The 144,179-nt window shown below is 34.3% G+C and overlaps 4 protein-coding genes across 5 annotated transcripts in view; 2 read left to right on the forward strand and 2 right to left on the reverse strand.

Moving 5' to 3' along the window:
- The window catches only part of LOC141289678 (biotinidase-like), a 10,654-nt gene extending 221 nt beyond the window's left edge, over positions 1 to 10,433 (forward strand). The window contains exons 1-3 of the mRNA XM_073821836.1: positions 1 to 31; positions 6,270 to 6,419; positions 9,083 to 10,433. The exon at positions 1 to 31 is cut by the window's left edge and continues 221 nt beyond it. Coding sequence (XP_073677937.1) covers positions 1 to 31; positions 6,270 to 6,419; positions 9,083 to 10,264 — 1,363 coding nt within the window. The 3' untranslated portion in view covers positions 10,265 to 10,433. The remainder of the gene's footprint in view (positions 32 to 6,269; positions 6,420 to 9,082) is intronic.
- Positions 10,434 to 14,861: 4,428 nt separating this feature from the next.
- LOC141289155 (biotinidase-like) lies at positions 14,862 to 23,953 on the forward strand. The gene is made up of 3 exons (XM_073821261.1): positions 14,862 to 15,096; positions 20,555 to 20,704; positions 22,603 to 23,953. Exons 1-3 carry the CDS (start codon positions 14,884 to 14,886, stop codon positions 23,782 to 23,784), a joined length of 1,545 nt encoding a protein of 514 aa, XP_073677362.1. The 5' UTR covers positions 14,862 to 14,883; the 3' UTR covers positions 23,785 to 23,953.
- A 1,554-nt stretch (positions 23,954 to 25,507) lies between these two features.
- ankrd28a (ankyrin repeat domain 28a) lies at positions 25,508 to 80,774 on the reverse strand. Of its 2 annotated transcripts, none has more exons than XM_073821260.1 (28): positions 80,631 to 80,774; positions 63,829 to 63,912; positions 61,328 to 61,406; positions 59,033 to 59,103; positions 58,746 to 58,946; positions 55,447 to 55,534; positions 55,197 to 55,339; positions 50,857 to 51,069; positions 50,431 to 50,509; positions 47,352 to 47,466; positions 47,187 to 47,269; positions 46,097 to 46,160; positions 45,924 to 45,992; positions 44,254 to 44,394; positions 42,105 to 42,216; positions 41,968 to 41,994; positions 40,139 to 40,213; positions 38,237 to 38,438; positions 36,023 to 36,110; positions 35,822 to 35,939; positions 32,754 to 32,964; positions 31,833 to 31,920; positions 31,546 to 31,629; positions 31,320 to 31,465; positions 29,428 to 29,510; positions 28,828 to 28,910; positions 28,648 to 28,739; positions 25,508 to 26,485 (listed from the first exon to the last, which is right to left on the reverse strand). In XM_073821260.1, the coding sequence occupies exons 1-28, from the start codon at positions 80,652 to 80,654 to the stop codon at positions 26,196 to 26,198; spliced, it is 3,153 nt and encodes a 1,050-aa protein (XP_073677361.1). In that variant the 5' UTR covers positions 80,655 to 80,774; the 3' UTR covers positions 25,508 to 26,195. The 2 variants fall into 2 exon arrangements, with proteins under 2 accessions (XP_073677361.1, XP_073677360.1); XM_073821259.1 differs by lacking the exon at positions 80,631 to 80,774 and adding an exon at positions 69,433 to 69,922.
- Positions 80,775 to 119,874: 39,100 nt separating this feature from the next.
- snx13 (sorting nexin 13) lies at positions 119,875 to 143,881 on the reverse strand. Its single transcript, XM_073821702.1, has 20 exons — positions 143,794 to 143,881; positions 140,679 to 140,767; positions 138,785 to 138,868; positions 138,558 to 138,696; positions 138,290 to 138,378; positions 136,322 to 136,421; positions 136,033 to 136,229; positions 135,849 to 135,953; positions 132,579 to 132,711; positions 132,438 to 132,475; positions 132,275 to 132,344; positions 130,226 to 130,368; positions 128,694 to 128,801; positions 128,505 to 128,615; positions 126,108 to 126,269; positions 125,804 to 125,875; positions 123,479 to 123,624; positions 123,320 to 123,388; positions 123,126 to 123,238; positions 119,875 to 120,227 (listed from the first exon to the last, which is right to left on the reverse strand). Exons 1-20 carry the CDS (start codon positions 143,846 to 143,848, stop codon positions 119,995 to 119,997), a joined length of 2,256 nt encoding a protein of 751 aa, XP_073677803.1. The 5' UTR covers positions 143,849 to 143,881; the 3' UTR covers positions 119,875 to 119,994.
- Between the last annotated feature and the right edge of the window lie 298 nt (positions 143,882 to 144,179).

The raw sequence follows: 144,179 nt of genomic DNA on the forward strand, positions 1-144,179 counted from the left end.
TGAGGAGCAGACAGCACTGGCAGCACAGCAGGTACACAGATTGAAAAACAAAATCAATGCAAGAATTAGTATAGGATTACTATCAATCACGAAGAATATTAATATAATTTATTATGCCAGCATAACACACAAACGCAAAACTTTTAGAACACTTAATAGCACTCATTTAAACATTTACAATTTATTTGAATATACCTTATTAATTTATGTGAATTATGCATAGGCCTAATTACATTAAAATGCACTAATTTGCATTTATAGCCTACTAGTGAGGTAGATATCAGGTAAATTGCGCCACTTTTTGGTTAAAGGAGTAGTTCACCTTCAGAACAAAAATTTACAGATAATGTACTCACCCCCTTGTCATCTTTCTTTCTTCAGTCGTAAAGAAATGGTGTTTTTTGAGGAAAATATTTTAAGATTTCTCTCCAAATAATGGACTTCTATGGTAGCTACCCCCGAGTTTAAATTTTCAAAATGCGGTTTAAATGCAGCTTCAAAGGGCTCTAAACGATCACAGCCGAGGAAGTGATCGTTTAGAGCCATTTGAAGCTGCATTTAAACCACATTTTGAAAATTTAAACTTGGGTCTTATCTAGTGAAACGATGGATTATTTTCTAAAAACATTTACAACTTATATACTTTTTAATGTCAAATGCTCATCTTGCAGAGCTAGACATGACGAGCATTTGAGGTTAAAAAGTACAGTCGTGGCCAAAAGTTTTGAGAATTACATAAATATTGGAAATTGGAAAAGTTGCTGCTATAATAGTTTTTATAATAGCAATTTGCATATACTCCAGAATGTTATGAAGATTGATCAGATGAATTGCATAGTCCTTCTTTGCCATGAAAATTAACTTAATCCCGAAAAAAACTTTCCACTGCATTTCATTGCTGTCATTAAAGGACCTGCTGAGATCATTTCAGTAATCGTCTTGTTAACTCAGGTGAGAATGTTGACGAGCACAAGGCTGGAGATCATTATGTCAGGCTGATTGGGTTAGAATGACAGACTTGACATGTTAAAAGGAGGGTGATGCTTGAAATCATTGTTCTTCCATTGTTAACCATGGTGACCTGCAAAGAAACGCGTGCAGCCATCATTGCGTTGCATAAAAATGGCTTCACAGGCAAGGATATTGTGGCTACTAAGATTGCACCTAAATCAACAATTTATAGGATCATCAAGAACTTCAAAGAAAGAGGTTCAATTCTTGTTAAGAAGGTTTCAGGGCGTCCAAGAAAGTCCAGCAAGCGTCAGGATTGTCTCCTAAAGAGGATTGAGCTGCGGGATCGGAGTGCCACCAGTGCAGAGCTTGCTCAGGAATGGCAGCAGGCAGGTGTGAGCGCATCTGACGCACAGTGAGGCCAAGACTTTTGGAAGATGGCCTGGTGTCAAGAAGGGCAGCAAAGAAGACACTTCTCTCCAAAAAAAACATCAGGGACAGATTGATCTTCTGCAAAAAGGACTGGGGCAAAGTCATATTCTCCGATGAAGCCTTTTTCCGATTGTTTGGGGCATCTGGAAAAAGGCTTGTCCGGAGAAGAAAAGGTGAGCGCTACCATCAGTCCTGTGTCATGCCAACAGTAAAGCATCCTGAGACCATTCATGTGTGGGGTTGCTTCTCATCACAAGTTTGCCCAAAAACACAGCCATGAATAAAGAATGGTACCAAAACACCCTCCAACAGCAACTTCTTCCAACAATCCAACAACAGTTTGGTGAAGAACAATGCATTTTCCAGCACGATGGAGCACCGTGCCATAAGGCAAAAGTGATAACTAAGTGGCTCGGGGACCAAAACGTTGAAATTTTGGGTCCATGGCCTGGAAACTCCCCAGATCTTAATCCCATTGAGAACTTGTGGTCAATCCTCAAGAGGCAAGTGGACAAACAAAAACCCACTAATTCTGACAAACTCCAAGAAGTGATTATGAAAGAATGGGTTGCTATCAGTCAGGATTTGGCCCAGAAGTTGATTGAGAGCATGCCCAGTCGAATTGCAGAGGTCCTGAAAAAGAAGGGCCAACACTGCAAATACTGACTCTTTGCATAAATGTCATGTAATTGTCGATAAAAGCCTTTGAAACGTATGAAGTGCTTGTAATTATATTTCAGTACATCACAGAAACAACTGAAACAAAGTTCTAAAAGCAGTTTAGCAGCAAACTTTGTGAAAACTAATATTTGTGTCATTCTCAACTTTTGGCCACGATTGTATATAAATTGGATTTTTTTTTTTTTTTTTTTTTAGAAAATACCCCATCGTTTTGCTAGATTCTTTCCTCGGCTGTTATCGTTTAGAGCCCTTTGAAGCTGCATTTTGGAAAATTGAAATTCGGGGCACCATAGAAATCCATTACATGGAGAGAAATCCTGAAATGTTTTACTCCAAAAACATAATTTCCTTACAATTGAAGACAGACAGACAGAAACATCTTGGATGACAAGGGGGTGAGTACATATGTAAATTTTTGTTCTGAAAGTGAACTACTCCTTTAATCACTTGGGAAACTAACAAAAAAACCCATGTATGACATTTAACTGTGTTTTTATGATTAGTAAGAACTGTTTTTTGTAATGAATTGATGTAAAAAAATATAATTGTTCAGGCCCTATAGGTTTTGAAACATTAGCTACCCCTCATTTTTGAGGTAAAATGGGCCGGCTGATCAGCAAAAATGGGCCAGTCGAACTGCAAAGTAGAATAGAGACATTTCTGATAAAACACATTTAATTATATAATGTAAAAGCGTGTAACATTGCATTTAAAATACATTAGAACATCAATTTGTTGTTAACAGCCAATTTGAAAAAGAATTTCAAAAAGAAGAGGTAAGACACTCAAACCTTTAAATTAATTTTATCAATAGAACAAATTTCTTGAAAAATATAACAATAACATGAACAACTAATGTGTAATTAACTGTAATTAATGGCTAATTTTATCTTAAGACATTCAAGTAGCTAAAATGCTTTTTTAATATAAAAATCTGGAAATATTTAGCAAAATCAGCATTTTATCTCACAGAGGCAACAAGACAAGGGTTATGAATCATTTGTAAATGTGCATTTGGTTTTTGTTGTTTATCAGCAATATTATCGAGAAGTAAGATTAGACATGTCAGGCCACTCACCATTGCCCTCCCCCTTAGCAACCTTTAGACTAATAAAATGATTTGTTAAATGTCAAGTACTGTTATGTTAACAGTTTGACATTCTGTGGAGTCATTGCTGATAACTTTTAAAGAGATAAGACACTCAAACCTTAAAGTAGCTTGAAGTACTTGAATTAGATTTTTTGAAATGTAAGGCCTGGAAAACCCTTGAAATTAACAATATTCCTGAAGAGGCACATGTAAAGTGTTTGAATTATTAAAAGAAAATATATCTATGAAATAAGTGTTTGATTTTGTCATATATTTTCACACACAACATCTTTTTCAGTTACTTTGTTCAGAAAACATTCGAGCTAAGCTCGCATAGCCTACTGACAGTGTTGTGTAAATATGGTTGAAGATGCGAAAAGAGGAACAGAAACCAAATCAATTAAATCATTTACACTGGAGCCACTCCGAACTTGAACTTGACAAAAACGCAACTCACCAACAGCAGGTTTACAACATTAATATACTACCATCTTCTTCGTCGTCGTCTTTTTTAATGGCATTTAAGGTGCATATCCGCCACCTACTGTGCTGGAGTGTGGGCCAGAAATGTAAATGTAAGCATCTTATCACGATGCAAATCACATAAAAAAAAAAAAAAAAAAAAACTTTACTTAACCGTTCAATTAAATCCTTTTCATTAAGCCAGTTTCTTTCAAAAAGGTAAACAAAGCTCCCATTATCTGCTCTCCAATTTTAAATTGGTTTTTAAGGTTCAACATGTTTTCCCCAAACTTCTTTAATTAAGCAATAAGGTACGAGAGGCCGTGCTGTATCATGAATAAATCACGGCTGAAGGGCGTTGTTAGGCACAGCTTTAATTCCTATTATAAAACGGTTAGTTCCATTCCTCAATTCTGATTGGTCAGCAGCTGTGTTTTATTCATGATACAGCACGGCTACGACCGCTTCACTCAACGTTCTGTGTATCATTGAACCTCCTTAGCAACCACCCTTAGCAACGTAAACAAAGCTTTAGCAGTTAGGGACTACTTTTTACAGCGGAATGCAGTTAATGATTTTACTTTATGAAAACGTACAACCTAATATATATATAAATTAATATAAATTTTTGATATTAATATTTTTATTGTGTGGTAACCATTTTATAAAAGCAATAAGGTACTTGAGGCCGTATCAAAAATACATTTTTGATATTAATATTTTTATTGTGTGGTAACCATTTTATAAAAGCAATAAGGTACTTGAGGCCTACCTTATTGCTTAAATAAATGTTGCCCTTTCTTCCCTTCAACCCATTGTCTCTGCCATGTCTTCATAATATTATTCTTTATTTTTACTTTAATTTCAGCTTTACTTACTGCCATTTCCGTAATTCTGTCGAGTTTCTAAGTGCCTGAGGACTTAGCTCATTCTTTACCTCTTCCCAGGACAGATCATTCAGGCTAAGATGGTTCACTGCTGCCTTTACTATTATTTGTATCCGTTCCGTTTTTGATTTTGCCTCAGTTTTAGCATTGATGACCCCTGCTATAAAAATAATTAATTTCCTTAAATCAATCAGAACTTTACCCCCTCGTAGCTGTTCATGTTGACTATTATTCAGATTTTCACTTGCCTCATTTACCACTCTTTCCTCCCTGTGATTCACAATGCATATGATATTTTATTTTGCACTCTGACCTGCTGAATCTCAACCTGCCGTTTCATTACTTCACATCCCCCATATGCCACACTGCGATCCCCTCCACAGTTACAGCATTTCGGTTGCACGTCCCTTCTACATTTCTCATAGTCATGATCCTCACCACATCTAGCACACCTTCTTTTCCCTTTGCAATTCATGGCTGTGTGACCAAACCTCTGACATTTAAAACACCTCAAAGGTTTAGGAACGTATTCTCTCACATTATACCTCCCATCTTGTAGTGATACGTTGTTAGGAAGCATTTCATCCACAAATTCCAACAACACACTTTCACTCACTTGTCTCACCCCATTCCTAAAGCTAATCAATCTTCGGGCATCTTTCACTTTCCCTCCTTTTAAGTTTGCTTTTATTTCATCCATATTAATATCTACAGGAATCCCCCAAATCACCCCCCATTCCACATGTTTCTCTTCTCCATGCGACTAACACTACAGTACTTACTTTATGCCTTCCTATCTCTTTCATTCTACAGGCCCTTTCTCTTTGATCTTCATTTCTGCATAATATTAGAAGGTTTCCATCCCTCAAAACTTTGGCCATTTTGACATCTCCCACTTGTTTTTTTAAAATCGTAGTCAACTTCACTGGATTCATATCAAGCACTCCATTTTCTTCACCAAATCTAAGTATTACTTTAAACTCATCAACATCTACCTTCGGCTTATCATCCTTTCCATCAGCTTTACTCATCATCCTTTTAAATTTCTTTGACCCTGCTTTTCCACTCTCACCACCCTGTTTCTCTCTTATTCTGTCTATCTCCTGACTAAACTCCATATGATCTTCATTCGTCAAAAATACACGACCATAGAAACACAAGGGCTATTTATACTAGACAAAGAGGGACACATGACAAGAACCAACCAATGGAAAACAAGGAACTAGACCCTAGCAACCAATAAGAACATGACACATGGAACAGAGGAGCCAATGGCAGGGATACAACAGGGAAAGGTACAAAATAAAAGACATGAAAACATAAACAAAACCCCAAAACAAAACTCAAAACAACCGTTACAGCGCTTCAGTTAGGATCGCGAATCATGCGTTTCAAATTGGGACTTCAGATCTTGTATCGCAAATCTTTTGCTTTAGATTGGAACTTCGGAGCATGGATTACGTTTATTTTCGTAAACGAAAACGATTGAGACATTAGTGAGATTACATTTATATTAAACTATACAAATTTCATTTATTAATTCTTTTAGATATTATTTATAATGTTTTCTGAAAGTTTAATACCTATAGCTTAATATTGAATAAAGTCAAAACCTTTCTGACTTTTGATTTATTTTTAGTATAACAGAAGTGATGTTCTGTGTAAGATTACACAATGTACAGTCAGATATAAGAATAAATTCTTCTAAAGTATTTGTCTGAGAGTAACAGAAAAACTTTGAAGTGTGCATTTTATTTTTTGTACAGGGTGCCCAGATCATAGTATTTCCAGAAGATGGCATCCATGGGTTCAACTTCACCAGAGCTTCGATCGCTAGTTATTTAGAGACAATTCCTGACCCTGAGAAAATCACATGGAGTCCATGTTCCGATCCACACAGATTCCCAGACACTGAGGTACAAAACATTTTTACGGCCCATTTTTAGTGCTCATTCGACATGACTAGCAATTTTAGAAACACTTCACAGTCAGTTTGTTCTGCTTTTTAATTTTGTAATTTAAAAAAGGTTTTTATTATGTATTTTTAATCATGTTATATTTTGTTGTTTAACTTACAGTTTATAGTGTAATATAAACTATATATTTTTTTGTTATAATTATTTTATGGTTTACAGTTACCAGATAACAAATGTAAGTAAAATAATTAGTACTAATGAGTCATTTTTATTTATTTTAGTAAATGAATTCTCAAAAAAAGTATTATATATTAGTATAATACTGTATTTTATATATATACTGCCGCTCAAAAGTTCAGTAAGACTTTTTATGTTAAAAAAAATAAGTCTCATGTTCATCAAAGTTCCATTTATTTAATCAAAAATACAGAAAAAAAGTAATTTTATGAAATATTATTCCAATTCAAAATAAGTTTATTTTAATATACTTAAAAATAATATAATTTATTTCTGTGATGCAAAGCTGAATTTTCATCAGCCATTACTCCAGTCTTCAGTGTCACATGATCCCTCAGAAATCATTCTAATATGCTGATTTATTACTTTTATTATCAATGTTAGAGACAGTTGTGCTGCTTAATATTTTTTGGAACCTGTGGTACATTTTTTTTTTTTTTAGGATTCTTTGATGAATAAAAAGTTAAAAAGAACAGCATTTATTCAAAATAGAAATTTTTTCTAACAACATAAGTCTTTACCATAACTTTTTATTAATTTAACACATCCTTGCTGAATAAAAGTATTAATTTCTTTCAAATAGAGAAAACATAAATACTGACCGTATTGTTTCAAAAGTTTGCCATTTTAAATAAATGTTCTTTTTAACATTTTATTTATTAAAGAATCCTAAAAAAAGTATCACGGGTTCTAAAACACATGGTAATTAGAATGATTTCTGAAGGATCATGTGACACTGAAGACTGGAGTAATGATGCTGAAAATTCAGCTTTGCATCACAGAAGTAAATTATATTTTAAAGTATATTAAAATAGAAAACCACTATTTTAAATTGCATTAACATTTCACAATATTACAGTTTTTATCTGTATTTTTAATCAAATAAACGCAGCCTTGATGAGCAGAAAAGTCTCCTTTAAAAAGCATTTAAAATCTTACTGATCCCACTTTTGAGCAGCAGTGTATATATACGGTGAGGTCAATAAGTATTTGATCGCCCTGTGATTTTGCAAGTTCTCTTACTTAGAAATCATGGAGGGGTCTACAATTTTCAGCATAGGTGCATTTCCACTGTGAGAGACAGAATCTAAAAATAAAAATCCGCAAATCACATTGTATGATTTTTTTTTTTTTAACAATTTATTTGTGAATTACTGTGTCAAATAAGTATTTAATCACTTGAGTCAAAAAAATTGTAATATTTGGTACAGAAGCCTTTAACAATTACAGAGGTCAAATGGTTCCTGTAGTTCTTCACCAGGTTTGCACACACTGCAGGAGGGATTTTGGCCCACTCCTCCATACAGATCTTCTCTAGATCTGTCAGGTTTCGGGGCAGTCGCTGAGCAACACGGAGTTTCAGCTCCCTCCAAAGTTTTATTATTGGATTTAGGTCTGGAGACTGGTAGGCCACTCCAGAACCTTGATATGCTTCTTACGGAGCCACTCCTTGGTTTTCCTGGCTGTGTGCTTTGGGTCATTGTCATGTTGGAAGATCCAGCCACGACCCATCATTAATGCTCTGACTGAGGGAAGGAGGTTTTTGCCCAATATGTCACAATACATGGCCCCGTTCATCCTCTCCTTAATACAGTGCAGTCGTCCTGTCCCCTGTGCAGAGAAACACCCCCAGAGTATGATGCTTCCAGCCCCATGCTTCACTGTAGGTATGGTATTATTGGGATGATACTCATCATTCTTCTTCCTCCAAACACGGCGAATGGAGTTAAGACCAAAAAGTTCTACTTTGGTCTCATCTGACCGCAGGACTTTCTCCCATGACTCCTCTGGATCATCCAGATGGTCCCTGGCAAACTTCAGATGCACCTGGACATGGGCTGACTCAAGCAGGGGAACCTTCTGTGCGATGCAAGATTTTAAACCATGACGTCTTAGTGTATTACTGATAGTAGCCTTGGAAACGATGGTCCCAGCTCTCTTCACGGCATTGACCAGCTCCTCCAGTGTAGTTCTGGGCTGCACAGGTGTCTTTATGACAGCTAACAACCTCAAACAGGTGCTACTAATTTAGAATCATGAGCAGAGTGTAGCTGGACTATTTAAAAGCAAAAAACAGGTCTTTGAGGGTCAGAAATCTGGCTGATAAGCAAGTGATCAAATACTTATTTGACACAGTAATTCACAAATAAATTTGTTAAAAAAAAAAAAATCATACAATGTGATTTCTGGATTTTTACTTTTAGATTCTGTCTCTCACAGTGGAAATGCACCTATGCTGAAAATTGTAGACCCCTCAATGATTTCTAAGTAAGAGAACTTGAAAAATCACAGGGTGATCAAATACTTATTGACCTTACTGTATATATAAATGTGTATTTTATTTATATATATATATATATATATATATATATATATATATATATAATATAATATTTTCTATATAAATATTATTATTTCTTTCTCAGGTCCTCCACAGTCTCAGCTGTATGGCTCAAAAGAACCGTCTCTTCCTGGTGGCCAACATGCCGTCCCGTCAGAGCTGTGATCAAACCGTGGACCCTCACTGTCCCGCAGACGGCCAGTACCAGTTCAACACCAACGTAGTGTTCAGCGATCAGGGTGTTATCGTGGCCCGATATCACAAGCAGAACTTGTACTTTGAGGCGGCGTTTGACACTCCACCGAAATGCGAGTTTGTTACGTTCACCACACCGTTCGCAGGTCGATTTGGGACGTTTATATGCTTCGACATCCTGTTCCGTGACCCAGCGGTGACTCTGGTAAAGGAAATGGGCGTCCGGCAAATTGTGTTCCCAACTGCGTGGATGAACCAGCTCCCCCTGCTGGCCAGCATACAGTTTCAGCGCTCGTTCTCGTACGGGGCGGGCATTACGCTGCTGGGCGCTAACATCCGATCCGCCGAGTACGGGATGACTGGCAGCGGCATCTTCACGCCGTGGGATTCTCTCGCTCATCATGACGCAGTGGGGGATTCTGGGAAATTGCTAGTGCATAGAGTGCCAGTTATTGTTGACGACAAGCATAAACTGGTGCCATTTTCAGGGTATCCAAGTTCAAAAGATCCAGAAAAGCTGCACCCTTGGCCCATGAGTAGTCTTAATGCAAATCATGATGGAAAACACTGCCAAAGAGACTCTGAATGTGCAGAAGAAGCTTCATCTAGTGTGTTTAACTCCATCATGATGTATGATAATTTCACTCTGGTGGCTTTGCAAGGCACTGAAGGGAACATCAGTGTTTGTAGTGGTTCAGTTTGCTGCCACCTGCTGTTCCGGAGGTCAGAAACGAACGAGTTTTACGCTTTAGGTGTCTTTGATGGTCTCCATGTGGTGCATGGGACGTATTACCTGGAGATTTGCGCTCTGGTGAGATGCACAGGTGAGGATCAGAGCAGCTGTGGAGGAGAAACCGAACACGCTCAGACTCTGGTGGACTTCAGGCTGACGGGGACCTTCACGACTCCGTATATATATCCTGGGATTCTGGGAAACGGCATGACGGTGGATATTCCGGACCATTCTGGTTGGGAGGGCGGGAATAGTTTTTACATGAGCCGAACAGGAATGAGCGCTGGGCTTGTGACTGCGATGCTGTATGGGAGAAACTATGAGAAAGACAATGCCTGAAAAATACATGGTTCTTGCTCTGGTTTTTATAGGATGATTATTGTAGTGTACTAGAAATTAGATCATTTCACTTTGAAAATGCATCATTTAAATCTAGAAATACATTTGTTCACCCAAAAATGAAAGTGGAAAATTCTGTAATTTTAATAAAACCTGTTCCAATCCTAAATGATTTTCAGTGTTTTTAAGAATATTTCCAATGACTTCATAATAATGAGAAACTTTCTTGTAGTAATGACTTCATTTCTCATAAAAATTAGGAACTTTCTCGTAATGACTTTCTATCAATTTCTATTACTTTCTATTACATAATTCTTACAAAGAAATCTTTTAATTGAAAGATAAGACAGATTTGAGTTTAGCAATATTTGACAGTTGAAAGAATCTACTCTTTACAATTAATTTGTCTCTCAAATTTTAAGTCTGTGTCAAAAATAAAGCCTAAATTTTTAATGCAAGTATGCAAATTTGATGACAATGGACCTAAACTTGTTGCTATCTTTTTTGCATAGTTATTCGGGCCAAATAAAATTATTTCTGTCTTTTCTCATTTAACTGAAGAAAGTTTGTATTCGTCCAGCATTTAATATCATTTAAACATTCAATGAGTGATTTAACACATGTATCATCTCCTGACTTGATGGGCAAATACGTCGGTGTCGTCTGCATAAAAGTGATATGAAATATTGTATTTCTTAAATATAGAGCCATGAAGGAGCATATATAATGAGAACAGTACTGGTTCTAAAATGGAACCTTGAGGGACCCCACATACAATAGACGCTCTTTGTGATGAAAAGTTTCCAGTTTACAGAGAAGGTTCTATTTTGAAGATAATAGTCAAACCAACTTAGGGCAGTTCCTTGGATGCCACATAATATTTTAAACATTCAATCAGAATAGTGTGATCGACGGTATCAAATGCTGAGCTAAGATCCAACAGAACCAAAGCAGAATTGCTACCAGCAACAACACTTTATAAAATATCATTTGATACCCAAGAAGAGCTGATTCAGTGCTACAGCATGTTTTGAAACCAGATTGAAATGTATCAAAGACTTTAGTTTTTTTGTTAAAAGGGAATTGAGCTGGCCAAGAACAGTCTTCTCTAAAATTTTAGATAAGATAAAAAAAAAAAAAAAATTATAGACTGGCATGTGCCTAGTAACTTGTGAATGATTCAGAGTTTTTAATGAAAATTCATCAAGGCTGCATTAGTAAAACAGTAATTTTGTGAAATATTATTAAAACCAAAATTACCTTTCTATGATACTTACGAATATATTTGAAATATATTTTAATATATTTTAAATCGTATTCATGTGATGCAAAGATTTGCTGTCTATTTTAATCAGTTTAATGCATCCTTGGTAAACATAAGTATTTTTAATATTATTTTTAATTATTGAATAATTAAATAAATGTTAAGGAAAACAAAATCTGACAAATGGTTTTAATTGCTTTTGAAAAAAGATTCTTGTGTTTGTCAAGGCTGCATTTATTTTAATCAAAAATACATGGAAGCAGTCATTTTGTGAAATATTACGATTTAAAATAACTTTTCTTCAGTGCTTCAATATATTTTAAAATTTATTCCTGTGATGGCAAAGCTTAACTCTGTCTTTTAAACAATTTATTGCAAAAGTATTTTTTATTAATAATAAAAATAATAATAATAAAATGAGCCATCTACACTAACACTATGTACACTAACATCTTATAAAAGTCAATCATTTACAGTATTATATTAAACAGATTTGGTACTTTTAATAGTAAAATATACAGTATAATGTTAAATGTGGTAAATGAATATATAACAATGAATATATTATACAAAAGTGTTAAATTAAAACATTAAGTGCATTTAACAAACTAAAGGCTGGAGTGTAACCTGGGAAACAAGTATTAGAAATAAAACTATTTTAATTATTAAATAATTAAATAAATGTTTAGGGAGACGAAAATTGACAAACTTTAATTGATTTTGAAAAGAAAGTTCCTTCTGTTCATGGAGGCTGCATTTATTTGATCAAAAATCGAGTAAAACCGTAATTTTGTGAAATATTATTACAATTCAAAATAACTTTTCTACAGTACTTAAATATATTTAAAATATATTCCTATGATGGCAAAGCTTTCAGTCAAAGGTTCTTTAAAGAACCATCTCTTTTGACATTTTTATAATCTGAAGAACCTTCTTGTGAAACAGAAAGGTTCTTCAAGTGTTAAAAGTTCTTTATGGAACCATTTAGACAAAAAGGTTCTTCTATTGCATCATGAAGCACCTTTTTTTTTTAAGAGTGTGGTGGGTAGATTGTTGGTTCCCAGGTAATTTTTATAAACATGCCTTAGAAAAACCACTGCCGGTGTGCATCTTAAGACAAAACAAAGGCACTGATATACCAAGTTTCTTTCAGCTGAAACAGCTCAGACTTATATGTTAGTCAGGGATGAGGTTTAAGCCTCGTCTGTGAAACTGGAGGTTAATTATTTAATGAACATGGATGTCTTTTTAATTTTTGAATATGCCTAACAACAGCATTTACCTCAGGAAATTTTCATATATCACTTCTTGTTTGAATTTTAGTTTAAATTATATTAATTATGTTATGTGCTTTTGTCATTTTATTACTTTAATACTTCCACATAACTTTAGTGTTTATTTTTAGTTTCATTATTCAATACAACATTAAACAATGAAAAACTGTGTAGTGAGTGTTTGAACCTTCTGTAATAGTTGCATATGAGTCCCTCGGTTGTCCTCAGTGTGAAAAGATGGATCTCAAAATCATACAGTCATTGCTGGAAAGGGTTCAAATACACAAAAATGCTGGAAAACCAAATCAATTGTGAGACCTGAGGGATTTTTCTGAAAAACAGCAGGCAGTTTAACTGTTCAGGACAAACAAGGGATTCATGAACAACTATCACTAAACAAAAAATACACAGCTGTGGATCATTCAGGTAACAACACAGTATAAAGAATTAATATTGGATGGGATGTACACTTTTGAACCGGTTCATGCTTATAAATTCAACTATTATGTTTTCTTGTGGACTATATGTCAATATTTTTTATGTGAAATATATTATTCAGATCAGTACTAAATAAACAACAACATGCATTTTGTATGATCCTCTCATTTTGGCCTATTCTGAGTGCAAGCAGAAGCAGAAACACACTGTTTTTGTGCATGGCTCTTTAAATGCAAATGAACCCCCTTTTCCAGAATAGAGCTGTGCCTTTAAAGGTCCCATATTGTCAAAACTTCCTGAAAAATTTCCTGGCTTCTTTTCCTGGCTATGTAACTAACTACCATATATAAAAACATATAAACATACTCAAAACAGTCAATTCCCAGTAAAATGCGCACAGCCATGCATAAAGTAGCTGTTCCTTTTCATGAGCCGCTGTGACTTCTGTAAAAATGTGACGTCTGATCTACTCAGTCACCGCCTTCAGTCACCGCCCCGAGCACCAACCATTGTCCCACCCTTCTTTTAAAAAAAAAAAAACAGACATTGCGTCCATGCCATTGCTGTACAACAACACAGAAACAAATCTAGAAAACGCTGTTCAGTCTATGGATGTCAGGAAACTACATCATTGCACAGGCTTCTGAACATTAATATAAGAGACCAGTGGCCTGTCTTTAGACTTTAGCCTCTTTCACACAGCGATTTCATGAAAATACATGGATAATGTGTCCCATGATTTGCTCCGGAATTGTTTGATTTAGTTCATTCACACAGTGATTTTCCCGGATTTAGTTCATTCACACAGTGATTTTTCAGTTATTCACGAAATTTTCCGGGATCAGCGCGCAGCGTGAAAGGTTACGTAGCTACTGCATTCAGTATTTGAAGAAAAAAAAAAAAACATTAATTACCATTCCTGTTGAGTATCACCAAGCCACAGCAGGCTACACTGCACTGAGAACCCAATTATAGCACTTAAACGCAAGAAAAGACAGATTTTCTTGATTTTTTCTCGACTCTAAACAAAAGGTGTTTGTAAACACACTTATGCATGCCAAAATCAATAAATGAGAATGGGGCATTAGCAGCTAACATACAGCATGTGTTTTCTATATAAAACACATATGGTTTGTGTGGAGACTAATGGGCGGAGCTATATGCACAATATGGGCGTGGCTTACTTACATCAACGCCCAGATTGAGCAGGTATTTGAGGACGTTGATCATTCCACTGGAGGCAGCGGCATGAAGAGGACTGTATGACTTCTTATCCTTACAGCAATCCTCAGCGCTGTAGTTTTTAAATAATGACAATAATTGCCAATATTTTTAAGTATTTGTATTTAATATAGGCCTACATCAATTTAATTCCATTAAACAAAAGGTAACATTTTCTATTTTACGTTTAAACAGTTAAATAAAATTAAATATAGGAATTGTGCTCCACTAATTTTTATTATACTGTAGGCTATAAACATCACCTTTGGATCACATCACCATACTGCCCTCCCAACTTTTGAATTGGCTGCTACGCCCGTGACACAGGCCAATGAAATTAATCCATGACAGATTTTGTAATGATTGCAAAATCACTGACATACCTTCAGACTCACTTTTACGCAGACTGACCCTCATAAATCATGGCGCTCGTGCTGGCTGTGTTCGTGCTGTGTTTGAGCGGCCTGCAGCTCATCTTTGCCGCCGATCATCCGTCCTATGTGGCGGCGGTGTACGAGCACCGAGTGCTGCTGAACCCCAACCCCGAAATCCCGCTGAACCGGAGCTCCGCTCTCGAGCACATGAACCAGAACCTGCGTGTATTTGAGGAGCAAACAGCACTGGCAGCACAGCAGGTACACAGATTGGAAAACAAACAATATCAATGCAAGAATTAGTATAGGATTACTATCAATCACGAAGAATATTAATATGATTTATTATGACATAACACACAAACCCTTAATAGCATTAAAACGGTGACTTGACCCATTTAAACATTTACAATTTATTTGAATATACCGGATTCATTTATATGAATTATGCATAGGCCTAATTTCATTAAAATGCACCAATCTGCACATGCACTGGTGATATAGATATAGGGGGAATCAGGTCAAATGGGACACGTTTTAGTTAATCGCTCTGGACACTAACAAAAAAAAAAAAAAAAAATGCATGACATTCAGCTGTGTATGGAAGCCCGTTTCCGCCACTGAATACAAAAAAAATCTTGCGACTTTTTTTCTCAGATTGCGAGATATAAAGTCAGAATTCTGACTTTTTTTCTCGAAATTCTGACTTTTGTTTCTGTTCATTTATAACTCGCAATTGCGACTTTATATCTCGCAATTGCGACTTTATATCTCGCAATTCTGACTTTATATCTCGCAATTCTGACTTTATATCTCGCAATTCTGACTTTATATCTCGCAATTGCGACTTTATATCTCGCAATTCTGACTTTATATCTCACAATTCTGACTTTATATCTCGCAATTGCGACTTTATATCTCGCAATTCTGACTTTATATCTCGCAATTCTGACTTTATATCTCGCAATTGCGACTTTATATCTCGCAATTCTGACTTTATATCTCGCAATTCTGACTTTATATCTCGCAATTCTGACTTTATATCTCGCAATTCTGACTTTATATCTCGCAATTCTGACTTTATATCTCGCAATTGCGACTTTATATCTCGCAATTCTGACTTTATATCTCGCAATTCTGACTTTATATCTCGCAATTCTGACTTTATATCTCGCAATTGCGACTTTATATCTCGCAATTCTGACTTTATATCTCGCAATTCTGACTTTATATCTCGCAATTGCGACTTTATATCTCGCAATTCTGACTTTATATCTCGCAATTCTGACTTTATATCTCGCAATTCTGACTTTATATCTCGCAATTCTGACTTTATATCTCGCAATTCTGACTTTATATCTCGCAATTCTGACTTTATATCGCGCAATTGCGACTTTATATCGCGCAATTGCGACTTTATATCTCGCAATTCTGACTTTATATCGCGCAATTGCGACTTTATATCTCGCAATTCTGACTTTATATCTCGCAATTCTGACTTTATATCTCGCAATTGCGACTTTATATCTCGCAATTCTGACTTTATATCTCGCAATTCTGACTTTATATCTCGCAATTCTGACTTTATATCTCGCAATTGCGACTTTATATCTCGCAATTCTGACTTTATATCTCGCAATTGCGACTTTATATCTCGCAATTGCGACTTTATATCTCGCAATTCTGACTTTATATCTCGCAATTCTGACTTTATATCTCGCAATTCTGACTTTATATCTCGCAATTCTGACTTTATATCTCGCAATTGCGACTTTATATCTCGCAATTCTGACTTTATATCTCGCAATTCTGACTTTATATCTCGCAATTGCGACTTTATATCTCGCAATTCTGACTTTATATCTCGCAATTCTGACTTTATATCTCGCAATTCTGACTTTATATCTCGCAATTCTGACTTTATATCTCGCAATTCTGACTTTATATCTCGCAATTGCGACTTTATATCTCGCAATTCTGACTTTATATCTCGCAATTCTGACTTTATATCTCGCAATTCTGACTTTATATCTCGCAATTGCGACTTTATATCTCGCAATTCTGACTTTATATCTCGCAATTCTGACTTTATATCTCGCAATTGCGACTTTATATCTCGCAATTCTGACTTTATATCTCGCAATTCTGACTTTATATCTCGCAATTCTGACTTTATATCTCGCAATTCTGACTTTATATCTCACAATTCTGACTTTATATCGCGCAATTGCGACTTTATATCGCGCAATTGCGACTTTATATCTCGCAATTCTGACTTTATATCTCGCAATTGCGACTTTATATCTCGCAATTCTGACTTTATATCTCGCAATTCTGACTTTATATCTCGCAATTCTGACTTTATATCTCGCAATTCTGACTTTATATCTCGCAATTGCGACTTTATATCTCGCAATTCTGACTTTATATCTCGCAATTCTGACTTTATATCTCGCAATTGCGACTTTATATCTCGCAATTCTGACTTTATATCTCGCAATTCTGACTTTATATCTCGCAATTGCGACTATATCTCATAATTCTGACTTTATATCTCGCAATTCTGACTTTATATCTCACAATTCTGACTATATATCTCGCAATTCTGACTTTTTATCTCGCAATTCTGACTTTATATCTCGCAATTGCGACTTTATATCTCACAATTCTGACTATATATCTCGCAATTCTGACTTTTTATCTCGCAATTCTGACTTTATCTCGCAATTCTGACTTTATATCTCGCAATTCTGACTTTATATCTCGCAATTCTGACTTTATATCTCGCAATTCTGACTTTATATCTCGCAATTGCGACTATATCTCATAATTCTGACTTTATATCTCGCAATTCTGACTTTATATCTCGCAATTCTGACTTTATATCTCGCAATTCTGACTTTATATCTCGCAATTGCGACTATATCTCATAATTCTGACTTTATATCTCGCAATTCTGACTTTATATCTCGCAATTCTGACTATATATCTCGCAATTCTGACTTTTTATCTCGCAATTCTGACTTTATATCTCGCAATTGCGACTATATCTCGCAATTCTGACTTTATATCTCGCAATTCTGACTTTATATCTCGCAATTCTGACTTTATATCTCGCAATTCTGACTTTATATCTCGCAATTCTGACTTTATATCTCGCAATTCTGACTTTATATCTCGCAATTCTGACTTTATATCTCGCAATTCTGACTTTATATCTCGCAATTCTGACTTTTTATCTCGCAATTCTGACTTTATATCTCGCAATTGCGACTATATCTCATAATTCTGACTTTATATCTCGCAATTCTGACTTTATATCTCGCAATTCTGACTTTATATCTCGCAATTCTGACTTTATATCTCGCAATTCTGACTTTATATCTCGCAATTCTGACTTTATATCTCGCAATTGCGACTATATCTCATAATTCTGACTTTATATCTCGCAATTCTGACTTTATATCTCGCAATTCTGACTTTATATCTCGCAATTCTGACTTTATATCTCGCAATTCTGACTTTATATCTCGCAATTCTGACTTTATATCTCGCAATTCTGACTTTATATCTCGCAATTGCGACTATATCTCATAATTCTGACTTTATATCTCGCAATTCTGACTTTATATCTCGCAATTCTGACTTTATATCTCGCAATTCTGACTTTATATCTCGCAATTGCGACTTTATATCTCACAATTCTGACTTTATATCTCGCAATTCTGACTTTATATCTCGCAATTCTGACTTTATATCTCGCAATTCTGACTTTATATCTCGCAATTCTGACTTTATATCTCGCAATTGCGACTATATCTCATAATTCTGACTTTATATCTCGCAATTCTGACTTTATATCTCGCAATTCTGACTTTATATCTCGCAATTCTGACTTTATATCTCGCAATTGCGACTTTATATCTCACAATTCTGACTTTATATCTCACAATTCTGACTTTATATCTCGCAATTCTGACTTTATATCTCGCAATTCTGAGAAAAAAAAGAATTGCGAGAAAGTCGCAATTTTTTTTTTCTTTTTAATTCAGTGGCGGAAATGGGCTTCCATAGCTGTGTTCTTATGATTAGTAAGAACTGCTTTGTGTGTGTGTGATGAATTGATGTAATAAAATATAATTGTTCAGGCCCTACAGGTTTTGAAACTGCCCCACATTTTTGAGATTTAGGTAAAATGGGCCGGCTGATTAGCAAAAATGGGCCAGTCAAACGGAGATCTCAGAAAAGTCAGAATTGTGAGATTAAAAAGTCGCAATTACTTTTTTTAAAATTTTATATTCAGTGGCGTAAACAGGCTTCCATAATAAGTAAACACCTTGTAACCGCTCTCTCTCTCTCTTTTTTCTTTTACTTTGCTGTAAGCTACATAACTGTCACTTTAGTAAAGCCCCTTTCACAATGCGCGCTGATTCTGGAAAATTACGGGAACGAGCGCTGTGTGAACAAAAGCCAGAACTATAAAGGCAGTGTTGTAGTGATGATGCACATTATCATGCGACTCTTCATGACGAAAAAATACGTGCAAAGTGGAATGAAGCGGCGATCAGGCAGAGCCAACTCCTCACTATCAGCACTGAAGCACAGTTTGTTCAGGTTATTTTCAGTTTAGTGAAACGTACGCATCGCATTACATCTCACATCCAAACGTCACATGTCTTTATGGGTTGTGTGTAAAGCACGCACAAATTACGGAAAACAACTGTGAATGAACCAAATTAAACAATTCCAAATTAAACAAATCATGGGACACATTATCCGTGTATTTACTGGAATCGCTGTGTGAAAGAGGCTGAAGTTGACGTGCCTCTGGTCTCTTATATTCACGTTGTTCTGAAGCCTGTGCAATGATGTAGTTTCGACATCTATCGACTGAACGATTTTGACAATATGGGACCTTTAAACCATTGCATCACAAAATGATTGACTATTTCATAGCGCTTGTAATAATTATCCACTAAGGTGGCAAAATGTGATGAGAACCCAAGTGCAGTTTTATTTACAGTGACAAGAAATCCATAATCCAAACAACAACTTGACATAAACTTGACTTGGCGTGAACTTGACAGAAATGCAACTCACCAACAGCAGGTTTACAACATTAATACACGACCATAGAAACACAAGGGCCATTTATACTAGACAAAGAGGGACACATGACAAGAACCAACCAATGGAAAACAAGGAACAAGACCCTAGCAACCAATAAGAACATGACACATGGAACAGAGGAGCCAATGGCAGGGATACAACAGGGAAAGGGAAGCAAGACACAACAGCATGAATTAAATACAAAATTACAGACATGAAAACTTGAACCAAAACAACCGTTACAGCGCTTCAGTTAGGATCGCAAATCATTTTTTTCAAATCAGGACTTAAAATCTTGTATCGCGAATCTTTGCTTTAGATTGTAACTTCGGAGCGTGGATTACGTTTATTTTCGTAAACGAAAACGATTGAGACATTAGTGAGATTACATTTATATTAAACTATACATATTACATTTATTAATTCTTTTAGATATTATTTATAATGTTTTCTAAAAGTTTAGTACCTAAATATTGAGCAAAGTCAAAACCTTTCTGACTTCTGATTTATTTTTAGTATAACAAAAGTGATGTTCTGTTTAAGATTACACAAAGTATTTGTCTGAGAGTAACAGAAAAACTTTGAAGTGTGCATTTTATTTCTTGTACAGGGTGCCCAGATCATAGTATTTCCAGAAGATGGCATCCATGGGTTCAACTTCACCAGAGCTTCGATCGCTAGTTATTTAGAGACAATTCCTGACCCTGAGAAAGTCACATGGAGTCCATGTGCCGATCCACACAGATTCCCAGACACTGAGGTACAAAACTTTTTTTACAGCCCATTTTTAGTGCTCATTCGACATGACTAGCAATTTTAGAAACACTTCACAGTCAGTTTGTTCTGCTTTTTAATTTTGTAATTTCAAATGGTTTTTATTATGCATTTTTAATCATGTTATATTTTGTTAACTTACATATATATATACATATATGTGTATATATATATATATATATATATATACACACACAGTGAGGTCAATAAGTATTTAATGTGATTTCCGGATTTTTATTTTTAGATTCTGTCTCTCACAGTGGAAATGCACCTATGCTGAAAATTGTAGACCCCTCCATGATTTCTAAGTAAGAGAACTTGCAAAATCACAGGGTGATCAAATATTTATTGACCTCGCTGTGTGTGTGTATATATATATATGTGTGACCCTGGACCACAAAACCTTAAGTCGCTGGGGTATATTTGTAGCAATAGCCAAAAATACATTGCATGGGTCAAAATTTTTGATTTTTCTGTTATGCCAAAAATCATTAGGAAATTAAGTAAAGATCATGTTCCATGAAGATTTTTTGTAAAATTCCTAATGTAAATATATCAAAATGTAATTTTTGATTTGTAAAATGCATTGTTAAGAACCTAATTTGGACAACTTTAAAGGTGATTTTCTCAGTATTTTGATTTTTTTGCACCCTCAGATTCCTGATTTTCAAATAGATGTATCTCAGTCAAATATTGTTGTATCCTAACAAACTATGCATCAATAGAAAGCTTATTTATTGAGCTTTCATATGATGTATACATCTCAGTTTTGTAAAATTTTACCTTATGGCTGGTTTTGTGGTCCAGGGTCACATATACATATATATATATATATATATATATATATATATATATATATATATATATATAATTTTAAGTTATTTTAGGCAATAAATTCTCAAAAAATTATGATTTTTAGTATAATATTTTATATATTATAAGATTTATATTGTATTATATACACTGCCACTCAAAAGTTTGGGATCAGTAAGATGTTTTATGTTTTTTTTTTTTTAAGTCTCTTATGCTCATCAAAGTTCCATTAATTTGATCAAAAATATAGAAAAAGGTTTTATGAAATATTATTGCAATTCAAAATTACAGTTTTTTGTTTTAATATACCTCAAAATATAATTTATTTCTGTGATGCAAGGATGAATTTTCATCAGCCATTTTCCTTCAGAAATCATTCTAATATACTGATTTATTACTTTTATCATCAATGTTGGACAGAGTTGCTGTTTAATATTTTTTTTGGAACCTGTGATATTTTTTCAGGATTCTTTGATGAATAAAAAATTAAAAAGAACAGCATTTATTAATCTTTTCTAACAACATAAGTCTTTACTATCACTTTTTATTAATTTAACACATCCATGCTAGATAAAAGTATTAATTTATTTCAAAGAGAGAGAGAGAGAAAGATAAGAAAAAAAAATTGACCCCAAACTTTGAACAAGGTGTTTATTGTTACAAAAGTTCTCTATTTTAAATAAATGCTGTTCTTTTTAACATTTTATTTATTAAAGAATCCTGAAAAAAGTATCACGGCTTTCAAAACACATGTTAATTAGAATGATTTCTGAAGGATCGTGTGACACTGAAGACTGGAGTAATGATGCTGAAAATTCAACCTTGCATCACAGGAATAAATTACATTTTAAAATACATTAAAATAGAAAACCACTATTTTGAATTGCATTAACATTTTTACAGTATTACAGTTTTTTATCAGTATTTTAAATCAAATAAACACAGCCTTGATGAGCAGAAAAGTCTCCTTTAAAAAGCATAAAAAAAATTTTCTGATCCCAAACTTTTGAGCAGCAGTGTATATATATTATTGTAATATTTTCTATATAAATAATATTATTTCTTTCTCAGGTCCTCCACAGTCTCAGCTGTATGGCTCAAAAGAACCGTCTCTTCCTGGTGGCCAACATGCCGTCCCGTCAGAGCTGTAACCGAACCGTGGACCCTCACTGTCCCGCAGACGGCCAGTACCAGTTCAACACCAACGTAGTGTTCAGCGATCAGGGTGTTATCGTGGCCCGATATCACAAGCAGAACTTGTTCTTTGAGGCGTCGTTTGACACTCCACCGAAATGCGAGTTTGTAACGTTCACCACACCGTTCGCAGGCCGATTTGGGACGTTTACGTGCTTCGACATCCTGTTCCGTGACCCAGCAGTGACTCTGGTAAAGGAAATGGGTGTCCGGCAGATTGTGTTCCCAACCGCGTGGATGGACCAGCTCCCCCTGCTGGGCTCCGTACAGTTTCAGCACGCGTTCTCGTACGGGGCGGGCATTACGCTGCTGGCCGCCAACCTCAAAGCCACCAAGTACAGGATGACTGGCAGCGGCATCTTCACGCCGTGGGATTCTCTTGCTCATCACGACACAATGGGGGATTCTGGGAAATTGCTAGTGCGTAGAGTGCCAGTCATAGTTGAAGACAAGCATAAACTAGTGCCATTTTCTGGGTATCCAAGTTCAAAAGAACCAGAAAAGCTGCACGCTTGGCCCGTGAGTAGTCGTAACGCAACTTACGATGGAAAACACTGCCAAAGAGACTCTGAATGTGCAGAAGAAGCTTCATCTAGTGTGTTTAACTCCATCATGATGTATGATAATTTCACTCTGGTGGCTTTGCAAGGCACTGAAGGGAACATCAGTGTTTGTAGTGGTTCAGTTTGCTGCCATCTGCTGTTCCGGAGGTCAGAAACGAACGAGTTTTACGCTTTAGGTGTCTTTGATGGTCTCCATGTGGTGGAAGGGACGTATTACCTGGAGATTTGCGCTCTGGTGAGATGCACAGGTGAGGAGCAGAGCAGCTGTGGAGGAGAAACCGAACACGCTCAGACTCTGGTGGACTTCAGGCTGACGGGGACCTTCACGACTCCGTACATATATCCTGGGATTCTGGGAAACGGCATGACGGTGGATATTCCGGACCATTCTGGTTGGGAGGGCGGGAATAGATTTTACATGAGCCGAACAGGAATGAGCGCTGGGCTTGTGACTGCGATGCTGTATGGGAGAAACTATGAGAAAGACAATGCCTGAAAAATACATGGTTCTTGCTCTGGTTTTTATAGGATGATTATTGTAGTGTACTAGAAATTAGATCATTTCACTTTGAAAATGCATCATTTCAATCTAGAAATACATTTGTTCACCCAAAAATGAAAGTGGAAAATTCTGTCATTTTAATAAAACCTGTTCCAATCCTAAATGATTTTCAGTGTTTTTAAGAATATTTCCAATGACTCCATAATAATGAGAAACTTTCTTGTAATAATGACTTAGTTTCTCGTAATTATGACTTAGATTCTCATAAAAATAAAATTTCTCGTAATGACTTAGTTTCTCGTATTAATAAGAAACTTTCTATTAAAAATGACTTAGTTTCTCATAATTATGACTTAGTTTCTCGTAAAAATTAGAAACTTTTCATAATTATGACTTAGTTTCTCGTAAAAATTCGAAACTTTGTTGTAGTAATGACTTATTTTCAAATAATTATACCTTAGTTTCTCATAATAATGAGAAACTTTCTCATTATGACTTAGTTTCTCGTAATTATGACTTAGTTTCTTGTAAAAATGAGAAACTTTTTCATAATTACGACTTAGTTTCTCGTAAAAATTAGAAACTTTGTTGTAATAATGACTTATTTTCTAATAATTATACCTTAGTTTCTCATAATAATGAGAAACTTTCTCATAATGACTTAGTTTCTTGTAACTATGACTTAGTTTCTCGTGAAAATTAGATACTTTTTCATAATAATGACTTAGTTTCTTGTAATAATGAGAAACTTTCTCATAATATTGTGTTTTTTCTCGTAATTATGACTTGGTTTCTTGAAATAATGAGAAGCTTTCTTGTAAAAATTAGAAACTTTCTCGTAATCATGACTTAGTTTTTTGTAATAATGAGAAACTTTTTTTCATAAGTATGACTTAGTTTCTCATAAAAATTTGAAACTTTGTTGTAATAATGACTTATTTTCTAATAATTATACCTTAGTTTCTCATAATAATGAGAAACTTTCTCATAATGACTTAGTTTCTTGTAACTATGACTTAGTTTATTTTAATAATGAGAAACTTTTTCGGAAAAATTAGAAACTTTCTTGTAATGACTTATTTCTCATAATAATGACTTAGTTTCTTGCAATTATGACTTGGTTTCTTGAAATAATGACAAACTTTCTTGTAAAAATTTGAAACTTTCTTGTAATCATTTTTTTTTTTTAAATAATTATGACTTAGTTTCTCGTAATAAGAAACTTTTTCATAATAACCACTTAGTTTTTTGTAATAATGAGAAACTTTCTCATAAAAATGACTTAGTTTCTCAAAAATTAGAAAGTTTTTTATAATTATGACTTTTTTTGGCAATAATAAGAAACCTTCTCATAATAACGGCTTAGTTTCTTGTAATAATGAAAAACTTTCTCGTAAAAATGAAAAAAAAACTTTCTCGTAAAAATTGCTTGGCTTCTCATAATAATGAGAAACTTTCTCATAATAACGACTTAATTGTAATTTTTACGAGAAAGTTTTAGAAACTAAGACTTAGTTCATAATAATGACTTTGTTCCTCGTAGTAATGAGAAATTGTTTCATAAAAATGACTTAATTTCTCATAATAATGAGAACTTCTTGTAATAATGACATATAATGAATTATTGTTTTCAGTGTTCACTTTTTTAATCCATCCTGGACTCCATATTTTCACGTCTGTGCCAATTTTTTGTAATTAATAAGGACAATATGGAATATTAAGCCAAAAATGATTTATTATCTAGAATTATTAATAATTATTAACAATGTACCAAAAGGTCAAGTCACACACCTGATCTTTTCATTGTCTTTGAACTCTTATAAAATAATCACACACACCATTCGAATTCAACAATCTTTCTCACACACAAACACACACACACACACACACACACATCAGGAAGAATGTTATAATTCCTCACAACAGCAGAGGAATAAATACTCTGTTTGAACCCTGAAAGGCTTTTTTTGCTCTTCATTTTTTTCATAATAAATAATCCATGATGATGCAAACCTAAATTCAATCTTCATGCACAAACGGGGATAAAAGTAACGTCTGCAGCTCTTGGTCCCTGATGTCTTTAGTTTCGCCTCCTCACGTTTCACATACTGGGAATGCTGGGAATTACAGTCCCGCAGCAACATGAGCCATTTGCTTCTCATAAAAGGAAACAAATTGGCTTTAAATAATGAATAGTAGTGATACTCAAGGGTTCAAACAGCTTGATACTGTGGAGAATGAACAAACTAGACTGTAGCGTGGGCCATTTCTGTGGCACTTATTTTCCAGTTTCCCGCTTTCTCCTGAGACTTCGGCCACAAAAGTCATAAAGGGATGACCTTAATTAGCATATAGTCACCTTTCAGCCAATAAGGTGTTAGTTTAAGACACTGAGGGGCGTGTTGTCAGTACGTTTCTGAATCGGAATCGTTGAGTTCGTCATCGGGGACGATGAGGCCGTCCTCGCGGCCCAGGCTGTTGAATTTGCGGTAGGAGACGTGTTCGGAGCGCAGCATGGGTAAAGGGTCAAAGGTCACGGTCTTGGATGAGCTGGAGTAGTGGTTGATGGTGGTAAAGGTGAGGCTGGACAGGGTGCCGGTGCTGCTGGGAGAGATGGGCATCATGGAGGCGAGAATCAGCGCCAAACAGTCTGCCACGTCTTTGTTCGGGGCGCAAGCCAAAGCTGGAGTGTAACCTGGTAAACAATTTATTCAAATAAACGTTCTGAAGTTTGGAAAGGTGTGGAAAAAACTAAATAATCTTGTTCACGTTCTTTGTGTTATTTGTCAATGATTCAGTATAAGGCATTTACAGAATTTATAAAATATGCATTCATTTAAAAAGCCAAAGCTTGAGGGTTTTCTGGGAAACACATATTATTAAATTGCATATTTTAAAATTATTTTAATAATGATAAATATTAAATCAGTTAACTTTTAGACATTAGAAACAAAAATCAACAATCAACAAAACTCAACTTTCTTTTTTATTGTTTTTGAAAGAAATTCACTATGGCTGCATCTGTTTAAAAATACAGTAAAAACCTTAAAGGAACACTCCACTGTTTTTGGAAATAGGCTCATTCTCCAACTCCCCCCGAGTTAATAAGTTGATTTTTACCGTTTTGAAATCCATTCAGCCGTTCTCCTGTTCTGGCGATATCACTTTTAGCATAGCTTAGCATAGATCATTGAATCCTATTAGACCAGTAGCATCCATAGACTGTAAAAAATATGGACGTAGTGTCCATGACGTCACCCGTAGGATTCTGAAGCGCTATTTTGAAGCCTATAGCGGGCGGGAGTCGGCCGTCGCCATCTTGGAATCGCGTCACCGCGCGTCACTCCCGGATAATCAAAAATGGGCAAAAAGGCAGGACGTGGGTGGAGCTTGTTGTTAAAACCACGCCCGCCTAGCGCGACAGTGGTGACAGCAGCGGCAATCCCCCTGTCACTCAAGTGGCCACGCCCTTAATTATGCAGAACTTTAAGGCTTAATATAACTTAAACGGATGAGTTATACAAAAATTCACCCCCCTCACAGTTGACATGAAGGGCGAAACTAGCTATATAGACCAAAACCATTTTTTGAACCAGGCTGTAAACATACTTTTTTCTGCTGTAAAGTTGGGCATTTTAACATGGGGAGTCAATGGGACTGACTCCCTTCTGCAGCCAGTCTCTAGCGGCCAGTCCATGAATTGCAGTTTAAGTCACTTCCGTGTTGGTTTCAATAGAGAGAGCGGGAGGTTGCCCCTTGGTAGCATCGCGTTCAAAAATGACCAACGAGTTTCCATATTTGTTGTATTTAAAACTTGACTCTTCTGTAGTTATATCGTGTACTAAGACCGGTGGAAATGCAAAGCTTCAGTTTTCTAGGCTGATAAGATTAGGAACTACACTTCCATTCCGGCGTAATAGTCAAGGAAGTTTGCTGCTGTAATATGGCTGAAGCAGGCGGAGTATTATCAGAAATGAGTTCCCAGCTAGTTTAGCATTAGCACATGTGCTGCGTGGTATTACTGCTCCTGCTTCAGCCTTATTACGGCAGCAAACTTCCTTGACTATTACGCCGGAATGGAAGTGTAGTTCCTAATCTTATCAGCCTACAAAATTTACGTTTTGCATTTCCACCGGTCTTAGTGCACGATATAACTACAGAAGAGTCAAGTTTTAAATACAACAAATATGGAAACTCGTTAGTCATTTTTGAATGCGATGCTATTGGTCTAATAGGATTCAATGATCTATGCTAAGCTATGCTAAAAGTGATATCGCCAGAACAGGAGAACGGCTGAATGGATTTCAAAACGGTAAAAATCAACTTATTAACTCGGGGGGAGTTGGAGAATGAGCCTATTTCCAAAAAAAGTGGAGCGTTCCTTTTATGTTGTGAAATATTTTTACAATTCAAAATAAATGTTTTCTATTTGAACATATTAAAATATAGTTTATTCCTTTGATGGCAAAGCTTTTACATCACATTTGATAGATTTAATGGATCCTTGCTAAACAGAAGTATTTTCTTAAAAATTTCCCAGCTTTATTTGAGTATCATTGAGATTCTATGATTCTTTTTATTGTTTATATTTTCCTTTTTATTTTACGGTTTTAGTAATTTTGTGTTTTTATCGTTTTTTTTTTTTTTTTTTAAATATGCCTATACATTTATACATGTTTTTATTTTTCAGATTTAGTAAATCAAATTTAGAGTTTTTTATTTCTTTATATATTTGTTTTATATTTAACCATTTCATTAAATGTAACAATTTTTTATGGTTTTAAATTCAAATACAATAATTTTGCTTTAACACAAAACTCACTCTAGTCTGTGATTTGAAATGCTTCAAGCACTCACCGTTCTCATCAACGGCGAGGACACTGGCTCCCTTACCCAGCAGCTCCTGTACGACCACCGTCAGTCCGTTACGAGCAGCGACATGCAGCGGCCTGAGACACGACACAGAGAGAAACAGCTCTCCATAATCCTGAGATGAAGAGGACAACGAATGCAAAGAGATACAGACACAGGACTTACGTCTGCAGCACTGCATTTGTGCAGTTGATGAGGTTTCTATCCGTCACCTTCTCAAGAATTAACAAGGCACTGGTTTCATGCCCCTAAAACACACAAACAATAAAAATAAATTAGATTTGCATTACCTAATGGAAATACTAGCACACAAGAACTGTAAAAGAGATACTGGGATGTTAGATACTGCATGAATAGACCATAAACATTCGGGATGCACGAGCATCATGGTTACAAAAAACCTGGGAGAGACAGCCTTTGTGGCTAGAGAATTACACAGATACAATATAAAATAGTTAGATTTAAAAGGAATTATTTAATACACAAGTTTCAATTGAGCTGAATTGCTGAAATTAATGAACTTTTCCACAACATTCTAATTTATTGAGATGCACCTGTATGTGGGGGAAAATATATCAATTAAACTGAGGATTTTTTATTCACTGAGCAACAGGAGTAATTCATTTTATGCTTAAGCAGCTCTGTTTACATGCTTGTTTGGTCTGTGTTTTTGTAGTTTGATTGGCTGCAGGGCTGCACTGCTTTACAGTTGATGTCAGACTGTCATGTTCAATGTAAATCAGTGTGTGAGTGTGTGTTTCGTACCTTACTGCAGGCCAGATGCAGGGCTGTGTTTCTGTGAGCGTCCTGTAATGTCAAATCAGCTTTAGCACTGCTCACCAGCACCTCTGACAAACACAATCACCACCTTACATTAATATCAGCTGCTGTCAGACACATCAGACATGATTACAGGAGCTTTCTGAATAACAACACATCTGGTTTAATGGCATAGACATTTGAAGGAAACTGTAGAGCCACCTTGAGCCACAGCAACACAGTAGTATAAAAGAAGTCTCTACATTAATTGTTGTTATTTGCTAGCTATTAAAACGATTAAAAATCATATTTTGTCACTGAAATAAAGCTGAAATAAAACTAAATATTAAACTAAATGTGACCCTGAACAACAAAAGCAGTTGTAAGTAGCACGAGTAGCAATAGCCTATACTTTGTATAGGTCAAAATTATCCATTTTTCTTTTATGCCAAAAACCATTAGAATATTAAGCAAAGATTATGTTCCATGAAGATATTTTGTAAATATCCTACCATGAACATATTGAAACTTATTTTTGATTAGTAATATGCATTGCTGAGAACTTCATTTAAACAACTTTAAAGGCGATTTTCTCAATATTTAGATTTGTTTGCACCCTCAGATTCCAGATTTTCAATAAGTTATATCTCGGCCAAATATTGTCCTATAGCAAACTATACATAAATGGAGAAAATTTACTTCCTTATAACTGGTTTTGTGGTCTAGGGTCACATATAATATACTAAAACTGAAACAAAAATGAAATAAAAATACAATTAAAGTTAAATAAAAACAAAAGTAATCAAATTGACAAGCACAGAAAAGTACTAAAACTGAATCTTATAAATAAAGCTGAATAGAAATATATATATATATATATATATATATATATATATATAAAAAACTATAAAAATGACAAAAACAAAATTACTCAAATTAAAATTTAAATACAAATAAATTAAAGCTATATATAAATATTAAAAGAAAGAAAGAAAGTAAAAATTGCAAAAGCACAAAATTACTAAAACTTATAAATAAAGATGAATAGAAATATAAAAACAATAAAAATGGCAAAAACACAAAATTGATCAAATTAAAACTGAAATTAACAAATAAAAGCTAGCTAAAATAAAAAAATATTAAAGAAAAAATATTTAAAAATGCAAAAACACATAATAAAACTGAAATAAAAATAAAACCAATCAGAAATATAAAAAACTAAACTAATGAAAATGTCAAAAGCTCAAAATTACTAAAACTGAAAAAAAAAAATAGAAATATGAAAAACCAAAACTAATAAAATCGACAAAAGCACAAAATTATCAAAAGAAAACTGCACTTAAAATAACGATAAATGGAAATAGAAAAAAACTAATAAAAATGGCAAAAGCACAAAATTAATAAAACTAAAATAATTCAATTAAAGCTAAATAGACCAAAACTAAAAAAAAAAATGGCAAAAACACAATTACTGAAAATAAAATGTATTAAATTAAAGCTAAATACACACAATTACTAAAAGTAAAACTGAAATAAAAATAAAGCTAATTAGAAAAAATAAAAAAACTAAATTACTGAAACTTAAACTGAAATTATGCTAAATGGAAATGTATAAAAAAATAATGCAAATAAAAAAAAAAACTAAAACTATAATTAATATGGAAAGCCTTAGCATACTGTTTGGCAGCGTTAGGGAATGTTATTTACAAAGGTAACATGTTATATTGCAATGATAATAAAAGTAACTAATTCTGTTACATTGTAACAATTCAACAGCATTTGACAGTTAATAGAACTTTCTTTGCTACTTTGTTACTAATGTTGTTCTCCAGTCTGATCATCTGATAACTGCAGAAATCCACTTCTGCTGTATATGAATAGAGCAGCGTGTGTCTCACCGACGGCGTTAGTTTGTCCGTTTTCTGCAGCCATCATGAGCGGTGTTTTTCCCAGCATGTCAATGGAGTTGACCTGAGCGTTGTGACCCAGCAGCAGCTGCAGACACTCCACATGATCGGTGTATGCGGCGGCATGAAGCGGCGTCCTGCGGGACACACAAAACACATCCACTCAACAATGTACTGTAGTGCTGTTTTGAAACATCGGAGGAAAACCTGTTCTTACCTGGACTGCGAGTCTGTGGCGTTTACAATCGCTGGACCTAAAGTTTCTATCAGCATCTCAGCAGCAGACTCATTATCATTAATACTGAAACACAGAGACGAGACACATGTAGAAAAAGATTATTGGAGTATGTTTTACAAGATACTATTTCAATCTTTCTACTTCAGAATTTCAATGTTACTTGCCATTTCTATGAAATTTACTAGCATTTTCTGTGTGAGTACAGCATATTTTATTCACTGTGTGATGGTTTAATATGAAGCACGATATGAGCAGGTGTTTCTTACACAGCGCAGTGCAATGGACTGAAGGAGTTTCCCTCTGACTTGTGAAACACGTCGTACTCTAACAGCAGCTCAACACACGCGTCGTGACCTGAGATGGACAGATCAACACAGAAAATAAAAGAAAAAAAAATCTGAGATCAAACAGAGACTGTGCTAATGCTGAATTTATTACAGCCCTGCATTTTGAAAAATAAATCGGCTGATTTGCAAGAAAGACCAAATATTAATTTGATGATGCCGAGGTAAAACTATCAATAAAAAGTTATCAATAAATTCAAATATAATGGAAAAATGTTTTCAGATCCCCTGATGATTTTGAATGTTTTAATGACACAGAGAATAAAGAAGCATTACAAATATATCAACAGTATTATTATCATTGAAAAATATTTAAAATATTAGTTTAAATTCAAATTTTAATTTAATTGAAAAGTTTTAGTAATTTTGCAATTTTTTTAAAAGTTATTTTTAGTTTAAAGTTAAAGTTATTTTATTTTTAATTTAATTTCAGTCAGCTATAATAACCCTGTGTATCATTTAATGTTTTTAGCTTTATCCTCTACAAAATCTCTAATTTTCTGTGGCTGTTCAGGTAAAGTAGAACATAGAAGAAAATGCAAACAGATGTTTTCTGTCACTGGCCATAATTCTGGTTTTAACATGAATAATGTCATACATGTACATAAAAATGGCTAAGAATTCAACAAATAGTTGTAATCTGGCTCAGATGAAACATGTATGTGTCAGTTTCCTCTGCTGATTAAGAAAGAATGTAATACTTCTTCACCTAACAAACTGTAGTGAACTAAACAGGCACAAACCTACTAAGAAACAAGTGCTGGATTTTATTCAGCAAACATGACACTGGCCTGCATTTTACAGTATCAAATCAGTTTGCTCAGTGTAACATCACAGATGTACCGTTATAACAGGCCCAGTGCAGCGGCGTATAACCACAGTTGTCCTTGAGGACGAGGATGGTCTTCTGGGTCTTCAAAAGGGCCCTCAGAACCCCCACATGACCGCAGGCAGCTGCCAGGTGCATAGGAGAGCGCCCTCTACTGTCCTGAACCAGCAAACTGGAGCCGTGCTGCAACAGTGCCTCCACACACCCCTGGTGACCCATCACTGCCTGTGACACACACACAAACAAAGTGATACACACACACACTGACACAAAGCAGCACTTAGTTTAGAATGAACAACTTTAAAGGAATGGTTGTTTGGTAAAAGTCTGTCGAGAGTATGTGTGGCATAAAATGGATTATCACATTACATGTGATAATATATCGCATAATAAGGACCTATTGGTGGCACTTGTTGGGGTCTATTATACTTTTTAACTTTTTGAATTTTAGTCAGTGTGTACATCTACAAAGTTTCAAATTTCAAAGTCCACTACAAAGGGAGTTTTCTAAAAATCCCTTTTCAAGAACTACAATGAACGGCTCCTTTGGACAACAGCGTTTGTTTTCCGGATGCTATTATGTCACGCAGTACATTAGAATAACATTCAAATAAATCCTACGGAAATTCAAATAAATCCCACGGAAATTCAAATCTTTGGCGGGTGGGGAGGGAAAAGGAGAGGGTTATCCTGATTTTAGTGATGTAGCATGGACAGCCACTTCTGGGATGCTTTAGCGAGCCGCAGGGCGGCTTGTATAAACGCAAGTACTGACTAATGGTGCGTTCACACCAGACGCGAATGACGCGTTAAGCGCGAGTGATTTACATGTTAAAGGTTGTATCAGCTATTCTAGGCTGAAACATACAGTGTCACTTTCAGCTGACCTTCTTCACGATCCGCTCGCTGCCTGCCCCATAAATTGTCTGTAAAAAAAAACGCGTCTCTGTGGTCAGCCTAGGGTCCGAGAAATGCCAAAAAAAAAAAAAACGGTGCTACCAACAATTCCACAGCGAAACAAACAGTGTTCCAACCAATCACCGTCAGGGGGTTGGTGTTGTGGACTTTCTTCTGGTGCAGGGATGTGAGGGAGGCAGAGCGAAAGTCCACAAAACCAACCCCCTGACGGTGATTGGTTGGAACACTGTTTGTTTCGCTGTGGAATCGTTGGTAGCACCGATTGCTTTTTTGGCATATCTTGGACCCTAGCCTGACCACAGAGACGTTTTTTTTTTTTTTTACAGACAATTTATGGGGCAGGCAGCGAGCGGATCGTGATGAAAGGTCAGCTGAAAGTGACACTTTCAAAGACACAATAGACCTTCCTGTGGCACATTTCGTGAGAATGACGTGATTCGCACAAATTGAGCATTTCGGTCGTTTTAATACACGTAACGCGTGATTCGCGCAGGCTGAAAAAACTGATCTTTTGTGAATGTTTGTGCCGCATTAACCAACCAGGATCTTGCTCTAGTAGTGACGTGATTAAGATGCATGGAGGGGAGGCAGAAATCCGAAACAACAATGGAGAACAAAATCATTGTCACTGGCTGTATCCGAAATCGCCCCCTATACCCTCAAATAGTGCACTATTTGAGGGTACATCCATTTTAAGTGGTGTTCGAAACCAGTGGACGTTCTCGAGTGCACTCATTCAATCCCACAATGCACCGCAAAAACGAGTCTACAATCGATGACTCCACGGCGTAATACAGCTAACACAAGTACAAATTCGTTGTAAATTGATTATTAAATTGTTTAACTAGGGTTTAAACGTAATTTCAAGATGTGAACATAGTTCAAGATAAATGCTTTAATCTTATTACTGGAACTGTCCGTTTTAAATGATTGTTAAACAGCAAGCATACTATGGAAAAGCGGCAGTCCTTCCGGTGCACTTAGTGTCCGAATTCACTCACTCGTTTTCATTCACTGCTTCAAGTGAACTGTATGAGTGGACTAAATGTAGGGAATAGTGAATAGGGTATAGGGGGCGATTTCGGATACAGCCACTATATGTGGATACTCAGAGCTGTATGATACATCTTCATACTTTTATTTGTCCTATTGCATTTCACACGCAAATGAAGCGAATTTCACGGCCGAATGAAGCGAGTAAATTCAAAATGTTCAAGCGATTTACTCGCGAAAGTTGCGTCTGGTGTGTCCACAAACTGCTCCGGAAGCCGTGTTGGAGCTACACTGTTGGCGTGTGCAGTATAGAGGGTCGAAACACAAGCATTGACTAGAGTGACGATCATCTGTTGCCGCTCCGTAGACGTGTGCAGTGTGTGGTAATTGATCATACAGTGTAGATAGCTTCACTAGCCTTATGTTGTAGCTGGTTTCAGGCATGTAAATAATTAAATAAATGAGCACAATAATGATAATGTCATGTATCTGTGATCTCGCAGGCTGACGATAGGACCAACAATACAGTAGCTTTTATTTACTCACCCTCCATGCATCCTAGGTGTATATGACTTGCTTCTTTCAGACGCATGCAATCGGAGTTATATTAAAAATAATCCTGGCACTCCCAAGCTTTAGAATGGCATAGACTGGTGTTTCTCTCCATCAGTACAAAACAAGACAATCCATAATAAAAAGTGCCTCACGTGATTCCAGGGGGGTCAGTAAAAGCCTCCTTTAGCGATGCAATGTGTTTTTGTAAGAAAAATATCCATATTTAAAACGTAAGAATCAGTTTAATCTAGCTTGCTGCTATGGGAAGGGGCGTGGCAGGACTGAAACAACGTCTAAGCTGTTCGCCAATCACAACGCAGTGGGACTGCTAACCAATCACGACACACTTTGTCTGACCTTCATTAAAACCCGGAACTAATCGAGCAATTTGTGCAAGCCTGGGGACAAAACTATTGTAATAATGTAAATTATGTGAAGAATGTTCTAGTGCACCCCCAAAACAAAATAAACACTTTGTAAAAGAGCATAATAGAATAACTTCTCTTGAAGCCATTCCTTTAAAACTGAAGTACAAAAGAGATTTAAAAAAGATAAATGGAGAATAAACTGAAACTGAGGATGAAGGCAGATAAAGGCATGTCTGTGTGTGACTGACCCCACGGTGGAGGGCCGTCCTGCCCCATTTATCTCTGGCCTCTGCACTGGCTCCTTTACTCAACAGAAGATAAACGCAATCTGTGTGTCCACCCAGAACCGCCAGCATCAGAGGAGTCCTGATGACATACACGCATGATCAGATCAACAATGCCACAATCATTTAACCATATATCTGAGATACTGCAGTCCTGTAACTCACTGTCCCTTCCCATCGCGTATGTTGACAGCCGTCTGATGGTCGGCATTGTGGATGAGCAAACGCAGACACTCAGAGTGACCGTTCATAGCTGCAGACGGACAGACAGACACAAAATTACACAATAAAATAATCTAATTTGACCTCACATACACTGCAGCTCAAACTCTGGGATCGGTAGCATTTTTAATGGTTTTTAAAGATGTTTCTTATGCTCTTCAAGGCTGCATTTATTTGGTCAAAATTACAGAAAAAAACTGTAATATTGTGAAATATTATTTTAATTTAAAATAACTGTGAATGTGAATAGATACAATACAATTTATTCCTGTGATGCAAAGCTAAATTTTCAGCATCATTACTCCAGTTTTCAGTGTCACATGATCCTTCAGAAATCATTCTAATATGTTGGTTTTTCATCAATGTTAAAAACAGTTGTGCTGCTTAATATTTATTTGAAACGTGATACTTTTTCAGGATTCTTTGATTAATAAAAGTTTTAGAAGAACAGCATTTATTTAAAATAGAAAGGTTTTCTTACAATATACAATACTGTTCAAAAGTTTGGGGTCAGTAAATTTTTATTCTTTCTTTTATGAAAGAAATTAATAGTTTTATTCACCAAGGATGTGTTAAATTAATAAAAAAGTTGATAGCATATATTTATATTGTTGGAAAATATTTATATTTTATATAAATGCTGTTCCTTTTACCTTGTTATTGATCAAAGAATCCTGAAAAAAAAAAAACATCACAGGAATCAATTATTTTTTTAAGTATATTAAAATAAAAAACATTATTTTATATTGTAATAAAATTTTGCAATATTACTGTTTTTTCTGTATTTTTGATCAAATAAATGTAGCCTTGATGAGCATATAAGACTTTAAAAACTTAAAAAAAGGTAAATCTTACTGATCCCAAACTTTTGAGCGGCAGTGTATCTCTCATAACCATGTACCATCCAAGTATTATAAAAACAGTGTATTTTGACAGAAACAGAAGGACATTTAGACAGAAGGACACTATATGACTGATATGTAAAGTAGGCTTGCATGACATTTTTTAAGTCAATGTTAAATTGGAATTTTTTTTTCTTTTTTTTAAAGAAATAAACACTTTTATTCAGTAAGGACATGTTAAATTGACCAAAAGTGACAGTAAAGACATTTACAGTATAATGTTACAAAAGATTTCTATTTCAAATAAATGCTGTTCTTTTGAACTTTCTATTAATCAAAGAACCCTAAAATAAAATGTACCAGTTTCCACAAAAATACTGGGCAGCACAAGTGTTTTCAACATTGATCATAATCATTAATATTTGTTGAGCAGCAAATCAGCACATTAGAATGACACTGAAAACTAGAGTAATGATGCTGAAAATTCAGCTTTGCATCACAAGAATAAATTCTATTTTTTCTATATGTGACCCTGGACCACAAAACCAGTCATAAGGTTAAATTTTACAAAACTGAGATGTATGCATCATATGAACGTTCAATAAATAAGCTTTCTATTGATATATGGTTAATGGTTTGTTAGGATAGGACAATATTTGGCCGAGATACATCTATTTGAAAATCTGGAATCTGAGGGTGCAAAAACATCAAAATACTGAGAAAATCACCTTTAAAGTTGTCCAAATTAAGTTCTTAACAATGCATATTACTAATCAAAAATTACATTTTGATATATTTATAGTAGGAATTTTGCAAAAAATCTTCATGGAACATGATCTTTACTCAATTTCCTAATGATTTTTGGCATAAAAGAAAAATCAATAATTTTGACCCATTCAATGTATTTTTGGCTATTGCTACAAATATACCCCAGCGACTTAAGACTGGTTTTGTGCTCCAGGGTCACATATATTCACATAGAAACCAGTTACTTTAAATTGTAATAATATTTCACAATTTTACTGGTTGTACTGTATTTTTAACAAATAAATGCAGCCTTGGTAAGCAGAAGAGATTTCTTTTACAGACATTAAAAAAACCTTACTGACCACAAACTTGATAGTAATACTGAATATAAAGGTGTGCTAAAGGAAATTTCATTTATTAGCTACTAAGCACCTCAAATAGACCTAAACTTCTATAAAAAATAAATAAAATGTATTAATTTAGGTAGCAATGTAGCAATTTCAAAAACTTCAAAGCCAGTCGATTTTCCATAGCATACATCAGTGATGTCTATGTGTGTGATGCAGACCTGCGGAGTGTATGGCGCTCCTCTTGTGTGTGTAGTCCTTCAGCATCATGGACGCGCCCTGATTGATCAGAATATCCACACACTCCACGTGACCCCTAAACGCCGCCAGACTCAGAGCCGTGTGACCCTGAGGTGTCCTCACATCCAGATCCAGCAGAGACTGGACCAGAACCTCCAGAGCGTGATGGTGACCGTGATACGCCTGGAAAAACATACACACAAAGTTCAGTTTACATAAAAATAATAATAAAAAACAGATTCCAAATCTAAAAATCTGACTGGATAAGCCACATTTTAAAGAACTAAAGCTGACTTTGACTTCTGTGTTAAACCTAAACTGGACTAATGACTTGCTTATTGTGATTATTATTAATTTTACATTTAGGCCTTGTTTCACAGACAGGGTTTAGACTAAACCAGGATTAGGCCATAGTTCAATCTGGACATTTAAGTAATTTTTAGAAACCTGCCTTATAGAAAAAAACATTACTGCGGTGCATCTTAAGACGAAACAAAGGCACTGATATATTAAGTTTCTTTCAGCTGAAACAGCTCAGACTTACATTCTAGTCAGGGACTGGGCTTAAGCCTTGTCTGTGAAACCAAGGGTTAATTATTTAATGAAAATAGGTTTCTTTTTTTAATTTTTGAAAATGTTATGCTTTAACTGAGCCAATTCTCAGATATCACTTCTTGTTTGAATTTTAGTTAAATTGTATTATTTTGTTATGTGCTTTTGTCATTTTTAAAATTTTTAATACTTCTACATAACTTTAGTTTTATTTTTTATTTTTAGTATCATCATTCAATACAGCATTAAATAAGAAAAACGGTGTACTGCATCAGTGTTATTATCGTTAAGTATTAAAAATCAGCATTTGAAATAAAGCTGCAATAAAACTAAATATAAATATGGATAAAGTAAACTTAAGGGAAGAAACTGGCAAAAACACACAATTTTTTCATGCACCTGTCAAGTTGGAGATTTTGGGCTTTTCGGTTTTTTATAAAGTGTTTTTTCAGACTAGTGGAAAGAAAACACCCGAAAGACATGGTTAAATGTCTTTTTTTATAGCACTTTATCTATTTGTGTCAATAGATTTCAATTACAATACAAATTTTTAAAGGCTGTTTTCTCAAAATGAGTTTTTTCTCCTACAAAGAGCCATAAATCTCCACTTCAGTAGCACTTACACACACCAAACTTTACATTTATATTCTTGTCTATATCCCAAAGGAATTTACAGAGGGATTTGTTCATATATAATTTGCTTGATTTTATACATTTATTTCTCCAAAACCTGTAAAAATATATGTTTTCTGTCTGCTCTAAGTGTTTTCTGAATTATGGTGTGACAAAATGAGATACACAAAATTCCTTCAGTAAAAACTTTTGACTCTTATATGTGGAAAAATAATAAACAAGAATTTTGAAACTGACTTCATCCAGTGTTTAGATTTTTGTACTAGAAATGTATGCAAATTAGCGCATAGTTCATTAAACAATGGCTCATTTGCATATTAAAACCTAACATTTTAGAAAACTTGTAATACAAAAAATCCTTGCAATTATCAATGTAATCAATCAACTGAGTAAGGTGATAACTATTAGTTAATTTTTTTACCCTATTCACCTGCAGTGTCTCGCATTAAATTAAAATGAGAAATAATAATGTATAAATATATTATAAAAATATAATATTTTCTTATTTGATTTTAGCTTTATTTTTAGTATTGCCAAAAATAATTATTAATAGTTCAGCTAACAAAAGTAACACTGACGCAATGCACAGTTTTCCCACTGTCTGATGCTCACTATCTAATATGATATAATATATAATAAAATATATGAACTATTTCATTATTATTGTTCGGAGACACAGATCTGAAGCTTTAACTCACCGCTAAGTGTAAAGGGCTGATGGGAGGCTGGACATCTGTGTCTCTTAAGATGCTCGATGCAGACGTGTCCATCAGCTGAAAATACACACACATTCATGACTTTATGAATTCAGAAGAATAAGGTGAAAAAAACAAACATTTTGTTTATACTTAAAAACATGAAATGGCACTGCATGTTAGGTTCAGAGAAACTGAATATTGGACTTGATTTTATTGATCAAGTTTTGATTGGCAAACAAAAGCATGCACATCAATCTCAAATGGGTGCTCGACTAAAAAGCAACAAGTAGAAGAATAAAGTATAACGTCGGCAACACCAAAGCTCCAAAAATGTATAAAAATATGTGTTAAAAAACTTTCGCATTGCATATGTTACGTTTCGAACACGCAGGCTCTTCTTCAGACGTTTATCAAGTTTTGATTGGATCATGAAATGTTCACTTAGCTTGGTTATGATTAACAGAACAATGGTTTCAGAGACAAAAAAAAAAGTTATTAGGGGTGAGCGGGGCACAACCTAACGCGGGGTTAATTGTAACACACGTGGTTTAAATATTTCCACACATGCTAGCATAACCAAATTTACGGTGTTTACTAGTTGCCATAGCAACACTATGCAGAGAAAAAGGAGCGCCAAAATTCAAAAGCATTTTGAAGATATCGCTGAATATTTATTTTACCATAGTAAAAGTACATTTCTGGCTGAAGTAAACTTTTCGTTTCAGTTTTTAATATTCATTTAAAATTAGACAAAGCTGCTATTATTTTAATCTCTAATTTGTTATTTACTAGTTTAGATGGTTTATTAATGCTTCGCAAACCAGCAGAAGACACTAACCTGTATTATATTCCAGTGGCGCAGATGGGGAACGTTGTAACACTGTGTTACTATGTGCCCCGCTGTTATTAAACTATGCTATTCTATGACATTAGCGGTGCAGTTAACACTATTTACTTGTAAGGATTTTGATGAGAAACCACAAGAAACAGGTGAATAAAGGCTGACAATCAATGTTTAATGCTCAGAAGTTATTATTTCAAGAAATGTAAAGCATTTTGGCTGGTTTATGTGTGTGGTGTTCTATGAGAGCTGTGTGTGGAGGGAGGGAAGTGTTTTTCTGAATGTCTAAATGTGTTTCATCTATTTGTCCACATTGTTTTGAACTACTGTACAGCTGTGTGTTGCGATCAGGGACGTTCAAAGCATTGTTGCGATGTGTTCATTGTCAAACTCCAAATTAGATTTTTTTTTTTTTTTTTTTTTTAAAACGTCATTATTTCATCTGAAAAAGTTAACACATGTATTTTACTGACAAAATATTTTAGTTTGTTGTGTATATTTTTTCTATTCGATCAGATAACATTTTAAGCTGTCATATGGTCGTGTTACAACGTGCCCCTCAGATGTTACAATGTACCCCACCTATGGGGCATGTTGTCACGTTTCACTTCCTTTCTTTTGAGGTAAATAATGAAAAACATATACACTGTAAATATGAAACAAAGCGATATATTTGTACTAGACAAGTGTGAAAATAATGTGAATAAAAAAAAATTGTACTCTGAACCCCAAGTGAATTTACATAAACCGCGAAATTCAAAAAGTGTTAGGTTGTGCCCCGCTCTCCCCTACAGTTTGATGGATTATAAAAGACTTTTTCTTCTTCATTCACTTTATGAATCAAGCATAAGACCAGAAACATTTCTCAATACAGTAAAGAGGGTTGATTTTGATCTCATGTTGACGTTTCGTGTCCATTAGAGGGCAGAACTGGGTTGATTTTGCATTGTAAAAGTCTATTCAAACAGAAACACAGATTTCAACTCACCACATCTAAGGGCGTTTCATTGGCGATCTGCAAAACAAAACACAAACATTAAACACAAAGATAAAAACTAAAAGACAAAACAACCGTGAGGAGTGGTTTAAGCTCACAGTGTGTTTGTGTGTTAGTGATGTACTAACCAGCTCCAGACAAACTCGGTGGCCGTACGCTGAAGCGTAGTGAACGGAGCTGTATCCGTCTTTATCCCTGAGCGCTGGATTTGCATCATTCCTCAACAGATACTCCAGACACCTGACAGAGACAACGAACAGATCAGTGAGTTATACACATTGGCCCGGTTTCGCAGACAAGGCTTAAGCCTAGTCCTAGACTAAAATGTAAGTCTGAGTTGTTTCAACTGAAATAAAATTGCACTGACTGATTTTAAAATATATCAGTGCCTTTGTTTTGTCTCAAGATGCACACCAGTAATGTTTTTTTCTAAGCATGTTTATAAAAATTACTTAAATGTCCTAATTGAACTATGGTTTAATCCTGGCTTAGTCTAAGCCCTGTCTGTGAAACCGGGCCATACTGTTTAGACAGGTTTAATCAGATGGGCTGGAAACTTCATTTATTTTCTAAACAAGAAATTTGATTTTTAAATAACTCAAACCATCAGTTTTCATCATTTCAAGTTATTTTTTTTAATAATTGTGTTCAACAGCAGAACTCGTGGTGAAAAACAATCGCTTTAGAGACAATTCCACCAATCTGAGAGAGAGATTGCAGGCAAATAATGTATTAGTTTTTTATTTCAGTTTCATTTAGTCATTTTAGTACTTTAGCTTAAATGTATTTATTTCAGTTAGTTGCAAAGGCAGCGTTTCTAATTGCAGTCATTAACAGAAGCTGATTCAGTATAATACAGTTGAGGTCAAAAGTTTACATACACCTTGCAGAATCTGCTAAATGTTACTTATTTTACCAAAATAAGAGGGATCATACAAAATGCATGTTATTTTTATTTAGTACTGACCTGAATAAGATATTTTACATATAGTCCACAAGAGAAAATAATTGTTTAGGTTATAAAAATGACCCCGTTCAAAAGTTTACATACACTTGATTCCTAATACTGTGTTTGTTACCTGAATGATCCACAGCTGTGTTTTTTTGTTTAGAGATTTTGTTCTTCAGAAAAATCCTTCAAGCCCCACAAATGTTTTGGTTTACCAGCATTTTTGTGTATTTAACCCTTTCCAAAAATGACTGGTTTTGAGATGCATCTTTTCACACTGAGGACAACTGAGGGACTCATATGCAACTATTACAGAAGGTTCAAACACTCACTGATGCTCCAGAAGGAAAAACTATGCATTAGGAGTTGGGCGGTGTAAACTTTTAAACAGAATAAAGATGTGTACATTGTTCTTATTTTGCCTAAATATAATTTTTTTCCCATTTAGTACTGCCCTTCAGATGCTACAGACTATACTTACATGTTTCCCAGAAGACTAGTTAAATTTACCCTGAACTTCAAATTCAAAAAGTTTACACCCCTGGCTCTTAATGCATTTTTTTCTTCCGGAGCAACAGTGAGTGTTTGAACCTTCTGTAATAGTTGCATATGAGTCCCTCAGTTGTCCTCAGTGTGAAAAGATGGATCTTAAAACCATACAGTCATTGATGGAAAGGGTTAAATACACAAAAATGCTGGAAAACCAAAGAATTTGTAAGACCAGAAGGATTTTTCTGAAGAACAGCAGGCAGTTTAACTGTTCAGGACAAACAAGGGACTCATGAACAACTATCACTAAACAAAAAAAACAAAAAAACAGATAACAACATAGTATTAAAAATCAAGTGTATGTAAACTTTTGAAAAGGGTAATTTTTATCAATTAAACTATTATTTTCTCTTTCAGACTATATGTAAACGTCTTGTATGTGAAATACCTTATTCAAGTCAGAACTCAATTAAAAAATAACATGCATTTTGTATGATCCCTCTTACTTTGGTAAAATAATGAACATTTTGCCGACTAGATTTCAACTAAATTTCAACTTATTTTTAAAATTAACATGAAAATACTTCAGAAAAAAAAGTGAGCGACACTAATGCACTGTTTGTGAAATTAAAAAGTATGTAGTATCGGTAAACAATAAACACATTTTCTGTGCCTGAAATACCCACATGACCTACTACATTTGCCGAAACAGTGTGTCGTGTACAACTAGAGCACACTGCTGAAAATACTGTATCCCACAATGCAGTGCACTCAGCATGACCTTGAATGTCCATTGTGCTGAATGGCAGTGTGTTTGTGTTCATCTGTGTGTCACTCACTTGCCGTCTGAGTCTGCGGCAGCGGTGTAGTGCAGAGGACTGCAGCCCCTGATGTCCCGCTCGTTCACACTGGCCCCGGAGCCCACCAGAGCAAACACACACTGATAGTTACAGTTTGCAGCAGCGTAATGCAGCGCCGTCCTGAGAGAGACAGAAAGAGAGAGAGATAAATCATAACCCTAGTCCTGCTGCTGGATCCCAGTAATGTGTTTTATCACTGCAGCTCTATTAGTATCTGTGCTGGAAATCTGTAGGAAAATCACATCCCAGACAGCTTTAATGATGCCAGATGACTAAGTGTGGAGCCTGTCAACAACACGTCTGGGTTGTATTTTTTAACTCAAAATTAATTTTATATATGCACATTATATAGGAATCTATATATGACAAAAGACTATATAAGTATAAACTATACATTATATTAATACATAAATAACATTAAAATGTATTTATTATGTATGACCCTGGACCACCAAACCAGTCTTAAGTAGCATGGGTATATTTGTAGCAATAGGCAAAAATAAATTGCATGGGTCAAAATGACAGATTTTTCTTATATGATAAAATTATTAGGATTATTAAGTAAAGATCATGTTTCATATAAATATTTTGTACATTTCCTACTGTGAATGTATTAAAGCCTCATTTTTGATTTGTAATATGCATTGCTAAGAATTTAATTTGAACAAATTTAAAAGTGATTTTAAGCATTTAGATTTTTTGCAACCTCAGATTTCAGATTTTCAAATAGTGGCCAAATATTGTCCTATCCTAACAATCATAAATGAAGTGCTTGTTTATTCAGCTTTCAGATGATGGATAAATCTCAATTTCCAAAAATTGGCCCTTATGACTAGTTTTGTGGTCCAGGGTCACATATTATATTAAATTAAAATGTATTATAAAATATATTTTTTATAAATGCATTTGAATAATAATTGTGTGTTTAAATTGCAAATTATACAAGGCTAGTCTAGTCTTTTTTTTTTTTTGTAAAATTAAAATTTAGGTTAAAATCCCATACGCAGCATATATTTTAGGTTCTTTGATTGGTTGTTTTTTCTTCACTTTTCATATTAAATGGCTCCAGTTAATGACTTTCAAAAGTAAAAACATTATAAAAACATAAGAATACAGAATATACAAAAATCATTATGATCCAAATGATATTTTAAAGAAATGAATCCTTTTTTTTATTCAACAAGAATGCATTAAATTAATCAAAAATTCAATAAAGACATTTATAATGTTACAAAACATTTCTGTTTTAAATAAATGCTGTTCTTTCGAACTTTCTATTAATTTGTGAAACCTGAAAATTAAAATGCATCACAGTTTCCACAAAAACATGAAGCAGCTCAACTGTTTTCAACAGTGAAAATAATCAGAAATATTTCATGTGGATCATGTGACACTGAAGACTGCAGTAATGGTGCTGAATTCAGCTTTGATCACAGAAATAAATTAAATTTTACAATATATTCAAAAATCAAACACTAATTTCAAGTTGCAATAATATTTCACATTTTTTGGTGTTTTCACTGTATTTTTGATCATATAAATGCAGCCTTGGTGAGGAAAAAAGACGACTTCTAAACGTTAATAAAAATTTACCAAGCCCAACTTTCAAACACTTTTGATTTTCAGGTTTATTTAGGTTTGTAACTCACCTCCCAAATCTGTCTTTCCTATTAAAGTCCGCACCCGTGTTGAGCAACAGATTTAAACACTCCAGATTCCTGGCGAAAAGAAGAAGAAACGGTCACATGATCAGGACAATACATCATCCAGGCCATATGGGGTGCTGAAGAGCCAATCAGAGAACAGCAGTCCTGTGACTCACCCTCCTGCAGCCGCCGCATGCAAACACGACCTGCCAAAGTCATCTGGCGTGTCGACGTCAAAACCTGAACCAACAGATATCCATTATCAAGACCAGTTAAAAGCCCAAGGCACAGCAATCAATTTTATCTGCTGTTAAAGGATTAGTTCACTTTCAAAACAACAATGCACAGATAATGTACTCACCCTCTTGTCATCCAAGATGTTCATGTCTTTCTTTCCTCAGTCGTAAAGAAATTATGTTTTTTTGAGGAAAACATTTCAGGATTTTTCTCTTTGTAATGGATATGTATGGTGCCCCAAGTTTGAACTTCCGAAATGCAGTTTAAATGCAGCTTCAAAAGGCTCCAAACGATCCCAGTCGAGGAGGAAGGGTCTTATCTAGCGAAACGATCGGTTATTTTCAAAACAAATTTACAATTTATATAATTTTAACCTCAAATGCTCGTCTTGTCTCATCTCTGAGCAGCGCATGCAAAAGTCTGACTCAGGTAAATACAGTTAGGGCACGTCTAAAAACTCCCATCTCGTTTTCTTCCCCAACTTCAAAATCACCTTAGATCGCTGCAAAAGTACCAACATAGTGTTTACAAAGTGAACATACAAAGAAACTCAAACTCCCTTTACAAAAAAAAAAAAAAAAGTAAAAACAGCATTATAAGAAAATTTTGACATTGAAGACATAAACGAGATGGGAGTTTTTAGACATACCCTAACTGCATTGACCCGGATTCTACTCACTACACATTCACTGCGCAGAGACGAGACAAGACGAGCATTTGAGGTTAAAAAGTATATAAATTGTCAATTTGTTTTGCTAGATAAGACCCTTCCTTCTCGGCTGGGATCGTTTGGAGCATTTTGAAGCTGCATTTAAACTGCTTTTCGGAAGTTCAAACTTCGGGGCGCCAGCCATATCCATTATAAAGAGAGAAATCCTGAAATGTTTTCACAATTTCTTTACGACTGAGGAAAGAAAGACATGAACATCTTGGATGACAAGGGGGTGAGTACATTATCTTTACATTGTTGTTATGAAAGTGAACTAATCCTTTAAAGCATCATAAATCTTCACAATAAATACGATTCACCTGAGGAGAGCAGTTTCCGGCAGCAGTCTGAAAATCCGCTTAGAGCCGCCAGATGCAATGGGAACATTCCATGGATGCCCCGCCTACAGAGGCGGAGTCACAGTCACATGATCAATTTGAGCTCATTAATTATTCGTAAGTTTAAAAACACATCTTGTCACTCACTTTGCAGTGTCTGCGCCGTTCGTTATGAGAGTGTTGATGAGCAGCTCATGACCGTAACGAGCCGCTATATGAAGCGGAGAGTTTCCGTTTTCATCCTCGCTGTCGATCTCTGCGCCTATAAATGAGGATAGAGAGGATGAGGAAAAACAGGAGAGGAAGACCAAGAAGAAATGAGGAGCTGGGTATCTGCAGGATTTTAAGCTCAAATTTAAAGGCACAATATGTAAGTTTTCGCCACTAGAGGGCGTCTATTCAAAACAAACTAAGAAACAAAGACGTAGTTTGTCAATGACTAAATGACAAAGTATATATTTCTGTCTTTTTTGTTTGATTGGATTCTCTTTGTCAACTTTATAAACTTGAGTGAAAATCTGATGATGTTTTGTGTTATATTTATGCAGAAATATAGACAATTCTAAAGGGTTCACAAACGTTCAAGCAGCATTGTATATATAACACTGTTAAAGTGGTTTTTGGATATTTTAATTAAAAACATCTTATGAATGGGGTAGAGCAATGTCTATGGTAACATATTAAACTGCAAAATTACTGTAAAAAGCATGATTTACAGTTCAGATACAGGTTTTCACAAAACAAAGTTTTATAAAAAAGTTCAGCCCTTAAACCATTTTTAGAGTCAAAAGTATCAATTATCAAATTAATATTAACAATTAAATATATTTACTGTCTCAATTGCTTAGATTTTTATCATCTTTTTGTCGATCCACCAGTTTTACTCCGTTTAACTCTGTGTGTTTTTAGCATAAAAACATGGGTTGAATTTTTGCCTTGGTCTGAACAAAAACAGCAGAAGTGCTGATTGAAAATTCTAGTGTGTTTGCTGCCAGCAGGTGGCGCTTTCATAGTGGCAGAAATATAAGTGTTTTTCCTGGTAACAACTGTACACAAAGCAGAGCAGCACTCACATTTATTGAATGAAATTATAGTTTACACATTTAGCCATATCACAATTCTTGTCTTTCCATCCAGGGTATCTGCAGGATTTTTAAGCTCAGATTTAAAGGCACAATATGTACATTTTCACTGCTAGAGGGCGCATATTCAAAACAAACTCAGAAACAAAGACGTAGTTCGATGATGCTGTGATAGAGCGTGGAGTGATGGAAGTTGTTGTTTTCATCCTTACAGCCAATGCAATCCGACGGGAATCATGAAATGTATTAAAGACTTATTAAGGACTCTGTAGTATGAAAGTTGTGGAAGCAAAACGAGGATGCTGGAGTGATTTCTAATGAAGGACGAGTGCAATACGTGGCTCGAAAGTAGCAGAGCTTTTATTGTGCTACAATTGTAAGAAACGTAGGAAAAGACAGTGCTGTTTTATCAAACTAGATACATGAGTGTGTTGAAAGTTCTGTTACAATGCTACTCTGTGCATTCATCACTTATCTAATAAAATGCATAACATATTACAAGTGTCTTTGGGGTTTCCATATTTTCTACAAAATAAAATCGGAAAATCTGGTCTATGTCATCATTGACAGGCATCGCAATGACATGGTCTATTACACTAGTTAAAACTGCTTATTTCTTTGGATTTAAACATTCTTTGAAACATTTGGGATAATCTAAGTACACAAGTCAACAAAATATATAACACTGTTCCAGTGGTTTTTGGATATTTTAATTAAACAAATCTTACATTTTGTGCCTTTAAGACTTCAAGACCTTTTTTAAGACCTGCACAAATAAAATTATTACTACTTAAGCGTGGTATGGCAATGTCTATGGTAACATATTACACTATAAAATGACTGTAAAAAGCATGATTTTCAGTTCAGATACAGGTTTTCACAAAAACAAAAAGTTTTATAAGTTCACATTTCAGCTTTTTTTAAAAAGTGGATGAGTCAAAAGTATCAATTATCTTAATTGCTTAGATTTTTATAATGCATTATCTTCTTGTCGATCCACCAGTTCACATTTACAACTCTGCGTGTTTTGGCGTAAAAACATAGGTTGATTTTTTGCTTTGGTCTAAACAAAAACAGCAGAAGGGCTGATTGAAAATTAATTCACAGCTAGCAGGTGGCGCTTTGGTAACGGTAGAAACGTATAGCTTTTCCCTGTAACGCCTGTACACAAAGCAGCGCTACTCTCATATGTGACCCTGGACCACAAAACCAGTCATAAGGTTAAATTTTCCAAAACTGAGATTTATATATCTTTTGAAAGCTCAATAAATAAGCCTTCTATCGATGTATGGTTTGTTATGATAGGACAATATTTGACCGAGATACATCTATTTGAAAATCAGGAATCTGAGGGTGCAAAAAAATCAAAATACTGAGAAAATCACCTTTAAAGTTGTCCAAATTAGGTTCTTAACAATGCATTTTACAAAACTAAAATTACATTTTGATATATTTACAGTAGGAATTTTACAAAAAATCTTCATGGAACATGATCTTTACTCAATTTCCTAATGATTTTTGGCATAAAAAAAAAAATCTAACATTTTAACCCATGCAATGTATTTTTGGCTATTGCTACAAATATACCCCAGCGACTTAAGACTGGTTTTGTGGTCCAGGGTCACATATTTACTTAATGAAATCATAGTTTAAATGTCGCATTTAGCCATATCATAATTCTTGTCTTTCCATCTCTAAATTTAAGACCTGTGGTTGAAACGAGACAAGTGAGCATTTGAGGTTAAAGAGTATATAAATTGTCAATTTGTTTTGAAAATAACTGAACGTTTCGCTAGATAGGACCCTTCTTCCTCGGCTGGGATCATTTAGAGCCTTTTGAAGCTGCCTTTAAACTAATTTTGGAAGTTCAAATTTAGGGCACCATACATATCCATTATTTGGAGAGAAATCCTGAAATGTTTTCCTCAAAAACCATAATTTCTTTACAACTGAAGAAAAAAAGGCATGAACATCTTGGATGACAAGGGAGCACATCATCTGTAAATTTTTGTTCTGGAAGTGAACTAATCCTTTAGGACTTTTTTGTACCAATTAAGACTTTTTATGGCCTTAAATTTGATACAATTAAATTAAAGACTTTTTAAGGACCCACGGAAACCCTGGGGGGAAAATAACACACTCACCGTTCTGAATAATGGCCTGTGATCTGGAGTATCGCCCGTGAATGGCTGCCATGTGGAGAGGAGTTTTACCATCTTTACTCTGGAGAAAATAGAAGCACATACAGCTATTACAAGAAGTCTCTTCTGCTCACCAAGTCTGCATTTATTTGTTTAAATTAAACTGTAATATTGTGAAATATGATTACAAGTTAAAATATCTGCTGTCTATGTGAATATATGTTAAAAAGTAATTTAATGCTGCGATCAAAGCTGAATTTTCAGCATCATTACTCCAGTCTTCAGTGTCACATGATCCTTGAGAAATCATTCTAATATGCTGATTTGCTGCTTAACAAACATTTCTAATTAAGATTTGGCTATACATGTCAGGCTATACATGTCATTGACATAATCATGAGACATCAATTTCTAGCAGGGTTCACTGACCTTGCTGTTGACGTTGGCTCTGTTGGCGATGAGCAGCTCGAGACAGAGCGCCCCCTGGCGGGACGCAGCGGTGAAGTGCAACGGGGAGAAGCCCTTCTCATTCACCTGATTGACATCAGCGCCTGCTTCGATGAGCTCATTCACCACCACGTCCTGTCCGTTAAAACACGCCAGGTGCACAGCAGTGTTTCCATACGCATTCGGCTCATTAATCTGAAGACAGAGACACAGATCATGTGGTTAATGGCTAATTTTTGCTCAGCTGTGTAGATTACAATTTTTAGTAACTATGATGCCATATCAAATTCACAAATGTCACAGTCTATGTACCATATAAACACAGCCATAAATAAACAGTTCATGATACTAAAAATTCAGCTTTGAATATATATGTGACCCTGGACCACAAAACCAGTCATAAGGTTAAATTTTACAAAACTGAGATGTATACATCATATGAAAGCTCAATAAATAAGCTTTCTATTGATGCATAGTTTGTTAGGATAGGACAATATTTGGCCGAGATACATCTATTTGAAAATCTGGAATCTGAGGGTGCAAAAAAAATCAAAATACTGAGAAAATCACCTTTAAAGTTGTCCAAATTAAGTTCTTAACAATGCATATTACTAATCAAAAATTACATTTTGATATATTTATAGTAGGAATTTTACAAAAAATCTTCATGGAACATGATCTTTACTTAATTTCCTAATGATTTTTGGCATAAAAGAAAAATCAATAATTTTGACCCATACCATGTATTTTTGGCTATTGCTACAAACATACCCCAGCGACTTAAGACTGGTTTTGTGGTCCAGGGTCACATATTGAATATATTGTAAAACAGTTATTTTAAATTGTAAAAATATTTCACAATATTGTTTTTCTGTTTATTTTTGATCAAATAAATGCCTTGAAGTTAATTAATTATTAAATGTAGATTAATTATTTATATTGTAAATACAACAATACAGTATATTTAATATAGTCTACTGGATTTTATTATATTAAATTGCATTACAGTTGAGGTCAAAAGTTTACACCCTCCTTTCAGAATCTGCAAAATGTTAATTATTTGACCAAAATAAGAGGGATCATACAAAATGCATGTTATTGTTTATTTATTACTGACCTGAATAAGAAAAAGCAGAAAAATCCTTCAGGTCCCACAAATTCTTTTTTTGTTTTTGAACCCTTTCCAACAATGACTGTATGATTTTGAGATCCATCTTTTCACACTGAGGACAACTGAGGGACTCATATGCACCTATTACAGAAGGTTCAAACAATCACTGATGCTCCGGAAGGAAAAACTAGGTGTGTACATTTTTCTTATTTTGCTTAAATATTTTTGTTCATTTAATACTGCCATACAGAAGCTACTAAAGATGAAATTAAGTTAAATTTACCCTGATCTTTACATTTAAAATTTTTCCATTCTGTTCAAAAGTTTTCACCCCCGGGTCTTAATGCATGAGTGAGTGTTTGAACCTTCTGTAAGTGTTGCATATGAGTCCCTTGGTTGTCCTGAGTGTGAAAAGATGGATCTCAAAATCATTGAGTCATTGTTGGAAAGGGTTAAAATACACAAAAATGCTTGGAAAACCAAAGAATTTGTGGGACCTGAAGGATATTTGTGAAAAACAGCAGGCAGTTTAACTGTTCAGGACAACCAAGGGATTTATGAACAACCATCACTAAACAAAAAACCACAGCAGTGGATCATTCAGGTAACAACACAGTATTAAGAATCAAGTGTATGTAAACTTTTGAATGGGGTCATTTTTATAAATTCAGCTATTATATTTTCTTGTGGACTATATGTAAACATCTTTTATGTGAAATATCTTATTCAATTCAGTACTAAATAAACAACAACATGCACTTTGTATTATCCCTCTTATTTTGGCCTATTTTGAGTAGAAGCATGCTGTTTGTCTCTTTAAATGCAAATGAGCTGCTGCTCCCCACCCCCTTTGCCAGAATAGAGCTGCGCCTTTAAAGCTTGTACCTCAGATACTCTGCCAAACGACAGCTATTTGGTTTTGATTATTATGTTGTTCGCACTGAAATCATGTGTTTTAAACCATATAACTTTAAACTTCTGATATAGTGTTTTCTGAGTGCACACATATGAAGCACGCACACAGAAAGCAGCTGTCACACGGTATGTGAGTGCTTAGTTCTCTTTCATGTCTTATAGCGCTTAAACTGCCAAATACACAGAAGTTAATGTTGAATACACACAGGAGTTACAAAAACAGCTGTTTTGTCTGTGAAGGTAAACTGCTGGGAAAGAAATTGCATGTTTACATTAGATTTGTTTGGCAGCAGTGTAATATACAGTTAATAAATCAATAAATCCACTGCTCTCTTGTCTCCTCTGCGGCTGGGACTCTAAATAATCTTCTGTGCTCATTTGTGACCCTGGACCACAAAACCAGTCATGAGTGTAAATTTGTCGAAATTGAGATTCTTAAGTCATCTGAAAGCTGAGTAAATAAGCTTTCCATTGACATGTGTGACCCTTGACCACAAAACCAGTCTTAAGTCGCTGGGGTATATTTGTAGCAATAGCCAAAAATACATTGTATGGGTCAAAATTATTGATTTTTCTTTTATGTCAAAAATCATTAGGAAATTAAGGAAAGCTCATGTTACATTAAGATTTTTTGCAAAATTCCTACTGTAAACCTATCAAAATGTAATTTTTGATTAGTAATATGCATTGCTAAGAACTTCATTTGGACAACTTTAAAGGCGATTTTCTCAGTATTTTGATTTTTTGCACCCTCAGATTCCAGTTTTTCAAATAGATGTATCTCGGCCAAATATTGTCCTATCCTAACAAACCATACATCAATAGAAAGCTTATTTATTGAGCTTTCATATGATGTATATATCTCAGTTTTGTCAAATTTAACCTTATGACTGGTTTTGTGGTCCAGGGTCACATATTGTTTGTTAAAATAGGACAATGTTTGTCTGAGACACAACTATTTGAAAACCTGGAATCTGAGGTAGCAAAAAAAAAAATCTAAATATTGAGAAAATCGCCTTAAAAGTTGTCCAAATGAAGTTCTTAGCAATGCATATTACTACTCAAAAATCAAGTTTTTATATATTTATGGAAGAAAATTTACAAAATATCTTTAAGGAACATGATCTTTACTTAATATGCTAATGATTTTTGTCATAAAAGAAAAATCGATAATTTTGACCCATACAATGTATTTTTGGCTATTGCTATAAATATACCCATGCTACTTAAAGGGATGGTTCGGAGTAGAATTGACTTCGTTGCTATGCACTCCGAAGCCCTTGTAAATACCCCATCCGAAGTTTTTTTTTACCTTAGTCGAACATTTATGGAGATATTAGAGTTTTTCGAATTGCTTGTTACAGGAGTGAATGGTACATGTGATGTATCTCGTAAATTGCACCACTAAACGTGCAAGTAATCTTACCAAACTTGTACAGTAGTGTAAATAGGTTATGTACTCACAAAACGCTGCATCGGAACATTTGTAAGTCCACCATGAGTGTTTTAAAAACACGTTTTACCCGAGAACTACTAGTCTCAAAAACTACAAGTCGACGTCACTTCCCTGATTTGAAAAAAGCACGTAAAAGTCCTCCTACTACATCTGTGTGCATGTCAACTTGTAGGAGGACTTTTACGTGCTTTTTTCAAACCAGGGAAGTGACGTCGACGTGTCGCCATTTGTAGTTTTTGAGACTAGTAGTTCTCGGCTAAAACGTGTTTTTAAAACACTCATGGCGGACTTATAAATGTGCTGATGCAGCGTTTTGTGAGTACATAACCTATTTACACTACTGTACAAGTTTGGTAAGATTACTTGCACGTTTAGTGGTGCAATTTACGAGATTCATCACATGTACCATTCACTCCTGTAACAAGCAATTCGAAAAACTCTAATATCTCCATAAATGTTCGACTAAGGTAAAAAAAAACTTCGGATGGGGTATTTACATGGGCTTCGGAGTGCATAGCAATGAAGTCAATTCTACTCCGAACCATCCCTTTAAGACTGGTTTTGTGGTCCAGGGTCACATTTGTGCAGCCAAAGACAGAACAGAACAGAACTTTTTGGTGGAAATGTGCAGATTAAAAGGCAGTAATATTATAATAAGATCCCCTTTCTAAACAAAACTCTAATCAAAAAGTGTTAGTAAACACACTAATACATGCCAAAGTCAATGAATAAGAATGGGGCATTAGCAGCTAACACACAGTTTTCTATATAAAACAATTATGGGTTGTGTGGCGATTAAGGGGCGGAGCTGTATGCACACTGTGGGCGTGGCTTACTTACATCAACACCCAGATTGAGCAGGTATTTGACGATGTTGATCATTCCACTGGAGGCAGCGGCATGAAGAGGACTGTATGATTTCTTATCCTTACAGCAAACCTCAGCGCCGTGAGACACTAGCAACTTCATCACCTCCAAATGACCTGAGACAGAGACAGTGAATGATTTTTAGAGTAGTCTGCTCTACTTTGATCTGAGCCTGATGGAGACATGTTTTCTGTTTGTCGTGATGGTAATGTTGACGTCTTACCCATGTATGCGGCCCAGTGAACGGCTCGTCTGTCCTTCTTATCAAAAGCGTTGATGTTTGCACCTCTGGACACCAGCAACTGCACCATCTGCAGTGACAGAGAAACCAAAGATTACACCATGAATACTAAACTAGATGGTTTATTCATTTAGATCTAGCCTAGAGGATCTCAGCACACTTTCAACAGTATTGCCTAAAATGATTTAAAATACACAACAAGGCTTATCTAGCATATTGTAAATATTTGTTATTTGTTGTTATTTGACTTTGTTCGAAGAGCTGGTCATTCTTTTCCTGGTGTGCTAGAAAAATACCTCACCGATCAATAATATATCAGCTTTTGGGTCATGTATCTGCCAGCGGCATTCTAGACAGACCTCAATCTGTTGGATTTGTTGATAAACAAGCAGAAAGAAGATTTGAAGGACAAAGCAAACACGTAGTGCAAACAGAAGTGATATGACAAGCAAAGACTGTTCCAACTAACCTATAAGTTCTACAACTAAAAATGCTTTCAAATATAAATGTACATTACATTAGTAAATTTTTTTAAAATAAATCTCTATAGCTCACCAAGGCTGTATTCATTTGATAAAAAAAAATACAGTAAAAACAGTAATATTGTGATATATTATTAAATTTTAAGAGTTTTCTATGTGAATATAGGCCTATGTTAAAATGTAATTTATTTCTGTGATGCAAACTCTAGTCTCTACTCTAGTCCTCAGTGTCACATGATCTGCCATCATTCTAATATGTGACCCTGGACCACAAAACCAGTCATAAGGTTAAATTTTACAAAACTGAGATGTATACATCATATGAAAGCTCAATTATAATAAGCTTTCTATTGATATATGGTTTATTAGGATAGGATGATATTTGGCCGAGATACAACTATTTGAAAATCTGGAATCTGAGGGTGCAAAAAAATCAAAATACTGAGAAAATCACCTTTAAAGTTGTCCAAATTGAGCTCTTAACAATGCATATTACTAATCAAAAATTACATTTTGATATGTTTATAGTAGCAATTTTACAAAAAATCTTCATGGAACATGATCTTTACTCAATTTCCTAATGATTTTTGGCATGAAAGAAAAATCAATAATTTTGACCCATACAATGTATTTTTGGCTATTACTACAAATATACCCCAGCGACTTAAGACTGGTTTTGTGGTCCAGGGTCACATATGCTGATTATTATCAGTGTTGAAAACAGTTGTGTTGCTTCACATTTTAGTGTAAAACAGGACACATTTTTATTTTTCAGGATTCTTGGATAAATAGAAATTTATATAAAAAAAAGTTAAAATAGAAATCTTTTGTAACATTATAAACGGTTCTTACAGATACTGTAAAATGAAATTAAAGGACTTTAAGCACTATTTTTCGGATTTTCAAGGACTTCAATCAGATCTTACTCATCGAAAAGGTCTTCTATTTCAAATAAAAAAAGAGAGATAGATAAATAAAAAATATACTAATAAAAAAATGGCAAAAATAAAGAAGCACATGCAAAGGATTACTACTAAAGTATTACAAAGTTACAAATTACAAAGGGATTTGTATTTATGTATACATTTTTTTGTTTTGTTTTTAGAACTGCATTAATGGTTTGATATTTTAGTTTGGGAAAAAAAAATGGAAAAAGTAGAAGTCCTGTTCTAAAAACAAATGATTCGAGATTGCGAACTTGTTCTGAAGTCCTGATCTGAATCTAATTATTTGCCATCCATGCTCTGAAGAACCATCACTTCGGATCAGGATTCGGAAAGAGCTGATCGAGAATCATTTGACTTAGACTGGGACTTCAAATCGTGCATCACAAATCATTTGATTTTGAATCATTTAATTCGCAAAATGATTCAGAAATCTGTTCCGATCTAAATCAAATGGATTTATTTTTGTATTTTATTTTACAGAACAACAGTAAAATTACAATGCTAACATTTATGAACGTTGACTTTTATTTCGTCAGAAACCCACAAGAAGACCTCAGTACTACTTTTTGTTGACAGCAGCAGATTTATTAATAAATCTCATCAGATTTTCCCTGGCGCTTTGGACTTTGAACCCTGGCCAAGGAGCTTGTGCAGTAGGCTTGCCACGATAGACGGTGTTGACGGTGTTACCGGTTTTAAGACGCAACACCGGTGACATCACTTTTCCACCGTGACACCGTCTCCACTTTTTATTATTCGTATTCGTTTTTTAATTAAATATTTATTTGAATTGAATGGAAAATATTATTCTAAATAATTTACTTAAGACGAGAGCATGCAATATAATTAAAAACTGAACATAGCTACAATGCGTCATATTTCATTTATCACGTGAGGAGTTCGCGCTTACATATAATAAACAGCGTAAAAGTTAAGCATGTTTGGCCGAGCACGGGGCACTCCCCCTGCCCAGGGAGAGGGATGCTGAAAACAAGAGATGATGAAGGTAAGACTGCTTGGCTATTTAAAGGGATTCTCTTGTAGTGCTTGGATACGGAGTGTGATTGCTGATGGTGAATTGGCCGTGTTAATTATCTGTGCGAGGAGTCGAATTTACAGAAAGAGAATGGCGGACGATTTAGTGTCCAAAAGCACCTGTTTGGCAATATTTTTGGTCCAAAGTTTGTTTTTTTTGTAGTTTCGTTGTCGTCCATTAAAACAATTGACGCCGAATTGCCAATTCCCGCAAAACTGAAAGTGCACGCATTTATAAGCTATTTAAAAGCAGAAAAAAGAGCAAACCCCCACCCCCACGGTGATACCGGTATTACCGGTGTTGTCACGTGCCGATTAACCGGTGGGGAAATTTCCTCATCGTCACAACCCTATTGTGCAGCGCTGTCAGAATAAGTACAATTAGTGCGTGTATTAGACAACATAACATTCTGTAGTTTATTTACTAATGGTTTAAGGCCATTTGGCAAATTCAGTCATTATACAGTAACCAGAAAATACCAGCCCTTTCTCTTCTCATGGAAGACATGCGATGTGACACTAAACAGTTTCTCGCTGTCGGTGCTTGTAATGATTTTTGCGTCTTTCTCTGACAGTTTTAAATGCTTCCACGCTGCAGACATTTGATCATAGTTCTGTATAATTTATTCAGCCTTTTTGCTTATTTGCTTATCTTTGCTTATTATTTAATTTCAGTTGCCGAGCATCCCTAGTTTCATTCCTGATGTAAACAGGTCTCTGCTATGACTCACAGGATATTATGAAAACACGTCACATCCAAGACGGGCAGATATTGTGCATCTGCTGATCTGTAGACAGTAAAAACTGAGCGCCTGACCTCCAGGTGTCCGCTGAAGGCCGCATGGTGTAGAGCCGTACGTCCGGCGCGGTCCGACACGTTGACGTTGCTCAGCAGTGGTACTAACGCCTCGGCGCAGCGCACGGCTTTATGGGACGCGGCCACGTGCAGCGGCGTCTGCCAGTTCTTATCCCGCGCGTTCACATCCGCCGAATGTTTCAACAGCACCTGCACAGCTTCCTGAACACACAGGATCACATTAATGAGCTTGAAAGCCATTTCATTTGTTTATATTTGTTGTTCCAGTGCTGGAGGACGTGTCGTACCTCACTACAGGAAGCTACCGCCCGATGAAGAGGAGTGAGCCATTTATTATCTTTGGCATTCACTCTTGCCCCTGAGAGACAGAAAGAGAAAGGATATGCATGAATGAACTTATAATGTTACAGCCAAAGCAGGACACTTGGAGCTTCCCACAAGCTTGTTCAAAATAAACTCCCAAAATGCTCTGTGATCACATCTGATGCTTAAAATACAGCAACACCTGTTTCTTTTACTCTGCCATTCATGACAACAACTATTGCTTTACACACGTACATACAGCCATTTCAGGAAGTCACACAACGTGTGTGTTTTGTCAACAACTATGTGACCCTGGACCACAAAACCAGTCATAAGGTTAAATTTTACAAAACTGAGATTTATACATGAATAAATAAGCTTTCTATTGATGTATGGTTTGTTATGATAGGACAATATTTGGCTGAGATACATCTATTTGAAAATCTAAAATCTAAGGGTGCAAAAAATCAAAATCCTGAGAAAATCACCTTTAAAGTTGTCCAAATTAGGTTCTTAACAATGCATATTACAAATCAAAAATTACATTTTGATATGTTTACAGTAGGAATTTTACAAAAAATCTTCATGGAACATGAACTTTACTTAATTTCTTAATGATTTTTGGCATAAAAGAAAAATCAAAAATTTTGACCCATGCAATGTATTTTTGGCTATTGCTACAAACATACCCCAGCGACTTAAGACTGGTTTTGTGGTCCAGGGTCACATATGAGTTTTCAATCATCATTTTAATGATCATTATTCAGACACTTTCAACATTTCTCACATTATCAAAGTTTATTCGCTATAGTTTAGAAAATGCTAATGAAATATGACAAGAACTCAAGAGTTCAACTGTGTCAGAACAAATTCATCTTGATAATGTCAGATAATTTTAATAGAAAGGTATGTAATAGATTACAATCAACTAAAAATTCTGACAACTGTTAGTATGACAATATTTACACAACTATCAGTACTTTGTTGAGCAATTACCCAGCAATGCTTCATTTTGTTTAGACTGTGATGCAAAAAGGTCATTATTAAAAGGTCACATTAGCAATTAAAGAAAAAAAAACTGCACCCTCGTAAAATAAAAAATAAAAATTACACTGCTGCTCAAAAGTTTAAGATTTAAAAAAAAAAAGTCTTTTATGCTTATCATTTGAGTTCCATTTATTCGTTTAAAAATACAGAAAAAAAATATTATGAAATATTATTGCAATTCAAAGTAACAGTTTTTTATTTAAATATACTTTAAAATATAATTTATTTCTGTGATGCAAAGCTGAATTTTCATCAGAATCATTGCTCTAGTTATTTTCACAATTTCAGCAAATACAATAGCTTTCAAAACTTTAGGGTCGGTAAAATGGTTTAATGTTTTGGAAAGAAGTCTCTTTTGCTCACCAAGGCGCATTTAATTCGATCAAAAATACAGTTAAAATAGTAAAATATATTCTAATCCAAAATAGCAATTTTCTATTTGAAAATATTTTAAAATGTAATTTATTTCTGTGATGCAAAGCTGAATTTTCAGCATCATTACTCCAGTCCTCAGTGTCACACGATCCTTCAGAAATCATTCTAATATACTGATTTATTACTTTTAATATCAATGTTGGAAACAGTTGTGCTGCTTAATATTTTTTAGGAACCTGCAATACTTTTTTTAGGATTCTTTGATGAATCAAGATTGATCAAGATTATAAATTTAACACATCCTTGCTGAATAAAACTATTAATTTCCTTCAAAGAGCATTTTAAACAGATGCTGTTCTTTTTAACATTTTATTTATCAAAAAATCCTGAGAAGAGTATCACAGGTTCCAAAAAAAAATATTAAGCAGCACAACTGTTTCCATCACTGATAATAAATCAGCACTTATTATTAGAATGTTTTCTGGAGGATCAGGTGACACCAAAGACTGCAGTAATGATGCTGCAAATTCAGCTTTGCATCACAGAAATAAATTATATTTTACAATATATTCACACAGAAAACAACTATTCTAAACTGTAATAATATTTCACATTTTTACAGTATTTACTGTATTTTTGATCAAATAAATGCAGCCTTGATGAGCAGAAGAGACTTTGAAAACATTAAAAAAAAAAAATCTTACTGACCCTGAACTTTTGAATGGTAGTGTAGATTTATCCACCAATCCAGATATATCATACTATTCATCTTTTAATAGATATGACAGTCACTATACTAGAGGTTTTGCTTCTCTTAACTCGCTCTGAGTGTTTCTGGTGGAAATGACCCTTCATACCTGACAGGATGAGCAGCTCTATGATCTCAGTGTCGCCCAGGTAAGCAGCAGCATGGAGCGGCGTTCTCTTCTCACTGTCCTGTGGATTCACAAACACAACAATTCATGAAAAATCATATTTAAAACTCTAGTTATGTTCACAATTTCAGCAAATACAATAGTTTTCGAATGTTCAGGGTCAGTAAGATGTTTAATGTTTATGAAAGAAGTCTCTTTTGCTCACCAAGGCTGCATTTAATTTGATCAGATATACAGTAAAAATAGTAAAATATATTATATTATAATCCAAAATAGGCACTTTCTATTTTAACATATTTTAAAATGTAATTTATTTCTGTGATCAAAGCTGAATTTCCAGCATCATTACTCCAGTCTTCAATGTCACATGAATTCAGAAAACATTCTAATTTGTTGAATTTAAAATATCAAAAATTAAAAAAAAAATCAGTAAAAAAACTTTTTCAAATATATTATAATACAAAATAACCATTTTATATTTGAATATATTTTAAAATGTAATTTATTCATGTGAATTTTCAGCATCATTACTTCAGTGTCACATGATCCTTCAGAAATCATTCTAATATGCTGATTTCACAAACTTAAAAATACAGTAAAAAAAAATAAAATATATTATAATACAAAATAACCATTTTCTATTTTAACATATTTTAAAATGTAATTTATTTCTGTGATCAAAGCTGAATTTCCAGCATCATTACTCCAGTCTTCAATGTCACATGAATTCAGAAAACATTCGAATATGTTGAATTTAAAATATCAAAAATAAAAAAAAATCAGTAAAAAAATATTTCAAATATTTTATAATACAAAATAACCATTTTATATTTGAATATATTTTAAAATCTAATTTATTCATGTGAATTTTCAGCATCATTACTTCAGTCTTCAGCGTCACATGATCCTTCAGAAATCATTCTAATATGTTGATTTCACAAACTTAAAAATACAGTAAAAATTTTAAAATATATTATAATACAAAATAACCATTTTCTATTTGAATATATTTTAAAATCTAATTTATTCCTGTGATCAAAGCTGAATTTTCAGCATCATTTCTCAAGTCTTCAGCGTCACATGATCCTTCAGAAATCTTTCCAATATGCTGATTTACTGCTCAAGAAACACTTCCGATTATTATCAATGTTAAAAACAGTTGTGCTGCCAAATATTTTTGCGAAAACCATTTAAGCATTCTTTTATGAATAGAAAGTTCAAAAGAACCACATTTATTCATAATAGAAATCTTTTGTAACACTGTAATTGCTATTACTGTCACTTTTAATCAATTGAATGCATCCTTGCTGAATAAAAGTATTAATTTCATTCAAAAAGAAAAAAAAAAATCTTACTGACCCCAAACTTTGTAATTTGCAAGACTGGAAAAAGCAAAATAGAAGCAATTTTCTAGTGGTTTTGTCCTGTAAGACACTATATCAGTGCATTAACATCAGTACATTTTATATTATTAGATGACTTTATGTATGTGCATTAAAGCATGTTAACAAAAAGTTTCTAATTTCATTCTAGATGTAAATATGTCACTTTCATTTCATTTCAAGTGTAAACAGGTCTCATAAACTATAATAATTTATTGCTGACTGATGCAATAGAAAGACATTAAATGCATCCAATCTAATTTCTGCTCAAAACAGAGAGAAGCTGGAGGTTTTATACTCTGTCTGTTTATGCAATTCACCTCCAATTTGCATGAGTTTTACTCCATTTGGAAGCGTTTGATGCATGTGCGGTTTGAGCGGGGTGTGTGTTATATGATACACACACTGGATTCTTGCGCATGGCACGCAGTGATGCATTTGTATGCAAGTGTGTGTGTGTGAGAGAGAGAGAGAGAGAGAGATCAATGTGGCCGCAAATCTCTAGAGACGGCATGCAGAAACACGAGACACACACATTTCTCCATTTCAGGTCCCTGAGATGTTCTGCGTTCACCTATACAGCTTTAACTGTTTCTCCAGAGGCTTGAGGAAAGCGACCAGCTTGTTCAACGTTTTCATCAATAAATGCAATTACTAAAAAGCAGCTATCATTCATTCTTCAGTGTCATGCCACCCTGCAGGCTTCTGTTTTCCATCTGCTCTGGAATGAGAATGGAAAACAGGAGGCCAAGCCATGCCGAGTCACGTGACCCGAGAGGCCATCAGTGATTGGCTGGCAGCGCAATGGGCGTCTCTCCAGGCATTGGCGATGAAAACAAACTCCTCATTAAACAGTGGGCAGTAAAATAAACCATCTTCAGTCCAAAGGCAGGCTCATGAGAGCCTATTAACCTCTCGGATGAGGAGCCATTATGAGACGAGGGCAAATGTAGGAAAACTGCACTGTGTGCATTTCAGAAGAGTTCGCAAGATCATCCATCAGTAGGAGATCAATAAACTAGTCTCAAAACCGAGCCAGATGCAATAAAAGCTAAAAAACGACCACTTTTTTGTGCATTTTTGCAAGTAATGGACATTCACCTGTACGTTGACGTCTTCTTTCTTGAATATTAGAGAGCGAACTTCATCTGCGTCTCCATTAAATATGGCTTTAATCAGAGAGGGCTGTGGAGAAACGAAAGAGAAACGGTTAAAAACTACACTAAACATTTTCAGAGAGACACATCGACACTGTCTGAAATCAATCTAAACTCAAATTATGACAAGCTTGTCTCCGATAACAGGCGTCTGTGTTAAATGTTGTGAGAAGATGAAACAAGTCTAAATGAATGAAACACTGTTTAGAAAGGACATTCTGAGAATCAGACGTCAAACGCTTTGTAACAGAGAGAGGAAAACAAGAAGGCATTGATTCATCCGCACGCCAAAGAGAAAAAATCATTCAAGTGCAGTGTGAAATAAATGTATTGAATAGCGTATGAAATCAGTTCTAACAACATTCAGGATTTGAACACAAAGTTAAACTGTCCATCTGCGCTCAGTTACTTTAAACAAAATAGGACCTGAATCAAATCAACAGTTTATACTGAGCAAATGAAGATTTCCAACCAGATCAAAGGAATGTATTGGGGATGCATTAATACATTAATAATTGTTTACTTTGTCATTGATAATAAGAATGATGAGAGATAAAGTTATGCATGTAAAGCATGTCCAGTTCTAGATTCTACATGTAACTGGCTATTTATTTATTCATTTCATGGTTTGGAGAGGAATAGATCAGATACAGAGATACACACACAGTAAGATGTTTTTTTTTCAAAGAGGCCTCTTCTGCTGTCCAAGCCTGCATTTATTTGATTGCATTTATTAACACAGTAAAAGCAGTAGTATTGTGAAATATTTTTACAATTTAAAATAACTGCTTTCTATTTTAATATAGTTTAAAACGTAATATGTGACCCTGGACCACAAAACCAGTCATAAGGTTAAATTTTACAAAACTGAGATGTATGCATCATATGAAAGCTCAATAAATAAGCTTTCTATTGATGTATGGTTTGTTAGGATAGGACAATATTTGGCCAAGAAACATCTATTTGAAGATCTGGAATCTGAGGGTGCAAAAAAATCAAAACACTGAGAAAATCACCTTTAAAGTTGTCCAAATTAAGTTCTTAACAATGCATATTACAAATCAAAAATTACATTTTGATATATTTATAGTAGGAATTTTGCAAAAAATCTTCATGGAACATAATCTTTACTTAATTTCCTAATGATTTTTGGCATAAAAGAAAAATCAATAATTTTGACCCATACAATGTATTTTTGGCTATTGCTACAAATATACCCCAGCGACTTATAACTGGTTTTGTGGTCCAGGGTCACATATAAAGCTGAATTTTGATATAAAAAATACAGTAAAAAATTTAAAATATATTATAATACAAAATCACCATTTTCTATTTGAATATATTTAAAAATGTAATTTATTCCTGTGATCAACGCTTAATTTTCAGCATCATTACTCCAGTCTTCAGTGTCACATGATCCTTTTTCAGGATCATGTCACAGGATTCAGAATTTTCTTTGATGAATGGAAAGATCCAAAGGAAAATAAAAAAAATAAAAAGCTTTTGTAACATTACACACTATACCATTCAAAAGCTTAAAGTGGGAAGGGAAATAAATTATAGAAATAATAATTTTATTTAGCAAGGATGCTTTAAATTGATCAGAAATGATGATCAAGACATTTATAATGTTCCAAAACATTTCTATTTCAGATAAAAGCTGCTCTTCTGAACAGTACAGATTTGTGTAAACATGCCTTTTGAAAGGGTATCACCTCAGTGACAGCTTTTGTACCTTTTGTTCTGAGAGTGAACAGGAGCTAACGATTACTACTCAGCTGTTTTCAACATAATAATAATAAAAATAACGCTTTTGAGCTGCAAATCAGAATGATTTCCGAAGGATCATGTGAGCTGAGTAATGAAGATAAAAATGCAGCTTTGAAATCAGAGGAATAAATTACATTTTAAAATATATTCAAATAGAAAACAGTTATTTTAAATAGTAAAAATATTTCTGAATTTTACAGTTTTTGCTGTACTTTGGATTAAATAAATGCAGGCTTTAAAAAACATTAAAAATCTTACTGTTCAAAAAACTTTTGATTGGTAGTGTATGTAGATGTTTTTTTAAATAAACATTTAATAAATTATTAAATAAAAACATTTCCCAACTCATAAGAATCTAGAATTTTAAATGTTTCAAGTCAAATCCTAATTTGTACATCATAATATAGCGTACAAAATGTGCATTTAAAATGCATAGAAACCTACCATAGAAAAAATACAGTAGGATAGAAATAAATGTATGCATACATGCATGCATAAAATGAAATATTAAGTTAAAGACAAATTATGTGCTTCGTATTAATTTAAATAAATGCGATATTAGCTGATACTGGTATATCATGCATAACTGCAATATGTAAAAAAATATTTTGGCACGTGTTGACAGCATACAAGCTGTGAATATGTTGAAGCAGGATTATTATTGTTAATAATTGTTAATTGAAAAAAATAGTTTACAAACTTTGACGAACTGAATTGTGAAAGAACTAAAAGTATCAACTGCAAACAACTACAAAGTGAACTAGAGCTAAAATAAAAAAACGTTAATATTTAAAAGAAACAAAAACCATAAAATTAAGTGAAAATATAAAAATAAAAGCTCATTTAAAATATTAATCAAACCTACAATAACACTTCAATAAACCCAATGAGAACATGCATTAAATATCTCACTCAAGGTTATTCCAAATAAGGTCAGGCTACACTGAAGCCCCTCCCTCTTTAGCCACGCCTGGCTCCGCCCACCTGCCACACCCTCCGCTCTCAGATGTCATTATAGGAAATGATTGAAAACACAACCTGTGCAACTCTCAGAACAATAGGTACAAAAGCTGTCAGTATAACAGTACACTTCTAAAAGGTACCTTTTTGGACCTTGAAAGTGCATTTAAGTACATTAAAAGGACAGATTTGTGCCTAAAGTGTACAAATATGCCTTTTGAAAGAGTATCACCCTAGTTACAGCTTTTGTACCTTTTGCTCTGAGAGTGAAGAGAGCAAACACAGGAGCTAATGATTACCGAATGCACTCGTAAACGCACACACCTGCTGTAGTCTGTATGTGGATTCACCTCACAAACACACATGATTCAGCAGCTGAAGGCAGACGTGAGAATGAAAGACAGAAGGGAAACGTCGTAAAAGAAAGAATGCAGCTTTCGTCTGTTTAAGGAAATGTGGCCTACAACAGCAAAAACTTTAGCCTGAAGCTCCTGAAAACTGACTGAAACCAGTCAGAACCACTTAAACTGATCTTCAAAGAATGCTTTTAACTATTAAAGGACAAAACCAGCTGGGAAAATCGACAGAATTGAAACCTGCGCGTCCGGTTCATCTACTAAACTGCTGATTATCCTGTTAATTTGTCTACAGTTTCCATTCACACGCTTGCGGCTGTCACTGAGAACACCGAAAGTTCTAGCTATACATGAGGCATTTTGCTTTGAAATGTAGGAGAACAATTCACAATGCAACACAAAATCGGATAACATTGTCAACTCTGCTAATGAGGATCAGCATAAAACATGGTCCTCTTTTTCTTTGTACTGTAGGTCAACTACAGTCAAGACGGAAATACAATATATATGTGAATATGTTTCAGATGCCTAATGCCTCAGATGAAGATATAACTGTACGACAAGCAAAAATGTTGCAAAACATAAATAGATAAATATTAGATAAAAAAACAGCTTTGATAAAATGAAATCTGAAAAACAATAAAAAAATATTTATCTTTGATATTGTTGAATAGATCAAATTCAAAAACAATTTACAAAACTAGAACAAAAAATCTAAAAATAAAAATAAAAAATCATGGATGAATGAATGAATAAAAACTTGATCAAATGCAACCAGAAATTAACATCTACAAAAGGTTTCAAATTCATCTTTAAAAATATATATTAAAAAGGAATTAACAAAATAAATAAATAAATAAATATTAGATTAAAAAAAAAGTTTAGCTTTGATAAAATAAAATCTGAAATAAACAATTAGAAAAACAAATTAAAAATAAACATTTTTACAAAATTATTTAGTTTATCTTTAATAAAACAAATCTTACATAAATAAAAAAATGATTTAAATATAATAAAATCAATACACAATGTTTTATCTTTGAAAAACTAAAATAAAAAAATCTTATTAATTAAAATTCAACAATTTACAAAACTAGAAAAAAATGTAAACAATCATGGATGAATGAATGAATGAATGAATAAATATTAGATAAAAATTCAACAAGAAATAAACGTACAAAAGGTTTCAAATTAATCTTTAAAAAATACATCAAAAACAATTAACAAATAAATAAAAGATCAAAAAAGTTCAGAAATCTAAAATAAAAATGAAAATGTAAATGAAATCTGATAAAATCTGAAATGAAATCTAAAATAAACAATTAGAAAGAAATATTTTTTAAAAACTTTATATTTTATTTTTTTAAAATAAATATTTGTAATGTATCTTTGAAAAAAAAAATCTTTAAAAAATATTAGATAAAATTCAACAACATACAATTTACAAAACTAGAACAAAAAAATCAAAAAATATCATGGATGAATGAATGAATGAATATTAGATCAAATTCAACTAAAAATAAACATCTACAAAAGGTTTAAAATTAATATTTTAAAATATACAAAAATATGAAAAATATATAAATATTAGATTAAAAACGTTCAGCTTTTTGATAAAATGAAATTGAAAAACAATTAGGAAAAAAATGTAAAATAAAAAATATTTTTACAAAAGTATTTAAAGTTTATCTTTGATAAAAACAAATCTAAAATGAATAAAAATAACAATAATAAAAATATGTTTTAATTTATCTTTGAAAAAAAATCATGGATGAATGAATGAATAAATATTACATCAAACTCAACCAGAAATAAACATCTACAAAAGGTTTCAAATTAATCCTTGGGAAATAAAATAAAAAAATTACAAAAGGTTTTAAAATGTTAAAAAATATCTAAAAGCTAAATCTAGTCTCTCTCCATTAAAAATATTTTCACATGATTCATACAAATACTAAAGAGTACATGAGGTTTGTTTATATCTGCATTTGTGTGACCTAAGGACATGCTCTTGCATGATATTTTACAATTGTTGATGGACATTATTGACCTTTGCGATGCACCTCGCAGTTTTTTCAGCACCTTACGCCATGCCAAAATAAAAAAAAACCTACATTTTTAGAAAAGCCAGTGCATTTTAAATACAAGAACGTGTGAAGCGTGTCCTAACGCATTGTGACATTTCCACCTGACAGCTGCGTTTTGGTCCAGGTCAAAGGTCCACAGCTCGCTCCAACTCGTGATCCAGGGATTCCAAATGGAATTTTTGGATCCCACCTGGAAACCCCAATCAGATCTGACAGATGAGCGTGTCTGTATCTGTCTTTACATAATAACGGCGGACGGATCACGACATGCAGCTGCTAAAGCAGACGTTTGACTTTCTTCTCGCTCTCTATTGAAGTTGGCCGCTCAACAAACAGCCCATTATCATCCACCTGCAGTCAAATCAGCCAGCTCACCTTCTCGTCCTGAGAGGAATTCTGGGAAATGTGGTCCGGGGCGGCTTTGGAATGCAGAGGGGAGGGTTCGTCGTCTTCCACCTCCTCCAGGACCACGATACACACGCGACTCATGCGCTCCGACCGCATGCCTGCCTCTCCGACACACACCACAGCCGCTTTCAGCAAAAACACCACGCGTTATTCCTTACAGCAGAGCCGTCCGCGCCGGTCAGATGCGCTGCCATTAGTATCCAAGCGTTAAATCCCTCCAAACGCGCACAAGACCAGAACAGGGAATTCCTCAGACGAGAACATCAGCAGTGCTGCAGTGGGAAGATGCAGCGTCCTCATACACACACACACTCACACAGACACACACTCACACTCACACATACGCATACACACACTCTCTCTCTGTGTGATCTGAGAGGACAATAGTGTGTGAGCTCCAGCCTGCTGAAACCTGCACTTTACACACACACACACACACACACACACACAGATCCAACCCCCACCGCAACAACACACCAACCCCACTGCAGCGAGAGAGAGAGAGAGACCGAGAGACACACACACAGTGAGAGAGAGAGAGAGAGAGAGACCGATAGACACACACAGAGAGAGAGAGAGAGAGAGAGAGAGAGAGAGAGAGAGAGAGAGAGAGAGAGAGAGAGAGGGGGGGGGGGGGTGTTTTGTAATGAGACAGCGAGCTTCCGACAGCATGAGCCTTTAACACCAGTGAAATATGATGCACTGAGACAGAGCTGATGGGACAAACACAGAGAGGAACGGATCAAATTATTCTCTGTCAGGACATCCAACAAGGTCACTGTGTTTTTTTTTAACTTTAGGGACCAAATTGTTATTAGAGGTGAGTTTAATCTGAGAAAAGCTATGGGGATGTTCTTAAATGTAAAAAATGCCAATTATTATTTTTAGGATTTTTACATTGATCAAATGTACAAAATACAGCAAGTTATGATTTTTTTAAATTAACAAGCAAATAAAACTGGTCAAGAACATATGTAGGTCATATTTTACCTCAAAATCTAAAAATAAATAATAAATTAATAACTCATTTAAGCACATTTTCATCCAATTTACAATTTATATTATAATAAAAAAAATAGTACTGAATTTACACCGATTTTCGTTTATCATTAAATAAATATCATTACAATATCATTAAAAGAATTTTCAGTAAAACATGCAAATAGGATACAAAAATATATAAAAAATATTTTAAAATAATTAACAAAATAAATAAATAAAAATATTAAATAAAAAAAGTTCAGCTTTGATAAAAATTTAATAAAAAAAAAATTATTGAAAAACATTTTTTTACAAAAGTATTTAAATGTTATCTTTGATGAAGACAAATCTAAAATAATTAATTTTAATATACATTAGATACAGTTCAACAACAAGCAATGTACAAAACTAAAAAATCATGGATGAATGAAAGAACAAATGAATATTAGATCAAATTCAACAAAAGGTTAAAAAGTTATCCTTAAAAAGATTTAATAAATAAATCAATAAATATTAGATTAAAAGTTCAGCTTTGATCAAATTAAATCTAAAATACACAATTAGAAAAAAAAATATTTGTGAATTTAAGTAGGAAAAATTAGTCAAAAAAGTAAAAAATCCCAAAATAATGGTAAAATACTGTTATTTTTAATTTCATTTTATTTTAATGCATTTTATTTTGAATTTATTTTATTTTCAATAAATATTTATTTATATAATTTTTATTTCATTTTGTATTAAATTTATTTTATTTTTAATTTCATTTTATTTTTAATTTATTTTAAATGCATTTTATTTTAAATTTATTTTATTTTGAATGCATTTTATTTTCAATTTATTTTATTTTATTTTTAATTAATTTTCAATTATTTATTTTTCATTTTATTTTCAAATATTTCAAATGCATTTTATTTTCAATTTATTTTCAATGTATTTTAAATGTATTTTCATATTTTATTTTAAATGCATTTTCAATTTATTTTAAAACACATTTTCATATTTTATTTTCATATATATATATATATATATATATATATATATATATATATATATATATATATATATATATATATATATTTTATTTTTTATTTTTTTATAAATATGACCTGGACAGCTTTTACTCACATTCCCACTGAAGTCTCCGATACATCCTGATTTAGAAACACTGACAAATGTGAGTAAGTGTGTGTGCATTTGTCTCCAGTCTCTATTAGACCACGTCTGATCTGTGACTCATTCTCATTGGCTCGTCTTCATCATCTCCTCCTCCTCCTCCTTTCATTCTGACTCACCACAACAAACTGCTGACGTCCAGACACACTGACTAATGGAGAAACACTGCACTCGAACAGTCACACAACTATTAATCAGATCTGATTTCTGATGAGAGACAAAAAACATGAAGAAGCCACTATTTATATCAGACTAAATCTCACAAACCAATCCTGCTGAACTGAACACAAGAACACTTTTTTTTTTCAGACAAAATGAAACAAATGATTTTAACTAATGAGATTTATCAGATAGTTTTTGCACCACCACAAGTATCCAGAATATCTAACTGACACTTCTGAGCATGTTACGACAAGATTGATGTTCCTGGCAACAAAATGACTTTCTCAACGTTTCAGATGATATTCCACAATAAAACCAGCCTTAATATCAAAGTGAGCCTTGACTGGGAAAATTAATAAAAATTACTGTTTTTACTCTATTTTTATGTAACCTTCATGAGCAGAAGAAAAAAAATTACTACTTACAAAAAACTACTGCATTTATTTACTGTAGTATTTACTCAAATATAAATATTTAAGGGGAGACACTGCAGGCAAAAACACAGTTTTTTATGCACCTAGCAAGTTTTTAGGCTTTTTTGGTGTTTCATAAAGTGTTTTTTCAGACTAGTGGAAAGAAAACATTCAAAAAACACTGTTTAGTGTTTGTTTTATAGCACTTTATCTATTTGTGTCAATAGATTTCAATTACAATACAGATTTTTAAAGGCTGTGAGTTTTTTTCTTCTACACTGAGCCATAAATCTCCACTTTAGCAGCACTTACACACACCAAACCTTACGTTTTTATTCCTGTCTATATCTTGAAGGTTTTTACAGAGGGATTTGTTCATATATAATTTGCTTGATTTTATAAAACATCATATTCCCCCCAAAGAATAGTATAAAATCTAGTGTTTATTGTCTGTTTTTTTTTTTTTTTTTTTTATTATTGAGTGATTCAATCAAACGACAAAATTCGCTCTGTAAAAACATTTGACATTTATAATTTATCTAGCCTGGCTATCGCCAGACCACGTTATGACTTCGTCATAAATAAGCAGATAAAACTGGTCAAGAACACATGTAGGTCATATTTTACCTCAAAATCAAAACAAATAGTAATAAATTAATTTTGCATGGTAAATGAAGATTGTTCAAAAAATAAATTAATAAATAAACTGGACATTTTTAGGACTCATTAAAGCAGATTTTCATCCAATTCACAATTTATATTATAATTTTAAAAAGTTGGTACTGAATTCACGCTGATTTGAATTTACCATTAAATAAATATCATTACAATATCATTAAAAGAATTTTCAGTATGTTCAAGGAAAACATAAAATAGGAAGAATTTGACTGGAAAATTAGATTAATTGCCATAAACAATGTCTAAAATCGACTTTGCTAAACATTATTATTATTATTATTATATTTATGTATTTATAATTTAAGAATTTTATTTTCAATTTATTTTATTTTTAATTTAATTTTATTTTCAATTTATTTATTTTCTATTTATTTTATTTTGAATGCATTTTATTTTCAGTGTATTTTCATATTTTATTTATTTTAAATGTATTTTTAATTTATATTAAATGTATTTTCATATTTTATTGTATTTATTTTAAATGCATTTTCATATTTTAATTTATTTTAAATGTATTTTTAATTCATTTCAAATGTATTTTCATATTTTAATTTTAATTGACAATGTCTAAAACAGACCTTGCTAAACATTATTATTATTTATTTTAAATGTATTTTCATATTTTATTTTATTTATTTTAAATGTATTTTATTATTATTATTATTATTATTAATTTAAGTATTTATAATTTAAGAATTTTATTTGTAATTCATTTATTTTATTTGTAATTTCTTTTTATTTGTAATTTCTTTTAAATGTATTTTCATAGTTTGTGTTTATTTTAAATGTATTTTCATATTTTATTTATTTTAAATGTATTTTTAATTTATTTCAAATGTATTTTCATATTTTATTTTATTTTAATTGGCATAAATAATGTCTAAAATAGACTTTGCTAAACATTATTATTATTATTATTATACATTTATAATTTAATTAATACATAAAATATATAAATATATAAAATATTTATAAATACATAACATTTTTTTAATTAAATTTTATTTTTAATTGCATTTTATTTTCAATTTATTTTAATTTAAATGTATTTTCATATTTTATTTTAAATGTATTTTTAATTTATATTAAATTTGTTTTCATAAATTATTTTATTTTATTTATTTAAATGTATTCTCATATTTTATGTAATTTTATATATATATATATATATATATGCAAATTAGTGCATGTTTCATTACATAATGCCTCATTTGCATATTTAAATGTAACATTTTAGAAAACTTGTAATACAAAAAATGTTTGCAAATATCAATATAATCAATCAACTGGGTAAGTAAGGTGATAACTATTAGTTTTTTTTAGTTTTTTTTACCCTATTCACCTGCAGTGTCTCGCCTTACATAAAGTGTGCTATATGCTGACAATAGTGTCATAGTGTGTGTCTCTGTCTCTCTGAGGGTTTATTGTTTAGTGTTGTCAGCAGTGGAGATTGTACACTATGTGTTTGTTAACACCCTGCCGCACTGAACAGTCATCTAAGCCCCGCCCCCTGTGCCACTACAGCCAATAACAAGCTCATCTATTCAATAACGCAATCAATGAAAACAGGCTGTCACAAACTGCCAGCCAGATACAGCAGACGCACAGAAACATCATTACAGACACTTTGTCTGAAACAGACAATGTAGTGTAAAAAAACGGTCATACTAAGATCCAGTGCACAATTTAACTTCATTCAAGAGAAATTAGACATCAAAACAATTTCATACTTTCGTAATCTACCACAGACAAGAGTTTATCAACTGAATTTGAGCAAATAATCAAAGAATCAAATCAAACAATATGTGCAAAAAATTGTGACCTTCACTGACCTCCTTATAAACAACCAAAAATATATCATATATATCAAAAATATATTAAATGCACCATAAAATATATTAGATGACGACAAAAATATAACAAAAATATTTCAAATATGACTAAAATGTACATTAAATATAACTTAAATATAATCAAAAATATCAAATGAGAAAATATATTAAATATAATAAAAAATAGCAAATATGACAAAATATATATTAAATATATCCAAAAACCTCAAATATGAAAAAATTTATAAATGAAGCCAAAATATAGCAAATATGACAATATATATTAAATAACCAAAAATATATCCAATGACAAAAAATTTAATATAACTAAAATAATAAAATATGACAAAATATATTAAATACAAAAAAATATTCAATGCAACCAAAAATATACCAAATACGACAAAAATGTTAAATAAAGCTAAAAATATATCAAATGTAACAAAAATACATTAAATAAAGTAAGTATGTATGTATGTATATATATATATATATATATATATAACAAAAAAAATGCCAAAAATATTAAATGCAACCAAAAATATAGCAAATTTTAGACAAATTAAATATAACTAAAAATATATATAAAACATGACAAAAATATATTGTATTTCATACAACCAAAAATACGGCAAATATGACAAAATGTGACAAAAAAATATACATTAAATGCAATCAAATATATGAAATATTACAAAAGATTTAAATATAGCTAAAATATATATTAAATAACCAAAAAAATATATCAAATATGACAAAAACTATATTAACTATAACCAAAAAATATATCAAGTAAATGTAATTAAACAATATATTAAATATGACAATGCATATTAAAATATAACTGAAAGTATATCAAATATGGCAATTTAAATATCAAATATGACAAAAATATATTAAATATAATGTAAAATATTAAATACAACAAAAGATATATTCAATACAACCAAAAATATATCAAATATGACAAAAAAAGTTAAATAAAGCTAAAAATATATACAAATATATACAATATATATACAATGTAACAACAATATATTAAATAACCACACACATATACATATATATATATATATATATATAAAATGTGACAAAATATATATTAAATGCAACTAAAAATATATAAAATAATTACAAAAATATATGTTTAATATAACCAAAAATATATATAAAATGTGACAAAACTCTATATTAAATATAGCCAAAGATATAGTAGTAAACATTTGCAGTGAACCAAAAGCTTTCAAAGTTGTCCTAAAACCAAAACAATACCTGTTCTTGTCTTAGGACAACTTAGATTGATCCACTTCAATCTAATATGTTGACTATATATCAAATATGACAAAAACACACTAAAAAACCCCATGAAATATGAGAAATATATGATCTTGAGTTCATGCTAGACATTACGTATTTGGAGTAAAATATAATAATATAATAATCAAAATCATGAAATTTGTGCTTTGTGTCAGAAATGAGTTTGCAGTGGATTTTGTGTAACCTGTATTATAATAACCAGTGTTAAAACAGAATATTGTGTCAAAGTCTCAGGAATGAGTCTGAAGCCATTTGCTGAAGTCAAACTCCCTCTAGAGGATGAGAGAAAGAATCACACAAGAAGAGGCTTCATCTCTGGTGTAAATGTATAGCTGTGTGCTGGTTTACACTGGTCTAGCTGGTCAGGTCTGATGGTTTTATAATGGTTTTGGGCACTGCCAACCAGCTGTAATCCATTTCAGTTCAAGCCCGTTTCATTTTTTCAGCAGGTCAACAGTTGCTATTTCAGTCCCTATTCTCTCTTTGTCCACTTTCCAGCCAGCTTTAAACAAAGACTGTGGCTGCTGTATCTGAAAGCCACTTCCTGTCACAACAGACCAGCCTCATGTTATTCAGATACAGCTGCAGAATCTCACAAAACAATCAAACGTCATTCAGGTTTACATAAAAGATTTTCTCATGGTTTTGTATTTACACTTTTGTTTGGTCTCTATCTTCTCCTCTCAACCAAAACTAACAGCCTCAAACAGAGAAAGCGGATAAGTTAAATGCAGTTATGAGTTATATGAGTTGTAAGCAAAAATAACTAAAAATATTAAATATGACAAAGTATATATTAAATATGAAAAATATATATTGCATACAACCAAAAAATAAATTACCAATTTGACGATGTATATTAAATATAACCAAAAATGTATCAAATATGACAAAAAAGTTAAAGCTATAAATATATCAAATCTAACAAAAATATATTAAATATACCAAATATATATAAAATATGATAATATATTTAATATATGAAATAACAAAAAAATGCCAAAATATATATTAAATGCAAGCAAAAAATATAGCAAATATAGCAAAAATGTTAAATATAACTAAAATATATATCAAATATATCAAATCTAACAAACATATATTAAATGACCAAATATATATAAAATATGATAATATACTTAATATATATTAAATATAACAAAAAATGCTAAAATATATATTAAATGCAAGCAAAAATATAGCAAATAATGCAAAAATGTTAAATATAACTAAAAATATATATCAAATCTAACAAACATATATTAAATGACCAAATATATATAAAATATGATCATATACTTAATATATATTAAATATAACAAAAAATGCTAAAATATATATTAAATGCAAGCAAAAATATAGCAAATATTGCAAAAATGTTAAATATAACTAAAAATATATATCAAATATGATAAAAAAATAGATGAAATATAACCAAAAATATAGCAAATATGACTAAAAAAAGTTAAAGAAAACTAAAAATACAACAAATATATATAAAAAATATTAAATAACAAAAATATAGCAAAAATGATGAAAATATATATTAAATGCAACCAAAATATAGCAAATATTACAAAAATGTTAAATATAGCTTAAAAAATATTAAATACAACCAAAAATATCAAATATGATTAAAAAAAAGTTAAAGAAAACTAAAAATACAACAAATATATAAAAGATATATTAAAATACAGCAAATATGACGAAAATCTATATTAAATGCAACCAAAATATAGCAAATATTACAAAAATGTTAAATATAGCTAAAAATATATATTAAATGTAACCAAAAATATATATCAAATATGACAAAAATATAAATTAAATATAGCCAAAAAATATAGTAAATGACAACATATATTAAATAACCAAATATATATATCAAATTCAGCCTCATGTTATTTATATACAGCTGCAGAATCTCTCAGTATATCTCAAACCAATCAAATGTCATTCAGGTTTAAATAAAAGATAAAGACTTCTCGTGGTTTTGTATCAACACTTTTGTTTGGTCTCTATCTTCTCCTCTCAACCAAAACTAACAGCCTTAAACAGAGAAAGTGGATAAGTTAAATGCAGTTATAAGTTATAAATGGAGGTTTGCATTACATAAGGGATGATGCTCCATTTAATATCCAGACTGCTGTTAAACTTCCTATCTGGCAATCATAAATTCCTCGTGTTTTACAAAGCAGAGCTTATTTAATGACAATAACACCACAGAATCTGTCAATCACAGCCAAATATCAACTTGGCTTTAAAATGAACATCAAATGTAACTCTTCTAAAAATTAAATTTAAAAAAAGCATTAAAAAAGGTTGTTTAAACAGGGGGAAAAGTGAATGAATTAATTAATTGACAATAAGGACACCTAAATTTAATTAAAATTAATTTAGAATTAAAATTAAATTACGAAATGGCAATCAGTCACAAAATATAAAAATATGATAAAGCAACTAAATAAATAATAAAGACACCTAAACATTAAAAATTATTTTAAAAATATAAACAAAAAATTTACTTTAATACTTTTAAATTGTGACTATATGATAAAGCAAATAAATAAATAAGGACATTTAAACAATATATTTTTTTTAAATTTAAATCACGAAATGCCAACCAGTCACAAAAATATTTAAAAAATATGATTTTTTTTTGTATTACATGTCTTTATATGATAAAGCAAACAAATAAATAAATAAATCATAAGGACACTTAAACATTAAAAATTATTTAAAATGAAATAAATAAATCACAAAATGCCAACCAGTCACAAAATATTAAAATATATATTTTTTTTGCATTTTTGTTTTATATTTACATACACAAATGCTTTTACTATGTGTCTATATGACAAAGCAAATAAATAAATAAATAATGACACTTAAACATTATAAAAAACAATTAACAATTATTAAAAAATTAAGAAAGCATTAAATGCAACCAAAAATATACCAAATATGACAAAAGTGTTAAATATAGCTATAAACATATATGTTAAATATAACCAAAAATATATCAAATATGACAAAAAAAATTTATATAACCAAAAATATATCAAATATAATACATAAAATATAACTAAAACTATATCAAATATGGCAAAAATATATTTAAGTATAACTAAAAATATATCAAATCACGAAATACCAACCAGTCACAAAATATAAAATACGTTTTCTTTGTATTTACATACACAAATACGTGTCTATATGATAAAGCAAATAAATAAATAATGACACCTAAGAATTAAAAATTATTAAAAACACTAAAAAAAGGTAACCAGTAACAAAATATAAAAATATGCCCATTTTACATTTTTGTATTACAAGCAAATAAATAAATAAGGACACTTAAACATAAAAAAAGTCAGAAAATATAAAAAAAATTGTTTTCTTAGGCTACAGACCTAACTTAATTTATGTAAACAGATTTTTTTTTGTATTTTTATATTACATTTACATACACAAATACTTTTACTATGTGTCTATATCATAAAGCAAATAAATAAATAACGACAACTAAACATTAAAAATTATTTAAAAACTACTCACAAAATATAAAAATATAAATGTTTTGTTAAATTTTTTTTATTGCAAGCAAGTGAATAATAAAAGTAATAAGGACACTTAAATATATATATATATATTTTTTTTTCCCAATTTTAACCAGTCACAATATATAAAAATATACTTATTTAGTATTTTCTTCATTATATTTACATACACAAATACTTTAACTATGCGTCTATATGATAAAGGAAATAAATAAATAAATAAAGACACTTAAACATTAAAAAATATATATATATAAAAAAACGTCACAAAATATATAAAAAATGTGTATTACGCTTACATGCAAAACAACTTTTACTATGCTGCTATATGATAAAGCAAATAAATTAATTAATAAAGACGCTTAAACGTTAAAAAAATATTTTAAATCACGAAATGGCAACAAGTCACTAAATATAAAAACGTTTTTTTTTTCAGTATTACATTTACATCCTCAAATACTTACTTTTACTATAGGTCTATATAATAAAGCAAATAAATAAATGCTCAGTATATTGCCAAATAAACTCTTAAAATAAGCAAAATTAATGCAACAATGCATCTATTCAAAACAACCTAACTAAAAAAAAATGTTCTAAGAACTTTTTGCTGTTGTGAATACGTAATTTCTAAATGTCTTCTGAACACTGAAAACATCCAGTTTTTAAATGTTTAAAAAAATGATTATGTGAACATTCCATTTAAACATTTTGCAAACAATGGGAACATCAATGCTCTGAAACAAGACTAACGTTAGAAAAAGCCCGCAAGATAAACGTCTAGCCTATATAAAGCGTTCCATGAACTATGCATAAAAACGTTTTAGTGCTAACGTAACGTTATTAAAGACCAGACAGCCAACTTCTGACCAAATAAGTTCTATTAACATTACGTTTTGTTTATAACTTTCAGAGAACCTTGACAGAAGCGTGCACAAATTCAGCGTGCTGTTCGTGCATTTAAGTAACGCATGTGTTCAAAACCAGAAGTGACCTGAAAACAGGTGAGGTGTTTGTATGTATCAGGTGAGCGCAGGTAACTGATCACAGACCTGCTCTCTGATCCGGAGCACCATCTTCTTTCTCTTCCGGCGCTCGAATTCATGCGGTAACTAAGCCGGACTGGCGCTTTAAAAGCCTGAAAGATCCCGACGGAGCCCAGACTGCCGCGGGTTAATTCTCTGCCTTACATGTCAGAGTGTGCTGGGCTCGAGTTTCCTCTCGTCTTCCTGAAATAGACAAACACAAGCGGCGCAACGCACGCCTTCAGTTCTAGCGTCTCCACTCTGCAGCAAAGCGACTCTCGCTGCAGTTACAGCTACACGATCGATAGAGGGCGCTGTTGATGCGCTAAATATATTATGAGTCAGTTTATTGATTAATGTATTAATTATTTAGCCAAGTAGGCTATTACACACAAGTGCCAAAATAAAATTACTATAAAAAAATATACGTGTAAAGTTAATATAGGCTTAACTGAATTTATGTAAACTGATTAAATGGTATTTTATTTTTGTTTTATTTTACCATTATCATTGACACAATATTAGTCATCTTCGATGTTCATGTAACAACACAAAAAAAGGAACATACGTATAATATTTATAATAATTATTTTTAACAAAACGTTTGATATTTTACATATTTCTAAGAACAAATAACAAGTGGGGTACCTTCTTGATCAGCTATTTAGACACAAAGTACGAATCCATGGAAATAAACTACTTAAGGCTGATTTACATTCAACTCAAATAGGGAATTATTTTAATGTCCATTTTATTGTTTTGACAGCTTGTCAAAGATTTTAGCAGTACCACGCATTATCGTGGAAGTCAAATCCATTTGGAAGTAAATCCAGAGTGGACATTCTGTAACAAGGGTGTATGTTTGATTTAACATGACAGCAAACAATAGACATTTAATAGTTTAATTAAAATTATTTCTAGAGATTAATGTTTAATGATAACAGTTTAATGTTTTGTACTGTTTAATAAAATTTGTGATCCAAGCTCCCAAGCACTGATCTGAATCAAATGATTTGCGATTCACACTCCAAAGTTCCGATCTAAATCAAATGATTCATGATCCGTGGTCCCAAGTTTCGATCTGAATCAAGTGATCCATGCTACCAAGTCTAAATCTGAGTAAAATGATTTGCGATTCACGCTTCAAAGTTCCGATCTGAATCAAATAATTCATGATCGACGCTCCCAAGTTCCGAACTGAATCAAATGATCCAAGCTCCTAAGTACTGATCAGAATAAAATGATTCAGGATTCACACTCCAAAGTTCCGATCTGAATCAAGTGATTCATGATCTGTTTCCCAAGTTTCTATCTGAATCAAGTGATCCACGCTACCGAGTCTAAATCTGATTCAGATCTAAATCAAATAATTCACGATCGACGCTCCCAGGTTCCGAACCAAATCAAATGATCCAAGCTGATCTGGATCAAATGATTCGCGAATCACACTCCAAAGTTCTGATCTGAATCAAATAATTCATGATCGATGCTCCCAAGTTCCGAACTGAATCAAATGATCCAAGCTCCCAAATAATGATCTGAATCAAAAGATTCACGATTCACACTCCAAAGTTCTGATCTGAATCACAAAATTCATTATTGACGCTCCCAAGTTCCGAACTGAATCAAATGATCCAAGCTCCCAAATACTGATCTGAATCAAAAGATTCGCCATTCACACTCAAAAGTTCTGATCTGAATCAAATAATTCATGATCGACGCTCCCAAGTTCCGAACTGAATCAAATGATCCAAGCTCCCAAATACCGATCTGAATCAAAAGATTTGTGATTCACACTCCAAAGTTCTGATCTGAATCAAATAATTCATGATTGACGCTCCCAAGTTCCGAACTGAATCAAAAGATCCAAGCTCCCAAATACTGATCTGAATCAAAAGATTCGCCATTCACACTCCAAAGTTCTGATCTGAATAAAATAATTCATGATCGACGCTCCCAAGTTCCGAACTGAATCAAATGATCCAAGCTCCCAAATACTGATCTGAATCAAAAGATTTGCGATTCACAATCAAAAGTTCTGATCTGAATCAAATAATTCATGATCGACGCTCCCAAGTTCCGAACTGAATCAAATGATCCAAGCTCCCAAATACTGATCTGAATCAAAAGATTCGCCATTCACACTCCAAAGTTCTGATCTGAATCAAATAATTCATGATCGACGCTCCCAAGTTCTGAACTGAATCAAATGATCCAAGCTCCCAAATACCGATCTGAATCAAAAGATTCACGATTCACACTCCAAAGTTCTGATCTGAATCACAAAATTCATTATTGACGCTCCCAAGTTCCGAACTGAATCAAATGATCCAAGCTCCCAAATACTGATCTGAATCAAAAGATTCGCCATTCACACTCCAAAGTTCTGATCTGAATCAAATAATTCATGATCGACGCTCCCAAGTTCCGAACTGAATCAAATGATCCAAGCTCCCAAATACCGATCTGAATCAAAAGATTTGTGATTCACACTCCAAAGTTCTGATCTGAATCAAATAATTCATGATTGACGCTCCCAAGTTCCGAACTGAATCAAAAGATCCAAGCTCCCAAATACTGATCTGAATCAAAAGATTCGCCATTCACACTCCAAAGTTCTGATCTGAATAAAATAATTCATGATCGACGCTCCCAAGTTCCGAACTGAATCAAATGATCCAAGCTCCCAAATACTGATCTGAATCAAAAGATTTGCGATTCACAATCAAAAGTTCTGATCTGAATCAAATAATTCATGATCGACGCTCCCAAGTTCCGAACTGAATCAAATGATCCAAGCTCCCAAATACTGATCTGAATCAAAAGATTTGCGATTCACACTCCAAAGTTCTGATCTGAATCAAATAATTCATGATTGACGCTCCCAAGTTCCGAACTGAATCAAAAGATCCAAGCTCCCAAATACTGATCTGAATCAAAAGATTCGCCATTCACACTCCAAAGTTCTGATCTGAATAAAATAATTCATGATCGACGCTCCCAAGTTCCGAACTGAATCAAATGATCCAAGCTCCCAAATACTGATCTGAATCAAAAGATTCGCCATTCACACTCCAAAGTTCTGATCTGAATCAAATAATTCATGATCGACGCTCCCAAGTTCCGAACTGAATCAAATGATCCAAGCTCCCAAATACCGATCTGAATCAAAAGATTTGTGATTCACACTCCAAAGTTCTGATCTGAATCAAATAATTCATGATTGACGCTCCCAAGTTCCGAACTGAATCAAAAGATCCAAGCTCCCAAATACTGATCTGAATCAAAAGATTCGCCATTCACACTCCAAAGTTCTGATCTGAATAAAATAATTCATGATCGACGCTCCCAAGTTCCGAACTGAATCAAATGATCCAAGCTCCCAAATACTGATCTGAATCAAAAGATTTGCGATTCACAATCAAAAGTTCTGATCTGAATCAAATAATTCATGATCGACGCTCCCAAGTTCCGAACTGAATCAAATGATCCAAGCTCCCAAATACTGATCTGAATCAAAAGATTCGCCATTCACACTCCAAAGTTCTGATCTGAATCAAATAATTCATGATCGACGCTCCCAAGTTCCGAACTGAATCAAATGATCCAAGCTCCCAAATACCGATCTGAATCAAAAGATTCACGATTCACACTCCAAAGTTCTGATCTGAATCACAAAATTCATTATTGACGCTCCCAAGTTCCGAACTGAATCAAATGATCCAAGCTCCCAAATACTGATCTGAATCAAAAGATTCGCCATTCACACTCCAAAGTTCTGATCTGAATCAAATAATTCATGATCGACGCTCCCAAGTTCCGAACTGAATCAAATGATCCAAGCTCCCAAATACCGATCTGAATCAAAAGATTTGTGATTCACACTCCAAAGTTCTGATCTGAATCAAATAATTCATGATTGACGCTCCCAAGTTCCGAACTGAATCAAAAGATCCAAGCTCCCAAATACTGATCTGAATCAAAAGATTCGCCATTCACACTCCAAAGTTCTGATCTGAATAAAATAATTCATGATCGACGCTCCCAAGTTCCGAACTGAATCAAATGATCCAAGCTCCCAAATACTGATCTGAATCAAAAGATTTGCGATTCACAATCAAAAGTTCTGATCTGAATCAAATAATTCATGATCGACGCTCCCAAGTTCCGAACTGAATCAAATGATCCAAGCTCCCAAATACTGATCTGAATCAAAAGATTTGCGATTCACACTCCAAAGTTCTGATCTGAATCAAATAATTCATGATTGACGCTCCCAAGTTCCGAACTGAATCAAAAGATCCAAGCTCCCAAATACTGATCTGAATCAAAAGATTCGCCATTCACACTCCAAAGTTCTGATCTGAATAAAATAATTCATGATCGACGCTCCCAAGTTCCGAACTGAATCAAATGATCCAAGCTCCCAAATACTGATCTGAATCAAAAGATTTGCGATTCACAATCAAAAGTTCTGATCTGAATCAAATAATTCATGATCGACGCTCCCAAGTTCCGAACTGAATCAAATGATCCAAGCTCCCAAATACTGATCTGAATCAAAAGATTTGCGATTCACACTCCAAAGTTCTGATCTGAATCAAATAATTCATGATTGACGCTCCCAAGTTCCGAACTGAATCAAAAGATCCAAGCTCCCAAATACTGATCTGAATCAAAAGATTCGCCATTCACACTCCAAAGTTCTGATCTGAATAAAATAATTAATGATCGACGCTCCCAAGTTCCGAACTGAATCAAATGATCCAAGCTCCCAAATACCGATCTGAATCAAAAGATTCGCCATTCACACTCCAAAGTTCTGATCTGAATCAAATAATTCATGATCGACGCTCCCAAGTTCCGAACTGAATCAAATGATCCAAGCTCCCAAATACCGATCTGAATCAAAAGATTTGTGATTCACACTCCAAAGTTCTGATCTGAATCAAATAATTCATGATTGACGCTCCCAAGTTCCGAACTGAATCAAAAGATCCAAGCTCCCAAATACTGATCTGAATCAAAAGATTCGCCATTCACACTCCAAAGTTCTGATCTGAATAAAATAATTCATGATCGACGCTCCCAAGTTCCGAACTGAATCAAATGATCCAAGCTCCCAAATACTGATCTGAATCAAAAGATTTGCGATTCACAATCAAAAGTTCTGATCTGAATCAAATAATTCATGATCGACGCTCCCAAGTTCCGAACTGAATCAAATGATCCAAGCTCCCAAATACTGATCTGAATCAAATGATTTGCGATTCACGCTCCAATGTTCTGATCTAAATCAAATGATTCATGATCTGCACTTTCAAGTCCCGATCTAAATCAAATGATCAGCAATTTATGCTATCCGCACTCCAAAGTTCCGATCTGAACCAAAAGATTTGCAAACCGGCTTCAAAGTAGTCTCTACATGTCTCCACTAAACTCTACACCCTGACGTTCCACAACAATGCCACAGCGAGGATGCACCTGATTGGCTGCAGTCCAGTGTGATGCAGGAGTATAGTATAAGTTATAGATGTTCTGAGTTAAGTGTTGTTTTTCTCACCACATTAAAACACTGATACTAGCTGAATGTAGTGTTAATTTACCTTGTCCTTTACCATTTACCTTGATGTAAAAAAAAAAAAAACATAAATTAAATAAAACATACAAAAAATACTTCTGTTCTGATAAACTTACTAATAACATATACTACTCAAATAGACTGGCATGCGTGGGGGAATTCTTCGGCATTTGAGTAATTCAGCAGTCAGCTTTCGGCTCCAGTAATGAAACAGATGGTCATTTCTCCTCTAGGGCATCTGTGCTTGTAATAAGAAAAGGAAACTGCGTGTAAAAATAGCAGGAGTGTCACTCGATCGCTTTGACCTTTAGATGTGAGGAAGAGCCTGAGCTTCTCACAACCTGACATTTGTCTCAAAAGTTCCTTCCCATAATGCACACAGCTGCATCTACAAATAATCATGTTCATTAATGTGTGGTTTGGCGCCACCTTGAGGTCACCTAAAAAACATAATTGAAATGCACAAAATGAAAAATGATAAATTTGTGAATTAAAATAAATTATTCTCACACACACAAACACGTATATACACATTACATCCACCTTTTTCTTCCCATAAGAGATGTGGCCATTTTTAAAATTTTAAGGTGTGGCTTCCTGTCTCATCAATGTCCAGCTATTTTCAGCTGTACAAAACAGCTAATTTTGCTGCTTGGTATTGCAAATTGGCGTGTTTTACCATATTATCTGTATTAAAATGCATTATCTTAATTATGAGCAAAATTTTATGTAGTGCAAACAGTTTTAACGTTTACTGCACATTGTTTTTCTTTTCTTTTCACCCTATCATACATACATACACCAACACACAAAGTAATACATTTCATTATCCTCATAATCTGTCAGCTGCTCAGTAATGAAAATGCTGAGATATTTAACCTTCTGACATACATTATAATCATTATCAGGCCATTTCATGTCTGAATAATTTTTGGTTTGATTCAGATCGATGATCAAAACAGATGGAGTCGATTGCTTCCATTAACACATCCAAAGTTACAACGTCCTCAAAGCACTTCCTGGATTGACATTTCATTCACTTTATATGTTGTTTATTGTTTGATGATTGTGTTATTTTTCATATGCATCTGTTTACATATGCAATGCCTTTTCACTATGTTTTCAGCCAGATGTTTAGTACTCACAAAAATGTGGAATATTGCCTCCAATCTTATAACAGTGAAAACACAGAAAGACGGAAAATGCTGTCAGTGCAAATGTTGCATTTTCAAAAGCACACTGAAGTGTTGTTTAGAAAAACTGCAAAAACTGACCACAGGGTGGCGATTTTATACATTAAACCTCAAACTCTCATCTTGTCCTGCTCTGCCTGAACTTTGTTTCCAGTTTAAGACAGTTAGGGCATCTTATTTTCTTCTTCAACTTCAACAAAATCATTTCAAAATCACCCTACATCGCTGCAGAAGTACCGATCCAGTGTTTGCAAAGTGAACATGCAAAGAAGATCAAACACCCTTCACAAAAAAAGGTAAACCAGCGATTTTGAGGGAGAAAATGAGATGGGAGTTTTTCAACATTCCTTAACTGTCTTGAACCAGAAAAAACAGAGTTCAGGCAGAGCAAGACAAGATGAGCGTTTTAGGTTAAAAAGTATATAAAATTGTAATAAAAAAAAACAAATAAAAAAAAAAACAATTGTTTCACTAGATAAGACCCTTCTTCCTCGGCTGGGATCATTTGTTCAGTTTGGCCTTAATTATTGCCATATTAAAGGTTGGTTTTACTTTTCTTTGTGCTTAAACTAACAGAAAACATCAGCTAATAATTTTCATTCTCCTCTTATCAAATTTGTGTTTGAAATGAATTTCGTTTTGTGAGGAGAACCGTTGAGGGAAAATAATAGAACCCAATTTTAGTGCAAGTTTAATTTCCTTGATCATAACAATTGTATCATTGTTTTTAAATGTGTAGTCAAACTATAATGTATTTGATATGTATCATGATGGACTAAAATCGGGAATTTAAAAAACGAATCCTGAGCAAAACGGTAACATACATTTTTTTCTGATAGCCTACAGGCATATGAAAAAGTTAGGACACCCTATCGAAAACCATGATTTTCTGTATCAGAACATAATAAAAAAATGATCTGGTCACTGGCAGGTCTTGAAATTTGGAAAATAAATCTTCAGATGAACATCATTACATGGCATTATTTATTTAAAGGTCCCATATTGTCAAAATCGAAATTTCCTGGCTTTTTTCATGATAACTGAGGTCTAGGGGCTATGTAACTACCATATGAATTTCAAAACAGTCAATCCACAGTAAACTGCACACAGCCTGCTTAAAGTAGCTGTTCATTTTCACGAGCCGCTGTGACTTCCGCAAAGATGTGATGTCCAATCTTCACAGTTGTTTTCCGGAATCTGTGCATGCTTTACACACAACCCATAAAGACATGTGACGTTTGGATGTGAGATGTAATGCGACGCGTACGTTTCACTAAACTGAAACTAACCTGAACAAACTGTGCTTCAGCGCTGATAGTGAGGAGTTGGCTCTGCCCGATCGCCGCTTCATTCCACTTTGCACGTATTTTTTCGTCATGAAGAGTCGCATGATAACGTGCATCATCACTACAACACTGCCTTTATGGTTCTGGCTTTTGTTCACATGGCGCTCGTTCCGGTAATTTTCCAGAATCAGCGCGCATTGTGAAAGGGGCTTTACTAAAGCAACAGTTATGTACCTTACTGCATTCGGTGTTTGAAAAAGAAAAAACATTAATGATCATTCTGAAATATCCTGTTGAGCATCAGCGGACTAGGCTCTCTCTATGGCTCTGGGCTCGACTACAACGATACATGACCGTAGTCACCTGTGATTGGCCTGGATGTGCGTCACTCAGAAAACAGAAGAGAGGCTCATGAATATTAATTTCGATGGGCCAAAATCGACCTGTTTTTGACAGAGCTCCTTAAAAAGGACCTGTAAAAATATATTGAGATGGATTTTGGCACTTATACCACAAATATATATTCTTAAGGACATCAACAAATAAAATAAACCTCCAGAAATGTGTACAGTATGGGACCTTTAAGAAAAATACAACCAAGATGGAATAGACCATGTGTGACAAGGTTAGGACACCCTATGAGTCAATTGCCTATAGATCCACTTTTAGCAGCAATAATTTAAGTGTTCATTTTCTGTGTAAGTTTATCAGTCTCACATTGTTCTGGGGGAATTTTGGACCACTCTTCTTTTCAACGTTGTTCCAGTTTATTAAGGTTTGTGGGCATTTGCTTACGCACAGCTCTCACCACAGCATGTGAGTCAGGGTGAGCTCTGGACTATTGCAACACCTTGATTCTTTTCTTTTCAGCCTATCTTTTGTAGATTTGCATGAGTGTGCATGAGATCATTGTCCTGTTGCATGACCCAATTTTGGCCCAACTTTAGCTGTTGGACAGATGCCCTCACATTTGACTCTAGAATACTTTGCTATACAGAGGAGTTCATGGCCAACTCAGTAACTGTGATGTGCCCAGGTCCTGTGCCTACAAAACAAGCCCAAGATTATCTGCCCTACTCCAGCATGCTTGTATTTTGGTATGAGGTGTTTGTGCTGATATGGTCTTTAGGTTTTCACCAAACTTGGTGCTGTGCATTATGGCCAAACATCTCCACTTCGGTCTCGTCTGTTCAAAGGACATTATTCTAGAAGACTTGTTTTGTTCAGATGCACCTTTGCAGACCTAAACTGTGCTGCCACGTTTGTTTTTTAGATAGAAGAGGCTTTCTAAGTCTTCTAAACATGCCATTTTGTCCCATATTTTCCTAATGGTATTGTCATGAACTTCATCATTTAACATGTTAACTGCGGCCTGTAGAATCTGAGGTGTAGTTCATGGGTTGTGTGCCATTTCTCTGAGCATTACACGCTCTGATCTTGGGGGGAATTTTCTGAGACGTCCACTCCTGGAAGGAGAGGTGTCTGTTTTAAATGTCTCCCACTTGTGAATAAACTTAAAATTGTTTGGAAATGGACGTATTACTCTTCTCAGATTAATGGCAGCAACAAATGCTTCTCTAAGATGATTGCTGATGTCTTACCTCCTTGGCATTGTGTTAAAACACACCTGAAGGCTCCAGACCAGCAAACTGCCAAAGCTTATGCTTTTATAGAGGTGCTCAGACTTGCTGATGATCAGTTAATCAAAGGTATTTGATTAGCTGTGCTTGACTTTTATTTACCCTCTTAATTCCAATGTTAACAGTAAGAGTGTCCTAACTTTGTCACACATGGCTTTTCCATTTTGGCTTTATTTATTTTTTTCAATAAATAATGACACGGTGCAATTTGTCATGTTTTGTTGTTCATCTGAGGTTTTATTTTCCAAATTTTAAGACAAGCCAAGGACCAGATTTGTTTGTCTGGTTTCTGATACGGAAAACCATAGAATTTAATAGGGTGGCCTAACTTTTTCACATGACTGTACTATAGTTCGGAGGAGGTCTCTCTTGGCCGGTTTATAACGCTATATTTATATAATAGCACTATATTTGTCTTCATCCGTTTGCAAGAAAACTTTATAGTTTTGTTGCAAATGAATTAAAACTTTACAGTGCTCCATCTCAGCTCAATTAAATATAATTATGCACCGGATAAAAAATCTTTAGAAATAGGGCACTATGTACGCTGTATAGGCTGTGAAGGAATTTGCGCATAACTGTCATGTTTGTGGTTCATTGTTTAATCAATCATCAATATTTAGAAATGTGCAGTGCTCCTTTTTATCTATTTTTCTGTTTTAAACTGTAGATCAAAATTAAATAGGCCTATACAGATAAATGATGTGAATGCATCTCTAAAATAATGGCATACACAGATGCATGTTGTCATTATAGCAGTCAACGCCGAACAACAGGCAAATCAAATAAAGACTGAGGTTACAAAAGTGATTAAGTCAATATAAGTAAGGGATTTTATTTTGTTCTTTGAATAACATTAATGATAGGCTGCAGTGGCTGATGTCAATGCACGAATAGTCTCGCGTAGCCAGACCTTCAGACTTACAGCTGAAGGTCTGGAATCCATGGCAGCTTTCATTGGCCAAGGCCCGCCCATAAGGCCATTTGACCGACATGTCAAACAACCAATCACAGTTAGTTTCGCTCAGCGTTACGTTTCGGTGCGTGGAAACGTCCCCACAACAACAGACTGGTGTGCAACAATAATAACCAGCATTGGAAGTTAATGAAGAAAGAGGGAGAACAAGCAGTAAGTCAGTAATTTGTTCACGAACGTCGCAAATGTGTATAACAACAATGGTGTCAGCATAAGCACCTTTTAGGCAAACGAAAATAAACGTGACACTCATGTCTCCTGGAAATCCGATCACTCTATTGTATTTATGGGATATTTTGATTTAATTATGTTGGTATTTGTCCATTCAAATGAGTAAGAATGCTATAAAGAGCTCAGTCCACTGTTCGCATATATGAAAGTGGGCTTTTTGTTGGACTTTGTGCGCAAAAATAGCTTTTCGATTCCCAACCATCCTATTAAAAAATATTTAATTCTTGCATGCAAAAATACCTTTATGGTAACTATGGGGCTATGTCAAATGTTTTGGCAAATACTTACTTGGTTTATCATTTATCTTTTTTTTCCTCGCTAATATCGATAATCGCCTGTTGTCTGACTGTTGACATCGACATCGCGATACTTTCGACAAGACATTGTCGATATATGACAATATCGTCATGTCGGCCATCCCTATGAGAGGGCTATACTAGGACTATGATTCACTCAAATATAATCCAGCATAAAACAAGCAAAAGCATTTTAGTTGACTTATTATGAATTATTAGTATAGACAATAAATAGATATAGTGCCAATAACAGCTGTGAAACACACATATTAGGTCACCAAAGACAAGTTAAAGCGAAACTTTCCAGTTTGTGTGAATTCTAAGCATGACTCCAAATGTGGTAGAAAAGTGTTGCAGGCTTGTAATGGAGTAGGTTTGTGGGTTCACAGGGTTGGATGTGTGTACATAGGTGTTAAACATCATCTCACCTGCTAAACTATTTAAGAGCGCAGGAGGAGAGGCGAGAGTTGGGGAACTTTTTCTTTGCTTCAGAAAGTTGTGTTTACGTCCCTACTGCCACTTAGTTCTGTGCAAACATGCGGCTGCTTATCGTGAGCGTCGTTGCTTTGCTGCTGGCGTTGAGCTGTTCCTTCGGCATGTCTGAAGTTCTGCAAACATTTAATGATTGTAATACATTTTTCTTTGAAGGACAGCCACCGGTGATTCCTGGCATCCTGAATCCGAACTCTGAGGATGTTCGTTACAAAAAAATCTGTCAAAAATACAGTTCCAAAATAGATTCACGATATACATTTGCAACTCTGTACGACACAGAAAACCGGATTCCTGTTTTCTCAGCTTACAAATACACTGGAAGAGGAAATTTCTCAAGACCAAGGATTGAATGGATGATCGAGCCACAGGTGATGATTTAATTTGTTTTATGATTCCTCATTTGTCTCAAGTGTTTTATTAATCACTCTTTAAATCTTTACTTTTAAAGATTTGTTCTGTATAAGTTTTATGTCAACGTTATCTGCTGCTGATTGGACTTCTAGTCTATCAGCTTAGTGTTTTACAGTTAGTCCAAAACTGATTCATTCAACCTAGGCTAATATTGTTCCAAAACCATATAAACAAAATTATACAGGTTTTTAGTGCAACATTTAATCAGTTAATAAATGCATGCTTAACGTCAAAAGACTTGACAATAGCAAGTTGAGTCAGACTACTCAAATGATCTTTACAGTTAAGAGCTTGATATACGAATAGGTTGCTATATGGGAAAATAAATCTGTTAAGATTCTTCTAATTGTATGTTTTACTTGCAAACACATTTGTAATGCTTCAGGGGGAGTGAATGACAGGACCTTTGTTTATGAGTCAATTATTCTAGAAATTTGGAAAGTTCATCTCATGTTTAATAACTCTTTCTCTTTTTTGTACTTATCTGCAGCTCGATCCACGTGTTGTTGACATGACAGTTCCATATAATAATCAGGCCATCAATGAAGACTACTTCAACAACTATAATTTGAACCGCGGTCACCTATTTCCTAGCTGTTACGCAGCTGATAATTTCACTGCCAATTCTACTTTCACACTCACTAACATTGTGCCACAATATAAAAGCTTTAATGCTGGCAGTTGGAATCGCATTGAAAATGAGACCAGACATAGCATGAATAGACATTGCTCTGACAATAATAATAAAACTTTAGCCTTTGTGCTGACCGGAGCTATACCTGGCAAAAACAAACTAAACGATAAAGTGAATATTCCCTCTTATATGTGGACGGCATTCTGCTGCTATAACAGTACAGAAAACCAGTCTGTCTCTCAGGCTTACTGGGCCCTAAACAAAGAAGAAGAAAAGGATCATGAACCGATCGAGAAAAAGAGCCTGCAAGATTTAGAGCAATTTCTGAGTCAAAACTGGGTGAACAACACTGTGCTGTTTACAAAGAACTGCACATCAAAAATCCTTGTATAATAGTTTTTGTGATGTTTGTGCTGTCAGAATCCTTCTTTAGCTTTTACAGAATCCTAACTATCTTGGTTTTAATTGCTGTCATTTTAGCATTTTCATTTTGACACAAACAGAACTTTAATAAACATGTCTGAAGCTCTGTTTGTAAATGATTGTCTTTCTTTTTTATTAAAGCTTGTGCAAATATCATATCAGACTCATCTCTTGTCTAAATCTGGGGTTTCCAAACATCTCCATTTCTGAACCCACCTACACAAGTATAATCCATCTCAAAACCCACCAAAATAATCTTAAATCTTTAGTGGAGAGCTGTTTTTATTTTCCATATATAAGTTTATTTGCAATACCAAAGACTTAAGTCAAATATATAAACTATTATGATCAATTTAAATAACAGCTTAATGGCTACAGTATGTTGAAATAATGAGATGAATGAAACCAGGGCCCGTATCCCTAAAGAATTTTTGTGCAAAAAGTGGCTCCTAGCGGCCAAATTCTAAGAAAATTCTCAGAGTCATGACGTTTTCTTAGAATTTCCCCTAAAAGTGACACGAAAATCCCAGTTAATATAAAAGCTATTCCTCGAGATTCCTAGCGCTTAAAAGGGTTCCTAAGGCGAGATCTGCTAAGAGCAGGGAAGAGGACTTTTAGTGGCTTAGGAGTTCCCCTAAGCAGCTGCACAAAATGGCCAACAGAGGAGGCAGGAGAGATGTCTTGCAAACACTGGATGACAGGGAATTATTGAGACACTACAGATTGGATCGTGCAGGAATCATGTTTGTGGTGGATCTCCTTAGAGATGCAATTACTTCACCAACTCGACGCCACAACGCTATTACACCGGAGAAGAAAGTAATCACAGACATTGATAAAAGCTGAGCCGTGTTACCCTCGTTAAGACCACACTGAGTTGTAATGTTGCAATTTCTACTTCATTAAGGACAGGCCATCTTGTTTTCAATGGGGTCCATATGGGAATGAAAGTACAAAATATGCCAGCTAGGATATTAATATGAGCAAATAAGACACGAATCATTATTTGAACAGGGTGTAATGAGCTTAAGTTTTCACATATTTTAGATTCTAATGTTAGGCTATAACCCCTACAGCTTACTATTCATTTTCCAGATATTTTCTTGAATGTGAAATATTATTTACAATTACAGTCTGCATAAGATTAGAGTGTAAAATTATGTTTATTGATTTGAGGGTACCTACTTTGCTCATTATCACCAAAAGTTCATTTTTCATGTCATATTCTAGGTTCTTCAAAGTAGCCACCTTTTGCTTTGATTACTGATTTGCACACTCTTGGCATTCTCTTGATGAGCTTCAAGAGGTAGTCTCATACAAAAAAAGTGTTATTCAATGTTTTTTACCAAATGGTAATTTAAAATTCGCATTCGGAGATGGACACTTCTTGACTGGCAAGACGGCCGCGAGCAGAAACTCAAACAGTGAAAGTGAGTTGTTCAAAACCTTTCTTTTTAGTAAACTCTGTGTACACAAACAATGTTCTCAATGCTGGAGTTCATGTGTAGAGACCCAGGCGATACTTCGAGCAAAGTTTCATGAAAATAAAGAAAACTATTTGAATGAGGTGTGTCTAAACTTTTGGTCTGTACTGTGTATATATATATATATATATATATATATATATATATATATATATACATGTGTGTGTGTGTGTGTGTGTGTGTTTTGATATGTTAGGAATTATAAAAATGCATTTTATAAAAATACATTTTATTGCATAATAAACCTGAAAAATCCTAATTTTATATTTAAGTTCTGATTTATTCATTTTACGCGTTTCATCTAACACAGTTCTTGTCAAATTTAGAAAACATTTTGTTAAGTGAAATTCAATTGAAATAATATACACAGTACTTGAACAAAAAAGTTAGGAAACATTAAGGCCTGTTTTCACAGACAGGGCTTAGACTAAGCCAGGATTAGGCCATAGTTTAATTAGGACATTTAAGTATTTTTTATAAACATGCTTAAAAAAACACAGACAAAACAAAAGGCACTGATATAATTTAAGATCAGTCAGTGCAAGTTCCCCTTCAGTCGAATCACTTCGACGTTACATATGGGAATTCGCTTAGAATCCAATCATCTCAGCTGAAGTATCTCGCCTGGAAAAACAACATAAACGTTTGCCAAATCAAGATAATTGGATTTTATTAAATAATGCTAAAGCTAAACTTAACTTAGACCACACAGAACATACCAAGAAATTATTATTTTATACAAAACAGCGCTACTATGAGTCTGGTAATAAACCCAGTTGCCTTTTGGCCTATCAGTTAAAAAAGGAGCAGAGTGAAAGAACTATAAAAGCAATTAAGACATCTGCAGGCAACATGACTTTTGACCCTCAGGACATTAATACTTATTTTTCTGATTTCTATAGGAATCTTTATACAGCTGACTATCATGGATCAAATGAGGATTTGCTTAATTATTTAAATGAGATTTCTCTTCCCAGTATTTCTGATGATGCTAGGAGTCTTTTGAATGCCCCTTTTACCAAGGATGAGATCTGGCATGCTATTCAGTCAATGCCATCCGGTAAAGCTCCTGGCCCAGATGGGTTTCCGTTAGAGTTCTATAAGCAGTTTTGGTCTGAGCTTTCCCCTATTTTAATGCAGGTGATAAATAACATTTTTGAGAAGAACTCTTTGCCTGAATCCTGGTCATTGGCAATTATCAGTCTGCTTCTGAAAAAAGAGAAAGATCCAACAAATTGTTCATCTTATCGACCAATTAGTTTACTTAATGTAGATTATAAAATTATAGCCAAGTCCTTAGCCCGACGGCTTGAAAATGTTTTGCCTTACGTTGTCAATTCAGACCAAACTGGTTTTGTGAAATCCAGGTACGGTTCAGACAATATCCGAAGAGTTCTAAATATTATAGATCATTTAAATTTTACCAAGGAATCTGCTTTTATTGTATCCCTAGACGCCGAAAAAGCGTTTGATAGGGTGGAATGGCCTTTTCTTTTTGCAGTCTTAGATAAAATACAGTTAGGATCTAATTTTATTGATTTAATTAAACGCCTATATTCTAATCCTATTGCCCAGGTTAACACTAATAGAATGTTGTCTAATAGATTTTCAGTAAGCAGAGGCTGTCGTCAAGGCTGTCCTCTTTCGCCTTTGTTATTCTCTCTGGTTATTGAACCACTGGCGGTTGCTGTGAGAACTAATAGTAGCATACATGGTATCAAAATAGGTCTAGAGGAACATCGTATATCTTTGTACGCAGACGATGTTTTATTGTATCTTAAATTACCTGACACCTCTACCGATGTAATTCTTACAGTAATTGAAAAATATAGTAACTTTTCAGGGTACAAGATTAATCTGGACAAATCTCAAGCTTTATATATGCATGCTCCCTCTGAAGACATTTCAAAATCACCCTTTCGTCTTGCACTTTCTGGATTTCAGTATTTAGGAATTAATATTACTCCCAATTTGGAAGACCTCTTTAAAGCTAATTATTCCCCTTTAATTACAAAAATTAATCAGAATTTATCAGATTGGTCAAACCTTCCAAATTCTTTTTTTGGCAGGATCAATGTTATACGAATGAACATTCTTCCGAGATTAAACTTTCTATTCCAGAATCTGCCATGCTACCTAAATAAGAACTTTTTTAAGAGGATTAATTCTTCAATTTCAAAGTATATTTGGAATCACAAGAAACCCAGACTTAAACTTTCACTTTTGATGAAACCAAAGGAATTGGGTGGGGTTTCACTACCCAATTTACAATTATACTTTTGGGCTTCACAAATTAAGCACATGTTAAGTTGGTTTATTTACAGATTTGATTCACGCTGGGTTGGGATTGAATCCACAAGATGCTTTCCCAGGCTGTTAGGCTCCCTACCATTTATTCATAATGAACAAAAAATTCAACATCTGACTAGTATTTTTACAGTAACAAATACTCTTTTGGTGTGGAGGGATGTTAAGAAATATTTATCCATCCCAAATAAGTTGTCTCTTAAGTCTCCAATTACGCTCAATCCTGATTTTCCCACTCCCATACAGAATATTGGCCTTTTGACTTGGAGGTCAAGAGGAGTATCGGAATTGGGTCACTTATTCGATGATGGCCAAATAAGATCATTTCAGGAGCTAAGACAGGAATTTAGTCTCCCCAGTAAAGATTTTTATAAATTCCTTCAAATTCGACATTTTTTAGAGTTACAGTTAAAAGAAGTTAATATACAATTTGATCTTACTGAAATAGAAAAACTGCTTTTGTCTTCATGTACACTTAAAAAAAAGATCTCTGAATTATATACATTGCTGTCTAATATTGGTCCTTCAACCTTTGACTCTTTAAGGGTGATATGGAAAAAGGACTTGGGGTCTATTTTTAGTGATGAGGAATGGCTATCTGTCTGCTCAAATATCTATCCCAAAAGTACTTCAATTTCGGTTCATGAACAAAATTATAAATGTATTCACAGGATTTATCTAACCCCAGTTCGCCTCCACAGAATATTTCCCAATTGTTCTCAGCTATGTTTTAAATGTAAGGCAGACATTGGCACAGTGATGCATGTATTTTGGGACTGCGACAAAATCAAAATGTACTGGAAAGAGATTCACAAAATTATTCAAAAAATAATTGCAAAGACTTTTGATTTGTCACCAAAAGTATACCTTCTTAATTGTACAGTGGAACTGTGTCTTGATCGTGATAAAGAATGTGTATTGAATTTTTGTATATATTTAGCCAAAAAATGTATACTATTATTATGGTCAACTACTCAGATACCTTCAGTCAATATGTGGCTAAGTCAGGCGGCCACATTTTTACCACTGGAAAAATTAACTTATGATTTACATCAAAGATCCGAGGTGTTCTGGCGCATCTGGTCCTCCCTTTGGAACTTTCTTGAGGATACTCAGTGACTATGTCTTTCTAAATTTGGTTTATAATTTCCTTTTATTTATGTCTTTGTTTCTAAACATTTGTATGCATTTGAATGTATAACAAAAACGACTGTACTTGTTGCTACGAGATACCAGTACCACTGTTGTTTTATTGAAAAATGTAATAAAAAAAAAAAAAAAAAAAAAAAAGAAATGTAAAAAGAATCCAATCATCTCTGAGCCTTATACAGAAGGCCAATGAAAATTGGCGAGTGGCATTTGCATGACGCGCCGCACCACGCCCCGTACATACGGGTATAAATAACGACGTCATGCGCCAGTCAGACAGCTTCTTCGCTTCAGATCCGTCTGATGTTGAGCCTGCTGAGTCTTTCTCGCAATCAAATCAAATCAATCTTCAAAAGAGTTCTTCTAAAGAGTTCCTGCTCTCTCTCCTGACGTGCTGCCAAACTAAAAGAGTATTGTGTGGCAGCCGTCAGCGATCTCCTGCGGGCTGCCGTTTTCACGGCCAAACAGCCGCTCTGCTTTTCCAGCGCAAAGCCCCATCGAGTGCACAGCGCCCCGCGGTTTTTCCCTGGGCAGACCGGGAGCTAAAAGAGCAATTTCTTGCGGTCGAAAGACGTTCTTTTCAGAATGGCTTTTCGACCGTGCGCTTCAGGATGCGGTAGTTTCCTCCCTCCCGCGGACGGACATGAACACTGCCTCACGTGTTTGGGGAGTGAGCACGCTGAGGCAGCGTTCATGGATGGTGAATGCATTCATTGTGAATGCATGACCATGACCACCCTGAAGTCCCGCCGCTCGTTCGCGAGGCGGCTCCCCCCGTCTTCCTCTCGCGGTCCGTCGTTGAGCCACCGCGGCGAGGTGCGGGGGGACTTAAGAGTCACCGTGCAGAAGGCACCGCCGGCCCAGAAAGCCCTGCGGTCTTCTGACACACAGCGTGGTCCCGTCGAGTTCCCGCAGCAGTACGCTTCCCCGCCCAGCGGGCTGAGCGTCTCCTTCGGTGCTCCTGCGGAGGATGAGATGTCGACCGCAGCATCAGAGGGAGAGTCTGGCGGCGAGACGGACGCAGCGGCGGCGCGGCCCCCTGCAGAGGTGGCCGCTCCATCTGATGTGGACGTCGAGCTGTCGACTATGCTTCTCCGGGCCGCCAGGGGGATCGGTTTGGAGGTGCCCCAAGCGCCTCTGGCCGATCCCTCTAGGCTGGATGATTGGTTCTTGGGGAGGGCTCCCGCTGCCCCACCACGCTCTCCCTCGGTCCCATTCTTCCCGGAGATGCACGAGGAGCTGACGAAATCCTGGCGGGCCCCCTTTTCATCACGGCCCTCGAGGGTGGCGAGGGGAGAGGAGCCGGGGCGGCCAGGGGGTATGCAGCGATTCCCCAGGTCGAGCGCGCTGTAGCGGTACACTTGTGCCCGCGTGGCGCTGCCACCTGGCGGGATCGTCCGCATCTCCCGTCCAGGGCGTGTGAGCGTTCGTCCGCTCTTGCGGGCCGCGTTTATCACGCCGCTGGACAGGCCGCCACCGCCCTGCATGCTATGGCGATACTCCAGGTTTATCAGGCCCAGGCCCTGAAACAGCTGCACGAGGGTGGTCCCGACCAGGGGGTTATGGAAGAACTCCGCGCCGCCACCGACTTCATCTTACGGGCCACGAAGGTCATGGCGCGTTCCCTTGGTCAGGTGATGTCCACAGCCGTGGTCCAGGAGCGACACCTATGGCTCACTCTGGCCCAGATGGCAGATGTCGACAAGGCCCGCTTTCTCGACGCTCCCGTCTCCCAGAGTGGAGCGACACTCCCTCTTCGGCGACACTGTCGAGGACTTCGCCCAGCAGTTCTCAGCAGTCCAAAAGCAGAGGGAGGCCATCCAACACATCCTGCCCCGCCGCGAGTCTAAACCCATCCCTCAGCCGGTGGCCCAGCCCCCCTCTGCTCGTCGCCGAGGGCGAGGGGCGCCGCCCGCCTCTCAGGGACCAGCAAAGAACACCTGCAAAAGAGCCGCGAAACGTCCCTGACGCGGGCAACCCGGAGGTGGAGAGGATTGTTCTTCAGGGGACGATAACATCGACGTCCCCGCTCCCGGTGGAGGGCCGGGGGTTGTTGTGCACTTTGACGCTGCCGCCGGCCCACGGGTACCCACAACTTCATTAAAAGAGCAGTTTTCTCCACCTCCGGGGCCTCGGCCCCGTGTTCCCGTTCCGGGCGGCACCAGGATGCCCTCTCGGAGCCGGATGCGGAGCTGTCTATCGCCAGCGCGGGAACCTGGGAAGAAGGTAGGCCCTGCTCAGAGCAGCTTGTCTCCTCTCCCTGTTCCCCCCTCAGGCTGCCCCACCACGGTCACGTCGGTCAACGTTCCCTTGACACCCCTGTCGAGGCGCTTGGGAGCCTGGCTTCAGCTTCCCAGCCCCTCGCGGTGGTTGATACGGACGGTACGTCTCGGCTATGCAATTCAGTTCGTCAAAGCTCCGCCCAGGTACAGAGGTGTCCATCACACTCGTGTCCATTCAGACACCCACGCCGCTGTCCTGCGTGCAGAAGTCGCAGCCCTACTGGCGAAGGATGCGATCGAGCTTGTCCCTCCAGCCGAGATGAGGTCAGGGTTTTACAGTCCTTACTTCATCGTGCCCAAAAAGAGTGGTGGGTTAAGACCCATCCTGGATCTCAGAGTCCTGAATCGGTCCCTTCTCAGGCTGCCGTTCAAGATGCTTACGACGAAGCGCATGCTCACATGCATTCGTCCCCAGGATTGGTTTGCAGCCATCGACCTGAAGGACGCATACTTCCATGTCTCGATTCTTCCTCGCCACAGGCCCTTTCTTCGGTTTGCGTTCGAGGGTCGAGCATATCAGTACAAGGTCCTCCCATTTGGCCTGTCCCTCTCTCCCCGCGTTTTCACCAAATTTGCGGAAGCGGCCCTGGCCCCTCTTTGGCTGTCGGGTTTCCGCATCCTCAACTATCTCGACGATTGGCTTCTGATAGCCCACTCTCGAGAAGCGCTATGTGACCAGAGGGACCTGGTGCTTCAGCACCTCAGCCATCTGGGCCTTCAGGTCAACCGAGAAAAGAGCAAACTCTCCCCAGTGCAGAGGATCTCTTTTCTCGGCGTGGAGCTGGACTCGGTCTCCATGACAGCCCGTCTCACCAACGAGTGCGCTCAGTCGGTGCTGAGATGTCTAGAGTTATTCAGGCACGAGACAGCGGTTCCTCTAAAGATATTTCAGAGGCTCCTGGGGCATATGGCAGCTGCGGCCGCGGTCACGCCGCTGGGCTTGCTTCATATGAGACCGCTCCAGCACTGGCTTCACGACCGAGTCCCGAGACGGGCATGGCACCGTGGCACACTCCGGATTGGCGTCTCCCCGCAGTGTCGCCGCCTTTTTAGCCCATGGTCAGACCCTGCCTTCCTCCAGGCCGGAGTACCCCTGGGGCAGGTGTCCAGGCACATCGTGGTTTACACGGATGCCTCTACCACGGGTTGGGGTGCTGTGTGCAATGGGCAAGCAGCTTCGGGCTCCTGGACAGGACCTCGACTGCAGTGGCACATCAATTGCCTCGAGTTGCTGGCTGTGCTTCTGGCCCTTCGTCGCTTCCGACCGACGTTGCGTCAGAAGCACGTGCTTGTTCATACCGACAGCACTGCGACTGTGGCCTACATCAACCGTCAGGGCGGTCTCCGCTCCCGTCGCATGTCACAACTCGCCCGCCGTCTGCTCCTCTGGAGTCAAACGTGGCTGAAATCGCTACGAGCCATTCACATTCCTGGGGAACTCAACCGTGCAGCCGATCAGCTCTCACGGCAGTCCACCCTCCCCGGAGAATGGCGACTCCACCCCGAGACAGTCCAGCTGATTTGGAGTCATTTCGGCGAATCCTCCCACTGCCAGCAGTTCTTCTCCCTCAACGAGGTATCCCTCGGTAGGGACGCTCTGGCTCACAGCTGGCCTCCGGGGCCCAAGTACGCCTTTCCCCCAGTGAGCCTCCTTGCACAGACCCTGTGCAAGATCAGGGAGGACGAGGAGCAGGTTCTCCTGGTCGCCCCATACTGGCCTGCCAGGACCTGGTTCCCAGAACTCATTTCCCTCGCGGCAGCCCCTCCCTGGAAAATCCCCTTGAGGAAGGACCTTCTTTCTCAGGGGATGGGCACAATCTGGCACCCACGTCCCGATCTATGGAACCTGCATGTCTGGCTCCTGGACGGGACGCTTCAGACCTCGCCGGCCTTCCACAGGCCGTGATAGAAACCATCACTCAGTCCCGAGCCCCCTCCACAAGGCAAGCGTACGCACTGAGGTGGGGTCTGTTCGTCGACTGGTGTTCCTCACGAGGACAAGACCCACAGAGATGCACGATTGCAGTAGTGCTTTCCTTCCTGCAAGAGAAGTTGGAGCGCAGGCTGTCCCCTTCGACTCTCAAAGTGTATGTTGCCGCTATTGCTGCTCATCACGATGCAGTGGATGGATCATCCCTAGGTAAGCACCCTCTGGTCGTGAGGTTCCTCAGAGGCGCTAGGAGGGTTAATCCTCCCAGACCGCGCCTCATACCCTCTTGGGACCTCTCCGTCGCCCTCCAGGGCCTGCGGGGACCTCCCTTTGAGCCACTCGCCTCAGTTGACCTTAAATTTCTGTCATTAAAGACAGCGCTCCTGACTGCGTTGGCCTCCATCAAGAGGGTGGGGGATCTACAAGCTTTCTCTGTCGATGAAGCGTGCCTTGAGTTCGGGCCCGGCGATTCTCACGTCATCCTGAGACCCCGGCCCGGCTATGTGCCCAAGGTTCCCACCACGCCTTTCCGCGATCAGGTGGTGAACCTGCAAGCTCTGCCCTTGGAGGAGGTAGACCCAGCTATTGCGTTGTTGTGTCCAGTCCGTGCTCTGCGCACCTACGTAGACCATACTCGACACTTTAGACACACCGAGCAGCTCTTCGTCTGCTTTGGAGGTCAGCAGAAAGGGAATGCTGTCTCCAAACAGAGGTTGGCGCATTGGGTGGTAGACGCCATCTCCCTGTCTTACTTATACCAGGGAGAGCCTTGCCCCTTAGGCTTGCACGCCCACTCCACACGGAGTGTTGCATCTTCCTATGCGTTGGCACATGGCGCCTCATTAGCGGACATTTGCAGAGCTGCCGGCTGGGCGACACCCAATACCTTCGCCAGGTTTTACAAACTCCGCGTAGAGGCCGTTTCCTCCCGAGTTCTGACAGGTGACCGGGAGGACGGCTAGTGTCGGCTTGCTGCGCCATTTTAACAGCGCCATTTCCCAGTATGTTCCCTCCGGCGAACCTGGGTCCTCCATGCCCCGCAGTCAGGGCTAGATGCGGAGTAGTTCTTGACTGCGCTCCTGCCGGGTCTCCTTCGCCCCGCAGGTTGTGGCTACTTTCTCTACATTTCTCCAGAGGTCAACCAGAAGGTCTCTGTTTCCCTCGTATATCCCTAAAATCCGTATGGATATATTGAATTACTTTATTTTCACATGGTCAGATTTCATGTCTCCGCCCCCCCAACCCCTGCTTCAGTTTCTGGCATCCCTGTGGCCCCCCTTTTTAAGTTCGGGGCCCAGGGCATTGGGAGGGTTACGTTAACGTTCCACCTGTTGACACGTCCGCCTGCCGGCACGTGGTCGTTGCGTAACGAGGCGCCAGGGACGTGGCTTGTTCCATAGGGTCTGTTCCCATATGTAACGTCGAAGTGATTCGACTGAAGGGGAATGTCTAGGTTACGTAGGTAACCCTCGTTCCCTGAAGGAGGGAACGGGGACGCTACATTCCCTGCCACGTCCCTGTCGTTGCGCTGATGCCGGCTCCTCAGCGAAGAACCTGTCTGACTGGCGCATGACGTCACTATTTATACCCGTATGTACGGGGCGTGGCGCGTCATGCAAATGCCACTCGCCAATTTTCATTTGCCTTTTGTATAAGGCTCAGAGATGATTGGATTCTAAGCGAATTCCCATATGTAACGTCTCCGTTCCCTCCTTCAGGGAACGAGGGTTACCTACGTAACCTAGACGTTTCTTTCAGTTGAAACAACTCAGACTTACATTTTAGTCTTAGACTAGGCTTAAGCCTTGTCTGTGAAACCGGGGGTATGATTTTAAAATGTATTTAATAAAGTCTCTTCTGTGCCCAAGGCTGCATTTATTAATCAGCATATTAGAATGATTTCTGAAGGATCATGTCACACTAAAGCTTTGATCGCAGCAATAAATTACACTTTACAATCTAAGTTTATTCAAGTTTGTTATTAGACTTCTTTTAAACTAAAAATAGGAAACTATACTTTCAGTCTACTTTTTATGTACTTCTTATAAATGTGCTTTTTATAAATGTCAGAAATAAAATTAAGGTGAGACACTGCAGGTGTATAGGGTAAAAAATAGCTAATAGTTATCACCTTACTTGCAAAAATGTAAGGTTTAAATATGCAAATGAGGCACTATTTAATAAAATATGTGGTAATTTGCAAACATTTCTAGTACACAAATCTAAACACTGAATGAAGTCAGTTTTAAAATTCTTGTTTAATTTTTTTGACATATTGGAGTCAAATGTTTTTACAGAGGGAATTTTGGGTCTCATTTTGTCACTCCATTATTCATAAAAAAATTAGAACAAACAGAAAACAATGTATTTTTTTATTTATTATTATTATTATTTTTTTACAATTTTGGGGGAATAAAATGTATAAAATCAAGCAAATTATATATGAACAAATCCCTCTGTAAAACCCTTCAGGATATAGCAGGGATTAAAAATGTAAAGTTTGGTGTGTGTAAGTGCTACTGAAGTGGTGATTTATGGCTCAGTGTAGGAGAAAAAAATCATTTTGTGAAAACAGCCTTTAAAAATATGGATTGTAATTGAAATCATTGACACAAATGGATAAAGTGCTATAAAAGAAACACTTAACAGTGTCTCTTGGGTCATTTCTTTCCACTAGTCTAAAAGATCACTTTATGAAATAATAAAAAGCCCAAAATCTCAAACTGGGCATTTTTTCCTGCAGTGTCTCCCCTTAAAATGACATTTAAGTATACTTACTTAGAAAAAGTCTAAGTATATTTGAGCTAATGCATACAGATGGAAGATGGAAACATGAGAAGCAGAAAGGGAAAAGTTATTTAGATACATCGAATAGATGTGTTATAAGTTGAGACTTAAAGATCTGGAACAAGGAGGTAGCCCGAATATTATGGGGCAGCATATTCCAGAGCTTAGGGCCTATAATACAGAAAGCCCTACCACCCACCGTAGAGAGTTTATACTTGGCCACAACAAGCAAGTTATCATTGCTAGATCTAGTCAAACAATATTCCCAAATTTTTCACAGTTGTTGAGGGTCTAATCTTGACACCATTGATATCTATGAAGATGTCATGCTGGGAGGAATGCTGTGATTTATGACCAATGAGTATAATTTCCATTTTATCTGCATTTAGTTGTAAGAAGTTATCAGACATCCAGGTTTTAAGTTCTTGAAGACAGGAAACAATAGAAAGTGGTGGACAAAGTGAGTCGGGTTGAACTGTAAACTAGATTTGAATATCATCAGCGTAACTATGAAAACTGAGACCATGACGTCTGATGATTTGACCTAGTGGCAGTACGTAAATGAGAAATAAAAGTGGACCAAGTACAGAACCTTGGGGGACACCATGGGAAATCGTGCGAGATCTATTGTTATCTACCCTAACGAATTGCTGTCTATCTGATAGATATGAAGTTAGCCACTGAAGAGCAGCACCAGTGTAGCAGATAGACGAGCAAGAAGTACAGAGTGGCAAACAGTATCAAAGGCTGCACAGGAGGATTCATTTCGTTTTTCATGTTTTTAAATTAAAGCTCGTTTTTCATGCTACCCTTAATCTGCAAACCCTTGTTCCCCCACCGCTAGACTCAAAGATAGGGAACCTGTTTATTTGGTGAACCGTATTCTGGACTCTAGGTGGAGGGGACGCGGATTCCAGTAGTTGGTGGTAGGTTAAGGGCCTGAGAAGAGGAGTTGGGTACCTGCAAAGGACATATTGGATCACTCTTTTATCAATGATTACAATTGCCAGGTAAGTTCCTCTGGGGGCACCAGGAGGTTCTCTTAGGGGAAGGGGTACTGTCTGTCTGTCTGTCTGTCTGTGTGTATCACAGGTGTAGCTCATTTGTGCTGCCTATATCTGGCTGGCGTTTTTGTGGAGAGTTGTCAGATCATTGTTTCTCATGTCGTGTCTTGCTCTCTGTTAGTTCTAGTTCTCCTTAGTTCGTCTTGTCGTGGTTGGCCCTGCCTTCTGTTTATTCAAACAGTTTATTCCCGGCACATTCTAGATAACTCTGCACCTGCACTGCCGGATATTCTGCACTTCTCACTTCTTCAGTTATCTGCTGTCATTATTGCTGGAGCTTTATTCACTCACATTTGGATAGTGGTTCTGTTTCATGACAGAAAGAGATGGTTCTTTAAAGAACCTTTGACTAAATGTTTCTTTGTGAATCAATTCTATGGCATCGCTGTGAACAACCTTTTCTGCACCTTTATTTCTAAGAGTGTATATTTAGTTCTCTTTTATTTCAATAAACAAAATGTTTTTCAAGTTTGATTTAATGATAATAACCATGAAAAGCATCAGACCGTGAGATACGAGAAAGGATGCATGGGGTTTTTGGCCATTTCACAGGTCAAAAGGTGTGAAAGAAAACTTACCACTTATGTTTGCTGACTCAGTTTCTCAGAAAGTGTGACCTACGTTTTCAGATTATAGATGTGTGAGATTGTGTGTGTGTGAATAAAAGGTTTATAAATATTGTTCCTGCTACAAAACAATCTCTATGTGTTAGAGAGGGGCATTTAAGTCCAAATAGAGACACAAAAAAACGACATTCTCGTTTGAAGGGAAGATGAGGCTGTTTGTCGTGAGCGCCTCCGTGCTGCTGCTGGTTCTTGGATTTTCAAGCATCTCATCTGAACTTGTAGATGAATTCAGAAAATGTGGTGCCTTTTTTTTCAATGAAACGCCTCCGGTTATTCCTGGCATTCTGGATGATTCAACTACATTTAACAATAATTATAAAATAATCTGTCAACGATATGAGAACAGCATAAAGTATGTAACCTTCTACGACACAACAAGGAAGATTCCTGTTTTCTCAGCTTACAGATACACCGGAACACAAGAAAACAATAATTTAACTAAGATTCCTTGGATGTCCGAATCGCAGGTGATGTTTCTTACAATGACTCAAATGTAGCATGGAAATGCTTCATATATTTGCTAGCTTAAATATGAAGCAGAATAGTTGCTTTACTTCTTTTTGACTGTGTTTCTTTTATTATTATTTGTTCTTTAGCTTGAACCTGAAGGTCCTGAGATCCATGAGCCATTCATCGAACAGGCGACCACTGGAGACTACTACAATAACTCACAAAACGTTAGTCCCGGTCACTTATTTTCAGTCCGTTTCGCAGCTGACAGAGAAACCGCTGAATCTACGTTCACTCTCACCAACAGCATTCCACAGAAGAGCAACTTAGAGAAAGGCATTTGGATTCGCAAAGAACAAGACATGAAAGGTATCATGGATAAATACTGCCGTGACCAGAAGAACGAGACGACCTTAGCCTACGTGTTGACTGGAGCTTTGCCTTCCAGCAATAAACTGAATAAGAGAGTGAACATTCCCTCTCACAAGTGGATGGCATTTTGCTGCTACAACTATACAGGAGAAGTAAGGCTCTCTAAAGCTGTCTGGGCCGAGAACAAAATTAAGAATGATACGGAAACTAGTATTAAGAGCCTAGAGGAGTTACAAACATTCTTAAACAAAAAATGGGGGGGGGGAGCAACGATTTTTTACCAAAATTGTATGCCATTTTAATATACAACCAGAGAACAGCCTTCTTCATTCAGCGCAGTATGAGAACATACATTGCATAATCACAGTTTTACATCAGCATTTCATCTGTCTGTAAGATGATACATTTGTCCAAGCAATTCTGAGTATAGCTCTTCTATCATAATATATCTTGATAATTAAGAAAAAAAAATGAAAAAAATTTTGTCAAATGCTTCTTTCATTAGTGTGTACATGCTTTTTTTTTTTCTTTAATAAAGCTTGCAATTGCAAATGTTGGCACTTGGGACTTGTCTCACTGACCTATTGCATGTGTGTGCACAATTATACACTTACCTATAAAAGTAATAAATCAAGTTTAGATATAACACATGGGGAGGTAAAGTATAAACAGTCTAAAAAAAATCCTAAGTAGCACAGGTATATTTGTAGCAATAGACCAAAATACATTGTATGGGTCAAAATGATCATTTTTTTCTTTTATGCCAAAAATCCGTAGGATTACGTAAAAATCATGTTCCATGAAGATATTTTGCACATTTCCTACCGTATATATATATCAAAACTTTATTTTTTAGTTAGTGCTATGCATTGCTAAGAACTTCATTTAGACAACTTAAAGGTGATTTTCTCAATATTTAGATTTTTTTTTGCCAAATATTGTCATATCCTATGAAAAGCTTATTTATTCAGCTTTCAGATGATGTATAAATCACAATTTAAAAAAAAAAAATTGACCCTTATGACTGGTTTTGTGGGCCAGGGTCACATATGTGGTTTTTATGACATCATATTAATCAGTAAACAACACTGAATATTTCTACATTTTTAAATAAAATGAGGATCGAATTAAAATTAACTACAGAATGCAGAAATGATTTAAAAGTCATTAAAATGGAAGTCAAACTATTAACCAAATACATAAACACACAAAGATTTTCAACATAGCTAAATATTCACGAGTTCACGAGAACCAGACGAGATTTTTAAACTTTTTTAAAGAAATCCTCGATGAAATAAATAGGAGAAAATAGTATTTTATTCAAAAAAAAAAAAAAAAAAAACGGATTCCAAAAAAATGTAGGTGCATTTTGATATGAACTTGTACTTTATGAAATTAAACTTCTGTTTTAATTAATTATATGCGGTAATAAACATGATTCTGGATAAATTGAAAAACTATTTTCTTTTATAAATTAGAGATCACGATTCTAAAGAAAAAAAGGATTAGAAATCTAAACAAAACGACGTAATTTTCTAGTGGTTCTGACAGAATGTTCATTGCTTAAGTCTATATTTGAACAAAATATTTTAAAAATATATATAAATGAAAGAGCCAGTGTCTCAATTAATAAAGGCTTGTTTCACTATTGGAATCTCTTGAATGTATTATATAATACATGTATAATAATTCAATGACAAATCCTTTTTTTTTTTTAAACGTGCTGTTGTCGCCAGCTCCTGGTGAAGAGGAGAAGCGTTACACTACTTACGCCTTAGAGAAGATACTTTCGTTTTGATCGCTACTGTAGACGATAAGTGTTTATACCCAAACTATAAGCTTTTATCCCAGTACTTATGTTTTTAAAATGTCTGTAACAAAGAAATAATGATGATTATGTGGTTAAAAAGACAGTTTGTGTTGCTTTCTGAAACATTTTATTTGTCAGAGAATCCTGAAAAAAGTTTAGCAGGTTGCAAAAAAAAAATAACAAATCAGCATATCAGAATGATTTCTGAAGGATCATGTGGCACTGAAGACTGGAGTAATGATCCTGAAAATTCAGCTTTGCATCACAGGAATAAATTACATTTTAAAATATATTCACATAGAAAACAGTTATTTTAATTTGAAATAATATTTCTCAATAATGCAGTTTTTTCAGTATTTTTATCAACTAAATGCAGCCTCGATGAGCAGAAGAAACGTCTTTAAAAACCATGTTTAGCCCACCAGCCTGCTGCTGTATGGGTATTTTGTATACATATTTATTATTTTATATATTTTGTTTGTGTTTTATGTTTTCATGTATTATTGTAGCCCTAACTGTACTTTGACTGTGTTTATTGAAGTTCAATAAAAGAGAGAGAGAGAGAGAGAGAGAGAGAGAGAGAGAGAGAGAGAGAGAGAGAGAGAGAGAGAGAGAGAGAGAAAATAAGAAAAGTCACACTCTCAGGTACAGTCTTATAAGGCTTTTATAAGATATTTTTATAATCACATTATTATAATTTAGTTTGATGATCATTTGTTTTAATTTCTCCTCTGATAAATCTTATGATTGAACGTCAGCTCATCTTTGGTGTATTTTCTTTAGTAAAGTTAAAAACTTACCCGATTTATCCATTCTGCCGCCTTGCTTCATGTTTTGGTTTCATGAATCCACGTGATCAGTCACCTGTTACCAGTAGCATCAGGAACAAAATAACACCTATCCAATAAAAAAAATGTAATACTATCTAATGACCAAAGATGAATTTTGAAATATCAAAAGATATGTTTATGATGTATTGCATGCCATGGTGATTTTTTAATTAATGCATATTTCTTCGAGTTTAAGGCTCAACGGTAAAGAGTTGATTCATGGCGCCCCCTAGTGTTTATCAGAGAAATAAATTTTCAGAAGTTTTGTCAATAGTGGCTGTAATGAAATAAGAACATATTTAATATTTCAGTTATTTTGGAACATTTTAGGCAAACAGACGGATGGATGGATAGGCATATGCTTTTTATTTTAGTATTCAAACGTCAGTCTTTGATGGAAAGTTTAACTACTTTAACTACTTTGAAACTAAGTTTCAAGAGAAGAAAGAAAAATAATCAAACTCTTGGGCCTTGTTTAGGTTAAGCCAGCATAGTTCAATTAGGACACTGAAGATTTTTTTTTAAACATGACTTTCAAGTTTCAACAAGTTTCTTTCGGTTGAAACATCTTAGATTTACATTTTAGTCTTGGACTAGGGATTAGCTCACTTTAAGAAGAAAAATGGACAGATAATGTACTCACTCCAAGATGTTCATGCCTTTCTTTCTTCAGTCTTAAAGAAATTTTATGTTTACTGAGGAAAACATTTCAGGATTTCTCTCCATATAATGGAAATGTATGAACTTACAAAATGCAGTTTAAATGCAGCTTCAAAGAGCTCTAAATGATCCCATCCAAGGAAGAAGGGTCTTATCTAGCGAAACGATCGGTTGTTTTCTAAACAAATTGACAATTTATATACCTTTTAACCGCAAATGCCTGTCTTGTCTGGTCTCTGCGATGCGTAGTCTGTGTGTTCTGTCAATACAGTTAGGGTATGTCGAAAAACTCCCATCTCGTTTTCTTCCCCAACTTCAAAATCGTCCTTCATTGCTGCAGAAATACCAACCCAATGTTTACAAAGTTAACATACAAAGAAAATCAAATGCCCTTTACAAAAAAATAAAAAGGTAAAACAGCGCTGTAGGGCGATTTTGAAGTTGAAGACGAAAACGAGAGGGGAGTTTTTCGACATACCCTAACTGTATTGACCCGGATTACAGACTACGCATGCGCATCACGGAGACGAAACAAGACGAACAATTGAGGTTAAAAACTATATAAATTGTCAATTTGTTTAGAAAATAATTGGTCGTTTCGCTAAATAAGACCCTTCTTCCTCAGCTGGGATCATTTAAAGTCCTTAGAAGCTGCATTTCAACTGCATTTTGGAAGTACAAACTTGCAGGCACCAGACATATCCATTATGGAGGGAAATCCTGAAATGTTTTCCTCAAAAAAACTTAATTTCTTTACGACTGAAGAAAGAAAGACACGAACATCTTGGATGACAAACGGGGTGAGTACATTATCTGTAATTTTTGTTGAAAGTGAAATAAATAAATACATAAAAAATAATATATGGGTCAAAGACCTAAAGGGTGTAATACTGATATAAATTGTTTTTCCATACAAATTTATTTAAAAGCTTTCCGTTTAATTTCATTGGGTTTTTGTTTTTCTGAGCAAAAAATAAATATCATGCATTTTTCCCTAATTTACAGAAGACACCCACTAAAATGTCATTCAGTGTAACAATCTTGTCAGGCATATTTACAACAAAAATCTATTTTTTACATATTTAAAGACTTATTACTTTCACAACAAATACTAATTAGTTGTAATCCTACATTTTTAAAATGTGCCACTATCCTTGGTTTTGCCCAATTGTCAGTAAGAATCTTTTACTCATTTAAAACACAATAAAATTTAATATGCTCCCTTATTCTTTTATATATTTTAATATGTACAAGTCAGAATAAGCAAGTTGTTTGAATGACAATGTAACATTACTTCAACCAAATTTTGACATTTAATTTTCCAAAAACTTATTTGAAACGTTAAAAGTAGACGCTTTACTTATTTAATGTGCTTTCTATGGACATAAAATCACTTTTGTAAATTTAGTAAAACGTAGATATATATATATATATGCAACAATTTTAGCTGTTACTGTACTCATAAAATGAAATCAACATCAAAATGCACAAAATTGTTACAAAAAAATCTGTACATTTTAAAATTGTGCATACATACACATGTATGTGTGTATGTATGTATATATATATATATATATATATATATATATATATATATATATATATATATATATATGTATGTGTGTGTGTGTGTGTGTGTATATGTACAATTTTCAAATATACAGATTTCTTTCTGTAACAATCTTGTGCATTTATGTTGATTGGATGTTTTAAGTACAGTAACAGCTAAAATTGTTGCATTTATTAAAATTTCCATTCTTAATTCCTGATCAGACAGCATTCATTCATTCGTACACAGACACATGACAGCACTCTGAATAGGGCAGTGAGTTGGAGTTAATTTTATTAGTGTTATACTGAGTAAAGCTGCTCAAAATGAATGTCTTAGAAGCATAATGCAAACACTCTACTCCTTTAGAGTCCTTTTCAGTCTATTAAAATGACCGTGACATTCGACTTAACTTTGTTAAAGAAAAATAAGAAAATATAATTGACAGTACATTTAGGCACACCGCTGACACATACTATACATCAATATGCACAGTTCATGTTCATAGATTCATACGTACGGGGATTCAGAAGACAAAATCAAATCTGAAGAGCAGAAACTTCTGGATCGACCATTTGGTGGATTTAAAGGGGAAGTTGCTCCTGTGCGACTCGACCAATCACAGCAGAGTTTAGCTTCTCAGTGCCAGCCAATCACGGTAGAGAAAGACCACGGACAGGCAAATCACACGAGTAAAACTGCTGCTCAATCACAGCAAATAGCCACAAAACGAGCAACTTCAATTAAAGAGTTCAAGTGCTATTTTTATTTTTATTAAAACACAGTTAGTTCTCATCTATTTGCATTCAGCTGATCTGAAGCAGGTCTCAAGGATCTCATGAAACCTGAGACTAAAGAACATATACAGGTCATATTTCACTCCAAAATCAAACTATGTTTGCATAGGCAATTATATGAAAACACTTTTTTTTTTTTACCCCCATGATTTTTCCAACTCTCATAACTAAAACAAAAGAAATGTAAAAAAACAAAGCATTTGTATTTAAGTTTACATAATAATAATGATTAAATTATTTTTAACCATTAAAAAAAACAATGAAATAATAATTATGTAAAATATTAAATACATTTTTAGAATTTATTGTAACTACAATTATTTTAAAAATATATTTAAATTTTTGCTATAATTGATTTTAAAACTTTATTTCATATAACAGCAATCATAACTCAGGACAATATGTGCCCAATAATCATAAAATATAATGTCACAACAACAACAACAAAAATACTTTGGGGTGAAATATAACCTATGGAAGCATGTTTCTGCCACTGAATAAAAAAATAAAAAAGGTAATTACGACTTTTTCCTCACAATTTCAAGTTTACATCTCACAATTCTGACTTTGATGTCATATAAACTTCCAATTCTGACTTTTTCTGAGAACTGTGAGATATAAACGGCACAGTTGTGAGTAATAAACTCAGAATTGAGGAATCTAAACGAACAATTGCGAGAAATAAAGTCAGATTTGCAAGATAAGTCACAATTCTGAATTTTTTCTCTTGCAATTGAGTTATGAAGTCCAGTTCTGAGAATAAAAAAAAAGACTGATATGTTCACAGAATTGCAAGTTTGTATCATGCAATTGCGACTTATTTTTATTTCTCAGAATTGTGAGATATAACTCACAATTGCAAGTTATAAAGTCCACTTCTGAGAAAGACTGTGATTTCATGAGTTATGAGTTGTGAGTTTATATCATGCAATTGCAACTTCATTTCTCAGAATTCCGAGTTTATATCTCACTATTCTGAGGAAAAAAGTCAGAATTCCAAGTTTTATCACAGAATTCTGAGGAAAAAAGTCAGAATTCCAAGTTTTATCACAGAATTCTAAGGAAAAAAAGTCAGAATTCCGAGTTTATATCTCACAATTCTGAGGAAAAGTCAGAATTCCAAGTTTTATCACAGAATTCTGAGGAAAAAAGTCAGAATTCCAAATTTTAATCACAGAATTCTGAGGAAAAAAGTCAGAATTCCAAGTTTTATCACAGAATTCTAAGGAAAAAAAGTCAGAATTCCGAGTTTATATCTCACAATTCTGAGGAAAAAAAGTCAGAATTCCAAGTTTTATCACAGAATTCTGAGGAAAAATGTCAGAATTCCAAGTTTATATCTCACAAAATTCTGAGGAAAAATTTCAGAATTCCAAGTTTATATCTCACAATTCTGAAAAAAAATCTAAATTCCAAGTTTCTATCACAGAATTCTGAGAAAAAAAGTCAGAATTCCAAGTTTATATCTCACTATTCTGAGGAAAAAAGTCAGAATTCCAAGTTTTATCACAGAATTCTGAGGAAAAAAATTCAGAATTCCAAGTTTATATCTCATAATTCTCAGGAAAAAAGTCAGAATTCCAAGTTTTATCACAGAATTCTGAGGAAAAAAGTCAGAATTCCAAGTTTTATCACAGAATTCTGAGGAAAAAAGTCAGAATTCCAAGTTTTATCACAGAATTCTGAGGAAAAAAGTCAGAATTCCAAGTTTTATCACAGAATTCTGAGGAAAAAAAATTCAGAATTCCAAGTTTATATCTCACAATTCTCAGGAAAAAAGTCAGAATTCCAAGTTTTATCACAGAATTCTGAGGAAAAAAGTCAGAATTCCAAGTTTTATCACAGAATTCTGAGGAAAAAAGTCAGAATTCCAAGTTTATATCTCACAATTCTGAAAAAAAAAAAAAAAAAAAAAAAAAAAAAAAAAAAAAATCAAAATTCCAAGTTTCTATCACAGAATTCTGAGAAAAAAAGTCAGAATTCCGAGTTTATATCTCACAATTTTGAGAACAAAAGTCAGAATTCCGGGTTTATATCTCACAATTCTGAAAGAAAAAGTCAGAATTCCGAGGTTGCATCACGGAATTAAAAAAATAAAAATAAAAGTCAGAATTCTGAGTTTATATCTCACAATTCTGAGAAAAAAAGTCAGAATTCCAAATTTGTATCACGGAATTCAGAGAATAAAAGTCCGAATTCCGAGTTTGTATCACAGAATTCAGAGAAAAAAGTCAGAATTCCGAGTTTATATCACAGAATTCTGAGATGAAAAGTCAGAATTCCCAATTTGTATCATGTAATTCTGAGAAAAAAGTTAGAATTGTAAGATTGTAAAATTGTAAGTCGCAATAACCTTTTTAAATTTTTTTAATTCAGTGACGGAAACAGGCTTCCATAATGACCCGTGCATGTTCTTGTAAAGCTTAGCTCTGTCATAAACGTGACTGGAGAGTGTTTAATAACAGTAAGAAAGAGTGTTTAAGATCCATGTGCTCAAACGCCAGACGACCTCTGACCTCGGCAGCGTCTTTCTTGTCTTTGCACATTTTGATCATCTGATCAGTGTGCTTTCACTCGTCTCCTAAAAGCAAAACGCGCCAACAATCCATTGAGAAAACGGCAGGAGTGACGAAATGTTAAAAACAAACAAAACATCCCCAACACAAGCATAAAAGCCAGACTTATAAAACAAGTCCTTTAAAATAAGCCATTTACAACAACGGAATGTTTCGGTGGTTTCGAAGAGTTTCTTGTGGTTTCAAATTGGCTTTTGAAATTCTTCACTCGAATATACTTGAAAACTATCCCATATACGATTATTATATAACATGCATTAAAGAAACATATTGCACAAAAAACCAATTACATATTCTCTGATTGAAAAAAGTTGAATTCGGACAGAGCGTGTGCGTTACGAGGGCGCGTCCGTGTGAAAGCTACGTCTAAACACGCGTCTCTTGGTCTTGTGTTTAAGGCTGAATCTATATCTTGCGCTGAAACAGTCTTCGGCATCAGACGGTCGCAGTTTAGTGCTACACTTGCTATTCTAAAATAAAGTACTTTTTAAAAAAACACATGAAGACGACCCTCCACTGGATTGAGTTATAAAAACAGGACGCACACAAACGTCGACACTTACATTCGTTAAAGCATATCTCCGTATGCGATGAGCTCCACGTAGCCGTCCGAGACGGTCATGCAAATACACGCTTGAATTCCACCATCTCTGTCTGCTTTGATATGTTTGGGGGCTTTAGATAATCATTAAAGGAACAGTTCAACCAAAAATGAAAGCTTGTTAAAAATGTGCTCACCCTCAGGCCATCCAAGATGTAGATGAGTTTGTTTCTTCATCAGATTTGGAGAAATGTAGCATTGCATCACTTGCTCACTAATGGATGTGAATGGGCGCCAGCAAAATGTGAGTCCAAACAGCTGATAAAAACATCACAATAATTTACAAGTAATCCACACCACTCCAGTCCATCAGTTAACATCTTGAAAAAAAAAATTTAACAGGTGTTTTAAGTTCAAACCATTGTTTCTGGCTAAAATATAAGTCCATAATCCATTATCACGGTTCCTCCAGAGAAAAAGTGGTCTAAGCTGAATCAGGAGAGAAATCTGCACAGATCAAGCACTGTTTACAAGCCAAAACAGCTCTAAACAAATTTGTTGGTGGATTTTGATGTGAGATGGATTTTCCACTGGAGGAAGTGTTATTATAGAATATTGACTTGTATTTTAGCTAGAAGTGACGGTTACAAACATGCAGCTTTTCTCTTCTCAAGACATTAACTGATGGACTGGAGTGGTGTGGATTACTTGTGGATTACTGTGATGTTTTTATTAGCTGTTTGGACTCTCATTCTGACAGCATTCATTCAAGTTCCCATCTCACAAATCTGACTTTGATGTCATATAAACTCGTAATTCTGACTTTTTTCTCAGAACTGTAAGATATAAACACAATTGTGAGAAATAAAGTCAGAGATGTTTCGCAACTTTTTTTTTTTTTGCAATTGACTATAAAACTCACAACTGTGAGTTATGAAGTTCAGTTCTAAGGAGAAAAAAGACTGTATGTCCACAGAATTGCAAGTTTATATCTGGGATTTCTGAGTTTATAACTCACAATTGCGACTACATTTCTCAGAATTCCGAGTTTATATCTCAAAATTCGGAGAAAAAAAGTCAGAATTTTAATATAACAATTATTACTTGGATTACTTCTGCCCTACAAAGCAAAAAGGCAGTAACTACGCAGTGTGCAGAACTGAGAAAAATTACTTTAAAGTTATCCTGTCATCCAGCCTGTTATCCAATGTTAAAACCGTCCCTTGAGGATGCCGCAAAATCACACATTTGAGATAAGATATTTTGTCACATAACAAAGGATGCCTTGAATGTCATGAAAATGATAATAACTCATTTTTGACCAAAAATGCAGTTACTGCCTTTTTGCTTTGTAGGGCAGACTTGTGGATTACTGTGATGTTTTTATCAGCTGTTTGGACTTTCATTCTGACAGCACCCATTTACCAGGATCCATTGGTGAGAAAATGATGTAAAACCCCCCCTTTTTTTTAAAGAAAAATAAACTCATGTCAATCAAAGATGGCCTGAGGGTGAGCATATTGTCAACAAATTAATTTTTTTTGCCCAAAGGGAGAAGAACACTTCCAGAACAAAAATTCAAGATGTTCATGTCTTTCTTTCTTCAGTCGTAAAGAAATCGTTTTTTTAAAGGGAAAACATTTCAGAAATGTTCTCCATATAGTGGACTTCTATGGTGACCATGAGTTTGAACTTTCAAAATGCAGTTTCAATGCAGCTTCAAAGGGCTCTAAATGATCCCAGCAGAGGAAGAAGTGTCTTATCTAGTGAAACGATCAGTCACTTTCTAAAAAAACAACAACAACAAAAACAAAAAAGGTAATTTATATACCTCAAATGCTCATCTCGTCTAGCTCTGCGTGAACTGTGTATTCCTGTTCAAGACAGTTAGGGTATGTCAAAAAACTCCCATCTCATTTTCTTCTCCAATTTAAAAATCGCCCTACATCGCTGTTTTACCTTGTTTTTGTAAAAGGCGTTTGATCTTCTTTGCATGTTTACTTTGTAAAAACTGGGTTGGCACGTCTGCAGCAATGTAGGACGATTTTGAAGTTGGAGGAGAAAATTAGATGAGTTTTTCGATATGCCCTAACTGTCTTGAACCACAGAGCTAACAAAACGAGCGTCTGAGTTAAAAAAGTATATAAAAAAAACTTTTTTTTAAGAGAATAACTGATTGCTTTGCTAGATAAGATCCTTTTTCAATTTAGAGGTCTTTGAAGCTGCATTTAAACTCCATTTTGGAAGTTCAAACTCGTGGGCACCATAGAAGTCCACTAAATGGAGAGAAATCCTGAAATGTTTTCTTAAAAAAAAATTTCTTTTCACCTGAAGAAAAAAAGACGTGAACATCTTGGATAAGGGGGTGAGTACATTATCCGTAAATTTTTGTTCTGAAACTGAACTTGCAAAAGACTGAGGGGCGTGGCCTATTTTAACCCCACCCACTCAATGCAACCAATCGGTTGGCAGGACAAAGTTACGCCCATTTCATTTTCAGTGCCACAAAGTGATCATAATACATTGCTGCCGACCCTCCTCGTATGGTTCTGCTTGTAATGAGTGTTAAGGTGCATAGGTTGCTTCGGTCAGATTTCCTTCATCATACAGTATTGACGATGAGGCGACCAACGCCAAATACAAAACAAACCCAAATAAACCAAAACAAATCGTATATATATCTACACAGTGTCATTCGAAACATCAGATCAGAAATGCACGGCAAACGGAAAGAGCGATAGCTCGGTGCTCGGGCGCAGCAGTCTTTCGTAGTGGTTCAGACGTGACTGAGGTGCCGAATGCTTCACGATGATAAGATGAATCCTCTATGCTACGGCCGTGTCAATACAGTACTTTAAACGAGAACAGCCACGAGGCACTAAGAGGGAGGCGTGTGCCGCCGCATCATCCGGGACGTGCGCCGCCGCTGTCGCCGTCGGGGCGGCTCTGTTGAGGTGGGCGGCCGCCGGTTCATCCTCCCCCTCTGCGTCAGCGGGAGAAGCGTCCGTCTGTCACCTCTTGTGCAAGCTGCGCAATTTCTGTGAATATCTGAGTACGCGTGGTGAGCGCGAATGGAGCTTCTCAAACAGCTCGGGGAACTTGTGCTGAGGAAACAAGGTCTCCAGGAAGCCCTCTAAAAAGACGTAGGCCAGCCGGCGGTTCAGCGGTTGGTGCTGGAACATGTCAAAGACACGCAGGATGCCCTTGCGTGTGGTTTCCGCCCCGATGATGTGCTTCAACTCATCTGATGGTAGGAGAAAGTAGTCAAAATTTTAAATCAAGTCAAATTTGGTTGTATAGCACTTTTCACAATAGATTTAAAGCAGCTTTATAGAAAATCATAATGTTAATGTTTATAATATCTTTATGCCTTATAGTCGCATTTAGCAGATTAGAGCTGGATAATAATATATAATAACGCACGGCAAGCCGTTGATTATCCCGCTTAATACATGGTTATAGACAAATTAAAACTAGGATTGATATTTGCAGCGCAAAATTTGACTGAATGGATAAAAAAGACAGTTATTTTCGTCAGTTATGACACGCAGCTCTAGCATTCTGCCCGCTTCAAATCAGACTCAGAGATTAAATAGTCCGGTAAAATCACATTTATTTGAATGAAATATAGCATTTGTTTCAGTAGATTATCGATCGACCAAGAGAGAGTGTGAAGGCAAGAGAGATGACAGTTGTGTGTGTGCGTAACATTACCTGCCTGCTGTGCGTCTCTCTCTACAAACAACAATTCATTACAAAACAGCATCTTTACCGCCCAGTTGCTGAGGAATATAATGTAGCGATCTAGTATCTAGGCTACTTTAATAAGGATCGCAGGCAAACGCTGACAAGACGTTTATGTATGTGCGCAGCACAACTCTCTCTCTCTCTCTCTCTCTCTCTCTCTCTCTCTCTCTCTCATATTGTGACGAGTCGGCTGCCTCCCCCCTAATTATCATCACCCCATCCCTTTTTCGCCGCCCTTCTCCAGGCTCCCGACGGGAGTGGATGTGTATGGGAGAGGAGGGGTGAGATAACATCCCAGGCTGGCGTTGTGATGAGGAGCACGTGAATTGAATGAAGCCTCATCACCTCCGCTGTTTAAATGCCGAGCGCACCTCTCCTTAGGAGACCGGTCATAGCTGCATCCATGTTTGCACGTCTCATTTGATGTGGTAATTTCACAGAAGTCGAAGACTCGTTCTCGCCCCTTACAGTGCAATTCGACTAGGTATACGTCATCCGCGCTAAAATATCAAGGTTAAAGTCATCATATCTTGCGTAGTTTAGACCCAGCTCCCAATCCAACTTTGAGAATAGATTAATGGCGATATTTTTTTTATCGCCCGATAAGAGTCTCACGTTAACGCAGCACGTTAACGCCGATAACGGCCCACCTCTAATATACATATATATATATATATATATGTCCCTACATGAGGTACTGTATGTATACAGATTGAATTCGTTTTTTAATCTATATTGTCAATATATTTTAAATTTCAAATGTTGAATATTTTATTTTAGGTCACACTTTATATTAGGTGGCCTTAATTATTATGTACTTGCATCAAAACATAAGTACAACGTACTTAATGTGGTCATATTGCATTGCAAAACACTTTTGCTTCTATTAAGGTGGGATATTGGTAAGGTTAGGGACAGGTTTGGTGGGTAGGTTTAAGGGTGGGTTAGAGTGTAAGGGTTGGTTCAGAAATTAATTACAAATGTAATTACATATAGGTTTTTAAAAATATATAAATACAATGTAAAAACATGTACACAATAAGTACATTGTACCAAATAAGTAATTTAAATGTACATAATAGTTAAGGCCACCTAATGTAAAGTGGAACCTTATTGTATTTCTTTTAATGTTAATTTCAAGGAACATTCTTTTTATGGGTTAAGTTTTAACCATAATAAACCCTGGTACTATACACTACAAATCAAAAGTTTTTGAACAGTAAGATTTTTAATGTTTTTAAAGAAGTTTCTTCTGCTCACCAAGCCTGCATTTATTTGATACAAAGTACAGCAAAACAGTAACATTTTAAAATATTTTTACAATTTAAAATAAATGCGTTCTATTTGAAATATGTTCAATTGTAATTTATTTCTGTGATTTCAAAGCTGAATTTTTAGCATCATTAATCTAGTCACATGATCCTTCAGAACTCATTCTAATGCTGATTTGCTGCTCAAAAACATTTAGTATTATTATGTTAAAAATAGCTGAGTAAATTTTTTTAAGGTTTCTTTGATTAATAGAAAGTTCAGAACAACAGCATTTCTCTGAAACAGAAATCTTTAGTAACAATTATAATCACTTTTGATCAATTTAAAGCATCCTTGCTAAATAAAAGTATTAATTTCTATATAAAAAATGACTGCAAGCTTTTGAATGTTATAGCGTGTAATGTTACAAAATATTTTTATTTCAGATAAATGCTTATCTTTGGATCTTTCTATTAATCAAAGAATCCTGATAAATTGTACTTTACTGTTGTAAATATTGCTAATAATAGAAATAATACATGTTTCTTGAACAGCAAATCAGCATATTAGAATGATTTCTAAAGGATCATGACACTGTAGACTTGAATAATGATGCTGAATATTCAGCTTTGATCACAGGAATAAATTACATTTTAACATATTCGTAAAACAGCTATTAGAAATTGTAATAATATTTCAGATTTTTTTAATTTTACAGTTTTTACTGTATTTGTGATCCAATAATTGCAGCCTTGGCGAGCATGAAGAGCCATTCATTTTTTTTTTTTTAAATGTTATCAAATCCAAACTTTTGAATAGTAGAGTAGAATTTAGCAGAAAGCTCAGTATATATGAACAGACTGGGAATGGACATTATTCAATTTAAGTCACGTCAAGTCTATTTGTATAGCACTTGTAAAGCGCTAAGCAGTTGTACAGAAAATGTAGGTGTCTACAACAGATTCACAGTTCAAAATATCCTCCATACCTTGCATATTAATTTATTAAACATTTTGGCTGATTTGATAATGCATATAGCTAATAATAAGAGTGTATTGTGTAGAATAACTGCAGATCTTCCTTTATAATAACTGCTGTAAGTGCAAAGAAAATGTCTCTGTTTTCAGTGTTTCGGTGTGTGTACCTGGCATGATGCCCAGGAGTGTGGTCTTGGCGGCGACTCGCGTCCTCATGCGTAAGCTTTTGTCTCTGCGGGGCGGCGTCTCGGCAAGGATCCCGTTTGGCCAGTAAGAGTCTCTGCAAGGTCAAAAAACCCAGTCAGAAGGCAAAGCAGAATCACATACATGTCAAAACAGAAAGTGTGAGTGAAACCATCACCTGAATCTCTTCACGTAATCAGACACTTGCTCAGGTGAGGTCATGTAGTCGACGTGATCTACGATTTTCCTGCAATGAAGTCAAAACATATGTTCATTGTTGAACAGGCTGCAGCAATGCAACCATATGCAAGTCCCAATGCCCATATGTCTGTCGCACCTGTTAATGGTGTCTCCATACGTGGCTTTGATGAGCTGCTGTAGGAGGTTTTTGATGTTTCTGCGTAGCCACTGATTTCTCTCCTTCAGATCAAACACCTCGTCCATCAACAGCAACATCACCCTCAGTGGAATATTATCATCCACCTGTATGTCAAAATAACATTTATTAAACTGACAGCTCCAACCCTAAAATCACATTAAATGTGACCCTTAAGCAGCACAGACATATTTGTAGCAATAGCCAAAAATACATTGTATGGGTCAAAATTTGCATTCAATTTAGTAAAGATCATGCTCCATGAAGACATTTTGTATATTTCTTACCGTAAATATATCAAAACTTAATTTTTGATTAGTAATATGCATTGCTAAGAACTTCATTTGGACAACTTCAAAGGCGATTTTCTCAGTATTTAGATTTTTTTGCACCCTCAGATTGCAGATTTTTAAATAGCTGTATCTTAGCCAAATATACATACATCAATAGAAAGCTTATTTTTTCATCTTTCAGATGTATAAATGTAAATTTAAAAAAAATTGATCCTTATGAAAAATTTTGGGCCAGGGTCACAAATATCACTCAAACTCAAATGATCAGGGATGCAAATTAATTAGAGGTAAAAAAAAAAGTTACAAAGCTGGAAACTCCCAGAGGTACGGGAAGAAAAGTTTTAAATATCAGCTTTAAAATATGGATTTAAAGTGGGTTTTATAGTCTCCGGCCACATTTACACTTTCGTTACTATGGATCCGATTCAATATAAATAAACAATAAAATAATAATGATAATAACAATAATAATATAAAAATAAATAAATATATATATATATATATATATATATATATTATATTATTATTGTTATTATCATTATTATTGTACTACTGTACAATAATAATGATAATACTACTGTACTATTATACTACTGTACTATTAAAAACTACTACTACTAATTATTATAACAGTAAGGATGCAAATAATAATATTATAATTTAATAAATATTAATTAATTAACTTCTCAAATTAAAAATAAAGAATACATTACTTTGGTAATAATAATACTATAATAAATATTAAATAAAATAATTTTTATTTAAAAATAAAAACATTACTAATCAATAAAGAAATATATTACTTTGGTAAAAATACTATTGTGATGTACAAGTATTTAAAAAAGAATAATTTATGATGATTAATAGTCGTAATAATATTATTTTATTACATTCTAAAAATTAAATCAATAAAGAAATACATTGCTTTTGCAACAAAAAAATACTACAAAGACTACTACAAAATCAAACAAATATTACTTTGGTAAAAATACCATTGCACTGTAAAAAAAATAGTATTTAAAATTAGTAATAATAATAATAATTCATTACATTATAAAAGTAAAAAATCAATAAAGAAATGCATTGCTTTTGCAAAAATACTACTGTACTGTAAATAATGATGAGTATTTAAATATATTTTTTATTAAAAAATAAAAACATTAAAAATCAATAAAGAAATATATTACTGGTAATTATTGGTAAAAAATACCATTGTACTGTATAAAAACGACACATTTAATAATAGTAATAATAATAATATTTAATTACATTATAAAAAATTACAATGGGAAAAAATACTACTGTACTGTAAACAACAAGTATTTAAAAATAATTGTTTAAAATTTTATTAAAAATACTATTGTACTGTAAAAAAACAACAATATTAATAATAATAATAATAATTTTTCATACCATTATAAAATTTTTAAATACATCACTGGCAAAAATACTACTTTACTGTAATAGGTATTTTTTTATTAAATTATAAAAATAAAATAAAGTCAATATAGAAATATATTACTATAGTAACTGCACTATTGTACTGTAAAAAATAATATTACTTTATTAAATTCTAAAAATTAAATTAATAAATATGCTACAAACAATAATTACATAATTGTACTGTAAAATAAATGTACTATTTTATTAAATTATAAATATTAATAAAAATGTATAAAAAATATTAATTATTAATATAAAAATTACCATACATTGCTATATACATATGTTTGTATTGCAAAATAATAATAATCATAAGAAGAATTATTATTATTGGCAGAAAATTTATGACAAATGTTTATGGATGTCTATTGTTTTGCTTTTAAACATTATACCATAAAGCCTGCACTTGAATTGCTTATTACAGTTATTAAAGTAAATGTCATTAGTTATCATTGCCTTTAAACATATTGCTCTGTTTCACAAAAGCAACAAGCGACTTCAGGCTGTGTTAGACTGATTTGTTCAAGTTTTTGATTTGATGTCGACTCACATTGTCGTCCAGCTGGGCCGAGACACGGCAGTGTTCAGGATCGATGTCAGACTTTGCCATTAAAGGAGGCACCTGTGGATCAGACACTGTGGATCAGTCAAATGACATACATTCACAAAATAACACCAGTCCAGCGCAAATACGTCGCCCACATGCCTGCTCGGTTATGCATATGAAATGACTGACAAACGGCACAGACAACGTTCCCAAGTTACAGAAAAACAGCCAACATGCAAAGCATCCAGTCAGTGAGGTCTCAGGTCTTTTGCACATTTCCCGCTTTGATTCTCCAGACGTGCTCTACCTTAAATATGGACTGTTTAATATCCTGGCCAAGTTTCTCAGACATGCGGCCCATGTCCGCCGAGACTTTGGACACTCCCTCGGCCAGGCTGTCCGGCAGTGACTTCACGGCATTGGACACGTTCCGCATGGAGCTCCGGAGAGGATTCACAAACGTGTCCATCTGTCCGAGTCCAGAGAACAGGACAAGTTTACAAAAAAAATGGCCAATCCAAGCAGACAACACCTCTAGGCCGCTCCCCTCTGGAGTAATAAATGGAGGTGCGTTCACGCTCACAGCGATTTCATCACTGCTCCTATACAACTGCATGTGTTTTCTCTGCTAATTAACGTTAAACCTGCTCAACGTTCCCAAACTGCCAGTGGTTTCCATTCCTCAGGTTGTCCCGATTTACCAACTCTCATTGAAAATGAAGCACTTTCGCTAACTTTTCTGCTATAAATCGCTGTTTGTGTGAACGCCCCTTCAGTCTGTCGGTCTATCCATCCATCTATCAAAAGGGTGACGAATATCAAAGTAACATGCATTTTGTTATAGATTACGTTTATGATTTTTCTAGTAATTTCATTTGTTTTGTTTTTTTTGCTTCAGTGCATTGATTTAATGATTCGTTTGCATGATTGCTAAAAAAAATTATGTTAAGTGAAGTCTCCATGTTTCATTTTACAAGCATTAAAAAAATATTTTTTGCAAAAATATATGAAGAAATAATATAAATATATATAATAAATAAGAAATTAATACTTTTAATCAGCAAGGATGCATTAAATTATATATTAAATGATGAGTGTATAAAAATAATAATTGTATTAAAATCTCAGTTCGGGTCAATATGATATTTTTTTAAAGAAATTAATGCTTTTAATCAACAAGGATGCATTAAATTATATGCTAAATAATGATGAGTATTTAAAAATAATTGTATTAAAAAATAAAAACATTAAAACATTAATAAAGAAATATATTTATTTGGTAAAAATACTAATGTACTGTAAAAACTACATTAATAATAATAATAATAATAATAATTCATTATAAAAATGTACAATACATAACTGGCATAAATACTACTGTCATGTAAATAACAGTATTTAAAAATAATAATTTCATTGAATTTTATTAAAAACACTACTGTACTGTAAAAAAACTACATTAATAATAATATTTCATTACATTATAAAAATGTACAATACATCACTGGCAAAATACTACTGTACTGTAAAAACTACATTAATAATAATAATAATAATAATATTTAATGACAACTGTACTGTACTGTAAACAATGAGTATTTAAAAATAATTTTATGAAATTTTGTAAAATTTTATAAAAATACTACTGTACTGTAAAAAATACATTAATAATAATATAATAATATTTCATTACATTATAAAAATGTACAATACATCACTGGCAAAAATACCACTGTACTGTAAATAACAATGAGTATTTAAAAATAATAATAATTTGCTAAATAAATTGTATTAAAATACTACTGTACCGTAAAAAACACCATTAATAATAATAATATTTCATTACTTTATAAAATTGTAAAATACACTACTGCACTGTAAAAGGTGAGTATTTAAAAATCATGATGATGATGAAAATAAAAATAGTATTATTTTATTAAATTATAAAAATTTCAAATCAATAAAGTAATGTTACAAATGACAATTACACTTTTTTTGCATTTAAAAAAAAAGTTTAGTGAAGTTTAGTGAAAACATACACTATTGTTTCAAAAGTTTGGGTCAATATGATATTTTTAAAGAAATTAATGCTTTTAATCAGGGATGTGGTTTAAAAGTGACACAACAGCCATTTATAATGTTACAAAAGATTTCTATTTAAAATAAATCTTTTGACCTTTATAATTGTCAAAGAATCCTGAGAAATAAAATGTATCACAGTCTTCACAATGTTTTCAACATTGACAATAATCAGAAATGTTTTCTGAGCAAATCAGCATATTAGAATGATTTCTGAAGGATCATGTGACACTAAAGACTGGAGTAATGATGCTGAAAAATTCAGCTTTAATCACAGGAATGAATTACATTCCACAGTACAGTAGTAATTATATTTCACAATTTTAAAGTTTCTACTGTAATTTGATTAAATAAATGCATTGATGAGCAGGAGAGACTTCTTTCAAAAACATAAACTAACTTCTAAACAGTATGTGTAGGTAAAAATTGTTTTTTCTTTTGTTATGTTCAAGCATATAAATAAAAATTAATAGAAGTAATTTTTTGAAAATCTGGTGAAAGCCTAGTTTACTTTCTATCAAGATATAACTTTTCTAGCTAAATATTCCCACCCTGCTGGACATGAAACTGGACATGAAAATGGAACTGACCATTTGAAGCATTCTCTGTTTGCTGCATTTCTCACCTTGCGTGCAAAGTCTCCTTTGCCCTTGCTGTAGGCTTTGTTTTCTAGGAAGTCATAGACGTAGGGTATCAGCATGGGGCAGGCCTTCACCATCTCAGGATTCAGCAGCAGCTGGAAGACAAATACAGCTCTCTCAGCACACCTGAGCCAGCAGAACCCAAAATAAACCTCCGTCCTGATCTGACCAACCTGTAAATAAGCATTCAGGTCCTTCTTCCTCTTCTCCAAAAACTCCCTGTCCATGTTGTTAAAGGTCTTTTTACCAGGAAGCTTGAGAATCGGACCAAGGCTCTCAAACTAAAGACAGGATACAAGTGTTAGAAAAGGTCGATCTATGGACCCAATTAGATCAGACTGTGTTCAATACAAATTTTTAGAGATATCCAGACTAATAGAAGTTGAACTACATCATTCACAAATTTGTACATCATGTCTATTTGCACAACAGCTTAATAAAAAAAGTTAACTTTTTTTTGTTAATTAATGATTTCAACTACCAATAGGGGTACAATCTATATCTTTGTTTAACACATTTTACCAGGTTAAAATTCTGCAGATTCATCCACAATCAGCACAGAAAAAGTTGTAGATTAAAATGTAATTTTTAGGAAACCACATCTATAAATATTTTAAGATAAGATTAATATATATAGCTTAAAGAAAATGAAAATATACAAATTAATATATATATATATATATATATATATATATAAATTAATATATATATATATATATATATATATATAAATCTAGTTTGCCGTACTTTAAGTTATGCAGATTTTAATATTTTTTTATTACGGTAAATATAGATACACTACCAGTCAAAAGTTTTCAAACTGTAAGATTTTTAATGTTTTTTAAAGACATCTCTTTTGCTCACCAAACCTGCATTTATTTGATCCAAAGCACAGCAAAAACACTAACATTTTGAAAATATTTTTACTATTTAAATGAACTGTTTTCTATCTGAATATATTTTAAAATGTAATTTTTTTCTGTGATTTTTAAGCTAAATTTTTAGCATCATTACTGCAGTCACATGATCCTTCAGAAATCATTCTAATATTCTGATTTGCTTCTCAAAAACAGCTAAGTAGAATCTATTTAGGTTTCTTTGATTAATAGAAAGTTTAGAAGAACAGCTTTTATCTGAAATAGAAATCTCAACTGTTTTAAATATTGATAAAAAAAATATATAATAATAACATTTTTTTCTTGAACAGCAAATCAACATATTAGAATGATTACTGAAACATCGTGTGACACTGAAGACTGGAGTAATGATGCTAAAAATTCAGCTTTGATCGCAGGAATAAATTACATTTTAAAATATATTCAAGTAGAAAACGGTTATTTTAAATGGTAAAAATATTTCACAATTTCACTGCTGTATTTTGGATCAAAAAAATGCAGGCTTGGTGAGGAGAGAATTAGAAAAAACATTAAAAAACATTTGACTGGTATAGTGTATATAAATTCTTAATAAAAAAAAAAAAAAAAAAAAAAAAAAAAAAAAAAATATATATATAATAATAATAATAATAATAATAATAATAATAATAATAATAATATATATATATATATATATATATATATATATATATTATTTTATTTTTTTTTTTACTTTTATATAGTAATATAGTATAAAATCGGCATAACTTCAAGTCAGTAGAACAAACTACTCTGACAAGCATCATATGACGTTCAAAAATCTCTGTCACCTGCTCTGTGATGCGCATATGGAAGTCATGGAAATCACTGTAGCGGCGATACGTCTTCCAGATATCCTCGCTGCCGTCGGAGTGCTTGCGTATGACGGTGATGGTATAGAGGGCGTACGTCTTCCCATGATCGTTACACACGCCTGCCACAGGAAGTTGGTTTAGAAAAGCATCAGCTACAGAGCACCGGTGGAAAGATGCAGGAGCGATGGAAACGGCGATGCAGGGGGAAAGAGAACGAGAACCACAAGAAAGACACAGCAGAGAGAGGACAACACAAGACAAAGCGACAGAGGGACAGAGGGAAAAAAAGATGAACGTAAGAAAAAATAAAGCTGATGAAATGACAGTGTCACAAAATGAGAATCAACATAAAGTGGGAGGAAAAGTGTTGCTCCTTGAAATAAATGAAGCTTGGAAATGAGAAGAAGAGTTGACTAGAGAAGAGAGGAAAGTTCACCAGCACAGACACTGAACATCTCATTACATCAGACACAGACTATTAGCATTTGCACGAGTCATTACTAACATTCAATTACACAGCTCAACATTTAAAACAATCTAACTTTTTTTAAACTAAATAGAAATGAGGGGCTTTTTTGAGACCAACTCTAAGAATATCAATGGGTCAAAATAGGGTGAGGTCAAATTTCACCGCAAAGAGAAAATGATTTCGCAATATTTTCAAAAGATTCTTTCTTGCAAATTTTTTGCAAGATTGTTTTGCAAGATTTGCAAGACTTCTTGGAAGAACAGCATAATTCTAAAAAAAAGAAAAAGTCTGAATTTTGAAATATAAACTCAGAATTCTAACTTATTTTCTCAGAATAGCAAATTATAAAGCCAGAATTGTGGGATATACTATTGCAATTGTGAGAAAAAAAAAATCCCAAGTCAATGGGGACCAGCAACTGTTTGGTTACACACATTTTTCAAAATACTTTTTTTCTTCAGCAGAAGAAACAAACTCAAACAGGTTTGAAACAACATGGGAGTATGTAAATGGTTTTATGAATATTTTATAGTATATAAAATCAATACTGCTTTAAATTGTTACATTTGTAAAATATTAAAATGCTTTGTTTAATTTTATTGCATTTTTGCTTTACTGAGCAAAAAATACATATCATACATTTTCCCCTTATTTACAGAAGACACTAAAATGTCATTCAGTGTAACAATCTTGTCAGGCATATTTAAAACAAAAATCCATTTATGACATAATAAAAGATTAATTACTTTGACTCCATATACTAATTAGTTGTAATTCTAAATTAAAAAAAAAATATTGCCACTATACTAGGTTTTATATTTTTTACTTATTTAAAACACAATACATTTGAATATGCTTCCTTATTCTTTTATATAATTCAATATGTACAAGTCAGAATAAGCATGTTGTTTGAATTTTTACATAAATATCGTGTTACACTAAATGACAATGTAACATTATTTCAACCAAATTTTGACATTTTATTCTCCAAAAGCTTATTTGAAACCTTCTATGGACATAAAATCACTTTTGTACATTTCTTTTGACGTAGAGATCTTAACGTCTTTGACCCATTTTTAATTAATTTAATTAATTAAAAATAGTTTTCATTTAATTAATCAATATATATATATAATTTTATTTAAATTGTATTATATAACATAATAAAAATGTTTATTATATTTATTTATATATTTATTATTTTATAGTATTTTATATTTAAATTATTTTCTTCCTTTTTAATCCTAAACTAAATCAGCATAAACTAAAGGAGATACAACAAGTACTGCTATGATATATAAACACGTTATACATAATTTATCCCTTAATTTATCATTTTTGCATTGCAAAAAATTGTTGTTTTCTTTTGGTGAAAGAGTGAAATATGACCCCAATTTGGTGCAATGCAACAAAAAAAATTTTATAAACAAGACATTTTGATAATCACTTTCATTGAGGACAGAAATCCCTCAGTGCCTGTTTAGGACAAAATGCTGTACTTTGAAACTGTACAGTATTTATCTATTCAAATGGTTGATATCAGGTCAAACTCTCACCCGTATCAGAGATAAAGGCATGAAGCTGAACAGACTCATCCACGCTCCCGCTGCTGAGATCATCTAATGACTACAAAACACAATCATTAGAAACAACCCATCACATTCAACATGCCTGATGTAACTGTGTAAATGCACATATGAACGGCTATATTTGACATACTAAATTAATGCTTCCTGTTGGAGACCCGTTGAATGACTCTGGAGAAACAGGGAAACATTAATCAGTTTTAGGAGATGCCATGTAAAGACTCAATGATGACAGATCTGTTAGTGTGTGTGTGTGTGTGTGTGTGTTTGTCACCTAGGTCCCCGTCCTCTGAACCCCTGAAACTGGGCTCTTTCAGCATGTCCAGCTCGGCCAGCATCCGCACATACAGCGGGTGCTGCCTAAACGACGGGTAAAACCTCTCGTCCCGTAACATCATATCATACACCTGAGGAACACAAAGAGCTTATTCAATGGGCTTCTATTGCTTGACTGCTTAGAATAAGGCTCTAGATAAGGGCTATTCAATTGGCGGCCCGCCAATCATCTTCATTCGGCCCAAGGAAGAAGTAAGTGCAGGTGACTTGAATTGTTTTTGCACTAATTAGTTTGTCCACAAGGTGGCAACAAAGAGAGAAATTAAAAAAAAGAAAAGCAAAAGACGCAAGAACAACAACAGTCTACCAGAGACCCCAATATTAATAGATGGCAGAGTTGACAAGCACTTGAAGGGCTCCAGACTGTGGCCAAATGGTCACATTTTTTTGCCTTTGCTTCTAAATTTTGTGAGCGGATGCACTGGTGTGACCACATCGCATTGTTCAACTCATAAGAGCTACCATTTCTGTTTAATATGAGAAACATAAAACGGCAAGCGAAACAAAACCGCACTACGTTTGAGCTGAGCAGCTCGGACTACAATGCAAACACATTGGTCCAAGCTCAGAACGGCTTGGGAAGTGGGAACCAAAGTTGATTTTGCTACACTGTAACTGCAAAGTGCTGCGAGATCCAGTGAGAAGTGGTTGAATTCGCCCAGACTAAATAAGGTTGATATGAGATCTAATGATAATCATTCAAATTCTAGTCAGAATTGTGTTATAAACAGCACTGATGTCAGAAAACCAGAAGTTACGCCAATTTAACGTGGTAGAAAAAGTCAAATGTTATTACATTATTCATTTCAGGGATTGTACAACCTTTTGAGAAAGAAATTCAAGCACTTTTCACTGACTTTCAAGCATTTCCCACAAATATTTCCAGCACTTTAAAGCTCTTATGATCTAATTTGAATGTTATTTTGAATGGCCAAAATATACTTTGTGGTAAACAAACACGTACGTAAAATTAAAAATACGTCAAATCACAATTATAACCAGTATATGGCAATAGTAATCTGTATAGTTTATCCATATACAATGTATAGTTTATGTGAAGATTGTCTTAAAATCACTTAAATTTAAAGTTGTTACATATTTCAGAGCCAATTAAATGTTGAAAATAATGGCTTTCAATTATACTGTAATGTTGAATGGCTATAGCTTTTATGCATGTTTGCCAGATTTTAGAGTTTAAATCCCCCAATCAGAGCTTGAAACCGATACATTATTTTGCCCAGTGTTTGACTTGTCATCCACATGTCATCCAAAATCTTTCTTTCTTCATTCGCAAAGAAAACATTCCAGGACTTTTCTCAATATAGTGGACTTCAATGGTGCTCAATGGATTGAACGTTAAAAATGCAGTTTCAGTGCAGCTTCAACGGCTCTAAATGATCCCAGGGAAGATGGGTTGTATCTAGCCAAACGATCTATATATTTTTTAACCTTAAATGCTCATCTTGTCTAGCTCTGCGATACACACTCTGTGCATTCTGGTTCAAGACAGTTAGGGTATGTCGAAAAACTCCCATCTTATGTTCTCCTCCAACTTCAAAATTATCCTACATCTGTTTCACCTTTTTTTGGTAAAGGGGTGTTTGACCTTCTTTACATATTCACTGTAGGACGATTAACTGTATTGAACTGGAGTACACAGAATACGCATGTGCATCACAGAGCTAGATGAGCATTTGATGTTAAAAATTATATTTTAAAGTATATTAAAATAAAAACAATTATTTCATATTGTAATAACATTTTGCAGTATTACATATTTTTTTCGGTATTTTTGAACCAATAAATGCAGCTTTGAGGAGCATAAGAGACTTCTTTAAAAAAAAAATTACAAGTCTTACTGATCCCAAACTTTTGAGCGGTAGTGTGTATAAAGCCCGAAATTATTCATACCCCTGGAAAGTTCTGACCTAAAGTTACTTTTATTCATAGTTTTTTTTTTTTGACCTGAAATGACACAGGCTTCTTCCAAAAGATAATAAGACAATGCACAAGAGGCATCATTGTGGAAAAAAATATTGCTCAGCTTTTATTTACATTTAAACAAAAAGTGGCATGTCCAAACTATTCATACCGTTTGCAAACTGTCACAGTCTATGGGAAAATCCAAAGTTCTATACTATTCCAAATAGTCCAAGCTGTTCTAAATCATCCTAATTACCATGATTCATTGGGAACAGCTGTTTTAATCAACACAACAGGTGAAAAACAGAAGCTCTCTGCTGTTGGTTTGTGGACAGTCATGGCTAAGACAAAGGAGCTCACTGAGGACCTGCGGCTGCGCATTGTAGCTGCTCACAAGTCAGGAAAGGGCTATAAGATCATATCTAAATGTTTTGAAGTTCCAGTGGCTACAGTGCAAAGTATTATTAAAAAATACAAGACGTTCCGCACTGTGAAAAATCTCACGAGGACGTGGTCGGAAGCCAAAAGTGACACCTGTGCTGGCCAGGAGGATAGTGAGAGAGGTAAAAAAGAATCCAAGGATCACCACCAAGGCCATCCTGATGAATCTGGGCTCTGCTGGTGGCAACATCTCAAGGCAGACAGTCCAACAGACACTGCACACCTCTGGGTTCCACGGACGCAGAGCAAGGAGGACACCACTTCTCCAGATAAGGCACATTTTTGCAAATGCTCATCTGGACAAAGAAGAAGACTTTTGCCTTGGGCTCCAGTGGACATTTCAGCATGACAACGACCCAAAACACACAGCAAAAATGTTGAAGTAATGGTTAGACAAAAACATTAACGTTTTGCAGTGGCCCAGCCAGAGTCCTGACTTAAATCCAATTGAGAATCTGTGGAGGGAGCTAAAGATCCAAACTGAAAGAGTTGGAGCTCATCGCTAAAGATGACTGGGCAAAAATACTAGTGGAGACATGCAAAAAGCTGGTCAGCAATTGGTGTTTGATTGCTGTAATAGCCAAAAAAGGCTTTTCTATTGATTATTAAGAAGGGTATGAATAATTTTGGACATGCCACTTTTTGTTCAAATGTAAATAAAAGCTGAGAATTTTTTTTTTTTCCACAATGATGCCTCTTGTACATCGTCTTATTATCTTTTGGGAGAAGCCTGTGTCATTTCCGGTCAAAAAAAAAACTTGCTGGTTGAATAAAAGTAACTTTAAGTCAGGGGTATGAATAATTTCGGGCTTGACTGTATACGCTCAGAAACATCAGTTATTACCTTTCTCTGGATTTCATCGAATATCTCAGGAGTGGGATCTTCTTTGTTGAGTTTTTGAGCCAGTTTGGTTACAGATGCTTCATCCACCTGCACCCTCGGAGAGGCCTGAGACGAAATAAACCTGTCAAACATCACTTCGTGGACCCTTTACTCAGTTTTTAATGGTAAATCTCAGTCTTCTCACCTTCTCGGACAGGTACTGGTCATAGACGCCCAAAGCTGCGGCTCTCAGTAGGCCTTTGGTGGTCTGGCTGCTCGGCCTCTTCCCGTCTTTCTCTCTGCTCTGTAAGACCTCCAGCTGCTGCTGGGCCGTGACCCGATAGCCCTCCACCGTCAGCCAGAAGAACAGGATCGCCTGACCGCCCATGTGCTGCATGTAGTCTAGAGACAGAGAGAGATGAAAGATATTGAGGAACAAGCTGATGAAGTATCTGTAATGAGAGGACAGTTCGTGTGCATCTGCCTCGACTCACCCATGAAGAACTGCAATGCGATGTTGTGCACTAATATATGTTCCAATGGAATCACACACAACTTCCCAAAATTAGCTGCGAGTTTCAAAGCATCAACTTCCTGTTTGGAAAAAAAACAACCAAAATGTGTTAAAAACTGTGAAAGTGAAATATTAATTGTCAGACAACTGATTAATTGCTGTTTATAACTAAAATTAGTTTATAAAAAGTAATTTTAAATAATAATTACATTTAAAGTCAATTTTATAAATGCATTTCCTAGAAAGTTTCTGGAATTTTTTTTTTTTTGGAAATGTCTGTATTTTCCTTTATTATTCCATTTAATAAAAAAAAATAGGATAAGAATAAATTTGGGGAAATTTGAGTTGTCAAGAATTTATACATTATACAACAGTTTGTTGTACTGTCTTTAAGTAGTTTTTTTTTTAACTGTAGTGAAATTAAAATTTTTATTTTTTGCTATGGTAAAATATTGTTGTATTAATATTATTAATAACATTAATTATAATAATAATGTTTTTAGAAAATACAGAAATACTGAAAATACCGAAATAACTATTACTGTTATTAATATTAATGTTTTTGGAAAGCATGATTAATTGCTGTTAATAAATAAAATTAGTCTTTAAATTAGTATTTTATGATGATTTTGGAAAAGTTATTTCTGTATTTACCAAAAAAAAATATTATTAATAATAACAGTAATTAATTCTAATTCTAATAATAATAATAATAATAATAATAATAATAATAATAAATGTTTCTGTAAAATACAGATAAACTAAAAAATCAATGGAAATAAGTGGCTGTAATAAATACTGTTATTAATAATAATGTTTTTGGAAAGCATGATTAATTGCTTTTAATAAATTAAATTAGTCTATAGTCTATAGTTTAATTTGAAATCATTCTAATAGTCAATTTTATTGTGTATTTTTTATGTTTTTGGAAAACAGTTATATCTGTATTTTCCAAAAAAAAACATTATTATTAATATCAGTAATTCAATTAATAATAATGTTTCTGTAAAAAAGAACTGGAAAATACAGATATAACTGTTTATAATAAATTGAAATAAAATTTTAATATTCAGTTTTATTATGTAATATATTTAGTTTTTTGAAAGGTTATTTAGTTATTTTCCAAAAAAACAAAAAAAAAACATTATGAACAGTAATAATTTTGTTAATAATAATGTTACTGTACAAAAATAACTGGAAAATAACTGTTTATAGTAAATACTGTTGTTAATCAGAATTTTTTTGTGTGGAAAACAGTTATTTCTGTATTTTCCAAAAACATTAATATGAGTAATTAATTATATTAATTAATATAATATATAATTAATATTAATTAATTATTATTACTTTAATATAACTAATATATAATTTATATAATTATATAGATTTACATATATATTAATTATACATATGTTATACATGTTAAATTCTATTGTTATCAAGTAGATACCATTACAGCTTTTATTAACATTTTGAATGAGTTTTTATTCTTAAATTTTCCATTTTCATTTAATTTTAAAGTGTTAGTAATTCTGTTGTAAATTTTGGTCATTTTATTTTTATTTTTATTTTTTATAAATATATATATATAGTTTTTAATAATTGCAGTTTTAATTATTTTAGTTAATCAAATTAAATGAAATTAAAAAGAGAATCTGCCTTGGCAACTAGCTGAAATAAAACTTTTTTTTTTTTTTTCAGTTCAGTTTTTATTTCAAGAAATGAAAAGGTTTTAATGGTTTTAATTCTAGTTTCAGTTAGCTATAACAACCTCGATAAAGAGGAATTATTTAATGTTTCATTTACACTGTTATTAAACATAGGTTGGTCATTAATGACAAATGACTATGAAAAAAAAAAAACATTCCTAGCAAATATGATTTTAATGAATATTCATGATTTATAATAAAACAAATGTAAATGATTTGTTCGTGAGAGATTTGTTTACCTTCCCTGATTGTAGCCGTTGTATCCGTGTTTCACAGACTTTCTTCACAAAAATCAAACTATTGATTTGATTCTTTATGAAGTTGATATCTGTGTGTATGGAGAGAGAAAATAAGAAAAAGAAGAGTAAACAGAGTTTGTTATTATAAGGCCCTGAGCTTGCTCTCATATTTTCCAAAACAAACCGCAGAATTCACTGTTTATTTTCCAACCAAATAAAAAAAGCGACACATTAGCGTATGTGAGTAAGCATGAGCGAGCGTCTGTACCGTCTCCGCCTGTGTCCAGAGATCGGAGATACTGAAGCTCCTCCATGACTTTGTCTTTGACGGCCTCCAGCTCGGCCGCTTTGTCTGTCAGCTTTAAGATGTTCATGAAGGCCTCGTAGTTACAGCTTGAGTCACGAATCTGAAAACACACACACAAAAAACTTCTTAAAGGGACAGCAAGTAATCAATGACGCGCTTATGGACTTTAAGAGCAGAGAAGGTCTTACCATCCAGATGATGAACTGATTGATGTAATCAGGGTCACTCAGCTGGTTAATTATGGGCAGCAGAACTCCTCTGGCCAAAACTTCCTGCAGGACATCAGAGAATCCATTAGATAACCCTCAAAGACCGAGACAGCCGTCCACGGCTAAAATAACTATTGTTCTTAAATGTTTCATAACTTTTGAATAATCCAATAAGCCTTTTTCACAAAAATCAGAAATTACATCGGCGCAGGGTAAAGTCAGTTCCGCTACAGGTCTGCGCCTATTATCTTAATATGCTCTTGTCTCAAATAATGCCTTTTACCTCTATCAAAGGCTTTTGTGGTATACTGTGAATTTGCACAGAAAATAATTTAGACACTTATTAAATTAGTATTTTATAGGAAAATTCATTTACAGTTGAATTTACATTTTTCAGTTCAGTTCATTTACATTTTTATTATTAAGTTTTTTTTTCTATCACTTAATTTGTATCAATATTATTTTATTAAGTTTAAGTTTTAACTTTATGTGCTTCTGTCATTTTTTTTTTTTTTATATTTATTTTTATATTTATTTTATTTTTTTATAGCTTTTATATTTTACTTTTTGACTTGGTAATTTTAATACTTACACTTATTTATTGCCAAGGCAACATTTCTATTTTTTATTTCTATTTAGCTTTATTTTTTATTTCACTTTTAGTTTTAGTCATTTTAGTACTTAAACTTATTTCATTTCATGCAGTAGGCAAGGCAACATTTCTATTTTTTATTTCTATTTAGCTTTTTTCATTTTAGTTTTAGTTTAAGCAGTTTTAGAACTTTATTTTAGTTTTAGTAACTTTAGTACTTATTTGATTTCATTTAGTTGCCCAGGGTACATTTCTATTTCCTTTTAGTTTCCATTTAGTTTTAGTAATGTTAGTATTTATTTGATTTCATTTAGTTGCCAAGGCAGACTTTCTATTTTTTAACTTACTTTTAGTTTTAGTAATTTTAGTACTTAAACTTATTTCATTTCATTTAGTTTCCAGGGCAACATCTCTAATTTTATTTCTATTTAGCTTTATTTTTATTGTATTTTTAGTTTTAGTCATTTAAGTACTTATTTGATTTCATTTAGTTACCAATGCAACAATTCTATTTTTTATTTCTATTTAGCTTTATTTATTTTTTTAACTTTTAGTCTGAGTAATTTGATTACTAAACTTATTAGATTTTCTTTCTTATTTAGCTATATTTTATTTTTTAGTTTTAGCAATGTTTAGTTCTCGAATGTTTTTGATTTCAATTAGTTGCAAAGGCAACATTTATAGTTTTTAGTTTTACGTTTTTCCATCATTTATTTTAATCTGGCTATAAAATTAAACTATAATTTACTGCAGAGTGTAATGCATTTATAATAATTATATAATATTTATAATTATAAATGCATTAAAAAATTTTAAGAGCAATGTTTTTTAACACGTGTATTATTTTAGTTTTAATTAATATTTTAAATCATTTATTTTTATATACGTTATTTCAATTTTAGTTTAGGTTAGGTTCATCTTTCATTTTATTTTAGCTTTATAAATGCATTAAAATACTGCAGACTGAAAAGATTTTAAAAGCTGCTATTTTAGCATTGAGACACTATTACGGTTTTTATTAATAATTTTTTAATTCTATAAATAAAGGTTTATTTAAAATAAAATTATCATTACAATAGAAGGCAGAACAGAAGGTTACAGGTCTTTAAAAATCATAAAGTGCAGGCATAAAAATAAATGTTTTTTGAGTTGTAATGGTTTTCTCCACATAAAGCTTTAGTTTTCATCACTTTTTGTATCTGCTCATGACATTAGCTGAAAGATAGGATGTTATTTGAATGAATTTAGGACCAGTTTAGCATGTGTGTGCATGCGTCTCACCCTGAGGAAGTATCTCATATTCTTGTTGTGGAAGTCTCCAGGAGGTAGTAACAGGTACAGCAGCACTTCACAGAGATCCCGAAGATAGCCTGCAGCAAAAACACACAACTGTCAAACAGTGCAAAGACTTAATATTGTTTGATACTTACTTGATATTAAACATATCAATGCATCCAAATTACGTCAAACAATGTTAGAGAAAATCTAACATCGAAATGCTTTCCTTTCTGTGACAATGCAGCCCAGAGAAAATTTACACAGAATTAAATGGCAGATGCAGCTAATTGTATACCAGTAATAACCAGGGGGGAAAAAATGTATGCATGATGTGGCACTTTTAATTATACACAAGCCTGAAATGCACCAGGTCTATGATTTACTGCTTCCAGCTGCTCATTCAAAAAGATTAGATCCATCTACAACATATATGTGACCCTGGACCACAAAACCAGTCATAAGGTTAATTTTGACAAAACTGAGATTTATACATAATATGAAAGCTCAATAAATAAGCTTTCTATTGATGTATGGTTTGTTAGGATAGGACAATATTTGGCTGAGATACATCTATTTGAAATCAGAAATCTGAGGATGCAAAAAAATCAAAAAGACTGAGAAAATCACCTTTAAAGTTGTCCAAATTAGGTTCTTAACAATGCATATTACAAATCAAAAATTACATTTTGATATGTTTACAGTAGGAATTTTACAAAAAATCTTCATGGAACATGAACTTTACTTAATTTCTTAATGATTTTTGGCATAAAAGAAAAATCTAAAATTTTGACCCATGCAATGTATTTTTGGCTATTGCTACAAATATACCCCAGCGACTTAAGACTGGTTTTGTGCTCCAGGGTCACATATTACAATATAAACACCCTTAAGTAAATGTTATCATAATTTATAAACAATGGATCATTAACAACCTCTTGGCATATATGTGAGATATTAAACACTTGCCTGTAAAACTCAGCAGTTTGACTTTGAAATGTGCAGAGCTCGCATATTTAATTCAATTATTTATTCAAGTTTAATAAATCACACGTATCCATAACATGATTCATCTTTAATTGATAGTTTTGATAAAACCTTTTTATACCATTTAAGAGTTTAACACCAAAACCAAACAAATAACAGGGTGACACAAAGATTTACAAAGAATTTCTTTAAAAAAAAAAGAAGAAAAAGAAACACTTCACATGGCCCTATTATTGTAAAAATATTAAATGTTTATGTTTATTTTAAGTCAACACACCGCAGGCAAATTTTTTGTTTTTTTATGCACCTATCAAGTTTGAAATTATAGGCTTTTTGGTTTTTCATTAAGTGTTTTTTAGACTAGTGAAAAGAAAATATCCAAAAAAAACACTGTTACGTAATTCTTTTATAGGAATTTATCCATTTGTGTCAATAGATTTCAATTAGAATACATATTTCTAAAGGCTGTTTTCTCAAAATGAGTTTTTTCTTCAACACTGAGCCATAAATCTCCACTTCAGTAGCACTTACACACAGCAAACTTTACATTGTTATTCCCATCTATATTCTGAAGGTTTTTACAGAGCGATTTGGTCATATATAAATTGCTTGATTTTATGGAACATTTTATTGGCATATTATTAGCAATGTTTAGTTCTCGAACATTTTTGATTTGAATTAGTTGTAAAGGCAACATTTCAAGTTTTTAGGTTTAATTTTTTCCATCTTTTATTTTATTCTGGCTATAAAATTGCAGACTGAAAATATTTTTAAAGAAAAGAAAAGATCCAAAAAACACTGTTACGTATTTACTTTATCTATTTGTGTCAATAGATTTCAATTACAATGCATAATTTTCTCAAAATGAGTTTTTTTTCCTTCTACACTGAGCCATGAATCTCCACTTCAGTAGCGCTTACACACACCAAGCTATACATTGTTATTCCCATCTATATTCTGAAGGTTTTTACAGAGGGATTTGTTCATACATAATTTGCTTGATTTTATACATTTTATTTCCAAAATTGTTTTTTTTTTTAAATAGTGTTTTCTGTCTGTTCCAAGTTTTTTTTTTTTCTGAATTATGGTGTGACAAATAGAGATACCCAAAAACTTTTGACTCTAACATGTCAAAAAAATTAAACAAGAATTTTGAAACTGACTTCATCCAGTGTTTACATTTTGTACTAGAAATGTATGCAAATTAGCACATATTTTAAAAAAACAATGCCTCATTTGCATATTTAAACCTAACATTTTAGAAAACTTGTAATACAAAAAATGTTTGCAATGATCAAAGTAATCAACTGGGGTAATAACTATTTGATGTTAACTATTAGTTATTTTTTCCCCGATTCACCTGCAGTGTCTCGCCTTAAATAATTAGACATCAATTAGTTAAACCGTTAAAAAGGAATCTAGAAAAAGTCTACAATTTCTTTATCATTAGATAGATTTCAATTAGAATACATATTTCTAAAGGCTGTTTTTTTTCTTCAACACTGAGCCATAAATCTCCACTTCAGTAGCACTTACACACAGCAAACTTTACATTTTTATTCCCATCTATACAATCTCTTTATCATTGAAGAGTTTGTTTGTATAGCCTTAAATTTTATAAAACTGTATTTTATGACTTCGAATGTCTTTGAATGAAGCTCACAAGTTGTACAAACTACTTTTATGTTGTTTCGTGCATTTTTGAAACTCAGAAGCTACTTTTCCCATGTGCTTTCAATGAGCAGAAAACAGCAGTGCAAACATTAATCAAAACATCTTTTGTGCTCCACTGAAAAAAAGAAACCAGTTTTGGCAAGGTGTGTGGGTTGTAAATGATTTGTGATGGAATGCAGATGTGATCATGACATCTTTTATATTCACAGGGCACATTTATACACACACCTCCACCCAAAAATGGTTGTATTGTTTTCTTCCATTGCCAGACAGAGCTCAACGCATTAATGACTAGGTGTGTGCTTGTATTTTTGCCTAATCAATTGTTTCAGCTGATCTGGCTGGTAAGATCTGCCCTAGAGAAGCATGTATATCTTATTCATGATTCAACAACACCTTAAATCACTGGGCTGGAGTCTCTGGACTGTCTATAGACACAAATCCTCCGTGTTTGTTTTACCTTCTTCATCCTTGCGTGACGTGCACACAACGTCTCTACAAATCTTCCTCTCCATTTCCACCTCCGCCTCAAAAAACGAGTCCAGCAACTCTTCCGGAGCATCACCTGCCACAAACACACAAACAGAGGCATGCAACAAGCTCACACTATGAGTCAGTAAAATCAAGTTCCCAGTTGAGATCTTCACACCATGTCCTAATCAGCAGTGATGCAATAAAACTGCTATATTGACTTGTAATCCAGCTTTATTTTATAAGGTTAATTAACCCCAAAATTATTAAATCAACTTGATTTTGCTTGATTTTTTTTTGTTAAAAAAAAATCATTTTTAATTTAGTAATTAATTTTAGTTCAAATTAGTCAGTAATTTTTTTGTGTTTGTTATT

The sequence above is a fragment of the Garra rufa genome, chromosome 17, assembly GCF_049309525.1.
Source record: "Garra rufa chromosome 17, GarRuf1.0, whole genome shotgun sequence".
Taxonomy (NCBI): Eukaryota; Metazoa; Chordata; class Actinopteri; order Cypriniformes; family Cyprinidae; genus Garra; species Garra rufa.

Excerpts from the sequence above, each read along its gene's own strand:
- snx13 (XM_073821702.1), bottom strand. The coding sequence starts at position 143,848 with ATGGAGAGGAAGATTTGTAGAGACGTTGTGTGCACGTCACGCAAGGAT. Across the intron at positions 136,422-138,289 it reads AACGGCTACAATCAGGGAAG|GAAGTTGATGCTTTGAAACT; the intron begins GTAAACAAATCT and ends TTTTCCAAACAG. Across the intron at positions 128,616-128,693 it reads ACCTGAATGCTTATTTACAG|CTGCTGCTGAATCCTGAGAT; the intron begins GTTGGTCAGATC and ends TTTGTCTTCCAG.
- LOC141289155 (XM_073821261.1), top strand. The coding sequence starts at position 14,884 with ATGGCGCTCGTGCTGGCTGTGTTCGTGCTGTGTTTGAGCGGCCTGCAG. Across the intron at positions 15,097-20,554 it reads CAGCACTGGCAGCACAGCAG|GGTGCCCAGATCATAGTATT; the intron begins GTACACAGATTG and ends TTTCTTGTACAG. Across the intron at positions 20,705-22,602 it reads ACAGATTCCCAGACACTGAG|GTCCTCCACAGTCTCAGCTG; the intron begins GTACAAAACTTT and ends TTTCTTTCTCAG.
- ankrd28a (XM_073821259.1), bottom strand. The coding sequence starts at position 69,561 with ATGCGGTCGGAGCGCATGAGTCGCGTGTGTATCGTGGTCCTGGAGGAG. Across the intron at positions 58,947-59,032 it reads CGGTAGCTTCCTGTAGTGAG|GAAGCTGTGCAGGTGCTGTT; the intron begins GTACGACACGTC and ends CTGTGTGTTCAG. Across the intron at positions 44,395-45,923 it reads AGGAAAGACAGATTTGGGAG|GACGGCGCTGCATTACGCTG; the intron begins GTGAGTTACAAA and ends TGTCTCTCTCAG.